This window comes from Pelophylax lessonae (assembly GCF_965119305.1).
Source record: "Pelophylax lessonae genome assembly, chromosome: 6".
Classification (NCBI taxonomy): Eukaryota; Metazoa; Chordata; class Amphibia; order Anura; family Ranidae; genus Pelophylax; species Pelophylax lessonae.
In genome coordinates this window covers 115,843,510-115,987,688 of record NC_138773.1, presented here as the reverse complement: position 1 = coordinate 115,987,688, position 144,179 = coordinate 115,843,510, and the positions used below count along the sequence as shown (strand labels likewise).

At 43.7% G+C, this 144,179-nt stretch overlaps 1 protein-coding gene across 1 annotated transcript; it reads right to left on the bottom strand.

The window, feature by feature from the left end:
- Positions 1-23,917: 23,917 nt before the first annotated feature.
- TMC7 (transmembrane channel like 7) lies at positions 23,918-143,354 on the bottom strand. Its single transcript, XM_082260567.1, has 16 exons — positions 143,184-143,354; positions 109,469-109,709; positions 66,007-66,155; positions 63,505-63,666; positions 63,315-63,397; positions 60,209-60,354; positions 59,971-60,118; positions 58,167-58,340; positions 45,951-46,105; positions 43,199-43,316; positions 36,409-36,506; positions 29,716-29,899; positions 29,221-29,351; positions 28,976-29,131; positions 25,837-25,915; positions 23,918-24,052 (listed from the first exon to the last, which is right to left on the bottom strand). The coding sequence occupies exons 1-16, from the start codon at positions 143,203-143,205 to the stop codon at positions 23,990-23,992; spliced, it is 2,109 nt and encodes a 702-aa protein (XP_082116693.1). The 5' UTR covers positions 143,206-143,354; the 3' UTR covers positions 23,918-23,989.
- Positions 143,355-144,179: the final 825 nt, after the last annotated feature.

Here is a 144,179-nt window from a genome sequence, read left to right as displayed (position 1 = left end):
TCAAATGGCGAGAGGACAGCGCATGCATCCTTAATCAAAAGCCACTGCCGTGGTGAAAAGAAGCCCAGGCGCGCAGAGCCAGTGCTGGTGCCGTACTCGCATAGGTATTCATTGAGGGCCCTCTGCTGCGTGTACAGGCGCTGCAGCATAGCCAAGGTGGAGTTCCAGCGGGTGGGCATGTCACAGATGAGGCGGTGTACCGGCAGGTGAAACTCGCGCTGCACTTCGGCCAAACGTGCAGTGGCACTGTACGACCGCCTGAAGTGACTGCACACCCTTCTTGCCATCCTTAGCACATCCTGCATTCCCAGGTACGAGTTCAAAAACCGCTGTACCACGAGATTCAGGACATGCGCCAGGCATGGCACATGGGTTAACTTTCCCTGACGAAGGGCGGCCAGGAGGTTTGACCCATTATCAGTAACCACCATCCCTGGCTGCAGCTGGCGTGGTGTCAACCACCTCTGGGCCTGTGCCTGCAGAGCCCCAAGAATCTGAGGGGCAGTGTGCTGCCTGTCCCCTAGACACACAAGCTGCAGCACTGCGTGACACCTTTTGGCCTGAGACATAGAATAGCCCTTTGAACGTTTACGTGGTATCTCATCATATTCAAAGGACCATTCTGCAGAGGAGGGCATGGAGGAGGTAGAGGAGGAGGAGCAGGAGGGGGTAGAAGTGATCGATCTACCCGGATCAGCGACACCACCAGCTGTTTGCAGACGTGGGGGCAACACTGGCTGCAGCACCGAGCCCTGGCTACAATCCCTTCCACTGGCAAGCAGTGTCACCCAGTGAGCAGTGACAGAAATGTACCGTCCCTGCCCATGTTTGCTTGACCAAGTGTCAGCCGTCAAGTGTATCTTACGGCTGACTGACTTGGCCAGGGATGACACTACATTGCCTTCCACATGTTGGTATAGGGATGGCAGGGCCTTACGGGAAAAGTAATGCCGACTTGGCACCTGCCACTGTGGAACTGCACATTTTGCAAAGTCACGGAAGGGAGCAGACTCTACCAGGTTAAATGGTAATAGTTGCAGGGCCAGTAGTTTAGCCAAACTACTGTTTAGACGCTGGGCATGTGGGTGGCGGGGAGTATACATTTTTTTTCGTTCCAGCATGTGTGGAATCGAAATTTGGCGTCTAGATGATACAGCTGGTGGTGTGCTGGAGGTAGATGCGACACTGCCTGCTATATCATCATCCCTGCCAGTGGAGGCTGCCAACAGGTGACGAGTGACTATAGCAGGGCCAGGAACAGACTGATGTGCAGGTGGAGCAGGTGGAGCAGATGGAGCATGAGGAGGAGCGCGAGGAGAACTAGGAGGCCGACTGACCAATCTTTGGCCCTTTTGTGGGTTCTTTAAATGCTCCTGCCAACGGGCCGAGTGGTGGGTTGTCAAATGCCTGTTTAGGCAGCTTGTACCCAGGTGGTTGACATTTTTGCCACGTTTTATACCCTTCTTACAAATCTTGCAGATCGCAACTGTTTTATCTGCATGGGATGTCTCAAAAAAGGCCCAGCAAGATGAGGTGTGTATAGTGGCCCGGGAGACAACAGGTGCGGCCTTAGATGGAGTAGGCCGTCTGCTCTCCCCTCTTGCTTGCTCTGCCTCCTCCTCAACCTCAGACCCAACATCTGACTCCATCAAAGACTGAGCATCAGGCCTGGCCTGGGAGACAACAGGTGCGGCCTTAGATGGAGCGGGCCGTCTGCTCTCCCCTCTTGTTTGCTCTGCCTCCTCCTCAACCTCAGACCCAACATCTGATTCTATCAAAGACTGAGCATCAGGCCTGGCCTGGGAGACAACAGGTGCGGCCTTAGATGGAGCGGGCCGTCTGCTCTCCCCTCTTGTTTGCTCTGCCTCCTCCTCAAACTCAGACCCAACATCAGACTCCATAAAGGACTGAGCATCAGGCTGGAGTAGATGGCCGACACTGTGGTCAAACAGCTCAGCTGACTCCTCTGCCATGTCTGAAATTGGGTCTAAGGGAGGACATGAGGTGGACATGGACTCATCTGTATTTGTTCTGACAACTGCAGAAGACTGACCACTTTTCTCTGCCTGGGTCACTGTAGTTGCAGATGATGCCGATGATGAGGGTTTGTTCATATAGTCCACCACCTCCTGTACATACTGTGGACGTATAGCTTGGCCACTGCCGGAGAACAATCCAAATGGTGGCCTGGCTGAGGACTGACCACCACGTCCACCCCTGCCTCTAGACACCCTAGAAGCTGTGCCCCTTTCCGCAGCAGGGCCACGTATGCCTTTTCTTGGTCTACCAGGCATATTTGTCACTGATGCGTTGGCAACTGTGTGCGGTGAAAAACGCACACTGCTATGCGACCCACAGTTGTCGCTGGATACAGCACAGCAGTTGCGGTTCACGCACAGTAGCAAAGCCTTTTGCACAGTGGACCTAACGCTTTGAACAACAGGCGTTAGGTTGTCACTGATGCGTTGGCAACTGTGTGCGGTGAAAAACGCACACTGCTATGCGACCCACAGTTGTCGCTGGATACAGCACAGCAGTTGCGTGTCACGCACAGTTGCAAAGGCTTTTGTACAGTGCACCTAACGCTTTGAACAACAGGCGTTAAGTTGTCACTGATGCGTTGGCAACTGTGTGCGGTGAAAAACGCACACTGCTATGCGACCCACAGTTGTCGCTGGATACAGCACAGCAGTTGCGGTTCACGCACAGTAGCAAAGCCTTTTGCACAGTGGACCTAACGCTTTGAACAACAGGCGTTAGGTTGTCACTGATGCGTTGGCAACTGTGTGCGGTGAAAAACGCACACTGCTATGCGACCCACAGTTGTCGCTGGATACAGCACAGCAGTTGCGTGTCACGCACAGTTGCAAAGGCTTTTGTACAGTGCACCTAACGCTTTGAACAACAGGCGTTAAGTTGTCACTGATGCGTTGGCAACTGTGTGCGGTGAAAAACGCACACTGCTATGCGACCCACAGTTGTCGCTGGATACAGCACAGCAGTTGCGGTTCACGCACAGTAGCAAAGCCTTTTGCACAGTGGACCTAACGCTTTGAACAACAGGCGTTAGGTTGTCACTGATGCGTTGGCAACTGTGTGCGGTGAAAAACGCACACTGCTATGCGACCCACAGTTGTCGCTGGATACAGCACAGCAGTTCCGTGTCACGCACAGTTGCAAAGGCTTTTGTACAGTGCACCTAACGCTTTGAACAACAGGCGTTAAGTTGTCACTGTATTTTGCTGCCTAGCAAGCACGTATACCTGCTGTGATACAGCAGCACTGTGCCACGTGCTCACTAAACAGAACCCTCACACTTTCCCTACAGAAACTAAATTTTCAAATCTAACTAATGTAGTACAAAGTTCCCTAACTACACTAGATATCCCTTTCCACTAAATAGAAAGCTCCATACAGCAGAAGACTGACACTGTCCCTTAAGTTTTTTTTTTTTTTTTTTAACTCTAAGAACCAGCACAATCGCTGTATCTAACTACACTGGCTGTAAGCTAAATACAATTCTGCTATATGGAGCTTTAGAACCACTCGATATGTAGGAAATGTAGTGTAGCAAGCAGGAGTCAGACAGAACTGCTTCAACTCTCTTCAACAGGCTCTGGATAACTGTGCTAGGGGTTAGGCGGGGCCATCTTATATAGTGTGGGGCGTATTCACTCCTGATTGGCCTCTGGTCCCCGTAGTCACTCCAATCACGTTCCTAGGAGACTCCTGCCCCCTCATTGGCTTTTGCAGACGTTTCTGGGCCAATCACGGGCTTTTAAAGCCCAGTTCCTGCCCCAGTGCATTTTGGGCGGTTCTGGTGGCCGAATACCGAACTTTTGCCGCAAAAAGTTCGGTATTCGGCCGAATATCGAACATCCAATGTTCGGGTCGAACCGATGGTCGACCCGAACCGTTCGATCATCCCTATTGGCGACCCTCGAGGCACCCATTTCTGTGGAGGAGATTGCAGCAGCCGTGTCCGAGTTCCCTAGATCTAAGGCCCCCGGCCTGGACGGCCTCCCGATTGAATTCTTCTCCCAATATTCGGAACTCCTTTCTCCTAAATTATTGGCTTTGTTTCAATCTCTGTTCAAGGATGCAGCCCTGCCCCCTTCTATGCGGGAGGCGCTAATTGTGCTCATCCCCAAGCCGGGCAAGGACTTGCACGCCCCAGAGTCTTACCGTCCCATCTCTTTGCTCCCTGTAGACACTAAAATCCTTGCGAAAATTTTATCCCTCCGTCTCAACAAGGTGATCCTTTCACTCATACACTCGGACCAGGCCGGGTTCATGCCTGGGAGGAACACCTCATTTAACCTTCGCCGGTTATTCATGAACCTCCAGGCACAGCACGACGGAATGGGCGGCAGGGTGGTGGTCTCCTTGGACACGGCTAAAGCATTCGACTCGGTAGAGTGGCCATTTCTATGGACCTGCCTGGACCGATACGGCTTTGGCCCTAATTTTATTAAGTGGGTCAAACTTCTATATAGCGCCCCGGTAGCTAGGGTCCTGGCCAACGGCTGGCAGTCGACCGCCTTCCCTTTATCCCGTGGCACTCGACAGGGGTGCCCCCTCTCCCCCCTGCTGTATGCCCTGGCCGCGGAGCCCCTGGCGATGGCCATTAGAGCACATCCCGGGATTCGTGGCCTACGTAAGGGACCGCTGGAGGAGAAGATCAGCATGTATGCTGATGACACTTTGTTATATTTGGAAGACTCTCGAGAATCCCTGCTCACAGCCCTTTCTTTAATTGAACGGTACGGACGGTTCTCCGGTTTTCAGATAAACTGGGATAAGTCACAAATTCTCCCGCTTGACGAGAGCCCGCAGGCGATCGCCCCCGCAAACCCGGCCCTGCAGTGTGTATCCCGCATTAAGTACTTAGGGATTCAGGTGACAGCTAGCTCAGCAGATTATGTCCCAGATAACGTTCAACCCTTGTTCCCTCTGCTTAAGGCCAAAATTCAAGTATGGTCCAAATTACCTCTGGGAGTGATGGGTAGGGTCAATTTAATTAAAATGATTCTTCTCCCCAAAATTCTCTATGTTGTATGGCATTCTCCTATATATCTGCCACTCAGGCTGTTTAAGCAGATGGAATCACTCCTCAAGACCTTTGTTTGGGGTGCTAACCGGCACAAGATCTCCTGGCGCAAACTCAAAAATCCTACAACTCTAGGGGGGTTGGCCCTGCCGGATTTTAATCTGTACTATCTGGCAGCTCAGTTGTCCCAGTTCTTTCACATTGATAAAACGGATAGAGAACGCTTCTTGACCCTGCTCTGCCCTGGGTGGGCTCATCCCCTCGGGGACCCCCTCCTAGTTATCCTTAGGGGCGTCAGGGGCTCGCCGGAGCCCCTGTGCCCCAGATCTCTCCTATATCACTATTGTCGGATCTGGGAGGTGGTAGCGTCCAGGCTTCGGTGCCCTCCGTTCCACACACTCACCCCTCTGTGGCATAATAGTACATTGCGTGAGTTCCTCTCCATCCCTGACCTGTCGATCTGGAGCGGGAGGGGTATTCTCCTCCTTAGCCATATCTCCACGACCACTGGTCTGCGGTCTTACGAGACCCTGCAGGACCAGTTTGCGCTCCAGGGCCCCATGCACTACAGATACTTACAGCTCTCCCATGCTTATAGATCTCAATTCCCTGACGGTCCTCCTGAGATAGAATCGGTCACCACCCTTGAGATTGTTAAAAGTACAGAACCCAGTCACCTCATTTCCATGTTCTACTCTGAGCTCCACACACCTTCCTCGACCACTTTAGCTTATGCACTTAAGACCCGCTGGGAGAGCAATGTGGGGGCCATGGAGGATGAGGAATGGGAGGATGCCCTGGAGACGTGCCGCAGAGTGTCGCCAAAACTGTCGGATCGCCTTACCCAGACCTTTATAATACACCAGGCTTATCTCACCCCGCTCAGACTGTCCAAATATCACCCTGACTTGGTCCCCTCTTGTCCTATGTGCGCAGACCCTGATGCTTCCTTCTTTCACCTATTGTGGAGCTGTCCCCAACTACAGACTCTATGGCAACAGGTAGTCACATTTCTGCACGACAAAATGGGGTCTCCTCTACAGCTCTCCCCTAAGGAGTGTCTCCTGGGGGTCTATCCGGATGGAGAGATGCCCAAATCCACTGTTATATTTCTTCAGGAAACTTTGTTTATAGCGCGTAAATTGATAGCCAGGCGGTGGATGAGACCTACTCCTCCTACTCTAGGATTGTGGATTAAGGAAATTAATAGTGTCATCCCATTTCATAAACTTTTATATAAACATAGGGGGTGCCCCCAGAAGTTCAACAAGATTTGGGACAAGTGGGTGCAGTGCCCTGATACAGCTCAGTAGTGCAGTGGGTAACTATTTTATGCTGACCGCCCCAATTGACCTAATATTGTCTGCTCGAGTGTTGGGCCGAAAGAAAGTAACTGATTACTGCCTTATTTTTACTATGTCTGTTCTGTTTCTAAGTGTTAATCACTGTGTATATTTGTATATTTTTTTTTGTACTTCTGTGTGTTATGAATCTGATCGAAGTTTCAATGCACGGTCTATTTTTGTATTGTACCAAAAGTTTCAATAAACCTCACTGTTTTAAAAAAAAAAAAAAGACTGGTTACCAGTTTTGCCTGTGAGCTCTCTGTAGCTGTTTCCCCATTACTAAGCCTTGGTCAATACCGTGTCTTTGTGTAGAGGTGACCATCTTGGTAATGGAAGGGTTTTGCTTTAGGGAGTTTTGTGTCCAGAGCTGCTCATCTGCCCCTAACCACATGTGTACTAGATGTACGATTATATTAAAACAGCCATAGCCACATGTCATCCATTGATTTGAACAGGCATGCTGTGCCACAACTACACTAAAGCCCTGTACACACGATCAGATTATCGAACGATCTGTGGTCCGTTTTTAGTGGCATGCTAGTCTGATGTGGAAAGTGAAGAGGTTATTTTCATACAAATTTTCCCGTACAACAAAATTCTACTTCAGAAGTGATGTCAGGTGCTGGATTGTTTTGTATGTGTTCTTTCGTCTCTGAGCATGCCTAGTCTTGCTCTTAAGATTTTTTTCCGTCAAAATCTGTACTAATGAGACAAAAATTGGACATTGTATTACGGACGGCAAGAATTATATAGCCTGCACAACAGGATTTTGTCAGCCAAAAAGTCGGAGTTGGCTGTTCGAAAGCACCATACTAACAATCCGAAAATCGGTCGTCGGACGAATTTCTTATCGTGTGTACGGGCCTTAAGGCCTCATGCACACGTGGCATTTTTACAGCTGCTTTTTTTCTTTTTAGGAGCATCAGACATTTTTTGCAGCTTAAAAATGCCCCTCTATGCTATTCTATGGCCTCATGCACACCAAGGCTTTCATGAGCTGTAAGTTGCATAGGAGTTTTCAAGCTGTAAAAAAAAAAAGTGGAGCAGTGTTAGGCTGTAAAAACGCCTAACGCTGCTAAAGGCTGCATCCGGTGTTAGGCCATGTCAGATGTTTTTAAGCTGTAGTTGTATCCGAGGGCAGAGAAGCTAAACGTGGCTAAAACGTATATTAACGCCAATAGAAGACGCTTCTAAAAGCACGTTTTTACAGCTGCTTTTTCCCGACGTCAGAACTGGCTTTGCAGCTCGTTTTTTCAAACGCCCTGTGTGCATGAGGCCTATTTATTGTCTGCCAGCTTTAAAACTAGACTCCACAAGTACAAACTTACTATGGTCTGTATTTGCATGGAGCCTTAGCTAATGCCCAGAGAAGCTGTGCCGGAACATGTGATGTCTGTTTAGCAACAGCCTACCTGACAAACCCAAGCTCTGGGACCACAGGGGACTCCAAAGCATAATTCCTGATCCAGTATAGCGTGCAAATGTGCTCCCTCCTGATTTAGAGTTGCATCATCAACTGCTAGGGAGAAGGAAGATGTGGGAAAATTAAACTGCAACAATTCTCTAAGCAGAAATATAGAGGTGTGATCCACCATGTGACAAAGTTGTATATAAAGTATTCGCAAGTCCAGAAATGAAAGCAGAATTTTAAAGGAGACTTAGGGCCAACACCAGTTGAGGGCAGGTTATCTTTGTGCTAGTAAACTGTTTTTTTTTTTTTTTGCCAGCACCCATTTCTTCTGTTTATACCATTGTAACCCTAAGGTTTAAGGGCTTGTTCCCACCAGCCCCAGTGTAACGCTCCTGCGTTTTATGTATGATGTGGATTTTCAGCTGCAGAAATATTCCACTTCAGTAGTCATGTAGAGAAACGCTGAGACACCAATCCCAACTCCCAATGACTCATCATGTGTGGAGGGTCTCAATTCAGCAAGTAAATACACACACTCAGTAAGATGTTTCCTAGAGTGACTTATGTATATAGTAACACAGTGATGATAGGCTGAAGAGACAGATTGGGTAGAGATGGTAGATGACAGACACTTGAAAGGAAATGTTCTTGAAAGTAAGATAGTAGCAGATGGGATGCAGATAGGTTTAGCAATCATGTATGGTAGCAGATGACAGAGTAGCAGGTGGACATACAAGAGAGATCAACCCAGTGCAAGAACAGGTGGTAGTAGGCTCAAGAGCTAGCAATCTTAGATAATGCAGATGTAGTAATAGTCCTTAGTATGCAGAGCTAGATAGTGTAAGCTTTAGTATGAAGGTTATAGAGGTTTCCCCTGTGGGGTACTTATCACTAATAGCAATGTAGCAGAGGAGAGGTTCGGCAAGAGCGGATGATCCGGTAGCGGGATACAGGGATCAGCGCAGCGTGGTTCCGACAGCGAGGTATGCTTGCAAGCATGAGAGCTTCAAGACAGGTTAGCATCAAGGCACAAAGCAGTTTGAACGAACACATGTGAGTGAGAGCCGGCGATCTAAATAGCCATCCAGTCCGGCGCTCAGTGATGACAGCATCAGTCTTAAAGGTGTATGCGCACCTTACCAAAAGAGAATGGTGGGGCGCATACACTTATGAAAGAGTGATTAGGGTACCCAAAGGTACCAGAACATTACACCCAGCAGCTGTTGTGTAGTGTGGCCTGAGATCAGCTCAGTGATGATGCGCTGAGCTTGGCACATTGCATGGTTTCCTTTTTATTTTTTTAAGGTTTTTAGGTTATTGAGATGTCACACAGACATCTCAAAGTTCAGTTGGCAGCCGTGTGGTGCGAGGCAGTGGATTACCTTACACTGTTACACTGGAAAAATACTGCGTGAAGTACTTTTCTCAGTGCATGGTACCTGCACACCACTGCAATGCAGCGGGCACATAGGAGACGAGGCATTTGAAGTGGGACTGCGCATGTGGTGTGAACCTAGCCTAAAGCCTCATACACAGGATCAGATTATCGAACGATCTGTCATCCGTTTTTTGTTGCATGCTTGTCTCACGTTGAAAGTGAAGAGGTTACTTTAATACCAAAATTCCCGTACAACAGAATTCTACTTCAGAAGTGATGTCATGTGTTGAATTTTTTTGTATGTGTTCTTTCGTTTCTGAGCATGCCTACTCTTGCTCTTACGATTTTTTTCAGACGAAAACTGTACTGATTAAAATGAAAATCGGACATTGTATTGACATACGATAAAAATTTTATAGCCTGCACATCCAGATTTTGTCATCCGAAAATTCGTAATCAGCTGTCGAAAGCACTATACTAACACTCCCTGAAAATCGGCAGATCGTTCGGACGAAATTCTCCTTCTGATTTTCGTATCGTGTGTATGGGCCTTAAGACTGCCAGTGTCCCTCAAGGAACAAGTAAGAAACTTAATTTTGCAGCTCTTCTTATGTAAACAAAGGACGTGAAATGGGAAGCGCAACCTCTTTTACAGCAGACAAGAAACTAGACATTTTCTGACCAGTGACTGATCTAAATCAATAACTGGAGATATAGGCTGGATATGGAGGAAAAAAAATGTGCCTGTAGATGAGCTTTAAGATCAACAAGAATATCTAAATCAAAAGACACAAATTTAATCATTTGCCGCTTAACCCAACCCCCAGATATTGTGGCTACATGCGTTTTCTTTTTTTAGGCTTTTTTCCCCCCCCTTTACTTTTATCTATCCTGCTAGTAACAACTGTTTTTCAGTGACAACATTCACTCGGCACTGTATCTATGGAGGAGCAATGCTGTCACCATAGGATGTTCTCCTGCTTTGGACTTTAAAATCTATTAAAATTTACACGATTCCCCTCTCTGACTACAAACTCAAAAGTGCGGAAAATACCTTTCTAATTACCATGTGGGATGCACACTAGCTGGCTAGATAGAGCCGGGTGGGAGTCTCGTCCTTCTGAATGGACGTTCCGGAACGTCCTTCAGAAGGAGCGATCTCGATGTGCCTGTGTCCCTCGGACACAGAGCAACATCATTCGGCAGGAGGGCCCTGTGATTGGCCCTCCTGATCACATGACGGCTGTGTCCAATCACAGCCGTCATGTAATGTAAATAGAGCCGTTGTAACGGCTTCGATCTCTTCTCCTCCTGACAGATCCTGTCAGTGAGGAGAAGAGAAGAGGATCGGTGCTGCTGCTGGGATGATCAGTGAGTATTTCTAATTACTCACTGATCACAGGGGGGGTCTGTGCTGGTAATCAGATGATTGATTACCAGTACAGCCTTGGGGGGGGAGGGGTGCCACTAAGCCACCAGGGATGCCCACCCATGACCACCATGGCCACCAGGGATGGCAAGCAGGGCTCAGAGAGCCCCCCAGTGCCCTCCCTATCAGTGTTGCCCACCAATGCCATCTATCAGTGCTGCCCACCAGTGCCGTTATTGCCATCTATCAGTGCCGCCCACCAGTGCCCATTACTGCCCACCAGTGCCGCCTATCAGTGCCTATCAGTGCCCCCCATCAGTGCCGCCCAACAGTGCCACCTATCAGTGCCCATCAGTGCTGCCTATCAGTGCCCATCAGCGCTGCCTATCAGTGCCCACCAATGCTGCATATCAGTGCTATCTATCAGTGCCACATATCAGTGCCCATCAGTGCTGCATATCAGTGCTACCTATCAGTGCCCATCAGTGCTGCATATCAGTGCCACCCCATCAGTGTCTCCTCATCAGTGCCTGTCAGTGCGGCATCATCAGTGTTCATCAGTGCAGGAAAAAACATATCTATTTACAAAATTTTATAACCTAAACAAAAAAACTTTATTTTTTTTCAAACTTTTCAGTCTTTTTTTATTTGTGCACCAAAAAAGAAAAACCTGACGGTGATCAAATACCACCAAAAGAAAGCTATATTTGTGGGGAAAAAATTACACAAATTTGGTTTAGGTACAGTGTTGCATGACCGCGCAATTGTCATTCAAATTGCAACAGCGCTAAAAGCTGAAAATTGGTCTGGGAAGGAAGGGGGTTTAAGTGCCCAGTATTGAGGTAGTTAAAGAAAAAAAGTGTACAATGCTGGTAGACCACAAAGGTAAGATCACACAAGCCTTGCAGTTTAGATAAATAATATTCTATTCCGTAAGGCTGGGTTCACACATTCTGGAGTGCTTCTGTTCACCGGTTAAGGTGCGATTCAAGTGAATTTTTGCCTGAATCGCACCTGAACCAGGCCCAAAAACTCACAGGACACTTTTCAAAACCGCACCACGGCCGCCCTGGGCATGTGTGAACCGGCTCTATTAAAAGCCAGTCACAATCACATGTAATGCGAATTAAATGCAGTTAAAAACGCATCCAATCCACATATATGTGAACCCAGTCTAAATGTTCACCTTGGCAATAGGGAGCCCTAAAACTTTAGTTACCAATGGGATACAGTACTTAATTTGTTTCGATAGTGTATGGAAGGATTAGAACCGTTGAGTTCTACTTTAAACGTATATAAATACTATTAAGAGACCCTTTAGGTTTTATTTAATGGTAGACATACAGTGGAGTATGTTTTCCACAATCTTTTTTAAAATCCCAAAGTGGCCATTTATTTAGTGTAACAAGCTCCAGCACCACTAGGGGTACATAATGACATAGTCAGGTTGAAAAAAGACACAAGTCCATCTAGCTCAACCAATAAAAAACAAAAAAGGAAAAAAAACACAACCATTTAATCCTATACCCACAGTTGATCCAGAGGAAGGAGAAAAACCTCAGCAAAGCAGGATCCAATTTGCTCCAGCAGGGGAAAAACCCCTTCCTGATCCCCCTAGAGGCAATCTGATATTCCCTGGATCAAATTTTGAGTACCCAGTATTATTATGTACAACCAGGAAAGAATCCAGGCCTTTTTTAAAGCAATCTACTGAGCTGGCCAGAACCACCTATGGAGGGAGTCCATTCCATATTTTCACAGCTCTTACTGTGAAGAAACCTTTCCGTATTTGGAGATAAAATTTATTTTCCTCTAGAAGTAGAGGGCCCCCCTGTCCTCTGTGATGACCTTAAAGTGAATGACCCCACATCAAGTTCACTTAATGTATTTATACATGCTGATCATATCCCTCTTCTCAGGAGAGAATATATTCAGTTCCTCTAATATTTCCTCATACCTGAGCTCCTCCATGCCTCTTATCAGTTTGGTTGCTCTTCTCTGCACTTTCTCCAGTTCGCCGATCTCCTTTTTGAGAACCAGTGCACAAAACTGAACTGCATACTCCAGAGGGGGTCTTACTAATGATTTGTACAAGGAGGAAATTATAGCTCTCTCTCTCTCTCTGGAGTGCATGCCTCTGTTAATACAAGAAAGGACTTTGCTTGCTTTGGAAACAGCAGCTTGGCATTGCATGCTATTATAAAGCTTATGATGTACCAGAACACCCAGATCTTTCTCCGCTATGGATTCCCCCAGTTCTACTCCACTTAGTATGTATGATGCATGCAAATTCTTAGCCCCAAAGTGCATAACTTTACATTTATCAACATTAAACCTTATTTGCCACATAGTTGCCCAATGAAACAGTGCATTGAGGTCAGCTTGTAAGTTGGAGACATCCTGTAGGAAGGTATTCCACTGCCAAGCTTGGTGTCATCTGTAAAGACTGAAATGGTACTTCTAATCCCAGACCCTATATCATTTATAAAGATAATAAAAAGTAAGGGTCCCAACACTGAACCTTTGGGGCACACCACTGATAACCTTAGACCATTCAGAGTAAGAATCATTAACCTCTACTCTCTGAATTCTATCTTTTAGCCAGTTTTCTAGCCATTTACAAACTGATCTTTCCAAGCCTGCAGACTTTACCTTACACATTAGTAGTGTGCGGGGAATTGTGTCAAATGCTTTTGCAAAATCCAAGTACACTACGTCCACAGCTACCCCTCTGTCCAAGGTTATACTTACCTCCTCATAAAAAAAAATCAGGTTAAAAAAAAAAAAAAAAAAGAAATCGGGTTTGTTTGACAACTTCTTTCTTTCATGAATCCATGCTGTCTGTTGCTTAAAATATTTTTTTCCAGCAAGAACTCATTTATGTGGTCTTTTATTAAACTCTCCAGTATCTTCCCAACTATAAACTTTCCAGTATCTTCCCAACAATAGAAGTTAAACTAACAGGTCTATAATTACAGTACTTGGCAAAGACTTTGATCCCTTTTTCAAATATAGGCACCACATTGGCCCTACGCCAATCCAGTGGTACTATTTCAGTCCTTAACCAGTCTCTAAAAATTAAAAACCTTGGGGGAGATTTACTAAAACTGGTGCACACAGAATCTGGTGCAGCTCTGCATAGTAACCAATCAGCTTCTAACGTCAACTTGTTGAATTAAGCTTTGACAATAAAATATAAAAGCCGATTGGTTACTATGCAGAGCTGCTCCAGATTCTGTGTGCACCAGTTTTAGTAAATCTCAGCCAATGGCTCAATTCTTTTAGGATCTGTGGGTGGATGCCATCTGGTCCAGGTGCTTTATCCATCTTTATTCTGTCTAAATATTTCTGTACCATATCACTTTTGAGCCATTGTGGATCATTTGGGGCTGAGTGAATACCGTCTCCATTATGGACTTGAGCTCCGCATGCTCCTTTGTATATACAGAGCTGAAGAACCTGTAACAGTCAAGAAACTGTAGTGTAGCATACTTTAAATCTCCCAGGTAGCTCCAATATGTAGTTCAAGAAGTTGCACTTGACACCAAACTAATCCCCCTTTCACACCTGACCATTGTGTGAAACTGTTGCAGAATCGCATTGTGTTTGCGGGGGGGGGGCCATTAAGGGCTAATTTCACCCAAACGCGTATTGCGCAGCGATCGCCACCTGATTTGGGATTATGGGCAGGATCGCAGCAATTCTGCCTAGAATTCCAAATTGACATATGTGAATGGGGCCTAAGGGATAATGGCACCCAAATAAGCATTGAGCAGCGATTGCCACGCGATTTTGAATCACAGGCAGGATCGCAGCGATTCTGCCGACGATTCCAAATCACAAGATATGAACGGGGCCTAAGGGATAATGGCACCCAAAAGCACATTGCATGCTGTCGCCATGCCATTTGTGGTCACAGGCAGAATTGCAGTGATTCTGCCAAAATCTCAAATTGTAAAATGTGAACATGTCCTAAAAAAAAGAAATAAATAAAAATAAACTTTACAGCCCTGGCCATAAGTATTGAAAATTACACAAATATTATATTTCAGAAAGTCTGCTGCCTCAGTTTTAATGCCAATTTTCATTTACTCCATAATGTTATGAAGAGTGATCAGATTAATTGCAAATAACTGCAAAGCCCCTCTTTGCCATGAAAATTAACTTAAACCCCCCCCCCCCCCGAAAAAAAAAAAAAAAAAAAATTCCCACTGCATTTCAGCCCTGCCACAAAAAGGACCAGCTGACATCAAGTCAGGGATTCTCTCATTAACACAGTGTCATTGTTGACAAGGACAGGGCTAGAAATTACTCTGTAATGCTGACACTGAGGTAGAATAACAGACTGGAAGCATTAAAAGGAAGGTGATGCATCAAATCATCGTTCTTCCTCAGTTAACGATGGTTACCTACAAGGAAACGTGTAATCCTTATTGCTTTGCACAAAATGGGATTCACAGGCATGGATATTGCTGCTACTTAGATTGCACATAACTCAACCATTTAGCCGATCATCAAGAACTTCAAGGAGAGAGGTTCAATTGTTGTGAAGAAGGCTTCAGGGTGCCCAAGAAAGTCCAGCAAGTGCCGGGACCGTCTCCTACAGTTGATTCAGCTACGGGATCAGGGCACTACCAGTGCAGAGCTTGCTCAGGAATGACAGCAGGCAGGTTTGAGTGCATCTGGGCACACACAGTGAGGCAAAGACTTTTGGAGGATGACCTGGTGTCAAGAAGGGCAGCAAAGATGCCTCTTCTCTCCAGCAAAAACATCAGGGAGGGGCAAACTGGTATTCTGTAAAAGGTACAGGGATTGGACTGCTGAAGACTGGGGTAAAGTCATTTTCTCTGATGAATCCCATTTACGATTGTTTGGGGCATCCGGACAAAAACCTTTTCTGGAGAAGAAAAGGTCAGCGCTACCATCAGTCCTGTGTCATGCCAACAGTAAAGCATCCTTGGACCATTCATGTGTGGGGTTGCTTCTTAGCCAAGGGAGTGGGCTCACTCACAATTTTGCCTAACACAGCCATTAATAAAAGAGTGGTACAAAAACCTCCTCTGAGAGCAACTCCCCTTTTTTTTGTGTTGAACAATGCCTTTTCGAGCATGATGGAGCAACTTGCCATAAGGCAAAGGTGATAACTAAGTGGCTTGGGGAAACAAACATCGAAATTTTGGATCCATGTGAACTTGTGGTCAATCCTCATGAGGCGGGTGAAAAAAAAAAAAACCCCACAAATTCTGACAAACTTCAAGCATTGATTATGCAAGTATGGGCTGCCATTAGTTAGGATGTTGCCCAGAAGTTGATTGACAGCATGCCAGGTCGAATTACAGAGGTCTTGAAAAAGAAGGGACAACACTGCAAATATTGACTCTATGCATAAACTTAAAGTGTTTTGTTACCCTAAAAAAACAGTGCTTGTTCTGTATAATTTGGCCCCTTCTATCACCTGAAATACCTGGCTGATCCTGCCTGGTTTTGCCCCCTGTAAACTGACCACAGTTTATCATGGCTGCTGAGCCCTGACACCCTGGTCAGTTTACGTGCCTCCGTCATCCCTAGCTCTCCTCTGTCCTCTTCCCCCTCCTCTCTGCTCTAGCCCCTCCCTGCCTGTCAGCTCGGTCCACTCCACGATCCTCCCCTCCTGCTGCTCTCCCAATTAATTTTTTTTTAAATGCTGCTTTGTACCCAATTTTAGAGCGCTGATTAGCGCTCACATGACCAGCCGCTTCTCTCCTCCTGGCTGACGACAGTAGAGGTTTCTCAGCCCCCCTCACTTTACGGTCAGCTCGAGAAGAGAGACAGCCGGACATGTGAGCACCAAACTGCGTTCTGAAATCAGGTACACAATGGCATTTTTTATTTTTCAAAAAACAAATGCATTGGGGACATTATTTACATAGCAGAGGGAATTGTTGCATGGCTTAACAACCACTTTAATGTAATGGTCAATAAAAGCCTTAGACACTTCTGAAATGCTTGTAATTATACTTCAGTATACCATAGTAACAGCTGACAAAAAGATCTAAAAACACAGAAGCAGCAGACTGTGAAAATTCATATTTGTGTCATTCTCAAAACTTTTGGCCAGGGCTGTACATATACCGTATATACTCGAGTATAAGCCGAGTTTTTCAGCACATTTTTTGTGCTGAAAACGTCCCCCTTTGGCTTATACTTGAGTCAAGAAAAAAAAAAAAGTCCCTGCCCGCTCCAACGTGCTTGAGCTTTAAAAACGGCGCCGCCTGGCGCATACATGTCATTGCGCACGCGCCGCCGCTCGGGAGAGGCCGGGAATAGCCGAAAGTACACGAGCGGTGGCGCCATTTTTAAAATGAAGGCGCCTCTGGAACAGGTAAGTGAAACTGCTGCACTACCTGCCATTATGCAGTCCACCTGTACCATGCCCACAGCACTGCATCTCCTGTAGTATGCCCACAACCCCGGATCCTCTTGTACCATGCCAGTCACCTTGCATTCTCCTGCACCATGCCAGTACCCTGCATTCTCCTGCACCATGCCAGTACCCTGCATTCTCCTGTACCATGCCAGCCACCCTGCATTCTCCTGCACCATGCCAGTCACCCTGCATTCTCCTGCACCATGCCAGTCACCCTGCATTCTCCTGCACCATGCCAGTCACCCTGCATTCTCCTGCACCATGCCCGCCGCCCTGCATTCTCCTGTACCATGCCCGCCGCCCTGCATTCTCACCCTAGGCTTATACTCGAGTCAATCATTTTTCCCATCTTTTTGTGGTAAAAGTAGGGGCTTTGGCTTATACTCGAGTATATACGGTAAAAAGGTATGTCCTTCCGTTTGCAGATTTTCAGTGGACACAGGTTCATCTTTAGACTAAAACCCGGTTCACACTATTCCGACTTGGGATGCGACTTGTGCGACCTCAAGTCGCCCCAAGTCACTTGTCAATACAAATTCAAGGTAAATGAATGAGAGCCGTCTTAATATGCACTACTGAAGTCGCTCCGACTTCAGAAAAGGTTCCTGTACTACTTCAAGACGACCTCTTTCCGACTTGTGCACATAGACTTCAATGGGAGTCGCCTCCAAGTCGGATCCTTATCTATTTTCAAGCGACTGTGATCAGACTTTCCAGGAAGAAGAAAAAGATTACCCAGGCATTCCCCCCCCCCCCCCCCCACAGACAAAGTCGCCTATCATTTAAGTCTCTTCAAAAGTAGTGCACAAGTCGTGCTAAAGTCACGCTAAAAAGTCGCTCCTTCCTGGGGCGACTTTCTGGTCGCGGTAGTGTGAACCGGCTCTAAGGAATCATTGCAACAAAAATAAAAACAAACTCCATGAAATGATTAAAATACACATTTTATTATATTATGTTTCTTTGGCAGATAGTTACATTTAATGTTTTTTTCAATTTCAAGTAAACAAAGTAATGTACATGGAATAAAGTGCTATTATTGTACAATCCACATGAACCTGTTACTATAGATGGACTGAATAAAACTACTCTTTAAAATATGTAAATTGACCTAAAAAAAAAAAAAAATAATGGCTCAAGAATCATTAGGCATCTGACAATTGCATATAAAAAGTCATCATTTTTTTCATTAGTGTATTATATGTATATGTAATTTCCTAACTTTTCTTTAAAGCAAATAATCAAGAAAGAGGTAGACTCTTTACACTTGCTCAAGATAGGTTGTTCAGTGATATAAACTAGCCATACACTAAGTGAATTTTGTCAGCCAAAACTTGAGCAGTGGATCATCCTGCCGGGACTGCTCTGTTCAACGGACTTTTTCAAAGAAGCCTGTCTAAAAATTGAACTAGATGCAGGCACTGTTCGGGTATTCTGACAACCACCAATGAGGAATTGTCCATACACACTGTTAGAGTAAAAGAAAATATAGGAACCCAATAGGTTCTAAACCCGTGCAAATCAATAACCAAAAAACAAAACTACCATAAAGAGCTGCGTTTTGTAAAGTGTAAAAAAACACCTATATACCGAGAAAAGAAACAAAGGAACTGCGCGCTTACATCATAAATACATATCACCATAGTAAATAGAAAAATATAAACATCTTAACGCAGGTATACAGTATACAGTGCAAGGGCCTGCCTGACTGGATACGAACTGATTGAATAGCGCGCCACCTGCGTTCTAGCTGACCGGAATTGATGTATGTCAAACACCACCCAACGGCGTTTCGTCAGTCTATGTCCGACGTCCTCAGGGGTACATGTATGGCATCTTGGATTTTCCCATATGCGCAATTTGACTCCCTGTAATAGGGGTCAATTAAGTATGGTGAGTGTATAGTGCATCTGCATGCGGGTGGAGAGGAACCTTTCCTATCCTCACTGAGGATGTTATTCATGTGTGGGATTATATATGGACTTCACAATTTTTATGTATTTTTTATCATTTAAATGAAGATGTATTTATATTATTCACTATGGAGATATGCATTTTATGATGCAAGAGCGCAGTTCCTTTGTTTCTTTACACTATTAGGCTACATTCACACCTGAGCGTAGCGTTTTTCGCGCGTTTTTTACCGCGATTTTACCGCGATTTTTGCGGCGTTTTTTTACCGCGATTTTACCGCGATTTTTACCGCGATTTTTGTGCAGGCGTTTTTAGATTGAATAGAGATCAATGGAAAACGCCTGTAATCTGCCCAAAAAGAAGCTCATGTACTTTTTTGAGCGTTGGGCGTTTTGTAAACAGCGTCAAAACGCTCAGATGTGAACAGGGGCCATTGAAATGAATAGGATTTGTCTTGTTGGGCGTTTTGAGAGCTGATCCTAGAGCAGAAAAACGCCCCAAAAACGCCCCAAAACGCCTAGATGTGAACGGAGCCTTAGAGTGGATGGAAAAAATCTGCTAGATTTCGTTTGTTCAGTCTGCAGGCTGAACAAAACAAAAAAAATCTATACATGTATGGCCAGTTTTACTGCCCTCACTGGTAAAACTACGACAGCTATAAAGCTGGATACACACTATACACTTTTTGTTGGTAGATTTCCTTTAGATTTACCTTCAACTATGTAGTGCAAGGGCCTGCCTCATTGCATACAAATTGAAAGTGTTTAGGTCTGACCTCATATTATATGGTTTTTTGGCAAGTCTAAAGGAAAAAGTCTAAAGAAAATTGAATAGTGTATATCCAACTTAAGGACACCAATGTTAGAATCGGACTATACAATCTGCGCACACGCATATTTAGATCTACCAAAACTATGTATGAGAACCTACCTAAACTATTCAATCAATTTGTATCCAGTCAGGCAGGCCCTTGCACTGAATACTTGCTGAGAGATATAAAAGGAGATTGTAACACATGCAATTAGCTTAAGACAGGGCTGTACAAAGAAAATAATATAATAAAAACTAAAAAGTGCAGCGCTGAAATCAGTATACAATTATATAGCTGAAAAGCTCATATAAAGAAAACAAAAAAGGAGAGGGGATAATGTCCAAATGAATAGTCCCAATATTAAGTGCAGAGATGTGAATCCACGTGCAAAATAACTCAGACATAAACGTCCACACGCCCCCCAACAAAGCCGGCTGTTTATCCATACGCTGATCTGGAGACTTGCGGGACGCCGCGGTTAGATCCATGACCGGCACATACTACATGCCTGTTTTTGTCTTTTAAATTGTAAGTAGTTTTTTTAATAAATTTACCTATTGGTTTACGGGATTACGCTATGGGCCTCTGTTTCTTTCTACATATGGCTTTACGTTCAATGGAGTATATGAGAAGTTCCAAGTGTGCCACATATTAATGTGATCGGTTTAACAACACACCGGAAACGGCTTTCGGCTTTTGGAGTCTTTCGAAGCACCTGAGCTTGATATCGGTTGACCTACTGGTTTACTACTAGCTGGGAGAGGCTGTCTCATTAAATTGAGCAGCCACGGAATTTCGGTAAGCTGCTTGTTATACCTGAGCACAAGGGTGTCCCCTTCCTACACTTTTTCCTGGTGTCACTGGAAGAAAGTTATTTTGCACGTGGATTCACATCTCTGCACTTAATATTGGGACTATTCATTTGGACATTATCCCCTCTCCTTTTTTGTTTTCTTTATATGAGCTTTTCAGCTATATAATTGTATACTGATTTCAGCGCTGCACTTTTTAGTTTTTATTGTATTTTTTGAATCACTGTTAGTTGATTTTGTGCCAGCTGCTCACTATTGTTCTTAATCATTTGGTTTTCTGTCACATCTAGCGCGGAAATTTCTCTTCTATTTATATTACAAGGGCTGTACAAAGGCCCAGTACTCTTTAGCTCAGCTGTGATGAAATTGACTGGTTGGCCCTCAATAGTTTACCTAATGCATTTTCTTCATTAAGGTAAAAAAAACGTTCAGAGTGCAGTTTCCCCATCAAACCCCCCCCTACTTACCTGAGCCCGAAGTCAATCCAGCGCTATGCACGAGAGCAGAGGTTCTCTCCACTCTCTCCCTAGGGCTCAGATAGCCAATCACAGCCAGTGATGAGGGAGAGGGGGCAGGGTGGAGCCACAGTCTGTGTGTCAGTGGAAACACAGCGTGGGGCCCGGGAGCAAGCCTGCACGAGTGCCTCCATAGCAAACGGCTTGTGATGGAGGACACTCGGCAGAGAGGAGGAGCATCGACGGAGGACCCAAGAAGAGGTTTAGGGCTGCTTTGTGCAAAACCATTGCACATAGCAGGTAAGTATGACAGGTTTGTTATTTAAAAAAGGCTATAGGTTTACAATCACTTTAATTTAAAAAAAAAAAAGTTCTCCAGTGTATATTAATGAAAAGAATGCTATATAGTAAATTGCCTAAAAGGATAATTGAAATTCACAAAGTACAGTTTTACTGCCTGCCTAATCAACCTGGCCATTGGCTAGAAAGGATTTACCTGAATCCCAATACCACAGCCAGCTGCAATCTCCATATGCTATGGCCAAAATCTTCCTTTCACTGCTGTTGCTTACATAGGTCAATTTCCATAAACTTCTTTAGGGCCAAATCCCAAGTGTCTGCTGTATTAGGAGACCCCACAGAAGTCTAGAAGGTTGACTGCAAAATGGAAGGATTTCAGAAAGCAGCATGTGTTGAATTCAGTTAAAGAGTTTCAGCCAGCTTTAAAAAAATAAAAGTCAGCCGCTACAAAAGGGTAGCTGCTGTAAAAAAAAAACCAAAAACACCAAAAAAAACAGCCATTCACCTGTCCCGCGGTCCAGCGATGCACTCAGCCCAGTCATCTTCATTCTCTGTCCTCCCTCGGCAGTGCCGGCGTTTTCACTATGGGCACCCGGCTGTGACCATTGACAATGCACGAGTCTTGCTGTGCATTGTCAATGGTGGATGCAGTCTTCTGGAACCTGTCATTGTCCCAGAAGACTGCAGGGGAAGGGAGGAAGGAGAACTTCCATTGCTGAGCAATCAGAAGTGGGAAGCAGGTACTTGTCAAAATCGGGTACCTGCCCCCCTGCTCCTGAAAAGTACCAATTGTGCAAGAGATGTGGGGGACGATTCCTTAAAGCGAAACTTCCCCTTTTGGGTGGAGTTCCACTTTAAGTATGCAATGCATCTGGGGTGGGGGAAATAGCTCTCCTATAATCTGCCGCTACAAATGTGAAGAATAACCTCTTTATTATACACCTAAATAGAACCATACAGTAACTGGTACAGAAAGGCACAGTAAGGCAATGCATAGAGGAAAAAGTAGAAATGTATCTAACAAACAATAAAGACAACTTTACCTCTGCAATCAGTCATTAGAAATCAACAGTTAAAATCTAACTATAATACTGCTACTTATTTTTTATTCACCTAATATGCTTCAGGATTGTACTGTTTAGTAGGCCCAAAACATGTAGTATTTTGCACTATAAATTTGAAATGTAAGGTTAGCTTTGATAAACACACCTTTATAAATTAACAGAAAATTTTTTTTTTTTTAAAGAAAAAGCACCCTTACCATTGAGATATACTACACATAACATTCTTGTAGACTACACATTTATGTATGTTGACAGCAGTATTTACAATATGTTAACCTATAATCATTTCTTTACTAGTCGGCATTAAAAAAAGAATGAAAAACACAATGCTCTACATAAATCTGCTTTTGTAAACATTAACATTTTGGATTGGTTTACTTGCAGTTTTGTGTTCCTTTGTTTGGACTACTACCAAATCCACCCATGACAGATTACTCTGATCATTGTGACACCATGGTGACATATCTTGCCCTGTTTTACGCTGAGCAGTGCAGTCTACATAGAAAAGGATGGGTTGACATCACAGCTTCGCATGAAGTGGAGTTTGGTATATCACAACTGCATTAGTGAGCAAAGATTTGATTTTATTTTGTTTAAGTGAATTCTTAAAAATCATGCTAAACAATACTGTTATTACCTTAATTCACGCAGAAACCCTTTTCTCTGCACCTAGAGGAATCCAGGAAATCTATTACTAGGGGTTTATCTTGTACAACTGAGCTAAGCCCTGCCACACTATCCAATGCCAATGTGCCAGTAGCCAATGAGCGCTCTCTCTCTACCTTACACTGTTCATACACGGGGCAATTTTGTAGTCGTTTTAACCCGTTTTTGAATGTATAAAATGACTGAACAGGACAGGGCATGCTACCACCAACAGTTTATATAAAAGGGATGTTTTGTAGGTTGCCTAGACCAACTGATTTGTTTTGCTAATGGGTACTGGTTTAAAGTTCTTCAAATTGGCAACAAATTGTTAATGTGTATGACTAACGTTAGTATTCCTGCCTTATTATTGCAGTACAAGTTAATAGAAACCCTGGAACCAGGAAAGCATGGACGTTGTCATTGTTGATCTCTGCTTCTGAAAATGCAAGCTGCTTAGCTGGCATGCCCCCTCGGCTTTGGAACTTTAAATCGAGAAACTAAAAACAACTTTGTAGACACAAATAGCTTTAATCTGACTTTCCTAATCTGCATATTTATTTATACTGGGTGCAAAATATTGAAGACAATGAGTTGGTATACCAATCAGCTAATATGCATTTTCAGGAAACCACAATGGCAGTCTACATATTTCTCTAGACATTGGAAGAATAAATGGAATATAAAATCTAAGTAGTGGCCATCTATAATAATGGTCTTTCATCCGAAATCCCCACTGTTTTAGCACTATACTAGTGGACTACCATTCACTGAATGCATTTAGCAATTGTTCAACTCTTTCAAGAGAAACTTGAGTCATCGGCAGTAAAGGAAAGTCTTCACTTTCCAAAACTGTTGATTTGCAGGCCTTTGTTGCATCAGTAACGATGCAAATACACCCGTTTACAAGTGGAAAAGTCCTTCAAGTGAATGTATAAGCAGAGGGAAACTATTCTCCAGTGCATGTCACAGTAATAAGTTAATTAAAAAGAGCAACATAACATTTAGTTTCAGCTACAAGAACAAAGCTGTCAAACGTTAATGCTGTGTGCTTCAGTCAGACGTCTGATAAGAAACATCTTGTCTCTGCTCTCCTAAAAAAAACATTAGAAAATACAAAATTACACAAACTGTAAATTAGTAACTTACTTTGTGTGATCTATTTACTTTTCTTAGAATAAAAAAAAAAAAAACAACTAATACTATATTAAAATGAAATTCCAGCAAAAAACTTTATTTGTTCTGTCTTTGATTAGAGACGGGGTGCATAGAAAAAAGGAGTTTTACTATCAAGTTTTTTTATTTTTTTTCATTTCAAGATACACCTTTGCTGAAAAGGTACAAATAAAGCATTAAAAGCAAAGGTCTGACAGTATTGAATCAGTCAATCTCAAGAGTCAGAGAGTAGGTTCCAAGTCCTTGCTCAGCATGTTGCAGTATAGTAGATAAAGAGCAAATCAACCTCACTAGATACTCGGAGCCCCACCCCAAGTACTTATATTAGCAATGCCAACAGAACATTCATGTACCATTTAGAGTTATATAGAGAACAAGAGATACCAGATGAGAGAAACATGATTAGAGGAAGTAAAAGACTTTAGAATTAGCTTCAATTAAGGTCAAATTTAGCATGTCCTTGTGTATTCTAGTAGTCCAAGAGGTCCAGTTTGCCTCATTGATACCCAAATTTAAATCAGCCACCCATGCCAAGTAATGGAGTCATTTAGTTGAAAAAAGTGAAAAACATCTGGTATAATACCAACATGTATGTCCCCACTCTGTACGTGTCTTGTGTGCATCTATTTTCAAAAACTGATCTCTCTGTAATGTCAACTATTTCTTTTTTTATAGAATTCAAGAAGTGCAAGATTTGGTGCATTCAGAAAGTTCCTGAGGGGGACATCTCAAGTGTTTGTGAGAAGTATTTTGGGTTTTTAACACTTCTATGGTCAAGAATGTGCCCTATATGGTACAGACCTTTGTCTAGTCCCCATATGAATTGTTAGAGTTGGAGACCTGTGGGGAATGCAAGCTTAGTAAAAAGTGGAGCTTCTGGGGTATGAGTGAGTGTAGATAATTTACAGGAGCTGTCTAATAGGGGGAAGTGAAGAGTGTGAGACATAAGATCATGTTGTGGTAGTTTCATTGTTCCAGTGATGGCCACATGAGGAGGTTTATCATGTGAAGTGTGCCTGCCAGTTATTCAATGCTTACTCAGTCTGGTTTATAAAGTGGGTGAAATTAGTTGGATCAGTGGAGTCAAGTGTGCTTTCTTGTATTACTTCTAAAAGTTTGGGACCCCCCAATCCGCCCATTATAGAATTTTTCCACCTTTAATGTGACCTATAAACTGTACATCAACAATATCAGTTGAACAAACTGGAATCTTTTAGGTGGAGGGAAGAAAAAAAACAAAAAACAAAATAATTTGGTTGCATAAGTGTGCACACCCTTAAACTAATACTTTGTTGAAGCACCTTTTGATTATTTTACAGTACTCAGTCTTTTTGGGTATGAGTCTTATAAGCATAGCATATCTTGACTTGGCAATATCTGCCCACTCATCTTTGCAAAAACACTCCAAATCTGTCAGATTGCAAGGGTATCTCCTTTGCACAGCCCTCTTTAGATCACCCCACAGATTTTCAATCGGATTCAGGTCTGGGCTCTGGATCTTAGATCTTTCTAAGCTCATCAATGTATACCCCATGCTTCGATTTATAGCGTGAAGAAAATAGTGTACTATACTTATTACTTTTTAGGAACCCATTTAAAAAAAAAAAAATTAAAAAACACATAACACTTTGTCTTAACACATTTAGTTTAAAAAATTTAGCGTGTAACACAGTATATTATTTATGTATAATATCTTTATTACCATGACCAGCTGTTCTTGCAGCTGCTCGACCACCTTCCTGTGGGCTCCAGCCAATGCAATAAAATAGAACATGACCAAACTGCAGAGAGAAAATCATGTCACTTTTAAATGGCACATAAAAAATATAAGCAGTTTAAGATAGGCAAGTAGTATCTTAAAGATCATGCATAGTCTTTTCAGTGTTTTTACATCAGTGGCATTACCAGGGGATTTCTTGGCTGTGCTATATCATCCCCCAAAATTTTAATAGCACCCCCTAGAATCCCCATCAACAGCAAGTGCAAGCCCAGCAACAATATTGATATATTTATAAAAAGTCACAGACTGACTTTTACGCTAGCAAGTAGCAATCATGCCAGACAAGGCAATCCTTTACCTGTGTTACAACCTGGCAGCCGCCGAAGACTAAAGTGTAGTTCCAGCACCTGCAGGGCTGAAGCAGGTTGTTTGGGCTCAGGGCTGTCCCCTGAGGATCAATATGCCAGCTCTAGAGTCCATAGCCATTATGCCTGGGCTGGTGCACACAAAGGAAGTGGAAGGAAGAGCTTGATACATGGGGAAAAAGGGAACTTCTAGGTAGTGGGTGTTTAGGTGAGTAAAACTACTGAACACAAATACTAGGGGTTAGTATTGTGCTGGGGGGTGCTTGACACTTGCTGGGGGTTATTGTGCCGAGTGTTACTGTCTGCCCTGACACGTACTCGGAATTACCATTGCTGGCCCTGACAGCATTTTTCTTCTCAAGCTCCTCAACATGTTGACATCAAAGATTTATTTTTATGCCCATTAACAGTTACTCTATAGAACAGATTTCCTTTGCTCATTAGGGACAAAAGATTCAGAGACAACTGAGTTCAAACTTTGATAGTGTTTTAGGAGTATGAATGTCTGTTCTCTACTGAAAAAAGCTTAACGGTTTTGTTTCACGCTAAAGGTTTTTTTTGCTTCAATCATGACTTCATGTACACAATGCTTAGGCCGATCTCTTTATACAGCTATCCAGTTTCTTTTTTTTTTTTTTTTAAAGTGTGCAGTTCCCACTGGTAATCCCAGTTTAAAAGCATTGACCAGTCCTGTTGAGGATGCACCAGTGTTTAAGGATCTCATTGACAAAAGTTTGACAACTCTTTCCAAATACTTGTTTTCTCTAGCAAGCCCCGCCATGGCTGTGATGTTAGGCTGCATTCACACTGCAGCACAGTAGCTTTTGCATAGCAGTGCTTCTAAAATGCACTATGCATTTAAAAAAATGCATTGTGCGTTTTAAATGCATTGCATTACAGCTCATATGTGTGAATAGCTGGTTGTTAACCACTCGCCAAGCGCGCTAAAGACAAATAACTGCTACAGCACAGCTGGCTGGTTCTGGGAGGTCATCATATGATGGCCTACCATTATCACGCTCTCCGTGGGGCGCGGGTGGCGTTTTGTGATCAGTGTCCGGAGGACACTGCTGATCCCAGATTGAGGTAAAGAGCCAATCAGCAGCTCTTTGCCACGTGATAAGCTGTGTCAAATCATAGCTGATCCCGGATGTAAAAATAAGCCAGTTATCAGCACTCCTTTCCTCATGCGAACAGCATGAGGAGAGGAGAAGAGTCGATAATTGGCTTCTCTAAAAGAGTCATGTACACTGATAATCAGGGCACAGATTATCAGTGCAGTCCCAGCAGTGCCGCCAATCAGTGTCCACCACTGCTGCCAGTGCCCACCAGTGCCTCCTCATCAGTGTAGCAAAAGTGCATCATGTTAAAGAGGTTAAAGGATAGGATAAAGATAAGGACCCGTTATTTGTAAAGATCGTGTCAAAAGCTCTACAATATGTAGAGGAGTTAGCGAATATCTATTTCCTGAATTAGCCACTGTATATCTGTAAATATATAGAGTAATCTGTGGCTGAAATGTTGGTCTGCAGAATAGCAATGAGCAAATGAATAGCAAAAGCCTTTGTTAAACATGCCTTTAAAGGATAAAAATCACTTTGAAACAAGTTTGGACTCCCTCATACTAGGGGCAAAAAGTACTCATCTGCCTCAGCAGATAAAGCCTAAAGCTGGCCATGAAAATTTCAGCTGGTTCCTGAGGAACCGACCTTAATTCACTTAGTGGGTGGTTTTGTTGGCCGCATTCCAGCCGACATCCCTTGATTGAAAAATTGAAGTAGTCAGCAGACATTTTTCAACCACAAATTAGCTGCATCCAATCAGATGTAGCTGCTGTTTGGGTATTCGAACTGTCGGCAGGTCCAGCTGTCAAAACAGGCACAGTTTTTTTTTTTCATTCAACCCGCAGGCTGAAAAAAAAAAAAAAAAAAAAAAGGCAGAAAAAACAAAAAACAAAACAAAGACAAAAAAACAAAAAGAAAACACTATTATTGTATGGGAAGCTTAAACCTCAAGCTGGGAGGATTTCACTTTTTTTCTCCTTACTCCCAGGTTTTATTTTCTAAGGCCAGACCAGATCCAGGAGCTCACTTCAACCACAAACCCTGGGTCTTAAATTTCTGACCTGACCAAACTGCTAGCAGACCACATGTGGGGTTTTCAGATCAACCAGATCTTCTATCCAAAGAAGTGGTGTGCCACACTGCTTCACAGTATGGCTGTTGAAGCTCAGGTTTTGAGAGACAGAGGTCTATCTGAATTAGTATTTCCCATGCTGTGAAGAGTTAGGAAGTCTACTATTGCATACGGAAGGCATACTTCATCTGGTACGAGGAAAGAATTTTATTCCTTTAGGAGAAATTCCATGGGGAGAATCCAGACCTTTCTGCAATCCCTGGAATAACATTTGATCCCGAGTAGCATCAGGGGACCAATGATAGCCTTCGTTATCTTATTCCAAAGACCACTAGCCTCTTATCCTTTGGTTAAAGACATTTATACAGGGTGTCTCATTAGCTCCTCCTGAGCAACCATGACCATGGGATTTGAAACTAGCTCTATCGGCACTTTAAAGACCACCGGGCAGGTATGTATACGTGCTAAATAGTGTAATTCTGTGTGTGTGATGTGTTGGATTGAAATGCTGTATTCATGTAATATGCTTTATTATTTTGTGTGTCTGTGCGAGCCATGCTGGGCCATAGTATTTTTTAACCAGAAAATATTTAATGAAATTCTAAAATGCAAAAACATACCATGACAACAGGAAAAATGGAACAGCAAAGGATTCAGATGAAATTACATAAATTAACTTTCTCAGGCCATCTGGAAAGGAATCTACAGTGGCGGGGATGATCTGCCATGATGTATTAAAGTTGATGAATGGGCCACATGCTTTGGAAGCTGGTATGCTGCAGATTAAGACAATTTTATATGAGCTATATTTCAAAGGTACAGATAAAAAAAACAAAAAAAAAAACAAAATTGATAACTTTTTTACCTTGCAATTCCAACGCCCACAGGGACGCAGGCAAGGACAAGGCCTATTAGCAGTATCACCTGGAAGAAGAAAGTAGACCTTGAGGCTCGGAAGGGCCTGGCAGCTGGCCTGCAATTCTCCATTAAAGTAATCTGAGGGGGGAGAAATAAAACTATAAGATATGGATGCTCAATCATAATAATCGGCCAACCTGATTTATAACAAATGTAGCTTTATGCTCTACTGCCCAAAGCCAAAAAAAAAAAAAAAAAAGTGCACACAATCAGCACAGTGATCTTCTAATAACTTGAATTTCATCACATTCATTTGGTATCTGAACACATACCATTTGACAGTGAGACATTTTTGCTACATATGATAAAGCAATGAAAATGTAAAATGGCCTAATCTGATAGATAATTGGGCCACATGTGGGCGATTTGTGCACGGGTGTGATGTATACACACAAATGCCCAAATGGATAAAATCGTAGGTTAAATGTATGAATAAACTTACTTTTTTTATGTAGAATATAATAAAGTACTTTAAAGTCGCTATAGCTGGAAGGAGCGGAGAATAGAAGGTTCCAATCCAGCAGATGGTCTGTCCATACACAATTTCAAGCACATTTGCTGGGATTTCGAACTCCTGCTGGCCCCACCACTGAGCTGGCTTGCATGAGCAATAAGTGACCAGCAACCTAAACATCAAAAAACACTGCTTAGATGTGAGTCAATTCAGCTCAGTCAACTCATGTCATGCTCCGCATACATTTACGGCATCTCTTTGTGCCATGATAAGCACATACATGACATATTTCAAGCATTTCTTGCACTTATTTTTTAGTGAAAACCCAAAATCCAGTATCTCAGAAAACTAGATAATATAAGATCAATTAAAAAAAAGGGTTTTTAATACAGAAAATGGGATTTTGACTTACCGTAAAATCCATTATTCTGATGTTCATTGACGGACACAGCTCCTGATCGTCTTAACCATTGGGTTCTACTGCTCCCTACAGGAGTAGGACACTAGGCAGAAAAAAAAGTATGGCTATGCCTATGGGCAGTCCCAGCGGGTATATATACTCCCTCACCCTGCTATAGGTACTCAGTTTTGTTACAAGCAGTGTCAGAAGAATTACAACTCCACCGGGGGGTGGGTGCTGTGTCCGTCAATGAACATCAGAGAAATGGATTTTACAGCAAGTCAAAAATCCCATTTTCTCTTTCGCTCATTGACGGACACAACTCCTGATATTCTTAACCATTGGGAAATCCCAAATCAGTGTTAAAACATGAAAGGTAGGAACAGCAATAAAAAAAAAAATACATTCCCAAGGCTAAACAGTAGCCAACCAGGCATCAGGAGCTCAACCAAAATTACTGGAGCCCACCTGAAAAAAATACACCCTCAAAGCGGATCAGGTCCTCTCAACAGCAGCCTGCAAAACCTTGCTGTCAAAAGAAGCATCCGCAGATGCCAACACATCCACTTTATAAAACTTTGTGAAAAGTGTGCACCGATGACCAGGTGGCCCGGCTTGCAAACCTAGGTCACTGATGCCTGATGACAGAAGGCCCAGGAGGCAATAAGCGCCCTGGTAGAGTGCGCCTTAACAGGGAAAGGAGGAACCTGATCCTTGATGGAATAGTCAAAAAAGCAGAGGAACTCCTAACGTGCCTTATAATGGAGAAGGCCCAGGGCCAAAAAAGGTCCAGTGTAAAAAGGCCCTCTTAGTCACAGATGTTAACATAGCGTCCATTGACAAAAAACATGACCAGAACCAAAGGAAGGAGAAAATGAGGTTCCCCCTGAAGGAGTCAACTATGGACACTAAAGAATCGTGAATAAACGTTATTAATTGAGCAAAAATTCAAACAGGTGACTCATGGTGTAGAACAGACCACAAAATAAAAAACATATATAATATAAAAACACAATGGGATTTGCTGCAGCAAAACATACATAAATAGGGTGCAGGTCTTGGGATATATGTAAATAGATGGGGGAATGGAACATTCACCAACGAATAACAAGTCCCAAGAACTACTTGCACTTAGTGTGTAGTTGGATATAACATGGATTGGATCCCACAGCTACACATGTTCAACCAAAATTGGTAGAATAAGGAGCAGGAGGAAAGGTGAAATGCCGGAAGTACTGGGGTTGTCCAGAGGGGGTGTCCTGGTACTCACAGTCCAAGTATGTAAATAATAAGGCAAAGGATTGGACAGTCCTGGGCATAGAGGTTGATTGCTCAGTTGAAAAAAGCTCAGAATACTCTGTATGATGAGAGTGGAATCACAATACCTCCTTGGTTGACACAGGCTGTTCCATTTGCCGACACAAAGTGGGAGATCCAAGTATGCAGGTAGATGGTGAGTGGCGGTGAATGTTGCCCAGCCGAACGCTTCCTCGCTGCCTCTTGGGCTCAAACGAGCGTATAGGGGAGGGGGCTGGTTTGCGGCCTGACGTCACCATGGACGTATGTTGAGGCTTACATTCTCAGCGGCTGTAGGGCATAGGGTCACCGGAATCCCAGATGATGCAGGCAGAATGACGCGGCGCTGATGCGTTTCACCAGCCAATCGCTGGTTTCCTCAGAGCTGAAGGAGTGGCTCGTCTTCTCTCTTATAAAGGCCCTTGATTGGTAGCACCTTTAGACAATTAAGACCCAAAGGTCTAGTAATAACGATTATTGGCCGCAAGATGTCCTCAGAGAGATTATGCCATTCACTTCCAGGCAGATCATTCAAGGCACCCGGAGGGAACAAGAACATTGTAAATAACCCTCCAATAGGATTTAAAATACAATATTATGCACATAAAAATATACAGGATAACTATAAGATTAACTAGAGGACAAAATAATAAACAAATAAATACAGTGACCACATCCCACTGCCACCCCATCGGTGGGGTACCCAAGGATGACAGATCCTCTCCTGGGGTCTCCAGGAACCCGCACTGTAGTCACCTACAGACACCCAGGGGTGGATAGTGGGGCTATTAAGCATATACCCAGTTTAACCAAAAATAGTAAAAAATAGCATAAATAGGATGATGAAAAAAAGAGAAAACATATATAGACCCAAAGAGAACCAGCTGAAATTTAGGAAGTTTAGGAAATAAACGCTATACACCATTTCAATCAGATCTATTGAAATAAAGTGTCAGGAGCCTATCCCAGTTGGTTAGAGGATACCCATGCCACTATTAAGGCAAAAAGGAAATACAGGTTAAGGGGTAGCTATATAATGCGGTGACAAGCACCATTTGTAAGTAGTTCATCCACGTCCTGTTTAACCACTGCAATGCAGTAGAGGGACAGGAAAAGGGAGGGGGGGGGGATGGGAGAGAATTTTGTGGTCTGTTCTACACCATGAGTCACCGGTTTGAATTTTTGCTCAATTAATAAAGTTTATTCACGATTCTTTAGCGTCCATAGTTGACTCCTTCAGGGGGAACCTCGTTTTCTCCTTACTTTGGTTCTTATCCTTGATGGAATAGGCCTGAATCACTGTCTGATCCATCAGGAAATGGTCACAGGGCCCATCTACAAGCACAAATAGGGAGTCTGACTTCCTGAAAGAGTCCGTAGCTGCCAGGTACACCACAATTGCCTGAACCACATCTAAGGCATGCAAGGCAATTTCCTTCTGATGTTTAGGTCTGGGACACAGGGAGGGCAACACAAGGTCTTCATTCAAATGAAAATGAGAGACAACCATTGGAAGGAACGATGGACAGGGACGAAGAACCACCTTGTCTGTGAATTACCAGGTAAGGTGAATGACAGGATAACGCCGCCAGTTCCAACACCCTGCGCAGAGGAGATAGCCACCAAAAAGGCCACTTCTGGGACAGCGTAAGCAGGGGAATCTCCCAAAGATTCTTAAAGGGAGGCTTCTGGAGGGCCAAAAGCACCAAATTGAGGTCCCAAGGCAGCAACGGAGACCACACTGGAGGAGCCAAATGTAGGACACCCTGAAGAAATGTACGCACCAGGGAGTGTGTGGCCAAATGTCATTGGAGAAAACTGCCAAAGCCAACACCTGGCCCTTGATGGTACTCAAGGCCAATTTCTGTTCAACCCCCCATTGAAAGAAGGTCAAGATCTGAGCCGAGAAGGAGCCAGGATGAACCCCAAGAGACTCACACCACACAATGTATGTCTTCCACGTATGATGGTAGATCTTCCTAGAAGTAGATTTCCTAGCTTTTAACAGCGTAGGAATCACGACTCAGATAAACCTCTATCCTTCAGCACCTGGCATTCAGCAGCCAAGCCGTCAACGCCAGTCGCACCAGATCAGCATACCAAGCCCAGCAAGCCAGTCCGGAGTGTATAAGATGACCGGAATCCCTATTGCCTCGATCCTGTGTAGAAGTCTTGGCAGAAGCTTGAGGGGAGGGAAGGTGTAAATCAGACGATACTGACCCCACCCCATGGACCCCTTCAAAATGGGGGGGCTGTCAGCCAGGAGAAATGCTGCGACGCGGGCCAAGACCCTGTTATATGCAACCTTGTGAGGCATTTAACTCGCAAGCCAGCCCCCATCCAGTGGGGCTATGTCATGGCCGACCTAGCGCGGAGCTGAGGTCTGCGCACGCTCGCTGGCCAGACTGGGGTGACCACTGGATATAGATTATCCAGCTAGTCGCCCAGTCCGGCAGTTGATTGTAGATCTCACAGAAAAAATCCAGGAGAAAAAAAAAAAAGATCTAAAAAGAAAGATTTGCCAGGACCAGAGATCCCAGCAAGGAACTAGGTCCTTACTCCTGACTAGGCAGAAAACAACAAAAAAAAAAAAATGGAGTACCTATAGCAGGGAGAGGGAGTATACCCCCTGGGACTGCCCATAGGCGTAGCCAGACTTTTCCTGCTTAGTGTCCTACTCCTGTAGGGGGTTAAGAATATCAGGAGCTGTCTGTCAATAAACGAAAGAGAAATGTTGCCTTACAAAAAAGTATGTCCCTGTACAGTATAGTATACACTAAAATACTTTGTCAGGGCTCCTTCTGCATGATTTACTGCATCAACGTGGCATGACATGGAGGCGATCAGCCTGTGGCACTGCTGTGGTGTTATGGAAGCCCAGGTTGCTTTGATAGTCTGTAGCTCGTCTGCATTGTTGAGTCTGGTGTTTCTCATCTTCCTCTTGACAATACCCCACAGATTCTCTATGGGGTTTAGGTCAGATGAGTTTGTTGGCCAATCAAGCACAGTGATACAGTGATCATTAAACCAGGTACTGGTACATTCTGCAGTGTGGGCTGGTGCCAAGTCCTGCTGGAAAATGAAATCAGCATCTCCATAAAGCTGGTCAGCAGAGAAAAGCATTGAGTGATTTTGAATTTCCTGGGTGAGGTCTGCACTGATTTTGGATAAAACACAGCGGACCACAACAGCAGATGACATGGCTCTCCAAAACATTACTGACTGTGGAAACGTCACACTGGACTTGATGCAATTTGGATTCTCTGCCTCTCCAATCTTCTTCCATACTCTGGGACCTTGATTTCCAAATGAATTGCAAAATTTACTTTCATTCGAAATAGGAATTTTGACCACTGAGCAACAGTCTAGCCCTTTTTCGATTTAGCCCAGGTGAGACGCTTCGGATGTTGTCTCTGGTTCAGGAGTGGCTTGACACAAGGAATGTGACAGTTGTAGCCCATGTCCTCGATACGTGTGTGTGTTGGCTCTTGAAGCACTGACACCAGCTGTAGTCCACTCCTTGTGAATCTCCCCCAAATATTTGAATAGCCTTTGCTTCACAATCCTCTCAAGGCTGCAGTTATCCCTGTTGGGTGTGCACCTTTTTCAACCACACTTTTTTCTTCCACTCAACTTTCTAAATGTACTTGGATACAGCACTGAACAGCCAGCTTCTTTAGCAGTGACCTTTTGTGGCTTACCCTCCTTGTAGAGGATGTCATTGACTGCCTTCCCCATGATTGTGTAACCTACAAAACCACACAGAGACTATTGAAAGGCTCAGGAAACCTTTAAATTTTTCATTTGCTGTGACATGGTGTCGAGTGTGACATCATGAATTTACAATATTGGGACTTTCACAAAATACTAATTTTCTGAGATACTAGATTTTGGGCTTTCACTAGCTGCAAGCCATAATCCTCAAAATTAAAAAAAAAAAAAGTGCTTGAAATATATCACTCCATTTGTAATTAATCTAATATAGGAGTTTCACTTTTTGAATTGAATTAACAAAATACATTAATTTGATATTATTTTCTGAGATGCAACTATAGGTCAATTCTAGGATTATTGCATAGATTCTGAAACATTCTGGAGGTATCAATACAGACAATTCTTAATGCTAGGATCCACATAACATTGATTAAATCCATACCCCCCCCTACAGTGTAGATGTTCAGGCCTCCAAGAGTTATGGCTTGTAAAAAGTATGAAGTAGGATTGGGTAAATTGTTGCTTGGCTGAATGTATCTCCAGTTTTGTTTTAAAACATTAGATAACAAGGGTGATTTTGCTGGTTAAAAAAAAAGGAAAACACAGCTTCCCATGTAGCTTTGCAAAGCTTTCTTTGTTCCTTTATTTGTGTGTTATTGCTTGATGTATTTTTTCAAGTACAATAAAAAGAAAAGAAAATGTCCAAAGGATACCAAATATTCCACCTTTGCCCTGTGGGGGAGGGAGGAACCTGCATCATCTCAAACAAGTCTTGGCTTTGTGGCACACAAAGGCCATGGCAGACAACAATGCCACACCCTGAACTTTAGTGGACGGTGCAATCCCCTTGCACGTAAAGAGAAGAATGTGGGGGGTGTCAGTGCAGACCGCCCCCCCCCCCCCCTCTCCTGAAAATGCTGACTGTCTTGCTAGTTCAATGAGATTTCTCTATCACTGAACCAAAACAGCATGCAGGTCAGAAAAAGTCAGAGGGAAACCATAGCTCAATCCGCATACCTATTCTGGGTCAGTGACTAATGAAGTTCTGAAGCCACTGGTTTAGCATTGCAGCCAGGCAGCTAGTATTTCCAGGACAGGTAATCATAATAAACTATGGACTTGCTCTGTGTTTAGTTCCCAGTTACCCAAAGGTAAGAAATCTGTTTTACAGCATTTTCTAACAAGAGTCAGTAAGCATATTCGTTTGTTCCATCACATTATATAGCAAGTTTAGGGCATATTTATTTACCCATACAATACAGTGAACTTACTTTCTTGGAAATTCTACCAATATCGTCACTGCCACTATTATTAAGAAGTCAAAAATCATGAGCTTGTACATTTCTTGTCCAACTCGAGATTCCCAGCACTGACAAATTAAATATAGAAAAATCAAAACAGAAATAGAAAAAAAATGTTTTTAATTATTAAGAAGCAATACTTGCTGCATATATACAGATACATTATTATTTAGCTGAACAGTAATGTGTAGTGATCCAAATAATCAAGAAAATACTAAAGAGACACTGTTATCAAATTAAACATTGGTTGATGTAAAGAATCCTCTTATAAGCCCTCATTCACATTGAACGCGGGTTTGTAATTGTGCAAGTTTAGCTGAACACGCACGATTTCAAACCCAAATTTCATTGCCGAAAAGTTGGCATCGCATCAATCGGAACAGTGCCGTCGCCACCAATAGGCTGCGTTTTGGCATGTGATTTGACATGTCAAAGCGCATGTCAAATTGCGCCGATGTGAACAGGAGCTAAACCCCTTTAATTAAATCCTTCTAAATAATTGTTCTATTACAGTCACCTGCCTTGAGAAAAAAAACAAAACAAAAAAAACAACAAGGGGCTACAGTTGCTGGCCTTCTACTGAAAAAATAAAAAAAACATTTGCCTGGCTGTGTCTAGCCTAGTTCTAGATGACAAGCCAAGAATTAGTAAACATCAAATCAAAAATTAATGTCGGAATTCCTGATGTCTGTACTTATTCATGGTCTATAACGAAGAAAGGCATAGAAATTATAGCCAGCCGGCATTCCAGATGTAGAGATCAGAACTGGCAGCCTACGTGTTATTGTCAAGAAAGATTTTGTCTTGGCAAAAAATATGCCCATTTGTCAAGGTTTTATTTCCTTAAGAAAGCTTCAAGTACAAAAAAATTATCAGCTGATCTCCTAACTTCCTATTTGAGCTGCCAACTCGGCCCCTCTACTACACCAAAATTGAAGGAAAAACACCTCCCCCTATTCTCATCTCTTAAGAAAAATGGATTTTTGTAAAATCTTACCGTAAAATCATTTTCTCTTAGCTCATTGACAGACGTAGTCCTCGGTGATACAGCACCTTCGGGTTATGTTGCCTCCACAGGAGCAGGACTAGACAGGAAATTAAAATGCTCTGGCCACACCCTAGGGGCAGTCCCAGAGGGTATATCCTCTCTCTCTCTGCCTCAGCAAATCAGTTATGTCAAAAAGCAGTCTTTAGAGATTTTAACCCAACCCAACTCAAAAACAGAGGGGCGGGGACTACGTCTGTCAATGAGCTAAGAGAAAAGGATTTTACGGTAAGATTTTACAAAAATCCATTTTTCTCTATCGCTCATTGACAGACGTAGTCCTCGGTGATACAGCACCTTCGGGACGTCCCAGAGCAGTATCACAAATGAGGGGTGGGAAAATGGAAATCAAATCCCAATCTAGAAGGCCCATCCGGTGCCAACTAGAAGTTTACAATGCTCATCCTTAATGATGAGACTCAACAAAAAAGAAATTTTTCAAACAGAAAAAAACCCTCGAGGTAGACCACCGGTCTCCTCAAATTGCGGCCTGCAAAACCTTGCGGCCACATGAGGCATCCGCCGATGCCGTCACATCAATTTTATAGAATTTTGTAAAGGTATGTACCAACGACCAGGTGGCCGCCTTACATACCTGGACCACTGACGCCTGATAGCGAAAGGCCCAGGAAGTACTGAGCGCTCGAGTGGAGTGCGCCCTAACAGGGAACGGAGGACTCTGACCCTTAATAGAATAAGCCTGTACCACCGTCTGTCTAATCCATTTGGCAATGGTCGCGGCAGATGCAGGCAAACCCTTTCTGGGGCCATCCGTGATCACAAAAAGTGAATCCGTCTTACGGAATGATTCCGTAGCTTTCAGGTATGCCCTGATTGCCCGAACCACATCCAAGGAATGCAACGCATGTTCCCGATGATGCTTGGGCTGAGGACACAAGGAAGGTAGTACAATATCTTCATTCTGATGAAAATCTGAAACCACCTTAGGAAGAAAGGATGGCTTAGGATGAAGTACTACCTTATCCCTATGAATCACTAGGTATGGGGACTGGCATGATAATGCAGCCAGTTCTGACACCCTGCGAGCAGAAGTGATAGCCACCAAGAAGGCCACCTTCTGGGATAAAGTAAGCAAGGGAATCTCCCTGATGTTTTCAAAGGGAGGTTTCTGTAGAACCGACAAAACTAAATTAAGATCCCAGGGCGGTAAGGGCGCGCGGACTGGTGGAGCCAGGTGCCGCACCCCCTGGATGAAATTCCGCACCAAGGACTTGGTAGCTAAAGGTTTCTGAAAGAAGATTGCTAATGCTGAAACTTGACCCTTGATGGTGCTCAAGGCTAGCTTCTGCTCAACCCCTTGTTGCAAAAAAGCCAATATTCGAGTCACCGAATAGGTACGTGGAGAAAATCCTAAAGATTCGCACCACGCAATATAAGTCTTCCATGTGTGATAATAGACCTTGCTGGAAGTCGCTTTCCTTGCTTTAATAAGGGTAGGAATGACTGAAGCTGACAAACCTCTGTCCTTCAGTACTTGGGTCTCAATGGCCAGGCCATTAAAACCAGCGACTGTAAAGCACGATGGTAAATTGGTCCTTGAGACCACAGACACTCCCTGAGACGAAGTTCCCACGGAACGTCTGCGACTAGCCTGTCCAAGTCGGCCAGGCCGGCTTGACGAGGCCAGCCTAGAATTTCTAGGACCACTGGTGCTGACTGGATCTGAACCAGGCGTCCCTAGAGCTATCTGGCCCCGACCATCCGAGAAAGTCTGGTCGTTTTCTGTTCCCACACATTTATCAGATACCTGATTGCTATCAGGAAGGGTGATCTTTCCTAGTTGAACCTCAGGGACCGAAGTCACCCGGCTAGAGGCTTCTTGGCCTGTCTGGTCAACCAGATCCGATTCCTGTGGGGAATTGAGACTAATCTTAGGAAAAGGTAAAGGAAAAGATCTATTCAGGGAACGGTGACTACCGCTCCCTGTAGTACTTAAATGTTGGAAGGGAAGAATCGCACCGGTAGTAGTAGTTGATGCTCGATCTAATGTCCTGAATACCGGTGAAAACGTCCCCCCACCCTCAAACCGGGTGGGGGCGCACCTTCAGGCTGTGTACTCCTTTGCTTCGGGTTTGGCTGAGTTGGTCCTCTGTTTGTCCGACCAGCCTTTCTTGAACCCTCCTGGAGGAGTCTTGCCTTTCCTGCTTGTTCCAGCCGGGCGTGCGAACCCTTTATGGGCGGTAAAGAAAGGTCCTCGCTTGTTGCGAGGTCCCTTAGCTTTAGCAGCCTGTGGCAAAAAAGTGCTCTTGCCCCCAGTGGCATCCTTAATGATTTCATCTAGGGTGGCCCCAAATAGACGATTCCCCTGAAAGGGGAGATTCGTCAAGGTCTTTTTGGAACCTAGGTCAGCTGACCAGCATTTTAACCACAGCACACGTCTGAGGATTACCGCTGACATAGATGCATGCCCTAATAGGGGAGTAGTGTCCAAGGCTGCGTCACAGATAAACTGTAGCCCTTGTATAATCTGTTCCATCAAATCAGATGTTTCCTGGGGAATATCTTTTCCCCTAAGGTCTTGGCGTACCAATCTCGCCCATTCCGTAAGTGTCTGGGAAACTAGACCAATAACAATTACTGGTCTAAATGCTGACCCTATCAGAGAAAAGATAGTGCGGGACTCTGCTTCCATCCTTCGATCCACCGGATCCTTAAAGGACGAAGTGTCCTCCACTGGGATAACCGTGGCTTTATTCAGCCTGGAAATAGGTGGATCCACCACTGGTGGTACCGTCCATTTCTTAATGATGGATTCCTCAAACGGATAGCGTCTAGCAATACGCTTGGAAATAGTAAAGGTACGTTTAGAATGCTCCCATTCTCCTTTAATCTTATTACCAAAACACTTGGGTACAGGAAAAACCTTCACCGTTTTGATGGGCTTGTTAGTACCAAAAGGAATCTCTGTATCAGTTGCTTCTGCCGGTAAAACCTCAAGTTTTAAGGTTTCCTGCACTGCCACAACTAGTGCGTCCACCAATGCTTCTTCCTGAATTATAGCGGGAGAAGAAACGTCCTCCTCACTGTCTGAGGGAGCTTTACCTGAGGTAACAGCCCTTGCAGAGGGACCTGCAACTGCAGTGACCATCTCTGAATCTGAGTCAGAGGTGTCAGATAATATAGGGGTAGGCAGGGGTCGCTTCCTTGACCCTCGTCCCTGACAGGCCGCCTCCACCCGAGCCACCATAGACTCCAAAATTGCTGTAAATGCCTCTACACTCTGTGCACCGGCGGGTCCCGTGGCCCCCTCGAGGGAAACAGGTGGGGGAATTTGTGTGGCAGGGTCCATGATTATTCCAGTAACTTCCCGGATAATATAATTCAAAAATAAAAAACTTTTTTTTTTTTTTTTTTTCCAGACCCCCAGCGCCACAAAAGCCCCTTAGTGTTACCTGCTAGGGATCCCTATCGATCGAGAGAGAGAGAGAGAGAGAGAGATAGACCCCCAGGCTCACCACTTGATGCTCAGAGTTTAACTGCAACAGGTTACAGCGCTGTCTTGACAAACAGGAAGTCTTTTGGCTGGCTGCCCAGGAAGAAAGGAGGCGGCTCCGCCCCTCTGCACGCCTTCCGGCGCCTCCCCTAGCTCCACGAGGTGTTTGGATCACCTCAAACATGGCCGCCCCCATGCTGGACACACGAGGCTACGCCAAAATGGCGGCTCGTGCAATCCAGCAAAAAAAATGGCGGCGGCCTGTACCGAATAGCGGTGTGCTGCAGGGCACACAACACTATCTCTGCATGGGGATTTTTGGCGTGGTTGGCGGTACCGGCCCTGGCGGACCGCATGGCCGTTCGGAAGGCCTGCTATAGCTGGAGATTTGACTAGGAAGGCAGTCTACATGTCCGTGGCTTCTGACTGGTAGGTACCTTATTCTTATCACAGTAAGATTCCCAGACTGCCACTGATTACAATCTTTTAAACATGTATACAATTAGATTGTTAGCTCCCAAACCAAGCCTCCTGGCTTTTTGCACATAAAATCACACTCAAAGTAGGGGGATCTGTGCCATGTTATAGGATAGAGGGGGGACTCTATCTTACCATACAGAGAGGGGCCCGCGTTCACCACAAGACCCGTCAGGGGGAAAAGGGGGAACATACTACTCACCATACCGGAACCAGGCGGGCACCAACTCCTGACAGTACCCCTCTCCACCGGGGCGGGAGGGCTGTCGACCAATACGGACGCCGTGACTCATGGTCTTTGGCGTTTCAGCGAGACGTTTAACTCGCGGGGTCAGTCCCTTAATGGGACTTTGTCGCGGCCGACCCAGCGCGGAGCTATGGCCTGCACGCGCTCGTAGGCTGAACTGGGGTGACCACCGGATCTCAACATCCAGCCCGTCGCCCAGTTCAGCTTTCTTGCTTGAAGATCTCACAGGAACACTGGAGAAAAAAGCTGTCTAAAAAAACTTTTTAAGAAAAAAATCTTGCCAGGACCGAAGATCCCAGCAAGGTATCTAGGTCCTTACTCCTAACTAGACAGAAAATAACTGATTTGCTGAGGCAGAGAGAGGATATACCCTCTGGGACTCCCCCTAGGGTGTGGCCAGAGCATTTTAATTTCCTGTCTAGTCCTGCTCCTGTGGAGGCAACATAACCCGAAGGTGCTGTATCACCGAGGACTACGTCTGTCAATGAGCGATAGAGAAAAGGGGAGTTCTGCTATCCAGCAGGGTTATCAGCTTTGCCTAGATCTCCCATGCTGGACTACAGAAAACATGTTCTTCTCTACATAAGGGGTAGGTGTTCTGTTGTCCACCAGGGTAAGACTCCGGCAGCGCTGGAAACACTGCTTGGAAATGCAGTGCGGCAGAGGCAGTGCTGTCAGCTCAAACAGAAAGTTAGCAGTTCACTGAATTTCTGCTATGAACAAGGGGTATTATTCTGTACTTGCAGGCCTTTTGGAAAAACAAAGCCTAAGGAAAGGTTGCACCTATTGCAGAGATATATCAAACAGGTTTTTTTTTTCCTTCGCACACTGGGGTTTATTTACTAAAACTGAAGAGTGCAACATCTGGTGCAGTTGTGCATTATAGCCAATTAGCATCTAACTTCAGCTTGTTCAATTAAGGTTTGAAAAAAAAAAAAAAAAAACAACACCATGGAAACTGATTGGTTTCTATACAGAGCTGTGCCAGATTTTGCACTGTTTAGTAAATCAACTCCTTTAAGTCTATCCCCAATTATGATAGACATTGGAAATAAACATTTATGCTCTATTCATACCATTTGGAATCAGGACCATAGAAAACCTCTAGTACAGAATTGGCAACATTGTGGCTACAGGGTCGTTTTGTGATTGGGCAAGTACACTGGGAACTTCTTATTGTTACATTGTACATGGAAAGAATTACAGTCACCAAAGCTGAAAGTGATCTCACCTAACTCTGGAATCATCAGATTAAAGGAAACATACCAAGAAAGACATGGAGATTGTCATCACTGACCTCTCCCTAAAATGTTAGTTGCTTGAATGTCATGCTGACACTATGGCTTCAATACTTTAAATCACTGGTCTGGAACTTTTTGTTCTCCTATTGAGCCAGCAGGTTTTTCTAGGTTTTCATGGAAGTGGTGTCCCCTTTGACCGTTACACCTCAGTTACAGTTTTTGGTTTACTTTTCTACAACTCACAATGAATGCTTAGAGCTAAAAAGTTTACATGACAAAAAGAAATGCTGATTTACCGGGTAATCATTATAGTTGTATCCACAAGACTTGCAGCTCTGGTTTGAGCAGGAAGTAATTTTAGTCCACAACGAGATAAGTAGTACAGCAATGCTGGCCAATCTCACGAACACACACCTAGAAGACACACAGATTCAGATCAAGGAAATAGAGACAGGGGGTTAGAAAAACAGCTTTCCATTACTGTCTTGAGTAACTTTATCTTTCTGGGAAAGTACTGCAGGTTACACAACAGGCCTTTGTATGGTCTCACCTTGCACTCAACAGGCAACAAAACAAGAAGTCAAAGTCACAGTAAAGAAGGGGAATGGGGTCCTGTAAAATATTGCTGGATAATGCAGACATTACAATGACAATGCAGAATACATAACACAATATATGCACTTTGCAATGTTGCTAAATATTAGTCTTAAAAATCAATAAACTTTATACAACAGTAATTCAATAATGGCAACACATATTAAAGGAAACCTGCAAGAAAGAAACATGAAAGATGTGGTGCTTTGGTAAAACTACAGTTAAGTAGAAACTAGGATCAGGGCACACAGAGGCTTTTATTAACAGAGGTTACAGCAGGCACCTTTATGTGCTTTCTTGTGAGCTGGTCAAACATTAGCTTTAGGAAGAATTATTTTTAAAAGCAAACTGGCTAACAGGATCTTTTTTTAAGAGGAACAGCTTTCCATTTCAAACAATGCATATCCGCACTTACATTTAAAACTACATGACAGCCTGGCAGTGAAAGGGCACAGGGGCAGCCCGAACAGAAACCACCCCAAGCCCCTGACCTGGACCCCGTTTAAAAACTGGCTTGTTATCCCCCGTGGGCTCACCCAAAAAAAGTGAGCAGGGCCCCAGAAACACAGTGCCCTGACCACTATCTGCGTTAGTGTCTGCTACATGTGGAGAGGAGGCTGACAGATGCCGCTCTTTTCCATCCTGTTTGGCGGGTCCGGGTCCATGTTTTCAGCTCAGGGACTCGGAGCAAGCCACTGCCACACCCCTCCACTACCAAGCAACCACATAATCACTACAAACAAGATAAAGACTAAAGGCCCGTACACACGTAGCGATTGTAAATATTCGGCCGCCGAACGATCAGCCGATTGTCGGCTTGTTAGTATGATGCTTCCGACAACCGACAGCGAATTTTCGGCCGAACAGAATCTGGCGTGCAGACTTTAAAATTTTTGTTGGCCGTCACCAGAACGGCCGATTGTTCGCCAGTCAATACAGAATTCGGCCGACAAACAGCAGATTAGCAAGACTGGGCATGCTCAGAAAAGAAAAAACACACGGAAAGTTAACCATCACATGACATCACTTCTGCAGTCGGCTGTTGTTGGCCGACAAAATTTGTGTGCAGTCTTTAGCACTTTTCAGCTGACAGGACAGCACCGGACAAAAGACGGCCGATCGTTCGGGCCGACATTCAGTATATGTGTTCGGGGCTATACAGGAAGGCACAGTCACAATTTTTGTGTGTAAACAGGGGGCGAAAAACTGTGCTTAAAAGTTGAACATATGACACTATAGCAAAAAATGACAACCAAGATCCGATATACACAAAGGAAACATCAGGAATTACAATGCTAGCTGTAAATCACAATAGCATATAGAGTTAGCATAAGAAAAAAGAAAACAAAGAATCAAAAAAACAAAAAAAAAACAACACAAGAATAAAAAACCCAGGCAACAGTGAGTGATAGCATTTCAAAAATGCAAGTATCTGGCCAACCAACGGTCCCAAACTTTATTATATTTGGTCGGGCACACTCTATGCATGTATAAAAGTTTATTATAGCGTAACACAGAGTTAACTTCTTGACATCATGCTTAAAGTATAGGGTAGAGCTCCTGCATCCACTGACGTGCAATGGGCTTCCTGGCAATAAAAAGCAATTCCTGTTGAAAAATTTTCAAAATTTTCACCCTCAGGGTTACGGAGGAGACCTAACAGACATAACTGGGGGTCAACTACCAGGGGTGATCCTGTCTTATCGTGCAGGAATTGTGCCACTTGTGACCAATAGTCACGTATGATCAATCATTCCCATAGTAAGTGGAAAAAAAAACACCCGGGAAGAACACCTGGAACATGTAGGGGAGTGAGAAGGGCGGAACTTTGCAATGCATATTGGGGTCAAGTAGGCTCTATGCAAATTTGAGTAAGGCAGTCTGTAGCCTTGGGAGACACTTTAACATGCATCAAGTATTTAGGCCCAGTCCTCTTCCTCCACATCCCCAATATCTCACATCCATCTGGATTTCAGTTGGTAGGCTAACTTGGTGGCTACGGGGGTGATAAGATCAGTATAAAATATGGAGATCTGTCTCTTGGGGTCCACGCCCAATATGCAGTCTAAGATGGGGAGATTCAAGAACTAATAGGGGATCAGGAAATTGAGTATGTAGGGTGTGCCGTAATTGTAAATAACGAAACAGCATGGATTCGGGGAGTGAGAATTCCTCAAGTGCTTGAAAAGATTTTAGCTCAGCTCTAGTAACAATCTGGTATAAGGCTAAAAGGATCACTTTAGGTTGCCATTTACATGTATGTTTGTATGCTGCAGTGAAATTCCATCATTTGCTACCTATCACACTGTCATATGCAATGACAAAATGTCTTGAAAATATCTGTGTGGCACTGACATTAAACACATAACTGAAGTGCTGCACTGATCTGCAATGCTAAACTGCTTTACAGTGCCAAGTGCTAAAAAGGAGATACTGCAAGATAAAGTAACATACCTTATAAGTGTAAAGCGTATCACAAAAGCTGGAGCATAGTCTTCGAATCGTACTATGTTTTCAAAAATAATTGGAGTAATAAAGTTGGCAATAGTAATGACAATAGATGGGAGATATTCTATCAGAAGACTTAGTTGGCCTGTTTTTTGAGTAACCTGAAAAACACAGTAATAATTTACATGAGGGGAATATTAGACGCTACTTCAACCCTTAACAAACCAGTATGACCAAATGTATAGCTAGCAAAAAAAAAAAAAAAAAAAAAAAAAGGCCTGCTGACCATAGCAGTCAAGCAGACAGGACCAACAGCAAAATAACCAATACAGAGCCAAATTTTGCAGGGCAGGCTTGTAAATTAAAGCAAACTAATAATAATGAGTCATTCCCCTTTTCGACCCTTCTTTACTATATGACCTGTTATTCATTGTAGCCCATTAGGTTTTTGTCAGAATTAGTATTTAGATCACTTGCAATGTAGCACTGCCTACTCAAAAAAACGTACATAAAAAAAGAAAAGAAAACCAATTGAAAGGAGTAGAGTGGAATAAAACAGCATGGGTGATTTCTATTTCAGCACAGGTGGGCCATAAATTGTATTTCATTATTCTCTAAAAGACTTTCAGCCAATAACCCCCACATAAAATAAGTTTCACTTTTTTGTACTATAGTAAATGGATAGGTTAAATAAATGAAAACTTTAAAATGTAGCCAATAAATCTATGTGTAAAAGTCATAAACCTCCCCCAATAAAGAACATGCCATAATCATTACTTCAACGCAGCTGTAACTAGATACATTGTGCCTTTAGCAACAACAGAACTGAAGAACATACGAGTAGTGCTAATTGCCATAAACTGGGTCTAGTCAGTATGTCAAGAAAAGAAACTCATGGAACATGATACTTTGTAAGAATAAGGAAGTTTATGTCTGCCAGACAGATTGAAAACTACAACCTAAATTTCAATAAAGCTGGGAGGCTGTGTAAAATCTACATAAAACAGAATGCAATGATTTTCAAATCAAATAAACCCATATTTTATCCACAGATGAAAATCAAAATCATCAAATGGTTAAAAATGTACCATTTTTTTTTCTTAAAAAGGGATTTTTGTCTTACCGTAAAATCAATTTCTCTGATGTTCATTGACTGACGCAGCTCTTCATCTTCTTGACCGTAGGGTTATACTGCCCCCTACAGGAGTAGGACACTAGGCAGAGAAAAAGCTTGCCGAACAACTGAATCACCCAAGTGCTCACTCCGATGGGAATGATAGGCATGCCACTCTCAGGCAGGGAACTTCAAGAAATATACACATGAAAGAGAAAAGGAGGCGCAAACACCTAGTGCATTACCCTTGGACACCTTTAAAAAATGATTTTTAAAATGTCAAAAACATACTCCCAGACATAAAGAGCATAAATCACATGGAATGAGTCCACCACATGTGGAAACGAACATGTCCCTGTATTTGGACAGCTGACGCATTTCGGGAGGCACGCTCCCTTCCTCAGAGCTCTAAGGAAGGGAGCGTGCCTCCCGAAATGCATCAGCGGTCCAAATAATGGGACATGTTCGTTTACACATGTGGTGGACTCATTCCATTTGATTTATGCTCTTCATGTCTGAGTATGTTTTTGGCATTTTAATAAACTTTAAAAGGTGTCCAAGGGTAATGCACTAGGTGTTTGTGCCTCATTTTTCTCTTTCATGTGTAGAGAAAAAGCTTAAACACCCCTATGGGGCAGTCCCTGTGGGTATACCCCTACTTCCTGCTATAGCTATTCAGTTTTGTAACAAGGAGTGTCAGAAGGAAAAAACCAAACTCCATTGAGGGGTGGGTGCTGTGTCCGTCAATGAACTTCAGGGAAATGGATTTTACGGTAACACAAAAATCCCATTTTCTCTTTCATTCATTGACGGACACCGCTCTTCATCTTCTTGACTGTAGGGACGTCCCAAAGCAGTGTCAAACATGTGGGGTGGGAACAGCAGAAAAAACAAACTTCCCCAAGGTTAAAAATAGCCAACCAGGTAAATTGGAGCTCAACTGGTAACAACTAGAGCTCATCTGGAAAAAATACCCTCAAAAGAGGACAAGTCCTCTAAACCGCAGCCTGCAAAACTTTGCAGCCAAAAGAAGCATCCGCAGATGCCAACACATCCACTTTATAAAAGTTTGTGAATGGGTGTACAGATGACCAGGTAGCCATCTGCAAACCTGCATCACTGATGCCTGATGACGAAAGGCTAAGGAGGCACTAAGCACCCGAGTAGAGTGCGCCTTGACAGGGAAAGGAGGAACCGGACCCTTAATTGAATAAGCCTGAACCAGTCTGTCTGATCCATCTGGAAATGGTCGCAGCAGAAGCAGCCAGCCCTTTCCATCTGTGAGGAAAAATAGTGAGTCTGATTTCCTAAAAGACTCAGATGCCAGATACACCCTTATTGCCCGAACCACATCCAAGGAGTGCAAGGCAACTTCCTTAGGATGCTTAGGCTTGGGACACAGGGAGGGCAACACCATGTCTTCATTCATATGAAAGTCAGAGACGACCTTCGGAAGGAACGACAGACATGGATGCAGAACCACCTTGTCCCTGTGAACCACCAGGTAAGGTGAACGACAAGACATGCCGCCAGTTCAGACACCCTGCATGCCAAAATAATGGCCATCAAAAAGGCCACCTGAGACATAGCAGGAAGTCTCCCAAATATTTTCAAAGGGAGGCTTCTGGAGAACTGACAACGCCAAATTGAGATCCCACGGTGGCAATGGAGAACGCACTGGAGAAACCAAGTGTCCCATGCCCTGGAGAAATGTATGCACCAAGGAGTGTGTGGCTAATGGGCGTTAAAAGAAAACCGCCAAGGCAGAGACCTAGTCCTTGATGGCACTCAAGGCCAGGAGCGGTACAACTACTTGCTGGAGGAAAGCCAAGATCCGAGCCACCGAAAAGGAATGAGGGTAACCCCGGAGGGATTCACACGATGCAATGTACTTCTCCCACGTGCGATGAAAAATCTTCCTAGAAGATTTTCTAGCTTTTAAACAGCGTAGGGATCACCGAGTCAGACAATACTCTGTCCTTCAGCACCTGGCTTTCAACAGCCAAGCCGTCAAAGCCAGCGACTGTAAAGCAGGATGGAAGATTGGCCCTTGGGACAGCAGATCTTCCCTGAGAGTCTCCAATGAGACAGCAACCAGCCATACCATATCGGCATACCAAGATCGGCGAGGTCAGTCTGGAGCCACTAGGATGACCGGAATTCCCTTCTTCCTCGATTCTGCGTAGTAGTCTCAACAGAAGCTGGAGGGGAGGAAAGACGTAAATCAGACGATACTGACTCCAAGGAGCCACTAAAGCGCCTGTAGTGACGGCTAGAGGATTATGAGAACATGCCACAAACCTCTGAACCTTCCTGTTGAGGTGAGAGGCCAACAGATCCACCTCTGGAGTACCCCCCGGAGACCTAACTGATGAAACACCTCCGGATGAAGAGACTATTCTCCCTGGTCTAACGCCTGTTGACCAAGATAGTCCACTTGCCAATTTTCTACCCCTGAAATTTGCACAGCAGAGGAGGCTGGAACAAATCTTTCTTCCCACCTTGAAATACTGGCTACTTCCCAAGCCGCCAGGACACTTCTTGTGCCCCCTTGGTGATTGACATAGGCCACAGCCATGGCATTGTCCGATTGAATCAACACCGAACACCCCTGGAGACTTGTCCAATGATCCAAAGTCTGATCGCTCGGAGCTCCAGTAGATTGATCGGTAGTCTGGACTCTTCCTGAGACCAGACCCCCTGAGCACAATGGATGCCTCCCCACCCAGACAGGTGCATGCAAGTCCGAAGAGACTACCGTCTGCTAGTCAGGAAAAGCCAAATTGCCTCCTGTAACTTTTGAAGTTTCTCCCGAGGAAGAAACACTCTGGCTGAGGAGGAGTCCAGAGTCAGACCCAGATAGACTAGGGACGATAGGCTTGCGGACGGAACCAGAGCAGACTTCTGAAGATTCTGAATCAAACCAAACTCCCTCAGCGTATGCACAGTAATTTCCAAGTTTTCCAACAAGGTGGACTAAGACTCCGCTCATAAAAGCAGATTGTCCAGGTACCCTAGTACCGCGATCCCCTGCTGACGCAGTAATGCTTAAATCAGGGCCAAAAATGTTGTGAAGACCCAAGGAGCTGAAACGAGACAAAGGGTAATGACACAAATTGAAAATGCTCCTCCCCCATGGCAAAGCGTAGGAAACACTGATGGGCAACACATATCGGGATGTGAAGGTAGGCATCCTATGTCTATGGAGGCGAAGAAATCCCCCTTATGTAGGGATGCCACCACTGCACATGGACTCCATGCGGAACTTCTGTACCTGCACAAAGCAGTTTAGCACCTTGAGGTCCAGTATTGGGTGCACTTTGCCCTCCTTCCTGGGAATTGTAAACAGGTTTGAGTAAAAACCTTGAAAACGTTACGACTTTGGAGCAAGAACAATCACCCCTTGAAGTAACAAATCTTGCACCAGCCCCTAGAGATCCTTTAGGCGATTTGAGGATAAGTGCAGGTTGGAAGGGAAGAACCTTTCTGGAGGATATGATCATAACCTGATTTTGTAGTCGGAGCGAATGACTTTGTGGACCTACTTGTCCTGGATCAGGGGCGTCCACAGATTCGGAAAGCAGCGAAGACGTCCACCCCCCCCAGAGACGGGTGAGGGCACCCATTCAAGTGGATGAATTTTTGTTCACAGGTCTGGCAGCACTTGCTTGTGGTTTGCCCGACCAAGACTTTTTGGAACCCCCAGAGGAGGCCCGAAAGGGCTTGGATTCCTTGGCTTGAGACCCTAAGGGACGGAAAAGTCCCTTGTGAACAGAAAAGGGGGGTCCCCGCCTACGACGGGACTCTTTACCCCTGTGAGGCCCTTGATAATGTCATCCAAGAAAGCTCCAAACCGGCAAACCCCCCAAGAATGGAAGAGCAGACAAGGCCTTCTTAGAAGCCTGGTCAGCAGACCAGCATTTCAGCCAGATAATGAGCCGCAGGACCATTGCTGAGACAGAATCTAGAAAGCAGTGGAGCGGCATCCAAAGAGGCATCACAGACAAACTGTAGCCCTTGTACCAACTTATCCGCCAGCTCCACCCAGGCAGGGGGGGAGCTGCTTCTCCTCCAGGTCCAAGCGTAAAAGCTTAGCCTACTCAGTTCGACACGAGGGCAATAGCAATTACCGGTCTAATCGCCGAACCATACACAGCCACATATGGCGGGCCAGAGCCTCCGCCCTCTTATTAGCTGGACCTGTAAAGGCCGGGGACTCAACTGGAATGCAGGTAGTTCAATTTGACCCGGAAACCGGCGAGTCCACTACAGATGGAACCGTCCACCTGTAACGCAGTTAGTCCTCACAAGGATACCGCAAGCAAAAACGTTTAGCAACCACTGCATTTTGGACAACCCCACTGTTATGTGACAATGTTGTCAAGGTAAGCGGAAGAGGAACACCCTTGCAGCTTTGGAGGACCTGTGGGTGCCAAAAGGAACGGTGCCTCAGACGCAGCAATCTCCATTTTTAAAGTTTCACGCACTGACACAAACAATGCATCCACCAGCGCCTATTTAAGCGCAGCTAGAGGAGCAGAGGAATCATCCTCACTCTGAGCACTCGGGGTGCGTGGACGCAGATCCAGTAAAGTCGCTATATACTAAGCTCACCCCGAAAAACAATCAGGGGAGGCCGCCGACTGTGATGCCAAGAGGACGCCGGCCAAGGGCCCACAATGGACCAACTATCGAACCCCGCATAAAAACAAGGGGGTTTCCCTACGAGCCCTCTATAGAGGACATAATAGGACATAGCCCCCTTAAAAAGGGGGGCGCCCGCAATGACGCGGAAGCGCAAGCAGGGTACCCTCACTAAAACAGGGCCGGTGACCCACACAATGGCAGCAAGGCCAAAAAAAGGAAGCACTCCAGAGCACTACCCCTTCCAAGGGAGGTGCCAAGTTGACTACATGGCCTAGCAGGCCGAAAGCCACGGCCTAAATTTTTGATCCTCAGCCCGGGAGATGCCCAAAAGAGTGGGGGCTTCAGCTACACACACTGAGGCAGACACCCCCCCCAAATCGGCCGCATAGCCAATAGGCCACAAGCCACGGCCTAAACTTTTGAAGGCGTCCAGCCGCCAGGATGCGAGCCCCAGCAGAGCCGATCACCCAGGGACAGCGGAGGGGAAAGCGGATGCCAAAATGGGAGGCAGTGGCATCAGCCACCCTCACAGGGGCCACCTCACATAGTTTCCAACGACTAGGCCGCGTACCCTCGGATGTTACAACATCCGCTCCCCCAGCCCAACAATTGCTGCAGGGAGCCCATAGGACATCCCTGCCCTAGTCACAAACCCCCAGGGTGGCAGGAAACCCTGCTTAACCCCCCGTTGCGCTCCAGGAAAACCCGGTCGGCCACAACTTCAACCAGCCCCCCTTAAGAGCATGTGGCAACAGCCAGCTCATAACCTCACCCAGGGAGGGAAGGAGGGTGTAGGGAGCCCAAAGGCACAGTGATCAAACATTTAGAGGGGCTGGGGTATTGGAATCCGGGGGTCTGACCATCCCAGGGAGGGGCCCATGTCCACCCCATTACTCTCGAGGGGTAGTGAGGGGACAGCCATTTACCACACCAAGAACAGGGTGGGCACCGCTCTGGACAGGACACCACTCCATCATAGTGTGGATGCTGTCGGCCAGGAGGAAACGCTGCGACTGAGGCGGAAGCCAGTTTGTATGCGCCCTCGCAAGATGTTTATTTGCAGGCCTGCCCCCGTCGTCCAGTTGGGCTATGTCGCGGCTGACCTAGCGCAGAGTTGCGGTCTGCACGCGCTTGCTGGCCAGACTAGGGGGGACCCTAAGGATCCATATTATCCAGCTCGTCGCCCAGTCCCGCACTTGATTGTAGCTCTCGCAGGAACAAAACAAACAATTTCATGTAAAAAGAAAAAAAATTGCTAGGACCAGAGATCCCAGCAAGGAACTAGGTAACTCCTGACTAGGCAGAAAAAAAAAACCGGAATACCTATAGCAGGACGTGGGAGTATATAGGCGTGTTCAAGCTTTTTCTCTGCCTAGGGTCCTACTTCTGTAGGGGGCAATATAATCCTACAGTCAAGAAGATAAAGAGTTGTGTCCGTCAATAAATGAAAGAGCAAGGTAATGTTTAAATTAATGGCATCAACACGTCCTAAAAAAGTTGGGACAAGGCAACAAAAAGCTGGCAAAGTACAACCCTAAATCCCAAAATGTTGGGACAAGGCAATGTTTACCACGGTGTAGCACCACCCTTTTAAAACACCACTCTCTAAATGTCTGGGAATTGTGGAGACCAGTTGCTAGAGTTTAGGGTGAGGAATATTTTCCTGTTCCTGTCTGAAAATATGCTGTTTAAAAACATGGAAATATCTTTTAGCATTGATGGTGCCTTTCCAGATTAGCTGACTTTTGAACTGAGCACTGATCACAAGCCAGAAGGTCCCTCTCCTCTTTTGTTCGAAGGATGTGGGACCCATGGGTGCCATAAACGGTGTCAAATTTTGATTTGTATGACTACAGAACAGTTAACCACTTTTGCAACAGACCATTTAAAATGAGCATTGACCTAGAGAAGATAATGGTGTTTCCGGATTATGTTCAGCTTTGGCTTCTTCTTTGCATGATAGAGCTTTATCATTTTTGGACAGCACAGCAAACAGTGTTCAGAGAGTGTTTTTTACATATTCCAGAGACCTTGCAGTGATGTTCATCACAAAAACATGCCTGTTTTTAATGCAGTACTATCTAAGGGCACGAAGATCACAGGTAGCCAATATTGCATTTTGACCTTAACCACAGATTCCTCCAGATTCTGGAATCTTTTGAAATTATGTACCGTAGATGATGATACATTTAAAGTCTTTGCAGGTTTAAGTTGAGGACCATTATTATGCAATAGTTTGACAATTTTTAAATGCAGCTTTTCACAGATTGGTGAGCCTTTGCCTATCTTTACGTCTGAGACACTTTTCATACCTAATCATATATATTACTGACCTATTGCCAGTTAACCTAATTAGTTGTAAAATGTTCTTCCAGCTCTTCCTTGCTAGTGCCACTTACTTTGCTACAGCTTTCTGTTGCCCTGTCACAACTTTTTTGAGACAGGTTGCTCCCATCAATTTCAAAAGAACTTTATTTTTTTTCTTAAAATGGTGCATTTTCTCAGTTTAAACATTTGATACGTTTTCTATTTTCTATTGTGAATACAATATGGGTTTATGAGATTTGCAGATCATTGCATTGTTTTTATGCAACGTTCACACAGCGTCCCAACTTTTTTGGAATTGGGGGTGTAGTGAAGAATAGAAACTTTTTTTATATAGTGTATTTAAGTTTGTTTTCAAGTTGTAACTTTGCAATACCAAGCAATCAGGTTTTCTATAAAGGTACTCTGACTGGCTTGCAGTTCTCTGTGCTCCAGCAACCTCACTACTTCCTTTTCAATTCCAGGGCACAGTGCAGTTCTTCAGAATGAGCTGCTTGGACAGAAAAGTGAAAAGAGAAACTGAATGTGTTGCGCGCTGCCACTAATCAAAAGCTTGCCACAAAATGACCTGTACTATCAGCTGCAATCTGTGAAACTGTACAGGTTAAGATCGCAAGACTCCCTTTCTCTAGTTCTACTGTAAATGGGGCTTGATCTTTCAGGAAGAAAGCCTATAAAGAATTTAAACTATAGGGGCTGATTTACAAAAGGCTTGATGCTGTGTATTTTGTATGACATGTAATAAGGATGTCTATGTGGAAAGGACTGTCACCATTGCTTATTGAGTCCTGTATCTATGCATCCAATGTTTTGTGTGACTGTATTTTGTACAAACTCAAATCTTTGTTTCTAATAAAATATTAAAAAAAAGAAGATTGGGGGACTCGTTTACATGCTATTATTTACTTAAGAGCTTTAGTATTTTCTAGTATAGGTTTGTCACTTTTTGAGTTGATGACAGGACAAAGAATGTCTATTCTTCTATCTTTTGAGATTAGCATACTTATTTACAATATGTTGAAAGAAAGAAGTGTGGTTGCAAACATTGCAACAACAGGTACAGGAACTTCAGAAGTTTGCTGCACAAAATATGGCTAGACCCCTGCTAGATTTAAATAGGAATGATGTTTTGAATAAGATTTCTTCTTAGGAGCATGTCAATAAATGTATTCCAGGAGCTCAAGTTATGGATAGGAATTACAGATCTGAAGGTAGTTGGGATGGCAACTGGGAAGGTTCTTTTGTTTTTCTTAAGTTAATTGGGACTTTAGTTCATTTTTAGTTCAAAGAATGGGTAAAAAACACAGAAAAACTATGAGCCTAGAATGGTCCATATTGATCAATGAAAATTACTTAAGAAAAACATATATATATATATATAATTTTTTTTTTTTTATATAAGAATTTGATACTTTTTTCATTTTCTCTCTTAGATGTGTCTTTTGTTTCGGAGTTTAGGAAGATTATTATTTTTTTTTTTTTTCAGAATTTTTGAATTCTACTATGACCATGAGACAAGCACAACTAAACTTCTATTTGTCACTACTTTTTTGTTTTTGCTTTCATCATTACTTCCTTTCTAATTGTGTTATCAAGGACTATCGTTTTTGGATGGACTTCAATGTTTTCCTCATATGGACTTGTTTCATAAGAGACATTCTGATTGTTCGATCATTATGGGGGGGGGGGGGGATGAGATTTTCATATATTAATATTTTATGAATGGTTTAATATAGGAGAGTAGGTTTAGAGCTTGAACATATATTTTAAAACACATTGCGTTGCTTATTCAAATCAAATAGATTAGAGAGTTATGGGAATAATATGTGTAAAATCTGCTATATTATTCTTGATGTTAGTGACAAGATAGCATGAAAAACAAGTGACTCCACGTGGACAATGAAATTTGATACTTTCTCCTACGCAACCTTTGTTAGTTTAGTAGATCCTTGGAAGATTGATATCACAGCAACAGCTAATAATGATACTAGTTTAGTTTACATTATAGTTGTTACGTCTAGGTTTCCTAATTATTTTCCAGAAGCACATTAAAATAAATTCTATGTCTACAAGTTTATCATATTTTATGAATTTTTTTTACAACACACAACTTGGGAAAGTTGGATGGATAGGTTGTTATAACAAGGATGTACAAAAATTGTACATTTGGAGCATTAATACTAGTTATATTATAAATGTATCTTATTTTAAAAAGAATAGATTTAGGAATTTTAATAATGACTTATGGATATATACTTCTATTTAAGAAGATGTTAATTAGATCTAGATGGAAAAAAAAAAAAAAAAAGGTATAGTTGAAAAACATACAAGCTCGTGTGGAAGCGAAGGATCTGATTTCACACTGGGGCGACCTGTCAGGCGACTTGGTCGCCTGACAGGTCGCCATAGGTCGCCTGCCATAGAGTAGCTGTGGACCCGTTCTAATAAGAGCGACACAAGTCGCTCCGACTTAGAAAAAGGGTCCGGAGCTTCTTTGGGGCGACCTGGAGCGGCCTGCATTGACTTCAATGATATGAAGTCCCTGCCAGGCCGCTCCGAGGTGAGGTCGCCCCGGCAAGTAGCGTCGCCCCAGTGTGAACGGGGTCTTAATGTGTCCAAACAGAGTTATTGTCAAACAAAAAATACAGAATGTTGAAAAAAGAGCACGCAAAAGAGTTGCTTGCTGGTCACAGATAGATAGACTATATAAAAATGAATATGGCTAAAAAATGAATATGGCTATTGAATATTGGAGAGTTATGATTACTTATCATACTTATAGTTGTGTTTGGTGTGAAAGATAATGTACAAAGGCTTATATTGAACAAATGATTTAGTTATAGAAATTTCCTGGGATAGAAGATATTTTATTTATTAATAATTGATATTCTGGAGCAATATAATTTTACATATCAAAGATATTATTTACTTCTTCCTTACACTGAAATAGGAAAATAGCTATATGATATGGTCAAGGACGTAAGCGTTTTTACAAAAAAAGTTAAAAAAATTTATGAAATTGAAGGAAGAAAATCTTTGATGATATTACATAATTTGAACGGAAAACTAACTAAAATGAATAAATAATATACTAATGTATAGTCTCTTGATAGAATGAAATAATTTATTTTTTCACAGGAAAATCTCTGGTTTTGGAGAAGTGCTTATGTACATTATCTGACATATCCAATTTTAATATTGTGTTTGTTATAATTTGTTTGTATCGCTTAAAAAAAATAAAAAAAAAAAAGAAGATGATGAATGCACTTTTATTAGTTGATTATAGTGCATTGAGAGGGAATGGTTAGAGATTTAGAGTTTAATATTATTTTAAATGATAACAGTCTGAAATACATGTGAATGTTATAATATGTTAGTTCTGAAGGTTACTTCAATATGTCTTTGTAAAGGACAGAGAAGCAATTTTGCTATGTATGTATTTCTATTCCGAGTTCCTATGTTAGTATGCTAGGAGGAGTTGTCTTATTAGAGATTGAAACCATATATGCAAGAGTGGGTGTTACTTCTTTTTTGGCAATACTACCTTCTTGAGACATACTTTTTGCTGATGTCATCTTTACATACAGTATAAGAATACACTATGTTTGACGTTCTTGAGAGAGAGAGAGAGAGAGAGAGAGAGAGAGATGAGAAAAGGACATCCTACACTCCGAATACTCCCTCTCTCCTTTTGGAAGGGTGAAACATTTCCGCTTTGCTCCGTTTTGCTTTACTTTAGGAAATAAAGTAAACAAACTTTTGTATCGTGCGAGCTGAAGAGTCTCCAATTTCTACTATGAAAAGGATTTGGAACAGTGTACACATACCAAAATTCGGTACATGTGTCTGTTCAACAGAAGCCGGTCTAATGACTGGCTTCTGTCAAATGGTCCTACTGGAAAACCAGCATTCGATCAGCTCTTGCAGCCATTGCTGCAGCTCTGATCTGCATTTTCTTGAGGGGGGAGTCCCTCTGTCAGAATACAACAAAGCAGTAGGGGAGATTGATTTTGTTGAATGAAAAAATAAAAACTAAGCGTGTACACTGTACTTTGGCCCCATGACATCATAAAGATATGAGATATACATCTAGAAACCCAGATGATAAAGCCGTTCCTCTGAAATAGATTACTTACAGGGCTACTGTACTCTTGTGAATAGCTTGTAGCTAAGTAGATTGCATAGAAGCAACCACCCAATACTGAGATCACAATGATATTTAAAAACAAGCGCAAGGCATAGATTCTCATGGTTTCTCTCCGCGTCCGCTTCTCTTTCCTTTGACGTTCCGTTTCTTCTGCCAAGTCTGTCTGTAAAAAGAACAATGATGTTATAAAGTACTTTTATTTTAGGTTTCCAAACTGATCTTTCTGAAGAGAAGCCTTTAAATACACTCTCTAAATTGGAACAAAATTTGCTGGTTATATATTATACCGGCTATATAGGTGAGTAAAGAGGGGTGTGGATACATTTGACAGCATATGAGGACTATGAATGAATTCTCATCTAAGGAAAAGTAATACAATACATACAATCATTTTGTAATTTAAGGCTATTAAAAAAAAAAAAAAAACATTTAATCCATGAAACTAAAGTCCAACTCCAGGTTTCCAAAAACCCGCCAAGCCCATATCCATCCATGCACCACTCCCCATATTTACTTACAGAAGTAAGGCCGTAGATCTATGCGCACTTCAAGTCTTTGCACAGCAGTGCGGTATGCTGTGGTGAAATGCAATGCCTTCCACTCTGTGCGGTAAAGTGCTACATATCTGCATTTTACTGCTGCTTAATGAATCACACCTCCCCACTGTGTTGCAGTGTGAGCCTGCATTAATCCAGTGTGGAAAAGAACCTGAAGTTGGGCTTTAACGACTTGCCGACCAGCCGCCGTAGGTATACTGCGGCAGGTCAACTCTGTCCCTCGAAACGACATACCTGTACATAATTTTGTGTAGCAGTTAGTGGGGGCACCCGCACACACACCAATTGGCTAGAGGGGGAGCCAATCAGCAGGTCTGGCGGATGTGATGCCTGCCAGGCACCCGCGATCGCTCCCCATGGAGATAGAACGTAATAAACACAGGGATCCTGTGTTCCTCCTAAATAAGAACACAGGTCTCTGTGTTCATCCAGTAAGAAAAGCCCCTACACAGAAAGTATCCCCTAGGCACACATTTAAGCCTTTGAGCGCCCCTGTTAACCCCTTCCCTGCCAGTGTCATTAGTACAGTAACTGTGCATATTTTTTTATTACTGTAGTAATGTCACTGGTAACTGGTGATCAAATACCACCAAAAGAAAGCTCTATTTGTGGAAAAAACGGACATCAATTTTATTTGGGTACATCGTTGCACAACCGCGCAATTGTCAGTTAAAATAATGCAGTGCCGTATCACAAAAAATGGCCTGGTCATTAAGGGGGTAAAACCTTCCGGTCCTTAAGAGGTTAATTATGCAAAAAGCTCTTATTTGACTGCCAAGAAAATTCATATTTGCATAGACAGTCCCAATATACCAGTTCCTGCGAGCCTTGCGATTGGTTCAGTGATTTCCCCATAAGCCTGGGACAGATTATGTGTATATAACAGTCCCTCTTTTTTCCCTTTATATAAACAGAATTGATAGGGGAGGGGATGTGAAATTTCATATTCACTAAACTGTACTTCTATTTTAAGAATCACCTGTCTAAATTTTTGTTTAAAATTTTGTAATGTATTTAAGTAGCCTGTAGAGGAAGTTCCTTAAAGCAAAAACACAAGTTTGCTTCAGTGGTAATATTAAATTCTTTATAACAAAGTATGTCTCTTGGTTGTCATTGTTCTCTCACAGGTCAAGCAGTGTGCTCTCCACCTGTGAATGTAAAAAACAGGTTCTACTGATACCCAGCAGCGAGAGGTGCTCAATCATGTCTCAAACACAATAGCTCCAGAGAACTTACTTTTAACTCAAGCGAAAGACTGCTGTGCTTTAGATCAGCATAATTCTGGTCTGTAATGCAGAAATCCCAGCCGGCAAATATTTTATTACAGTAACTCTGAAACCGATCTTCATCAATTACCAGACTCTGCTTAAAACCTTTTACTGCCCTGAAAATTGTAATCCATCAAAATTATGAATGCATAATAACAAACTGCAGTTAGAAACTAACATTAGGTAACCAGCAAAGAAAACTTTACCTTCTCACAATCCAGACAATGCTTAGGAACAAATAGGTAAACGTGACCATGATATAGGCAAGAGGCAGACTATATTGGATGACGTAAACAGTGACTGTGTCTATGGTGTAATAACCATAGAACAGATAAGTCAGTTCCAGAAAACCCTGTAAGAAACACAGTATTGTAATATTAGTACTAAAACTGAGCCTTAGTTAAAAGGAAGCCTGTACTGAGGAAAAGTATAGGCTGCCGTGGTTCAGGCCTCATTCGCACGGGATTGTATTGCCAGCTGTGGCAACAAATCTAGTGGATTACTGCAGCTGGTTTCAGAAGTAGATGCAAATAGTTGCATCCAGTCAGCCTTTACAAAATCAATGACAGGCTGACAGAGGCCGCAGCTGTTTTCCCCCGGGGAAATTGTCTCTCCTTAACCGCAGACAGTCTATGTGCAATTTTATTCAAACAGCGGCAGGCAGCTGTGGCCACTGTCAGCCTGTCATTTTTTTGTACATGCTGAACCGCAGCAACTATAGGCATTTACCTGTGAATCCAGCTGCCGGAATCCACAGGATTCTTGCTGCATCTGGCAATAAAATACCATGAGACCTAAAAGTGTATGTATACACAAAAACAAACAGTCAATTTATTACAGTATACCAGTCCTTAGATTTTGTGGCTGTATTAGTTTTCTTTACTCAGTTTTTCCTCTTATTTCTTCTGGTAAGTCTGCCATTAACACACTTGCTGTCCTAAGGTGTCAACACTCATTCATCATACTGTACCTATGGAGAAACTATAGTACAGCCGAGGTTGCTACCTTAGACCAGAGGTCTCCAAACTGCAGCCCACAGGCTAGATGTGGCCCTTTGCTTGCCTTTATCTGGCCCTTGGGGCACTATTCTTTCCACTGATGAGGCACGCTTTCTCCTGCTGACACCAAAGATGGGGCACTATTCCCCCCACTGACACCAATAATGTAATTTGTTGAATTCCCACTGACCACCAAGCCTATGGCACGGTTTACTCCTATGAATGCCAGGGCATATTCTACTCCCACTGGCCATAGTCCGGCCCCCAAAGTTTGAAGAGAAGTAAACTGGCCCATTGTTTTGAAAGTTTGGACACCCCTGCCTTAGGCAGAAGTGTGTAATGACTACAGATCACCTCCAACTTTCCCTAACTCTATTTAATTAGGGGAGGGGGGATTCTGTACTACAAGCAGGGCTGAAAACATGGCTATCAGAAAACAGTGCAGCATTAGTATAGAGGACAGAAAAATAAACATTCATTGGATTTCTGGAAGGTTCAACATGTATATATTCACACCTATTAAACAGATTTAATTAGTAAATTGTTAAAGTTCAATATTATGATTTAATGACATTTAGCCCCGGTTCACACTTATGCGATGCGGGAAGGCTGCGAATCCGTAGCCTGTTCCCGCATCGCAAACACTGCCATATGCGATACGCTGTGGGTGTCAATGTAATCTTAACGACACCCCCAGTTTGATCGCATATCGCAGTGCGATCTTGCAGTTCGCACAGGATCGGATCGCACAAGTGTGAACCGCTGTGCGATCCGATCCTGATGCGGCTGCAAAAAAGGGTCCTGTGCGTGTTTGCTGCGGGTGCGGTGCGAATTTAGCCAAAGTGTATGGCTAAACTCCCACCGCACAGCCGATCGCATGTAATGAAGGAGCAGTGCGCTCCGACATTACATGCGAACGCCGCAGCCGCATAAGTGTGAACCGGCTCTTAGAGCCTGAGGCGACACGACTTCGGGGGGCAACCTGTGAAGTCGCGTGCACCGCGACTTTGGCGCGACTTGCAGGGACTTCACATAATGGAAGTCTATGCAAGTCGCTCCGAGGTCACCCCAAAGTAGTACAGGACCCTTTTTCTAAGTCGGAGCGACTCGTGTCGCTCCTATTAGAACGGCTCCTGTACTACTCAATGGACCGCGACTGACCGCGACTTGTCAGGCTGACAAGTCGCGGCAGTGTGAATGGGCTCTTACAGGGAACAAGCATGGAGATGAAGAGCTTTGACTCCACTGTTTGTCACTTGTTCACTGTTTGACTTCACTTGTTCAAGATCAACGATTTAAGAACTAATGAAACCAGAGACAATCAAGCAACCTGAATTTTTAGAAAACAGAATATTGTCAGATTGCATTTTTCACCAGCTTCGGATTATCTAACTGTCTGAGGTTTTTATCTGCTGCACCTAATTTGAGGCGGTGTAATGCACAATGCTGGATTATCTTTTCATATTACGGAGACTGCAAAATAATTAATGAATCTCCATTACTAGGCTTGTAATACCTTTCATTTATGTTACCTAAATACGTAAGACGCCAGAGGGTTATTTAGACCATTAACCAATAAAAAGTGCAGAGTGACCTTTCTACTGCTTGCTATGCAGTAAACATATATCACTGTCCATAACCACATTTGTGGCTATGTTGGAGCTGGAAACCATATAGGCAAATAAAATAAAAGATTCAAAGATTCAGACTATTTGCTAGGGGTAGTAAGGCTTTCCCTAAAGAACAATTTTCATACACTATTCTCTAAATCAATTTTAAATGCAATATAAGTACCTGATTATTATTTTTTTATATATTATACTCCTGTAACCCTCAGTACAGCAAGACGGGCAGAGGGAGAGCAATTACTACAAATTAAAAAGCCATACAGCACAGCCCAGATGTCAATAAATTGCTTTAGTGGGTTTCATTGGTTAAAGCACTGAACACTAACTAAAAGAATAGATATGCCACAAAATAGCTACTAGACAAAAACCTACCAACAAATTGGATACCTGGTTTACACCTTGTCACTGACAAATACTTTTTGCTAAACATATTCTAAAAGTCAGATAAGTGTTCCACATTTCTCATTTTAAACAAAATACATCAGACTTGTGTAACTACTGGACACCAATTTAAAGCCTACTTTGAACACTAGGCATGTGAATAGACATTGCATACTTTCAGTGAGAAAGAGCTCTCCATTGTGTACCCTCACATGAATAGAATTTGCCTTGAATGGCAACCACATAACAGTACTTGTCTGTTGTCAGGGGGAAGACAGTAGTTCTGCAGAAGACAAAGCACATACCGTTCCAGAAAGAAAGTCTATAATATTATTGTAGAAATACATAAGTCCTTTGCTGACTGGTGAGTATTTTGTACATTCAGGTGCTGTCAAGGAAAAAAAAGAAAAGCCAAGTAAGGATGTAGAAATAAATTGAGATTAAAAGTGCTTGCAGTGCATGCAGTGGTCATAGTTAACAAAAGTTGCATCTTACCAATACCGGAGGAAATTATTTGGCTGCTGTTAAAGATTCCTTGTTTGGAAATGGCAACTGGCAGTATTGTAAAACAGAACACCAGTAGGAACATGACAAAATTCAGCAACACTAAGAATCTCAGAAAAGAGAAATAAGACCCGATGCCAGTGCCAAATTTACCTGAAAAAAAATTAAAATTATATATATATATATATATATATATATTTTAATAATACTTTTTGTGCAAATACAAGCATATACATTAAAACCATTACGTACCAGAAACCACATATAGCTTTGATAGAAGACAGTTTGGAATATAAGCAGAATTAGTGACATATTGACAGATCGTCAAACAAACACTATCATATACACTTTATGTTCTTAACTAAATTACTCATTGTATAGAAATGTAATATTTGGACATTCATGGTCTGTTCCCATAATCCTTTATGGCCACCCCAAGCATATCCAACTGTCTTTTTTGCAACTAGCATACTCAAATGGTATAAGCTTACATCTTCACTCATTTAACAGTTTCAAGAGAGTTCCGAGTTTCATCTAAAAAAAAAATAGGCCTGCAGAACCCAAACTTCTAAAATCCATGAACATTGGGCAGCTTTATCCTCATTTATAAAAAAATAAAATTATTGCAATTAACTTGCATTTCTTGGTTTTAATAAACCTGAACTATTCGTTTTACAACTCAGAAGGTGCTCAAAAGCTTTTTTTGAGCTGCTCAAAAAAAGGTGCTAAAAATTACTCTCTGCCCTAAATCACTCTTTAAATAGGTAAAACATGTGAGGATGGAAAAAAAACTACTGCAGGAGCTGAATAAATTACTACAAAATATGAGAACCCCATATTACCAGAGCTTCAAACAGAGTCATATGGAAAATAATATGCTTACGATTATGCATTAGAAGATTTATTTTCTTTATTTGGGGCTGAAACACACCTTTGGTGCAAGGACAGGTCCGGATGGGGCCTTTAACTGGTCACCCCCCCCATATTCAGGGACACTGGAAACACACTACATTTATATATAATAAAATAGGACATTTATCCCTTCTTTATGCTAAACCTTTCATCTTGGGAATAACCACTGAATTAGTGTCAGTACCTCTAAAGGGACACATTTTCTGCCAGAAATTCCACTGTACTCTACTGGTGTTTTCAACATGCTACGACTCTCAACCCTCACAGTCACTTTTGGTCTTTCATTCAAAATCTAAACAAATATACTCCAATGAAGAATAGCCTACAAAACAGATACTGGATCTTAAGCCTGCATACTACACACCAGATCAGCTACGTTTCATTGCCTTTTATTAAACATATGTTCCCTTTATACTGAAGCCTCAGGTATAAACGTTTGAACACCTAACAAGCTTTTTCAACTCAAAATGAACCATTACATCTCTGACCGATTGATGGTAAACTACATATGCATGTCTGGACAGAGCTAGAATGTTTTATCCACTTACAAAGACACAAAGTACAGAGCGCCTACATAGAACTAAAGCTAGTGTATTCAGCCATAGCAACCAATCAGAATTAATTCTACTTAAGCCAGACCAATACAAGATGGATACTATTTGCTTGCTCTGTATTACTACTGTAACATGATCTGATCTGGGGAGTAGCATCACTGTTCATTCTAATGCAGGCTGCAAGGAGAAAGATGTGGCGATAGATTGATGGTGATTTGAACAAATGGTGAATTTGAACAGGAGGGCTTATATGCGATCTCTATAATTAGGTCTGTGGGTTTTTCCTTTATATTAATTATTGTGTTTCCACAGGCAAGTTAAAGTAAAAATAAAACTTGCTTTAAAGCCTAACTCCAGGAAAAAAACACTTTTTGGTGAAAGAAGAAAGCTATTCTATTGCAGTCTGAGTCGCCACTGGGGAGTTTATTCAGTTCCCGCTTTAACATTTGTCAAATGGACAGGAACTGAGAGGAGATCTCCCCAATTGGGAAAAATATGGTAATAAAGAGTTGACAGCCTTTAAAAGGAAAGTACAGCCAAAGCTTGTTTGGCAGTACTTCAGCTGTGGATCACAGGAGTGCAGTCCATTCCCCTTTTCAGCTGTCAGTGGGCTGAGACCCGCTGTCAGCTGATGTCACAGAGGCAGTTCAAGTTGGGGTAAGATCGCAATTATATAGTCAGGATTTACCCAGGGGCCTGGACCGGCAGCTGGTCTAGCCTCTCAGCGATCTGCTTCCACCCCCACCACAGCTCAGAGCTCAGTGCTCCAGTCAGCGCGCGGGGGCGTGAGGCAGAACAGAGTCGGAGACTGCCAGTGACCATCTCTCTGCTCACAGAGCACTGAGAACTGAGCCGGTGGGGGAAAGAAAGATGCAACTTCGGATTGAACCTGCATCCACCTAGGTAAGTAAGATTTATAGAAAAAAAAAAAAAAAACTCCATACTTCTCCATTAACCATTTCCCACGCTCTCTAGAACCATAATAACAATTTTGGACAGAGCTGGGCATTGGGCAACTAATCCTTACCCTCAATACTGTGAATGTTACTCCTCCAGAGCTGGAGATTGGACATTAAAGCAGTAGTATCTCCTCTGAATTTCTGATACACGCTTCTGCTGTTGCCTTTCAATTGACCCCATCCTGAGGTTTTCTGGAAAAGCGTTGTCTGGATGCGCCTAAAAGACAGTAAGGTAGACACAATCATGACTACAATGGAACCTAAAGTGAATCTGTGGCTGCCATGCGATATACATTCAAGTATTTATAGGTTAACAATTAGATTGCTTTAGAACATGCCCTAGCTTACCTACCTCTACATGTGCAGGTACTGCGAAATAACTTATCCTCAAATTTACCAGCGCACAAAGGATAAAACTGCTCGATGATTGATCACTTTGATTAATACAATTAGGCACAGAGAAACTGCCCCATCTGCATAGTCTGTACTTGCATTTCCTGCCCCATCAGACTCTAACCACTTACAAAACGAACTTTTACCCAACAGTGCTCCCCACGCTGCTCACTTTTCTGTTGCTGTCACTACAAAACCCCTGGTGCCTCCAAGTATAGGTTAGCACATGACCACCTCCAGTGTGTTTCTGGGGGGGGGGGGGGGGGTGGGTTAATCAGTCTTGAGCACCATTACATGTCACCACCCTCCGAGCTCCAACACTAGTTTGGTAGCAAATGCAATGGTGGAATGAGCAAACGTGGAGTGCCCGAGAGGTGCACATAAAGTGGTCAAAAGGTGGGTTTTAAACACAGTCACCATTACTTTGCCTTAAACATTACATAGTTTGCCAGCTTGAGAAAAAAAAAAAAAAAAAACAAGTTACCTATTTATGCTAATAAAAAAAAAAAAAAAAATCTCCATATACAGAACTCTATACCCACAGTTTTTTTTCTAGAATAAGGCAAAAAAAACAACACCCTATAAAATTGTCCAAAATTCTCCAGTGGGGGGGGGGGGGGGGGGGGGGGGGTCGGGGAAGGAATTTTAGTACAGGTTATAGGCTGCTACTTTTAGATGACTGGACATAGGCAAAGAATTAGGGATACATACTCCACTGAGTCCTCAGTTTTGTAGCTACATAGTTACATAGTTAGTGAGGTTGAAAAAAGACATCAGTCCATCCAGTTCAACCTATGATGTGTGTGTGTTTGCTTTTAACCGTACATTGTATACCCCTGTATGTTGTGGTCTTTAAGGTGTCCATCTAATAGTTTTTTGAAACTATCAATGCTCCCTGCTGATACGACTGCTTGTGGAAGAGAATTCCACATCCTTACCGCTCTTACAGTGAAGAACCCCTTACGCACTTTAAGGTTAAACCACCTTTCCTCTAGTTTTAGTGAGTGGCCAGGCGTCTTATTGTATCTCCTTTCTCTGAATAGTTTGTTCCTTATGCTCGGGTCACCAGTACAGTATTTGTACATTGATATCATATCCCCCCTCAATCGTCTTTTCTCCAGAGAGAATAGGTTCAGTGCTTGTAGTCTTTCCTCATAGCTGATGTCCTCCATTCCCCTAATTATTTTTGTTGCCCTTCTCTGGACTTTCTCCAGTTCCAGCACATCCTTCCTGAGGACCGGTGCCCAGAACTGGACAGCATACTCCAGATGTGGCCGGACCAGAGTCTTGTAGAGTGGGAGCATAATCTCTTTATTTCTGGAGTAAATCCCCTTTTTTATACATCCCCGTATTCTGTTGGCTTTGCTTGCGGCGGCTTGGCATTGCATGCCACTGCCAAGCTTGTTGTCTACCAGTACCCCCAAGTCCTTTTCCATCCTAGACTCACCCAGAGGTTTCCCCCCCCCTAGTGAGTAGCTTGCTTTCTGGTTTCTGGCCCCCAAGTGCATTACTTTACATTTTTCAACATTAAACCTCATCTGCCATGTAGTTTCCCACCCCGTTATTTTGTTCAGGTCTGCTTGCAAGGTTTCCACATCCTGCATAGAAGATATTGGCATGCCTAGTTTAGTATCATCCGCAAATACGGAGATTGTTCTAGATATCCCCTCCTCTAGATCATTTATGAATAAATTAAACAGGATTGGTCCCAGGACAGAACCCTGGGGGACCCCACTTTGAGTACTCACCATTAATCACCACCCTCTGTACTCTCCCCTGGAGCCAGTTCTCTATCCATGTACTCACCTTATGGTCCATATCTACCTTCCTTAGTTTGTACAGTAAGCGTTTGTGGGGAACGGTGTCAAAGGCCTTTGCAAAGTCCAGATACACCACATCCACCGGCTTACCTTTATCTAGGTGGCAGCTCACCATCGTAGAAGGTTAATAGATTGGTTTGGCACGAATGATTTTTCATGAATCCAGGCTGATTACTACTTCTAATACAGTTTTCATTACTAAAGTCTTGTATGTGGTCCCTTAACATCCCCTCCAAAATTTTGCAGACTACCGATGTTAGGCTGACCGGCCTATAGTTACCCGGGATATATCTCGGTAGCAAACAATGCCGAACCGTAACAGAGGGAAGGATGGCCTGTGTCCTGTACAATTAAGATAAAAGGAAATTAACTTACCATATCTTGGAGTACAGTACAGAAGACCGGCTTCATATTTATAGACCTTGGGATGTCCCCACGCAATGAAGAAGAAGAGCAGGCAACAAGGCAAACAGAACTGTACCAACAGGCCCAACAGTAACAAGGGTCAGACCCAACTCAGTGCTGCTACAAGAACCTTGCAGCCGAAAACTGTATCTGCAGAAGATTGAATGTCCACTTGGTAGAACACTGAAAAGGTATGCAAAGAAGACTGGGTAGTTGCCTCACAAAGCTGGGCAAAAGAGGCTTTATGTCAGTATGCCCTACCAATCTGGTAAAGTAAGCAAGTATTGGTACAGGAGCTGCTTTGTCCTGTAGAGTGTAGTTTCTTGATATTAGTTGTCTTATCCACCTACCAATAGTGAATCTTGAAGTAGATTGTCTCTTGTGAGGTCCTGAGGACAGAACAAACATGGAGTCTGTCCTCCTGGTAGAAACTGTAGCGTTTAGGTAGACTCTGATCATGTCCAGACAATGAAATTAAATAAATTGGGTGCTTTAAAGTATGGCAAAAACAAAGGAAGGACTGTGTCTTCAATGATGTTGAAGATTGACCTTAAGAAAAGGAGGGTCTTGGGTGCAAGACTATTTTGTTCTTTTGTTCTTGTAAAATACAAGGAATGGCCACTTACAAGACAGCCTCTATAGCCATGACAGAGGCACCAGGAAGGCTACCTTTGCAAGAGAGATCTTTCAAAGGGGAGTTCCTTGATGGTTTCAAAGAGCGATTTCTGCAAGACAGAGAGAACCAATTGAGGTCCCAATGAAACACGGGATGCTGTAAGGGTGGTTTGATCTTAGAAATACCTTGAATAAAAAGTCTTTACAAGGAAAAGAAGCCAGAGGTTTTTGGAAAACAATGGACAAGGCCAAAATCTGTCACTTATGAGTACTTAGGGCCAAGTCATGGACAAGGCCCCGATTGTGGGAAGGCACAAGATAATTTTTGGAGTTGAAATCCCTATGCTCACACCAAGCAAAGGATTTCCAGAAACATAGATCTTTCAGGAAATGGCTTTCCCTGCTTTTAGCCATGTAGGAATGATACTTAAGAGACCCCTCTGTCACTCAAGAACCATGCTGTTAAAGCCAATGACTAAGAAGCATGATGGAACAAGGGGTCCTGATACAGCAGGCCTGGCCTAATGCAATCAGGATCACCGGTTTCTTCTCTTGCTCTATTTTGCGGAGCAGTTGAGGCAGAATTGGCACTGGGGGCAAAAGGTATACATTAGCCTGAATTGGTCGGGAACAGGGAGTTATTAGAGCATCCAATGCCAGTGCAACCTGAGGGTCAGGAGTCTTCCATCTCGGACATATCAGGTTGGAAATGTCAGGGTGAAGAGCCCATTCCTCTTGGTCAAAGCAGTGACAGTTGAGGTAATTCACCTTCCAGTTGTCCACTACTAGGATGTGAACAGCAAAGATCACTGAACAATATTTTTCCATCCATGATCAGGCTTGTGTCTTTATAGGCTATATGCCTCCTCCTGCCCTCTTGGTGACTGATGTAGGCCAAAGTTAGGGCATTGCCTGACTGCATAAATAATAACACAAACGGCACTGTAAATCTCCCATTCCCCCCTCATGATAATTAAAACACTGCCAGCTGCCAATAGAATACACACCCCAGTGCTTCCAAGTTGCTCACAAATATAAACTCACCAGACACTATTAGGTACACCGGTTAAATAACTTGGCAACACAAATTGCTAATCAGCCAATCACATGGCAGCAACTCCATGCATTTAGGCATCTAGACGTGGTAAAAAGGACTTGCTAAAGTTCAAACCGAGCATCAGAATGGTGAATTAAGGGGATTTAAGTGACTTTGAACGTGGCATGGTTGTTGGTGCCAGACAGGCTGGTCTGAATATTTCAATAACTGCTGCTCTACTGGGATTTTCATGCACAACCATCTCTAGGGTTTACAGAGAATGGTCCCAAAAAGAGAAAATATCCAGTGAGCAGCAGTTGTGTGGACAAAAATGTCAGAAGAGAATAGGCAGACTGGTTGGAAATGATAGAAAGGCAACAGTAACTCAAATAACCATTCGCTACAACCAAGGTATGCATCTCTGAACGCACAACACATTGAACCTTGAAGCAGATGTGCTACAGCAGCAGACGACCACACCAGGTGCCACTCCTGTCAACTAAGAACAGGAAATTAAGGCTACAATCCGCACAGGCTAACCATAATTGGACAATAGACGACTGGAAAAACTATGCCTAACCTGATGAGTCTCGATTTCAGCTACGACATTCAGATGGTAGGGTCAGAATCTGGCGTAAACATGAAAACATGGCTCCAGCCTGCCTTGTATCAACAGTTCAGGCTGATGGTGGTGTAATGGTGTGGGGGATATTTTCTTGGGATGCTTTGGGCCTATTAGTATTAACTGAGCATCATTTAACCACTTAAGCCCCGGAAGATTTTACCCCCATTCCGACCAGGGGGTATTTTGCGATTCGGCACTGCGTGACTTTAACGGACAATTGCGCGGCTGTGCGACGCTGTACCTTAACAAATTTGGCGTCCTTTTTTTCCCACAAACAGAGCTATCTTTTGGTGGTATTTGATCACCTGTGCGATTTTTTGATCACGCGCTATAAACAAAAAAAGAGCGTCAATTTTGCAAAAATAGCAATATTTTTCACATTTTTTTATATGAAATTTCCCCCCCAAAAAAATGTAAAAATCAAAATTTTTTAACATTTTCGGCCAATTTGTTTTATGCTACCTATGTTTGGGGAAAAAAAAAAAAAAAAAAAAAAAAAAAAAAAAAAAAAAAAAAAAAAAAAAAAATCGCAAAAAGCGTATTTTGATTGGTTTGCGCAAAAGTTATCGCGTTTACTAACAAAGGGAAAGATTTTTGTCATTTTTGTTTTTTTTTTTAACGCGTAATGGCGGCGATCTGCAATTTTTTTTGCGGTACTGCGACATCGGGACAGACAGATCGGACCCTTGACTGACATTTGTGACACTTTTGGGGTTACCAGTGACATTTCTACAGTAATCAGTGCTATATATATATATATGCACTGTTACTGTAAAAATACACTGGTAGTGAAGGGGTTAACTTTATTTGGGAGGGAGGGGCTGTGTGTATCCCTAGGGGCGTGCTTTCTACTGTGATTGGCTGTGGCTTAAGCTGTAAGGACACTGATCAACGGATCTACATACTAGATCCGTGTGATCAGTGTCTTTACAGCGAGGAGAATGACAGGTGGCTTGTTTACACAAGCTGCCTGACATTCTCCCTCTCCCCCGCCGATCGCCGAGTGACCGGCGGGTCCGCTGGTCACACGCGCGGGGGGGGGGGGGTCCGTGACCACGCGGGAGCGCGCCTCCGGCGGCGCTCGCTCCCTAGACCCTCACAAGCTAGTGACGTAGCCCTACGTCACTTTGCCTGTGAGGGGCTGACTGCCGACGTAGATCGGCGTTAGGCAGTCGGCAAGTGGTTAAACGCTACAGACTACATGAGTATTGTTGCTGACCATGTCTATCCCTTTATGGACAACAGTGTACCCATCTTCTGATGGCTACTTCCCGCAGGATAATGCACCATGTCACAAAACTCGAATCATCTCAGACTGGTTTCTTGAACATGACAATGAGTTCACTGTACTCCAATGGTCTCCGTAGTCACCAGATCTCAATCCAATAGAACACCTTTGGGATGCAGTAGAAAGGAAGATTTGCATTATGAATTTGCAGCCGACAATTTTTCAGCAACTGCAGGATGCTATCATGTCAAAATCTCTGAGGAAATGTTTCCAACACCTTGTTGAATCTTTGCCATGAAAGATTAAGGCAATTTTGAAGGCAAAGGGGGTCCAACCCAGTACTAGTAAAGTGTATCTAATAAAGTGGCTGGTGAGTGTAAATATCAGCACAACCTTAAAACTATACAGAATTAAAAAATGAAATATCAGATAATCAGAACAAGTACAAGTGAATGAAATATAGTCTGGGATAAATTTAAAAGTCTATAATAAAGAAAACCAAAGGTTCATAATCGTAAACTAAAAATCTCTGTTTTACAATCCACCAAATACTTCCACCACATGCCCAGTGCTTATCTTTAAAAAAAAAAAAAATATATATATATATATATATTACTGAAAAGTATTGCCCTCATATGGCACATTCTCTTAAAAAGGTGTAATCCCATCAGATACATCTCTTCACACTGTTTTTTAAGTATATTGAATTGAAGGCTGCAGCGATATTGCACATTGTACTATTACATTTGGGGTGTTGTATGATTTTGCCATGATTTTACCTTGGTTATGATGCGCTTTTCATCCGTCATGTGACTTAAAATGCATCAAAATGCAACATGGGTGCATATTTAATGCATTTCAAGGAGGAGCCGCTTTTTTTTTCTTTAACAGTTGAGGGGAGGGGCATTTTTGGTTCAGTTTGCCAAATATGCAGGAAGCAGGATTTTTAACACCGCTTCAAAAAGCTGCTGATAATGGCCAACAATAAATTCATATCCATTTAAATTCATGATAAAAGAAAAAGTAAAAAATAAATAAATAAATACATTTATAAAAATATAAATACATTTTTAAAAACCGTCAATTTTGGTTTCGGCCAAGTGCATCCTGAATTTTTGGTTTTGGTCCCGAAATTTTCATTTCAGTGCATCACTAGTAGAAACAGCTTCTCATTGACAAAGCTGGGTTGTAAATGCACCAAGTTCCTTGCTTGGCTGGATAGGAACATAGGCAGGTCAAGAGAGGGAGCAAGTTTGTTCAATGTCAAAAAGAGGTTATGTTGGAGAAGCCTTGAATGAAATTTGGTGAAAAGAACCTCTCTGTTGAGCCGAGACGCCAACAGATCTACCTCGGGGATGCCCCACCGGAGATAACTGATGAAACACGTCCAAATGAAGGGAACACTCCCCTTGGTACAACGCCTGCCGGCTGAGGTAGTCCAGCTGCCAGTTTTCCAACCTGGGAAAGGACTGGAACGAACCATTCTGCCCCTCTAAAATACCAGCTACCTCCAGAGCCGCCAGGACACTTCTTTTGCCCCCTGGTGACTGACATAAGCCACAGCCATGGCATTGCCAGATTGAGTGTGCACTAGACATCCCTGAAGGACAATCCGTCCCATGTTCCAGGCACAGTCTGATCGCTCGGAGTTCCAAGACATTGATCGGTAGTCTGGACTCTTCCAGTGTTCAGACCCCATGAGCAGAATTTTTGCCGAGGACACCTCCCCAGTCGGACAGTCTGGTGTCAGTAGTGACCACTGTCCAATAAAAGGGGAGGAAGGATTTGCCCAGCCGAAGCGCTGGAGAACGAAGCCATTATATGTGCGAGACTTTCGTTCCCCGGCTCAGTTGGATCGGATTGTCCAGAGACTGCAGATTATTGTCCCATTTGCACAGAATCTCCCTCTGCAGAGGCCTCGTATGGAACTGTGCAATCTGAACCGCCTCCAAGGTAGACCATCAGGCATAGCACCCGCATGCAAGTCCGGAGGGATGACCATTTGCTGAACAGCAGGAGACGAATTGCAGCCTGCGGTTTCTGAAGTTTGTCCAGAGAAAGGAGCACTGGCTAAGGCCGAATCAAGAGTCCGACCCAGATACTACAGCTTTGTGGACAGAACCAGAGCAGACTTCTGAAAATTCAGAATCCAGCCGAACTCCCTCAGTTTGTATGGTGATCTCCAGGTTTTCCACCAAAGCAGTAGGAGACTCGGCTTGCAGAAGGAGATCGTTCGGGGCAAACACTTTTGTGAAGACCCGAGGAGCAGAGGCGAGACCAAAGGGTAACACCACAAGCTGATAATGCTCCTCTCCCAGGGCAAAGCGGAGGACGCGCTGGTGACGGCACATATTGGAATGTTAAGGTAAGCATCCTTGATTTCGATAGAGGCAAGAAAATCCCCCTGATGCAGGAATGCCACCACCGTGCGAATGGACTCCACCCTGAAACTTCTGCACCCGCACAAAGCAGTCCCGTGTCTTGAGGTCCAAGCTTGGATTTACCTTGCCTTCCTCAAAAACAAGTTTGAGTAAAAACCTTGAAAACGTTCCGACGTTGGAGCCGGGACAATCACCCCTTGAAGTAAAAGGTCTTGCACCGCCCCAAACAGACCCTGTAAACGGTCTGGGGACAGGCTCAGGTTGTGCAGGTTGGAAGGAAAGAACCTTGTCGGGGGGTAAGTGCAAAACTAGTTCTTGTAGCCGGAACGTATGACTTCGTGGATCCACTTGTCTTGTACCAGGGAAGTCCACAGGACCGAAAACCAACGAATACTCCCCCCCACCCCCGATACTGGTGAGAAGCACCTTCATGCTGAAGGAACCTTGTCCGCAGGTATGGAGAAGCCCGCTCTTGACTTGCCAGACTAAGTTCCCTTGGATCCACCAGAGGAGGCCCTGAAAGGCTTTGATCCCTTTTCAGTCGCCCCTGAGGGAAAAAGTCAGAGTTTGCAACACCAGTGCAATGGTAAATACCGGCCACAGTGCCGAACCAGCCACAGTGTACATATTGCAGGCCACAGCCACTGCCTTCCTGTCAGCCAGGTCCTTAAAAGCCGGGGACACTTCAACCAAAATCATAGTTGCATAGTAAATCCGGTTGAAAAAAAAAAAGACACAAGTCCATCTGGCTCAACCAATAAAAAAACAAAAAAAACCCAAACAAAACGTAGTAAACAAAACCCAACCATAAATCCCATATACACAATTCTATACCCGCAGTTGATCCAGAGGAAGACGAAAAAACCCAGCAAAGCATGATCAAATTTGCTACAGCAGGGGAAAAAAATTCCTTTCTGATCCCCCGAGAGGCAATCTGATATTCCCTGGATCAACTTTACCTATAAATATTAGTACCCATTTATATTATATACACCCAGGAAAGAATCCAGGCCTTTTTTAAAGCAATCTAGTGAGCTAGCCAGAACCACCTCTGAAAGGAGTCTATTCCACATTTCCACAGCTCTTACAGTGAAGAAACCTTTCCGTGTTTGGAGACAAAATCTTTTTTCCTCTAGACGTAAAGAGTGCTCCTTGTCCTCTGTGTTGACCTTAAAGTGAATAACTCAACACCAAGTTCACTATATGGACCCCTTATGTATTTATACAGGTTGATTATATCCCCCTTTAATCTCCTCTTCTCAAGAGAGAATAAATTCAGTTCCTCTAATCTTTTCTCATGGCTGAGCTCCTCCATGCCTCTTATCAGTTTGGTTGCCCTTCTCTGCACTCTCCAGTTCCCCGATATCCTTTTTAAGAACTTGTGCCCAAAACTAAACTGCATATTCCAGATGAGGTCCTACTAATGATTTGTACAGGGAGTCTCTCTCTGGAGTCCATGCCTCTGTTAATACAAGAAAGGACTTTGCTTGCTTTGGAAACCGCAGCTTGGCATTGCATGCTATTATTAAGCTTAGGATCTACCAGAACACCCAGATCCTTCTCCGCTATGGATTCCCCCAGTTCTCTTACCCCCCAATATGTATGCTGCATGCATATTGTTAGCCCAAGTGCATAACTCTACATTTGTTAACATTAAACTGCATTTGCCACATAATTGCCATATGAAACAGTGCATTGAGGTCAGCTTGTAAGTTGGAGACATCCTGTAAGGAAGTTATTCCACTGCAAAGCTTGGTGTCATCTGCAAAGACTGAAATGGTACTTTTAATCCCAGACCCTTTATCATTTATAAAAAGGTATTAAAAAGTAAAGGTCCCAACACTGAGCTTTGGGGTACACCACTGATGATAACCTTAGACCATTCAGAGTGAGAATCATTAACCTCTACTCTCTGAATTCTATCTTTTAGCCAATTTTCTATCCATTTACAAACTGATCTTTCCAAGCCAGTAGATTTTATTTTACACATTAGCCGTGTGTGGGGAACTGTGTCAAATGCTTTTGCAAAATCCAAGTATATTACGTCCACAACCACCCCTCTGTCCAAGGTTTTACTTACCCCCTCATAAAAATAAATCTGGTTTGGTTGACAACTTCTGTCTTTCATGAATCCATGCTGTCTGTTGCTTAAAATACTTTTTTTCCAGCAAGAACTCATCTATGTGGTCTTTTATTAAACTCCCCAGTATCTTCCTGACTATAGAAGTTAAACTAACAGGTCTATAGTTACTTGGCAAAGACTTTGATCCCTTTTTTAAATATACGCACCACATTGGCCCTACGCCAATCCAGTGGTACTATTCCAGTCCTTAACAAGTCCCTAAAATTTAGAAACTTCAAAGCCTAAAAAGGCTTTGAAATCCCAGTGCTCAATTCTTTTAGGATGCGTGGGTGGATGCCATCTGGTCCAGGAGCTTTATCCACCCTTATTCTCTTGAAATATTTCTGGACCATATCACTTTTGAGCCATTGGGGATCATTTGGGGCTGTGTCAATACCGTCCCCATTATGGTCAAGAGCTCCCCCATGCTCCTTTGTATACAATAATTTTTTGGGGTTTGTCCTATCTTTTGCAATCTGTGGTTCATTTTAAATTTTTGCGTCCTTGATTTTACATATTCTTTTATATTCTTTGTAATAATTAAACAAGGATAGTGTTCCTTCATTTTTATATTTTTTTAAAAGCGCTTTTCTTATTATTTATAGCTTTTTTTTAACTTTGGCCGTGAGCCACATAAGTTTTATTTTTAGCCTTTTAAACTTATTACCTATGGGAATATACTTTGCAGTGAGTTTGCATAAAGTCTTTGAAAATTTCCCATTTCTGTTCTGTGCTTATCGGTGCCAATATTCCCTCCCAGTCTGAATCCTGGAGAGCAGCCCTCATCCTTGGAAAATTTTCTCTCTTAAAGCTAAGTGTTTTTGTATTTCTTGTATGCGTTTTTTGCTTACAGCTAACATTAAATGAAATCTTATTATGGTCACTGCTACCCAGATGTTCTTTTATATGAACATTATTGCATGGTTTGAGATTACCAGATCCAACAGAGCATCATTTCTAGTGGGGGCCTCAAACTTTACCATAAAATTGTCTTGTAATAGGTTTATACATTTTTGCCCTTTAACTGTTCCAGCAGTGCCATTACTCCAGTCAATGTCTGGGTAGTTAAAATCCCCCATTATTATCACTGTCCCAGCCCTTGCAGCCCTTTCTATCTGTGCCAGGAGCGGAGTCTCCACCTCCTCATTAATACTGGGAGATCTATAACAAACTCCAATGATAATCTATGTTTTACCCATGTACATTTCAACCCATACTGCTTCAGACTCCTCACACTCTCCCATCAACTAGGTCCTCTTTCACACTCACTTTGAGATCACTTCTCACATTGAGACAGACACCACCACCCCTCCCTTTTACCCCGTTTTTCCAAAAGAGCCAGGAATATTAAATAGCCCAGTCATGTGAAGAATGAAGCCAAGATTCAGCCAAGATACCAATTAAGTCATAGCTCTCCTCGTGCACAAGAGCTTCCAACTCACCTACTGTATTTTGCTTGGTAGACTTCTGGCATTTGTGAACAAGCACTTTAATTCATTGTCACATTTTGCACACTTATTTTCATAGTTTTAATTTATATACAAATGGTACCATTTCCAATGGTTGTTTGCAACATTGGAACCTTCTTATCCTCTGCCATAACTCTTCCCCCATCTTTCCCCATTCCACTCACCAATAGGGGCTGACCCCTGTCTGACCTGTCTGCCCCATTATAATCAAATTCACCCTCCCCCCTCAATCAGAGTTTAAAAACTCCTCCAGCCTTCGCATAAACCTCTCCCCTAGCACAAAAGACCCCCTTCCATTTAGGTGCAAACCATCTTTAGCATATAGGTTGCACCCCAATGAAAAGTGAGCCCAGTGCTCTAAAAACCCAAATCCCTCCGTCTTACACCAGGTCTTTAGCTATGCATTCAGCTCTCTAATCTCCCCGTCTTTCCTGTGTTGCGCATGGCACAGGCAATATTTCAGAGAATATCACCTTGGAGGCCCTTCCCTTCAACTTGCAGCCTAGTTCATTAAATTGGTTCTTAACCTCCTTGGTGGTATTCCAGAGTGTGGCTCGGGGTTATTTTCAGTACCAAAAGTGGTAACCCCGAGCCACACTCGGGATTACCCCGCAATGTTACTCACCTTCCCTGTGCTCCCCCGTCGTCCTCACACTCTCTCCCCGCTCTGTGCACGGCCGATTGCTGGCACTTGCCTTCCAGGTTCCCTCCCTGTGAGCAGAGGGGTGGAACCGGTGGCAAATTCAAAAGTGTAAATACACTAAATGTCATGATACAAAGCTGTGATCCTAATGGATTACACTGTATCATGCCATTTCAGCACAGGATTGCACCTGGATTCTTTTCCAGTGCTTTGTGCCTGAAAAATTTTGACCAACCATGGCGCCCAAAAAGCATTTTTTTTTGTGCAAAGGAGCTTTTAGACGAACTGGAAAACAGCAACAGCGACACTAAGTTACTTGAAGAACTGAGCGATAGTGATTCGTGGCAAAATTCGTCATCAGGTACGGAAAGTAACAACAGCGACGATTCTGAGGTCTCTTTCTGGCACATAGCTTGTAGAATTTGGGAAGTGTTTCAAATGATTCTTCACAATTCCCAACAGAGCGATGTGCCAGAAAGACAGCAGAATCGTCGCTGTCACTTTCCGTACCGGATGATGAATTTTCCCAAGAATCGCTATCGGTCAGTTCTTCAAGTAACTCCGTTTCGCTGTTTTCCAGTTCGTCTAAAAGCGCTTTTGCGCAAAAAGAACGCTTTTTGGACGCCATGGTCGTTCTCAATTTTCCAGGCACAAAGAACTGGAAAAGCACAGGCAGGGCACTGGAAAAGTCACCAGGTGAAATCCTGTGTTGAAATGGCATTATACAGTGTAATCCGTTAGGATCACAACTTTGTATCATGTCATTTAGTGTATTTACATTTTTGAAATTGCCGCCGATTCCACCCCCCTGCGTCGCAACACTGACAGAGAAGGGAACCGGAAGACAGGTGCCGGCATCGGCTGAGCACACAGCAGGAGGACAGCGGGAGAGCGGCGGGGGAATCGCAGGGGAAGGCGAGTTTTAAAATGTAAAACAACAGATTTCCGTGCAAAACAATGTACAGATTTTAGCACAGAAATCTGGACATAATTATACCGCCATGGAGGTTAAGGAGGCTCCACCTTCCATTTATTCGGTCATTGGTTCCAATGTGGACCAAGACAGCTGGGTTATACCCAGCCCCTCCTAGTAATTTAACAACCCGATCCACCACATGCCGAACCCTGGCACCAGGGAGACAGCAAACCATTCGGTTGAGGTGATCCTGGCGACAAAGTATTCTATCAGTCCTTCTGATTATAGAATCCCCAATTACCACAAACTGTCCAGGCCTACCTACAGTCCCCTCACCACATCTAGACGGACTGCTCTCCCGGCTGTTAGGGATAGCAGTGACATCTAGGGCTGCCACCTCTGAGCTTGCCACCTCCACATCTCCACCCAATGTGGCAAATCTGTTAGGGTGCTCAAACCCAGGGCTAGCCTTCCTTTTCTGTGAGCCCCTACCACTCCCTCTGACTGTATTAACCCATCTTCCTACCTGATAAACCTAACCTACCCCTCCGCCCTCCCCATTAACCCGACTAGCCACCTGCTTAGCGAGCAGAGGACCCCTTTCAAGGTTGTCAGTTCTGCCCAGTGATGCAATTTGCTCCTCCAGATCTCTAATGTAAGCTTCCAGAAGGGCAACCCGCTCACATCTGTCACAGTGTTATCCATCCTGGAGCAGTTGGTCCATTTTTGTATACATGTGGCACACTGTGCACTGCACAAAACCTTCAATCTTGCTAGCACACATTTTCCCCGGTAACAGCAATAATACAACGAATAGAAAATTTCAGATGTTACTGGTCAGAAGATTCCGGTTATAATCTCCTGTTTTAAACTCTGGTTTTTAACTCACCACTTAGTGAAGGTCCCCTTGCTCAGAGATCCAGCAAGCAAAAAAGGTGGCAAGCTCAAGAAAGAGCAAGCTCATAAAGGAGTCCTGCATAAATTTGAATAGCACCTGAAGCACCTGTGACAAATTAACCACCCCCTTTAATTAGTAGCCTGAAGGAAAAAAAAAAAAAAAAAAAAGGGGTATTTAAAAAGTGACAGAAAAAAAAAAAAAAGTAAAGTAAAATGCAAACAACAGTCACCAGCAGTCAAAAGCAAAAAACGATCACTCCCCACTCAAATTTCCCACTCTTCAGCCTTCAGGCAGCATATCTGGCAAAAAAAAAAAATCATGGTTTCCTTGTTCAAATCTGGAGACAAGAGGCCCCATCCACCGGTGGAACAGTCCACTTTTTAAGAATGGACTCCTCATAGGGGTACCGCATAGCAAATCGCTTAGGGACCACCAGTGGACATTTTGGCCTTTCCCACTCATTAGCGACAATGCTTGTGAGTGCCAAAGGGAACCAACGCCTCCGTTGCAGCTTCAGTTGCATACTCCATTTTTAAGGTCTCACGCACAGTTACAATCAGTGCATCCACCAGCGCCTTTTCATGCACGGCTACAGGAGTGGAGGAATCATCCTCGCTATCTGAGAACTCAGGGCGCGTGGTCGCAGACCCAGCAGAGTTACCCATGTCTGTGACAGCCAAATCAGATTTAGGATCAAAGGAGACAGATGAGGCAGGGGAAGGCGGGGGGCACTTTTTGCTAGGCCGTCGCCCAAAAACCACCTCCACCTGGGACACAAAGGACTCCAGGACTGCCGTCAGTGCATCAATGGATTTTTGGGACCCAGGGGGCCCCACAGCCTCTGAGAGGGGGATCAGGTAGGGAAATGTGCTCCAAAGACTCCATGAGTCAATAGGGGGACCCCACAAAAAAAGGTGTCAAAACACTGCTAATGGACAGCCCCACTCGGTCGCCAGTAACAGAGCACCTAATCGATCCTCAGCAGAGAGGGAGAGGACCCCACCAGACTCACCACCCAGTAGAAACAGGCACCCGCAGCCACCAGGATAATCTGCACTCTACGTGCAGCTATCAGAAAGTGAAAAGATTCAGGAGTCAGCACCCGGGGATGAAGAGGGGCTCCCACCGCCGAAATCGCTGCCCATAGGGCTCTACTGTCATGGGCACCGCTATTTTCAAAAGGTAAACCACCACAAAATGGGCGCCAGACTACACAAACATGGCGGCTGTGCATTAGGCACACAGACTACAGCAAAGTGGCGGCACCATGAGGCTCCCAGGGACCCAGGAGGAATCTCTAGGCCTCAGAAAAACAGGACAGGCAGGAAGACAGGCCCCTGGCAGGAGCCCCCACCAGGTACAGCCCCCCCCCCTCCAGTTTGACTGTCCCAAGGAGGGGCCCATGACCACCCCAAAACCCTCCAGGGAGAGAGGGGGGACAGTTACTTACCATACCAGGCACCAGGTGGGCACTTCTCCAGACAGAACCTCCTCTTCATCGAAATGGGGGGGCTGTTGGCCAGGAAGAGCGCTGCAACCCGGGCTGAGACCTGGTCATATGTGACCTTGTGAGGCATTTAACTCACATGCAAGCCCCCCGCCCATTTTTGCAAACTCTTCTTCCTCAGGATAGAGTTTAGCAAAGACTTTAGCTCAATCATAAAAGACCACACAAGCGGTTATTGAACAGGGAATGTTTTGAAAGTTGGTGTAGGTCTCTCTGTGCCCAAGGGGGCATGCGAGATGGAGGAAAGTCAGCCGGCACTATGCCAAGGCTTGTGCAGGCAGAGGCAATGAGCTTTTAAAAACATTGGCAAGCATATTGTGTGAAGTTCTCTCTTCATTCTCCTTTGACTAAGTTACAGGCCCCTAACCTAAAAAGGAAGAGGAGGAGTAGGACCTCCTTTCACAGTTTGAAATAGCAGTGAGGCAGGGAAAATATCATCATAATGGGGGAGTTCATCTATCCCAATATTGACTGCCCACTCATTAAAGGCCTGCCATTTCCTAAATGTCTTACAGGACAACGTCATGTCCCAATTGGTGGATTCCCTAACTAGAAATTATGCATTCCTAGATCTACATATGAATCAGATCTGAGACACAGTATCTCACAAAAGTGAGAACACCCCTCACATTTTTGTAACCATTTTATTATATCTTTTCATGTGACAACACTAAAGAAATGATACTTTACTAAGAAATTTACACTGTTATACAAGCTGTACACTCACTACTTTACATTGTGGCAAAGTCCTTAGTGTTACAAGGTCTCAGGTTTGAATGAGGAGCAGGTGTGTTAAATTTGGCGTTATTGCTCTCACCCTCTCATATTGGTCACTGGAAGTTCAGCATGCCAACTCATGGCAAAGAACTCTGAGGATCTGAAAAAAAGAATTGTTGCTCTACATAAAGATGCAGGACTGTGGGACCTCGCGCTTATGGTGTGTATAATTTGGGTGATTAAAGTGTTAAGTTTTGTGCAAAATATAATAATTAGATAAATACTTGCGTAGGCTGCTTGCTGCAGTGAAAAGTGCTAGTGCTCTTTTAGAGTATAGTGGTCAGTGATTGCAGCGCTGCTCTAAGATCTCTGTGCAAATATGCTTAAGCCAACATAGTGACAACATTCATGAAATTAGTACAATGCAAAAAATTATTCATATAAAGTGCTAAAACAATAGTGCATATCCCAAATAAATAAATACATATAATGTCCATATATCAATCCTCCCGAATATTAAAATGCTTGAGTGCTTGATCCGTGCTGTATGAGGGGTTACCCCCTTTGGTTATCTACTTACCACTATGTGGTTTATAGCAGGCATGGAATACTGGTAAAACTTTACACACAGCCTCTTGGATGCTCTTGGGAAGATTGTTGCTGGTAAGATCCTCAAATATAGTGATGAATCCCGAGTGTCCTCATAAAAGAAAACTGATCATAGTGAAGATCGTTTCAACAAGGAATTTATTGAGGTAAAACAGGGGTATACTCACAAACATAGTTAAAAGCATGCATGAATACAAAGCAGGGCTCGGTGGTTAGCTGCTCCCGCAGCGTGCGCTCCACCGGCCGGAAATCACGTGGCTGTCCGCTCGACCAATCGCTAGACGCGTTTCGCTGTAAGACAGCGTCATGTAGCTACAGATGACGCTGTGTCTTACAGCGAAACGCGTCTAGCGATTGGTCGAGCGGACAGCCACGTGATTTCCGGCCGGTGGAGCGCACGCTGCAGGAGCAGCTAACCACCGAGCCCTGCTTTATATTCATGCATGCTTTTAACTGTGTTTGTGAGTATACCCGTTTTACCTCAATAAATTCCTTGTTGAAACGATCTTCACTATGATCAGTTTTCTTTTATAAGGACACTCGGGATTCATCACTATATTTGAGGATCTTACCTCAAATTTTGGATATTGAAAACCTATATACCTGAAAACTACAGGCCTGTCAGTCTAACATCGATAGTTTGTAAACTGTTTGAGGGGATGATATGGGACTATATCCAAGAATTTACTACTAATAAAACGGTTTTCATCAGCAATCAGCATAGGTTCACGAAACATCGTTCTTGCCAAGCCAATCGGTTAACATTCTATGTTAACAGAAGTGAAGAGAGAAGTCATCTAGATAAAGGTAGGCCTGTAGATGTGGTGTATCTAGATTTTGCAAAAGCATTTGATACAGTCCTCCACAAACGCTTAATCTACAAAATGAAGTCTGTAGGTATGGACAATAGGATTTGTTCTTGGACAGAAAACTAGCTATAGGGACGCATCTAAAGGGTGGTGATTAATAATGTGTACTCAGAATGGTCTAGAGTGGTAAATGGGTTACCCCAAGGCTCTGTCCTGGGACCAATTATGTTTATTTATAAAAGATATAGAGGATGGGATAAATAGCTCAACCTCAGTGTTTATTGACGACACAAAAATAAGTAGAGCAATAACATTGGAGCAGGATTTAGAAACCCTATAAGAGGACCTAAATAAATGGAGTGGGCAACTAGATAACAAATTTAGTTTAACATTGAAAAATGTAAAGTAATGCACTTGGAGGTTAAAAATATAAAAACGCAAGTTAATCACTAGGGGGGAGAAGCTCTTCGGGAATCCAGGATAAAGAAAGATCTGGGCGTCCTAGAAACAGACTGAGCAATAGCATGCAATTTCAAGCTGCAGCAAGCAAAGCCAGCAGAATATTAGCATGCATTAAAAGGGGGATTTACTCCAGGGATAAAACGATAATCCTGCTACTTTATAAAACTCTGGTTAGGTCAGCTCTGGAGTATTCCGACCTCAAATGCGAGGAATGACAACAAGTACTAAATTTATTGTCCCAGGAGAAGAGACGCTTGAGAGGAGATGTAATAGTGATCTACAAAATATCTCAATGGTGATCCCAGAGTAGGTAGGAAACTATTCAGTCTCAGGGAGTGTAACACGACATGGGGCCACATGATGAGACTGGAGGAGAAGCGGTTTAACCTTAGGCTGCTAGGGTTTATTTTACTGTCAGGGCGGTAAAGATGTAGAACTCTCTTCCACAAATCGCTCGTGTCAGCAGGAAGTCTGGATAGATTTAAAAGACTCTTGGACTTGCATCTTAGCGAACACAATATATAGGGATATGGGAAATGATTATCTACATGAACACACACACACACACACACACACACACACACACACACACTGAACTGGAAGGACTATTGTCTTTATTCAACCTTACTATGTAATTGTAACATGTATTCAGAAAATTCTACTTTAGTCAATTAGGCCACTTATGTGCCTGAAATACCGCTAGAATTGGATGTGGAGGCCAATGTTCAAACTGGTTAATGCTCCGATGCAAAGGACGCATCACTCTAAGTTTAGCATTTTGCAGGCCTTTGGCAGAATGAGTGATCTTCTGTCATTTAGAAATGGCTTCCTTTTGCCTCGTTTCTGACATTACAAGCGAGAGTATACTCCTGTGGGGTATTCAATGAGTAGTTTGGAGATAGGGTAAACGTGTATGAAAGGAGTACTCATTGACACAGGTGTAGAGCTTCCTTCAACTAATAGTTGTATTTTTAAATGCTCTAGGGGGAAGTGGTGCTAATGTGGGCGACCAGTGGAGGGATGCCTGACAAAGGGGTCCTGCGTGGCTCCGAAAGATGCACTTATCCTGAGGTGATCCTTTCGCAATATTGGGATCTTTGACTTACCGTAAAATCCATTTCTCTGATGGCAGGAAAGAACATGACTACGCCTATAGGGCAGTCCCAGGGGGTATACTCCTAGTCTCTGCTATAGGTACTCAGTTTTGTTACAAGCAGGGTCAGAAGGAAAAACCAAACTCCATAGAGGAGTGGGTGCTGTGTCCGTCAATGAACAACAGAGAAATGGATTTTATGGTAAGTCAAAAATCCCATTTTCTCTTTTGTTCATTGACGGACACAGCTCCTCATCTTCTGGACTATGTGGGACATCCCAAAGCAGTGTCAAAAGTTAAACACCCTCAAAGAGGACCAAGTACTCTTAACAGCAGCCTGCAAAACCTTGCGGCGGAAGGAAGCATCCGCAGATGCCAACACATCCACCTTATAAAACTTTGTGAATGTGTGCACAGACAACCAGTTAGCAGCCTAATAAAGGAAGGCCCAGGTAGATCTAAGCGCCTGAGTAGAATGCGCCCTAACAGGGAAGGAGGAACCTGACCTGATAAAGGAAGGCCCAGGTAGATCTAAGCGCCTGAGTAGAATGCGCCCTAACAGGGAAGGAGGAACCTGACCCTTAATTGAATAAGTCTGAACCAGTCTGTCTGATCCATCTGGAAATGGTCTCAGCAGAAGCAGCCAACCCTTTGAGGTCCATCTGTGAGGACAAATAGTAAAAGACTCTGTAGCTGCCAGGTACACCCTGATTGCAAGGCAAATTCCTTAGGATGCTGAGACCTGGGCAACAAAATGTCTTCATTCAAATGAAAATCAGAGATGATATATGGAAGGAATGATGGACACCGACCAAGAACCAACTTATCCCTGTGAACCACCAGGTAAGGTGAACGACAAGATAGCGCCGCCAGCTCCGACACCCTGCGCGCAAAAGTATTAGCCATCATAAGGGCCACCTTCGGAGACCATGTAAGCAGGGGAACCGCCCAAATATTTTCAAAAGGAGGCTACTGGAGAACTGACTACACCAAATTGAGATACCACGGTGGCAATGGATACCACACTGGAGGAGCCAAGTGCCGAACTCCCTGGATAAAAATAAGGAAAGGTTTGGGACTTTATATGAAGCGAACATCACCTCCATCCCTTATTCGGTAAACAAGGGGGAAAAGGTTGAGACTTTAAATTAGAGAATGAGACGTGTGACACGGCCACTGGGGTAAAAACATAATAACAAATTTATTGTATAAATACATGTACACATAACAGAAATAAAGATATGACTAATATAAATTAAGTATATTGGTAAATGGGGTATGGACATGAACTTATATGCATGTACCAAAGTTGTACAATAACCCAACAAACATTGGGCACAGTGTAGTACAGTGCCATGCGAAAGTATTTGGCCCCCTTGAACTTTGCGACCTTTTGCCACATTTCAGGCTTCAAACAAAGATATAAAACTGTATTTTTTTGTGAAGAATCAGCAACAAGTGGGACAAAATCATGAAGTAGAACGAAATTTATTGGATATTTCAAACTTTGTTAAATAAAAAACTGAAAGGGGGAGGAGCCTATGGGCGTGCACGTAGGACGGAGGGGGAGAGGGCTATCTCCTGCTAATGGAGGCATCAGGCAACCTGACCGCTCCCGATCCACCTCAGACCTGACTCTGGATGCCTAAGATCCCGGGGATGAGCGCTGGCGCTGCGAGCGGCGAACCCTGCTGACCCCCCCCCCACCCTCCCCGGCGTCTCCCTCCACGGTGTGTAGTGACGACCTCACGCAGCATCAACATCCGGAGGAACCCCGCACACTGACAGTAAATGGAATCGGCCCTGGAGAGCCCTGTCCCCTGCACAGAAACGCAGGTGAGCAGCCATAGCGGCGACAGGAGAGACCTCCTCGCTAACCGGTAGTGCGGGGGGCTGGACACGGTCAGTAATCGCGACCAGGCGAACAGGTCCCGAGGGAGCGGACCCCAAGAGAGCTGCCAGGTCCATCTGAGTCAATCCATCCGGAGATGCGGATGTCCTGATCCCTGAGGGCTGGAAGCTAAGGAGACAAGAGAGTATACAGTCTAAAGACAAACGGGGAAAAAGAAAAAAAAGGGGAAGGAAAAAAAACTTTTTAAAGGAAAAAAGAAAGGAAAAAGGGACAGTCTGCAAAACCGTGAGTCATAGAGGAGTAATCCCTCTTTCTATATTATACCTACTGTCATTTTTCTGTTTATCTGAAGGTCTTATAAAGACTCCCTAGAGACATATAACAAAGCAGTTTGGTAAAATGTCAATGTCAACACACCTGAGACTGATTCAGCTGCTCCCTGTTTAAACCAGCAATCTCTCATAAAGTGTTTTTTATTGGATTAATAGCCACAACAGTTTTTCAATACCCCAAACCAGCTAATTTTCTATTCTATGCGGTCCCTTAATAATCGTACACAGAGACTCATAAGAAGATCACAAGTATAAATAAAGACCTTGGGGCTACATACAAAATATTTAAACTGATTAATACTCTCTCTGTGAAATAATACCTGACATTTCGCAATCACCCTGCTACGACATACAGCCTGAGTTTCCTCTCTGCTCTAGTGTCTTCTCTCTCTTCCACCTCTCAAATACTTAAGGTCGGGACTCACACTAGCCTGTATAAAAACTTGAGTAGGGAGGTGGGAGGCTGGAAGTGCCCTATGCCTCATACCTCCTATAACCGCCAGTGAACATTGATTCAAAATAAAGGCTACCCGGATGGTCTGTGTCTTCCTCTGGCTTGAAGGTAGACAAAATCTTTTTCTGATCATTAATATGGTATACCTAATTTTGGAGCACCATCATAGGAGGTTCTGAGATTCTATAATAGAACCGCGGAACAACTCTCTACATAATGAGAGGTAAATCCACAAGAGGAGGAGCTATTGCAAAATCACCAAGGGTATCCTCAAGCCCTAACACAATAAGAAAATTTATGACACAAGAAAATGCCTTAGAAAAATCATCCCAGGGAAAACAACAAGGAACAGATAAGAAGAAAGTAGAGAAAAATCCAAAAGCTGAAGTAGCTAAATCACCAATCAGCCCAGCAAATTCAGAATTAAGCATAAGGACTGAAAACGATGAGGGAGAGGAGGAAGAGCGGGGAGAAATAAAAGAGCATGCCCCCACAAAAGGTGAAATGCGAGAAATGTTTGCAGGATTGGAAAAATCTTTAAAAATCGAATTGGTTAAAATCCAAACCGACCTAGGACGGGTCCAGATGGATCTGGGACACGCCCTGGGACGAGTAGAAGACGAGTAGAAGAACTAGAAAAAAAACAAGAGGACCAAAGAAAAATAATACAGGGGATGAGAAAGGAAATAAATGAGACTAAGAAAAAAGCCAGAGATCTAGCTTACAAACTAGAGGATCAAGAGAACAGAGCTAGACGAAAAAATTTGAGGATCCGAGGCTTAAAAGATACAATACAGGAAGAAAATTTAGAAGAAAAACTTCAAAAAATCCTAAACCCAGTATTAGGCAGAAAGGAAGAAGACCAACTGCTGATCGACAGAGCACACCGCATAAGAAAACCGATAGGAGCCCCCGCAGAATCACCTAGAGACGTGATAATCAGGTTTCAAAATTACACAGATAAAGCACAAATATGGGAAAACCTAAAGAAGAATAAATCATTATTAAATGCAGTAAATACAGAATACGACAAGATACAGATATTTACAGATCTGGCACCGGAAACACTGAGGAGGAGAAGAATTTTAAAACCCCTGACAGAAGAGATGCAAAAACAAGGAATCAGATATAATTGGGGGTTTCCAGCCAGTTTAATAGGAAAAAGAGACGGGCGATCAGCAAAACTCATCTTTCCAGAAGAAACTCAAGAATTTTGCAAAAAACTGGATATACAGGAACCAAACCTGCCTGGATGGTATGAAGGTGACAGGGAAGACGAATTAGGAAGAAACTCACAGACGGAAGAACAGCAATGGACATTAGCTAGAAAAAACAAAAGATAAAATACGCGGAACACTGCCCAAATAATGCAAATCGGGAGGGGATGTGCGTTTTTTTTTTTTTTTTTTTTCTTCTTCTCTCTCCTCTCCTGCTTTGCGGGGAGTGGCCTTTCCTACAGATGCGAACTGTGTGGGGGGACTGGGGGGAGGGGGGGTCGGGGGAGTGGGGGGAGGAGGGAGGGAGGGGAAGGGAGGTAAGCTATACAAAGGAAGCAGGATAGCCCCCCCCCAAAGCCGGAACGTCCTTCCAACCGAGGAGGGAGGTATATCGTGCTAATCTATTAGAGCACCACCCCAAAGGAATGGGTATCAGGGAGAATGACCCAAAGAAACAACTAAATACCCTAAGATCAAAAATAGATCAGAAAAACATCAACATGAGACGGAAGGGGATGGAGGCGGGGGGGAGGGGAGGGGGGGGGGTAGGGTGGGAGAGGGGGGGAAGGGTAGGGATAGGGGAACTCTCCATTGCCAAAAAAGAAAAGAAATTTTAAAAGCCTGCCAGACTAACAACATTGGTAGTATGCTGTTAGTGGAATTTAAATTGATCCGGTGCCCCCCTGTTTGTGGAGGAACTGGACCAAGTAGAAGGAAAAAAAAATGAAAGATGAACAACTAAAAATAATAACGTATAATGTAAGAGGATTAAACTCCCATACAAAAAGGTATAAGATACTAGATGAGCTGAGGAGAGAAGCAGCAAATATTGCTTTTCTACAGGAAACGCATATCTCTCTTCACTCGAATTTAAAACTTTTTTCTAAACACTTTCCTAAATGGTATTACGGAGACTCACCAATAGAACGTGCAAGAGGAGTAGCAATAGGAATAGCTGGAAATACAGAATTCTCCTTAGAAGAAATGAAAATAGACCCGAACGGTCGATACATTTTTCTTAAGGGACAAATAAGGGGGATGGAGCTGACATTGGCCAATATTTATAACCCAAATAAAAAACCAAGTGAATACCTGGGGAGAATCCTGTATGACCTAGAGAGCTTTAAAAAAGGCTACCTGATAATGGCAGGAGATATAAATTTTTGTTTAGATCCAAATGTCGATAGTACATCGGGAGTAAGGACGTTCGGAGACCAAAAACTGAGGAAAATAAGGGTAAAGTTACATCAGAGCCAATTAGTAGATGCATGGAGGGTTCAACACCCAAAAAAAAGAGACTATACTTACTACTCCTCAATACACTCGATGTACTCAAGACTGGATTACTTTTTTATTGACCATCGCCTGTTGGAATTTGTAGAAACTACAGAAATAGGCACAATTACACTGTCAGACCATGCCCCCCTAACCCTAACAATTAGGACACCGACACACCACAAAAGTATGGGAACATGGAGGTTAAATGAAGAACTAATTTTAGATGAAGAAATAGGAAACAGATTAGAAAAAGAACTAGAGCTATTCTTTCAAGAGAATAATACGCCAGAAATATCATCCGCCACACTCTGGGAAGCACACAAAGCGTATATCCGAGGGATATTAATAGCCAGTGCCTCAAAAAAAAAGAAAGAGAGGTCCAATCAAATCAATACACTCATAAGAGAAATAAATGATCTAGAACAGAAACATAAAAAAGAATTTAAAAAAGAAATAGAGGAAAACCTTATAATTAAAAGAGACGATTTAAAAGATCTATTGGAAGAAGAATCTAGAAGTCACTTCAATAAGATAGCTAGATACAGATACAACTTTGGAAATAAACCAGGGAAATCCCTAGCAAGATTACTGAGGAAGAAAAAAATCAAAAAATTATATAGAAAAAATCAAAAACAGTAAAAATGAAACAGTAAATCCAACTACAGAAATAGCTAAAGCGTTCCATGCCTTCTATAGTACGCTATATAACGTCCGGAAGAAAGAAACCTCAAAAACAAGGCAGGAAAGAATAATTAATATCCAAAAATATATTGAGGAAGCAAACCTGCCCAAGATCCCAGAAGATAAATTGGAACTTCTTGAAGCGCCAATTACTGAAAGTGAAATAAGAGAAGCATTAAAAACCACCCAAAATGGAAGGAGTCCAGGTCCAGATGGATACACAATAAAGTACTATAAAAGATTTAAAGAAATATTAATACCAAAAATGCTAGAATATTTGAATAAAATAGGGAAGGAAGAACTAAGAGAAGAATCTCTAATGGCATATATAACGGTCATACCGAAAGAAGGGAAAGATCAAACCCTATGCTCTAGTTATAGACCAATCGCGTTGTTAAATACAGATACAAAATTATTTGCGAAAATTTTGGCAACGAGATTAAAAGATTTATTAAAAATGTGGATCCATCCGGACCAGACTGGATTCGTTCCAGGTCGAGAAGGTAAGGATAATGTTATACGCACCTTGTTACTTTTACAAAAAACAACAAAACATGAAGTCCCCTCCATCCTATTATCAATTGATGCCGAAAAGGCTTTTGATGGGGTCGACTGGGACTTCATGAAAGAAACCATAAAAAGTGTAGGGATTGGGCCAAGAATGAGGCTATGGATAGAAGCATTATATAATAACCCCACAGCAAAAATAAAAATAAACGGAAGCTTATCCGAGAAATTTGGAATGAGTAATGGGACGAGACAGGGATGTCCCCTGTCACCCCTATTGTTTGTGTTAACCCTGGAACCATTACTGGCAAAAATTAGACAAAATGTAGACATAAAAGGAGTGAAGGTAAATCAAGAAGAACACAAAGTCGCAGCATACGCTGACGACCTGCTTTTCATTGTCACAAATCCAAGGATCACTCTCCCAAATATTCAAAAGGAGCTAAAAGATTATGGAAAGTTGTCAAACTTTAAAATAAATCCAATAAAATCAGAGATTCTCAACATAAGGTTAGATACACAGGAAGAACAAAGTATAAAAACACACTTCCCATATACGTGGACAAAAGAAAAATTAAAATACCTAGGGATATATTTAACTCCTCATACTGAAAAATTATACCAAGCTAATTATATACCGTTATTGAATGAAATAAAAACAGAAATAAGAAATAAATCAAATGGTCAAATCTCATGGATCGGAAGAAACAATGTCGTTAAGATGTTTATTTTGCCAAAAATCTTATATACCTTTTCTTTATTGCCAATAAACATCCCCGCAAATTTTTTTAGGGTAATTAGAAACCTACTGACAAAGTATATATGGCAGTGGAAAAAACCCAGAGTACAGTATAAGATCCTGACAAGAAGCAAAGCACAGGGAGGATTAGCCACCCCAGACATAGAGAGGTATTACAAGGCGGTAATTATCACACGAATGGTGGATTGGACAAAAATAGAAAGGAGAGAAAAAAGATGGGTAGAGATAGAATGCACACAAAATAATATCCAGTTACACAAAACAATTTGGATCCCACCAAAATATAGGGAAACACAGGGAGCACATGAATTGACAAAAGTAGTTTATAAAATATGGGATGGAATAAATAAGCAACTGAAATGGGAATATAACTCACCAATGATAGCATTAAATGGCACTAAATACTTTCCACCCGGGGAGAAAGAACAGGGGGGAAATTGGATAGGGAACACTCAACTAAAAGATATTTTACACAAAGGGCACATAAAAACACTTCAGAAATTAAAACAAGAAAATAATAATATAAAAATAAATAATTGGAGATATCTCCAGCTGAAACATTTTGTCAGCTCATTACCACAGCCGATTAGGTCGGAAAAAAATCTCAACAATATCGAGAAACTGAGCTACTCCCTCAAGCAAAGGCATGGAGTGTCTCAGATTTACAAAATGCTGACGGAATGGCACAGTATAGAGAAACCTCCATATATAGGAAAATGGGAGAAAGAAATAGGAATACACTTGCAAGGACAGGAGCTAGGGATTGTACTGGGGATGGCGGGATCCACAGCCATAGATGTCAGTACTACAGAATTAAATTACAAATGTCTATACAGGTGGTACATCACCCCAGAAGTGATAAATAAATACCAACCAGGTAAGACAGACAAATGCTGGCGGGACTGCGGCAACATAGGTACAATTTATCATTTATTTTGGGATTGTCCCAAAATAAGAGATTTTTGGCTAGAGGTAAGACAACTGATTGAAGACATCACCGAAATAAAAGTGCCGGACGATCCATGGGCATGTCTATTTCACAAAACAACAATACCTTTAAAGAAATATAAAATGACTCTGGTCCCAACAATGCTGAATACAGCAAAAGGAACCATACCAGAAAAATGGAGAGAAAAGGGGAGTCCGAAAATAAAGGATTGGTGTAAAAAGATAAATAATAAATATAATATGGAATACCTATGTAATACACAAGAGGAGATTACAAAAAATATGATAAGAAAATGGGGGAAATGGAAAGAATTTAAAAAATCAACTAAATATATCGAGATAAATAATTAGCATATCTACTATGGGGAGGCATCTTAGAGCGAAACGGCTGGCAAGTAGGGGAGGAATTCTGGGAGGTAGGGGGAGGGTGGGAAGGGAAAAATGTATATGATTTCTTTTGTGTGCCTTTTTGATACATAATTTAATTATGCAACTTGTGAATTTAAACTAAATTGGTGGAACTCTGTATATTGAGATTTTATATGCAAATAAAAATAAAGTAAAAAAAAAAAAAAATAAAAAACTGAAAAATTGGGCATGCAAAATTATTCAGCCCCTTTACTTTCAGTGCAGCAAACTCTCTCCAGAAGTTCAGTGAGGATCTCTGAATGATCCAATGTTGACCTAAATGACTAATGATGATAAATAGAATCCACCTGTGTGTAATCAGGCCTCCGTATAAATGCACCTGCACCGTGATAGTCTCAGAGGTCCGTTTAAAGCGCAGAGAGCATCATGAAGAACAAGGAACACACCAGGCAGGTCCGAGATACTGTTGTGGAGAAGTTTAAAGTCGGATTTGGATACAAAAAGATTTCCCAAGCTTTAAACATCCCAAGGAGCACTCTGCAAGCGATAATATTGAAATCAAAGGAGTATCAGACCACTGCAAATCTACGAAGACCTGGCCGACCTAAACTTTCAGCTCATACAAGGAGAAGACTGATCAGAGATGCAGCCAAGAGGCCCATAATCACTCTGGATGAACTGCAGAGATCTACAGCTGAGGTGGGAGACTCTGTCCATAGGACAACAATCAGTCGTATACTGCACAAATCTAGCCTTTTATGGAAGAGTGGCAAGAAGAAAGCCATTTCTTAAAGATATCCATAAAAAGTGTCATTTAAATTTTGCCACAAGCCACCTGGGAGACACCCCAAACATGTGGAAGAAGGTGCTCTGGTCAGATGAAACCAAAATCAAACTTTCTGGCAACAATGCAAAACGTTGTGTTTGGCGTAAAAGCAACACAGCTCATCACCCTGAACACGCCATACCCACTGTCAAACATGGCGGTGGCAGCATCATGGTTTGGGCCAGCTTTTCTTCAGCAGGGACAGGGAAGATGGATAAAATTGATGGGAAGATGGATGGAGCCAAATACAGGACCATTCTGGAAGAAAACCTGATGGAGTCTGCAAAAAACCTGAGACTTGGACAGAGATTTTTCTTCCAACAAGACAATGATCCAAAACATAAAGCAAAATCTACAATGGAATGGTTCACAAATAAACATATCCAGGTGTTAGAATGGCCAAGTCAAAGTCCAGACCTGAATCCAATCGAGAAACTGTGGAAAGAACTGAAAACTGCTGTTCACAAACGCTCTCCATCCAACCTCACTGAGCTCAAGCCGTTTTGCAAGGGGGAATGGGCAAAAATTTCAGTCTCTCGATGTGCAAAACTGATAGAGACATACCCCAAGCGACTTACAGCTGTAATCACAGCAAAAGGGGACGCTACAATGTATTAACTTAAGGGGGCTGAATAATTTTGCACGCCCAATTTTTCAGTTTTTTATTTGTTCAAAAAGTTTGAAATATCCAATAAATTTTGTTCCACTTCATGATTGTGTCCCACTTGTTGTTGATTCTTCACAAAAAATTACAGTTTTATATCTTTATGTTTGAAGCCTAAAATGTGGCAAAAGGTTGCAAAATTTAAGGGGGCCGAATACTTTCGCAAGGCACTGTATATAACAGTAACCCATGGTAATGGTAATCTGCATCAATAGGCTCGACGTGTTTCTGTGGACTGTATTCCACTTCATCAGGAGCAGATTTATGATGCGAATCTGCAAAAAGTAGATATGTAAAAAAAAAAAAAAAAAAAAGTATCCCATGGGGTAAAAATAAGAGAAAAAAAAAATGAGAAAGGGCAACCAAAATCTACACACGATATAGCTCAGATCATTGCAGATCACGTAGGTACATGATGCCAGACCTAGCCGAAAAACCAGCCTTACCGGGAGCTGTGGGGACGCAGAGAAAGCGGCAAAACAGGCATGAACATGGCGCAAACAAAGTGAAAAGAAAAAAAGTATATAAAGAGAAATGAGAAAGATGAGTGATCAACGTAGTGGTGTCAGAGCTTATCTGAAGAGATTGTTAGTAAAGTGTGCTTAATACAGTGAAAAGTACTGCTAAATAGCATTAGTGTCTGAAAGTGCTAGTTATAAGCCCTGAAAAGACACCAGAATAAGATGGTACAGAAAGTTTTTGGGCACGTCCAAATGGTATAGAGCCCCCAAAAAAAGGTAGTGAACATGTGGGTGAATGAATACAGTAAAAGGAGGAAGGTCCCAGAAAGATTACATAGAGAAAAAGCATACAAAGGGTGAACGCAGTGTGACTTACAGTCATAAGGTGATAGCCAAGGTAAAAATCAGCAGGATCGTGGGAACCAAGGAGGAAGATGGAGCAGGTTGCTCCCAGGAGAGATGCAGCATGGATGCCGAACGCCGGCCCCGTGTTCCCAATGCCACACTGGCGTGCGGAAAGAAAGGCGTCCCTCCACAGGAAATGGACACCAACGGCATCCAACACCAGGAGGGGCGCCTAAAACACGCTACGATGAATGAGCGCAGCCAATGCCGTGGCGCCAATAAATGACGTCACAGGCATGGCGCAATGTGTGGCGCCGACGCACAGTGGGACATCCACCCGACCAACCATGCCCAGGAGGGCGGGCAGAAATGGAAGAATCCCGGTGTGCGTCGCGGCTCCTGGAGACAGGGAATCCTCAGCCAGACCAACAAAAAACACCCCCATGACTGCAATGCTGGTGGGCAGACAATAATGGGCTAAGCATGGTAAAAAATAATAAAAATATGGATTATAAATGATAAGACAAGCATAGATCTGGTATGATATACAGTATGTATGCAATATATAGACCTCCTGTAGGAAGGAGGTCTGTGACCAGTGATAACTAAAAATGGGAGATTACTAATGGTCAAAAAAGTACAAAGTGGTCTCCAGGAGCTGCGACGCACACCGGGACTCTTCCCTTTCTGCCCCGCCCTCCTGGGCGTGGTTGGTCGGTGGATGTCCCACTGTGCATCGGCGCCACACATTGCGCCATGCCTGTGACGTCATTAATTGGCGTCACGGCATTGGCTGCGTTCATCCATCGTAGCATGTTTTAGGCGCCCCTCCTGGTGTTGGATGCCGTTGGCGCCCATTTCCCGTGGAGGGATACCTTTTCCACAAGCCAGTGTCGCGTTGGGAACACAGAAGGGGCCGGCGTTCGGCATTCCATGCTGCATCTCCCCTGGAAGCAACTTGCTCCATCTTCCTCAGTTCCCACGATCCTGCTGATTTTTACCTTGGCTATCAACTTATGACTAAGTCACACTGCGTTCACCCTTTGTATGCTTTTTCTCTATGTAATCTTTCTGAGACCTTCCTCCTTTCAATGTATTCATTCACCCACACATTCACTACCTTTTTTTGGGGCTCTATTCCATTTGGATGTGCCAAAGCACTTTTTGTACCATCTTATTCTGGTGTCTATTCAGGTCTTATTTCTAGCACTTTAAGACACTATGCTATTTAGCAGTACTTTTCATTGTACTAAGCACACTTTACTCACAATCTCTTCAGATAAGCTCTGACACCACTATGTTGGTCACTCATCTTTCTCATTTCTCTTTATATAATTTTCTTATTTACACCTTGTTTGTGCCATGTTCATGCCTGTTTTGCCGCTTTCTCTGCGTCCCCACAGCTCCCAGTAAGGCTGGTTTTTCGGCCGGATCCGGCATCATGTACCTACATGATCTGCATTGATCCGAGCTATATTGTGAGTAGATTTTGTTTGCCCTTTCTCCATTTTTTTCTTTTTTCTCTTATTTTTACTCCATGGGATACTCTTTTTACATATATATTTTTTGCAGATTCACATCATACATCTGTTCCTGATGAAGTGGAATACAGTCCACAGAAATGCGTCGAGCCTATTGATGCAGATTATTACCATTACTATGGGTTACTGTTATATACTACACTGTGCCCAATGTTTGTTGGGTTATTGTACAACTTTGGCACATGCATAGAAGTTCATTTCCATACCCCTTTTACCAATATACTTCATTTATATTACAGTCATCTTTATTTCTGTTATGTGTACATGTATTTATACAATAAATTTGTTACTATGTTTTAACCCCAGTGGCTGTGTCACCTGTTTTATTTAAAGTCTCAACCTTTTCCCCCTTGTTTCCCTGGATAAAAAGGTACGCACCAAGGAATGTGCGGCCAAGGGAGGTTGAAAGAAAATCACCTAGGCTGAAACCTGGCCCATGATGGTACTCAAGCAATGGCTGTGGCATTGTCTGATTGCATTTGTACCAGACACCCCTGAAGATGAATAGTCCAATGATCCAGACAAAGTCTGATCGCTCGGAGTTCCAGTACATTGATCGGTAGCCTGGACTCTTCCTGAATTCAGACCGCCAGAGCACAATCTGTGCATAGAAGGCCTCGCAACCCGGACAGGCTGGCATCCGTGGTGACGACCGTCCAGTACAGCTGAAGAAAAGAAGATTTTTTCCTGACGAAGTGCCGGAGAACGAAGCCACCAAACCAGGGACCCTTTCGTACTCCAGCTCAACAGGATCAGATGGTCTAGAGACTGAGGATTCTTGTTCCAATCACCAGGATCTCCTTTTGCAGAGATCTCGTGTGGAACTGTGCAAACAGAACCGCCTCGAAGGTATATACTATCAGGCCCAGCACCCGCATGCAGGTCCAAAGAGATGACTGTCTGCTGGATAGCAGAAGCTGAATTGCCTCTTGCAATTTCTGGAGTTTTTCCAGAGGAAGAAACACCCTGGCTGAGGCAGAGTCAGACCCAGATAGTGGGTGGACGGAACCAGAGCAGACTTCTGAAGAGTCAGAATCCAACTGAACTCCAGTTCACAGAGTAACCTCAAAGTTGACCAACAGAGCAGTTGGAGACTCTACTTGCAACAGCAGATCATCCAGGTACCTCCCACTGATGCAACAATGCTAGCACCGGGGTCAACACTTTTGTGAAGACCCGAGGAGCGGAGGCGAGACCAAAAGAGTAACTCCACAAACTGAAAATGCTCCTTGTCCACGGCAAAGCGGAGGAAGTACTGGTGGCCGGCACATATTGGGATGTGAAGGTAGGCGTCCTTGAGGTCGATGGAAGCAAGGAAATCCCCCTGGTGTAGGGACACCACTACCGTGCGAATGGACTCTATTCGGAACTTCTGTACCCACACAAAGCAGTTTAGCGCCTTGAGGCCAAGAATCAGACATACCTTGCCTTCCTTCCTGGGAACTGTAAACAGGTTTGAGTAAAAACCTTGAAAACACTCCGATGTCAGAACCGTAACAATCGCCCCTTAAAGTAACAAGTCTTGCACTGCCCCAAAGAGATCCCTTAAGCGATCTGGGGACAAGTGCAGGTTGGAAGGGAAGAATCTTTCCGGAGCAAACTCAACCTTGCAGCTGGAGCGAATGACTGTGTACCCACTTGTCCTGTAATCAGGGAATCCTCATAAGGGTACCACATTGCAAAATGCTTAGGAATTGCAAAAGTGTGCACCCCCACTGTTTTGTGACAATATTGTTAAAGCAGGAAAGGGGACCGCCTTCGCTACCTTGGAGGACCTGTGGGTGCCAAAGGTGACCTATGCCTCTGATGCTGCGTTAATCGCATCCACAATCTTTAAAGGTTTCCCACACTGATACAATCAGTGCATCTACTAGCACCTTTTCACGTGCGGCTAAAGGAGCAGAGGAATCATTCTCACTATCTGAGCACGCAGGGTGCATGGACAGCGACCCAGAAGGATAACTCATGTCTGCCGAATCAGATTCAGGATCTGAGGAGACCGATGAAGCAGGTGAAGGCGGGGGACGCTTTTTACTAGCCCATTTTTTTCCAGGAATAAATCTACCTTGGGACACCAAGGACTCCAGGACCACCATCTGTGCAATCAGTTGTTGAGCAGCCTCAGAGGGGATCAGGTGGTGAAATATGCTCCACAGACTCCATTAGTGGAGAGGGGAACCCACACAAAAAAAGTGCATCACACTGCAAAGGACACCCCACCACCGCGCTGGTGGCACCACAAGGCCCAGCACAGAGCACTACTACTGCTACAGCGGAGAGGGAGAGAGAACCCCACAAAAACTCACCACCACCGATCAGGCACTTACAGCACCGAACTAACTGCATACCATGCAGCGATCAGGAAGAGAAAAATCCAGGGATCAGCACCGGAGGCCGAGGAGGGGCTCCCACCGCCGAATCACCGCCCATCCGGGTTCAAAAACATGGCCACCACTATTTTCAATAGGAAACCACAAGAAAATGGCCATGAGGCTACACAAACATAGCCGCCGATCTGTAGCATAAAAAGCTACAAGAAAACGGCGGCAACGCGCAGCTCCGGGGGGGGGGGGCCCTAGAAGCTCGAAAATTATCCCAACAGCAATGGGAGCCCTGGCAGGCACCCCCACCAGACCTAACCTCCTCCCAAAGTTTGATCGTCTAGTCGCCGGCGGCATGCATCCCGTCCACCCCCTTTGCCAGCTAAATACCCAGACAGACCTAAAAAAGGTATGTCCACCCCATTGGGGGGGGGTGGTCAGATGGGGGTAGACAAAGGCCTGCAGGAGACCACCAAGAAAGGGGAGAGGGCGTTGTTTGGGAAGGAGGGGATCCTGGGGGTCTGACTATCCACCCCATTTGGGGGGAGGGGGGTGTGGGCAGATGGGGGTGACAAAGGCCTGCAAAAGACCACCGAGAAGGGTTGTCTGGGGAAGTCTGGGAAGACGGGCAGCCCGGGGGTCTGACCATCCCAGGGAGGGGCCCACGTCCACCCCAAAATCCTTCAGGGGTAGAGGGGGGACAGCTACTTCCCACACCAGGAACAGAGTGGGCATCGCTCCGGACAGACCACTGCTCCATCGTAATGTGGGTGCTGTCGGCCAGGAGGAATGCTGCGACTCAGGCTGAAGACAGGTCGTATGCACCCTCGCGAAATGTTTAACTCGCAGACTAGCCCCCATCCAGTGGTGCTATGTCACAGCCAAACTAGCGTGGAGCTGCCATCTGCAGGCGCTCCCTAGCCAGACAAGGTGGACCCTTTGGATCTAGATTACCCAGTCCGTCGCCCAGTCCGGTGATTTTAGATTCTCAACAGGAACAAAATAGTAGAGAGGAAAAAAAAATTCCATTAGAAAAGAAAAAAAAACTGAATTTTTGTAAAATCTTACCTGTAAAATTCCTTTCTCTGAGTCCTCCGACAGTCGCTGCCTCTTCATATTCGTCACTAATGGGGTTATTGACCTTTGCTCCGTAGGAGTAGCTAGGCAACAGAATGTGAACTGCAGATATCGCCGGGACGTGCGTCTCGGCCCAAGACAGAATGTCGGCTACTTCCCGAGCCGCTCGGGCACTCCTGGTGCCCCCTTGGTGGTTGATGTAGGCCACCGCTGTGGCATTGTCCGTCTGTACCCGAACTGGACGGCCCTGAAGCCTGTCCGTCCAACGCAGAAGACAGAGAGTGATCGCTCGCAATTCCAGAATGTTGATCGGAAGGGAGGATTCCTCCTCCGACCAAGTTCCCTGGGCGGACAGAACGCCCAGAACACCACCCCAGCCCGACAGGCTGGCATCCGTGTTGATCACCGTCCACGACAAAGGACGAAAGGACTTGCCCCCCGACACCGCCGGGGACTGGAGCCACCACAAAAGACCCCTTCGGGTAAGACGGCTCAACGACAGCCGCAGATCCAGAGATTGCGGACGCCCGTCCCACTTGGCCAGGACCTCCGCCTGAAGCTTCCGTGTGTGAAACTGGGCAAAGGGAATCGCCTCGAAGGCCGAAACCATCAATCCCAGACACCTCATATACGTCCGGAGGGACGAGCACTGATTGTCCCTGAGGGACCTGACTTCGTCCTGAAGTGTCCGGAGCTTGTCTTCCGGCAGGAAGACCTTCGCTTGAACAGAGTCCAGGACCATCCCCAGGTAGGGAAGACGAACCGACGGACACAGCGTCGACTTTGGAAAATTTATCGTCCAACCGAATTCCTGCAGAGTCTGCATCGTGATGGACAGGTCGTTCACCAGGCCCTGACTGGTCGCGGACCGAATCAGGATATCGTCCAGATACCCCAGGACAGAAATGCCCTGGGCCCTCAATAAGGCCAGAACCGACGCAAGCACCTTGGTGAAAACCCGCGGAGCCGAAAAGCGAGACCAAAGGGCAACGCCACGAATTGATAATGATCCTCCGCAATGGCAAATCGAAGGTACCTCCGGTGACCCTCGAAAATGGGGATGTGAAGGTACGCATCCTTGAAGTCGATGGAGGCCATGAATTCCCCCGGAACCAGGGCAGCCACCACTGATCGTAGGGATTCCATGCGGAACTTGCGAACCCGCACAAAGTGTTTCAGAGCTTTTAAGTCCAGAATCGGACGTACCTTGCCCTCCTTTCTGGGCACAGTGAACAGATTGGAATAGAACCCCCGAAATCTGTCCCGATGAGGCACCGGAAACCACCACTCCCTGGGCCCGCAGGTCCCGCACCGGCAGGTGCAGATCCTGCAAGCGCTCCGGAGTCAGCTGAAGGTTTGAGGGGAAAAATCTGCCCGCCGGCCGAGAAAGAAACTCGATCTTGTATCCAGATCGAACGATTTCCTGAACCCACCTGTCCCGAATGTGGTCCAGCCAGGGTTGAAGCAAACGTCCCCCCACCCCAGAACCGGGTGAGGGCGTCCCTTCAGGCCGCATTGTTATGGGCAGCGGGCCCGGACTGGCCGGACTTCTGCTTACCCGTCCACGGCTTCTTCTGGGAGCCTTGGCCCTTGAAGGGCTTACCCTTATAGTGCAACCGAAAGGCACGAAAGGACCCCTGAGAGGGCCTAAACGAGGCATTCTTCTTACCACGAACAAACTTATTCTTGTGAGATTGGGGCAAGAGAGTGCTCTTACCCCCAGAAATACCCTTTATCAGAGTATTCAAAGATTCGCCAAAAAGGCGAGATCCCGCATAGGGCAAATTAGCCAAAGTCTTGCGGGAAGATTGGTTAACCGACCAACATTTCAGCCATATCAGGCGACGGTTCAAGACCGCCACACTAGAAAGACGCGCAGCCAAAGGGACTAAATCCAAGTCCGCATCACACAAATACATGACACCCTGATGAATCTGATCCACCATAGCCAAAGTTGTCGGCGGGGCAGAGTCAGCCACCAGAGTGCGCCTGAGCACCTGCGTCCAATCCGCAATAGCCTGGGCGGCCATAATGGAAGCAAAAATAGGCTTTAGCATAGAGCCAGCAACCGTATAGGCATGACAGGCCAGAGATTCCAATCTCCTGTCCGTCGGGTCCCGGAACACCGGGGTATCCTCAGCAGGGATCGCAGTTGATTTATTCAAAATCGCCACCGCGTGATCCACCGGAGGCGGCACACACCAACGCTCATCAGTAGCTGGTGTAAAGGGATAACGCAGCTTGAACCTACTTGGCACAGCAAAAGGCTTTTTTAAATTGCGCCATTGCTCATCAACAGCGCGCTGAAATTCCGTAGAGCAAGGAAAAACCTGCGATGTTTTGCGTTTCCTTTGCGTCCCATAAGAGGACATCAAAGCAGGAGGACATGGTTCATCCTGCAAATGCAGCGTTTGCTTGATAGAAGCAACTAACTCATCCATGAGTGCAAGCTCTTCAGACGAGCCAGGGGGAGAATTATCAACCCCTTCCACCTCAGCCTCCCCGTCAGACCCCACAAGGTCTAGGGATGAGTGAGACCCTGAGAAGGACACTCCAGCCATAGCAGCCCCATCGCCCTCTGAATCAGAGGAAATAGACACCCTGTTTTGTGGATCGATCAGCCACCAGCATCTGCACTTGAGCAGCTAAGTTTGCCACAATAGTGGCCAGATCAGCCCCCTCGGGGGAAGCAGCAGCCCCTTGGCCCCCCCACCAAGGTGGGAGGGAACTTGCAATCCTGAGAATCCATGCCCCAGCAATATAAGGAAGAAAGGGGTACTGCCCCTTTAAGATCGCGGCGAGCGTAGCCCACCGCACCCACTGAATACACCGACCCCCACAGGGACAAGAAAACTGGGCAAGGAATACAGGAAAAAAGGGAAGAACATGGCCGCCCGGCTGAGGATTCCTTGGGCAAATAGAACATGGCGCCGACATGTGGCCTGATCGATCGCCGCCAAAATGGCGGCGTTTGGCGCCAAAACGCCGTGCATTACCACACAGGACCGGCCATCATGATTTTGCCTCAAAAAAAGCGATCGCCGCACAGCATGCCTCAAATCTGACTGCTTCATGCATACATCCAGCAGAGAGGGAGAGCCCCCCCCCCCCCCCTTCACAGCCCACACACAGGCAGCAAGTCCACACAGGAACTGACAGGGAGCACAGCAGCCACACAGACATGCAGGGTCACACAGTCCCAGACTGACACCCAAATAGACAGGTCCCCACATAGAGTAACACTTACCAGTCCGGATGGCGTGGGGAGCCTGCTCCAGCGACCAAACCGCTGCACTGAAGACAGGGAGTGTCGCAAGCATGACGCAGCGGAACTGCGGTGCGAAACCGCAATGGTGTCCAGTGAGGTAGCCACCTCACCGATAGCATCCCTGCAGCGAACAGGGATGGGTCGTTCAATGTGCCAGGGCAAAACCTAAGCTGAACGCTCGATGGCAGGCTGGGAAGCCCCTGGCCCTGAGCCCTGGGATCCAGGGTGGCCAGACTGAGACCCAGCTCCGCACGATCATCTTCATCAGAAGAAGCTAACTAACGCTGAAAATAAACAGCTAAGTAAAAGAAAGAGAAAAAACTCCAAATAAAATCAAAAAGAGAAAAGAAGCTGAGACTAAGAGCCCCAGCACAGGAACAGCCTAACCTACTCCTGAGCTAGGCATTAGAAAACTGAGTTGGAAATGCAGGAAGCAGGGAGGTATTGACTGAGGGGACCACCCCCTGGGGGTGGGATATGCTAAAAGCTTTGATATTAATATATTCTGTTGCCTAGCTACTCCTACGGAGCAAAGGTCAATAACCCCATTAGTGACGAATATGAAGAGGCGGCGACTGTCGGAGGACGTAAGAGAAATTGCCAGTACCAGAGGTCCCAGCAAGGAACTAGGTCCTTACTCCTGACTAGGCAGAAAAAAAAAAACAAAAAAAAAACATTACCTATAGCAGAGAGTGGGAGTATACCCCCTGGGACTGCCCCATAGGCGTAGTCAAGTTCTTTCTTACCTAGTGTTCTACTCCTGTAGGGGGCAGCATAACCCACATAGTCAAGAAGATGAGGAGCTGTGTCCGTCAATGAACGAAAGAGAAAAACGTTTTTTTGGACTGCTATGCAAGCTCCATGGTGTGCTGGCAAACATGTATACTTATCAGTGATGGGATGTGACATCTGGTAACTGACCTAAAACTGAGCTCTGAGTTGTTGAATTTTACCGCCCCCCTACGCACTATACAACTCTCGAGATTGCTGCTGCCACAATAAAGTGATTTCACCACACTCAAAAGGTAATATAAAAAAAAGTATACAGTGTAGTGCAACCTCTCAAATCTGTAAATCAAACCCCACACTATAGTAAACATAGACACTATGCTAACAAATAGGTTTGCATCAATCTCCATATAACAAAATTATATAAATTGTGATGGGACAATAAAAATAAAGTAAAATGAGAATAGTCCATTTATAATAATATAGATGATCCACCACAAGCGAAAGTTCTTGCAATATTCAGTGTCAGCCACCACTCGTGCACCACTAGCTCCGCACCTCAGTGTCATGACCCCTACATTACCACTCAAAACAAGCCGTAGTTCCCTTTAAGGGACTAAATTATGGGAATATAGTGTCCTCAATTCTCCAAATCTCCTCTAGCTCAGTGTCAGCATCCAAGTAAGCCGATGTAAATATAGAGATGGGAATAAAATACAGCCAATCTAGTGCTCTCTGTATCAAATATTTATTGGCTTAAAAACAAAGAAATCTACTTGGTGGTGGATCATTATTATAAACGGACGATTATCATTTTACTTTATTTTTATTGTCACATCACAATTCATATTATTTTGTTATATGGAGATTGATGTGAACTCACTTGTTTATTAGCACATTGTCTATAATCACTATAGTGTGAGGTTTGATTTACAGATTTATCAGAGGTTGCGCTACGCTGTATACTTTTCTTTACATTCCAAATTTTACCCCATTTTACAAAGCAATAGTTAGAAATACAGGTTGTCCTTGTCTTACCTGTTCACAAAGCTGGACTGTATTTAAAGTCCTGAAATCTCCCATCAGGATAGGCCTTCTTACATATTTTGGTATATTCTTCATAAACCTCAAATGAGATAGCTTTCCTTCATTTTAATTTTTTTTTTAATGCATTTTTCTTATTCATAATGGCATTTTTAACTTTGGACATGAGCCACATAGGTTTTACTTTTAGCCTTTTAGACGTATTGCCCATGTGAATATATTTTGAAGTGTGCATGTATAAAGTCAATTTTAAACAAACCTTATCATTTCTGTCATGGTTTTACTTTTAACCTTTTAGATGTATTGCCCATGTGACTATATTTTGAAGTGTGCATGTATACAGTCAATTTTAAACAAACCTTATCATTTCTGTCATGCCCTAAAACACAGAAACTTTGGATTAGAGTATACATACCAGTTCTCAATTTTAATCTGCATAAGGATCCAGTTGAGGCCTTGTTGACTAAACCAAATAAAGCTACACATCAAAAAACGGTGAAATGATTTTAGTGCCACCAAACTATTGCTCCATTCTGGAGATCCTCTTTGTTGAATTTTCAGGAGGGTTAAACCCATCAGAATGATACTATGATCAATAAAAAATTGACAGCCATATTGAGGATAAACATGACTCCTTCTTGAAGATATGGCCCTCATGGATCAACCTGATCAGAGCATTAAATCTCCGATTTTATAAATAGGGATATGTGTTCTGTGGTCTCAGGGATGGGGGACTCTCTCTTCCCCTTTTCCTTTTCTCTTATCCCCCAATCATATGGTTAGGTGCCTACATTAGGGGCCTTTTATTTTTCTCCCCCCCGCCCCCCCCCCTCTACCAGAGAAATTCAGTAAATAGGACATACCCTTACATTGACGTTATGCTTGCAGTGAATCTGCTTTAGTCACCTCCTTTATAGGTTTTACTGATAAAATGCTTTCCTGTTGACCAGCATGATCCTAACTTCTTAATAATGAGGCTGTGGTTTATATTCTTTTATGTATACCTTCCGCCCCTAATAATTGAGCCATTGGCTCCTGAAGGTTTACATCATGGGTGTCCAACCTTTTGGCTTCTCTGGGCCACAGTGAGTGTAGAGAAATTTTCTCGGGCCGCATATAAAATATATACTATAGTTAAGGTATATAAGTAATAAAATGCCGCTGCACCCTTCCCGCACCGGCGCACCCCCCGCACTAATTTAACACAACTAGAGGATGATCAAATGAAATGGAATCAGTATACAGAGGTTTATTTCTTCTGAGAGATATTAAAGGAACACTAACCACCATGACCACTTCAGTGATTTGAAGTGGTCATGGTGGTAGGAGTCAGAAACACTGCACATGCTCCCCTCCCCCCTCCCCTCCGAGACAGCCTTTGCCTACCGTTAGTTGGAAGCCACTGTGGCCATGCCCCCGACCCGACTTCCTTCCTCCCCAGCAAAATAAAAAAAAATTGTCAGGGGGCAGTGGGCCGCATTGCCTGGGGTTCCGGGCCGCAGGTTGGACATGCCTGGTTTACATCTTTTATTGTAAATTTCAGTAAAATATATTGTACAAAAAAAAAAAAAATCCCATCACTGTTCTGTTTTCTTTGATAACTATATTCCCTCTGAGTTGTAGAGAAGTCCTCAGCCTTGGAAAATGTGATCTTCTAATGTTATAAATTGAGCATGTAAAAATGCAAATAGAGAAAGGAAATCTACAGATAAATATTGATTTAGATTTAAATTAAGATTGAAAAATTTCAGACTTTGAACATTCTGTGTAGAAATTGCTGTAGCTCCTAGGTTTTACCCGAGATGAGAATATTAATTTTAGTACCTCCAGTGCTCCCAATAGTGAAATCAGACATAGCAGTTAGAACATACAGATACAGCAGGATTAACCACTTGCCGACCGCTCACTGTGCCTCTACTGCGGCACAGTGGCTCGTTATCGTCCAGCGACGTAGACCTACTCGCCGGACTCCTCCCCCTGTAGGCGGCGCGCTCGCGCTTTTTTATTCACAGCGGGAGTCGGGCCAGGGGAGGAGCGGCGGCGATCGCCGCCGCTCTTCCCCGATCGTCGGGGAATCTAGTTTGGAGATCCACCCGCCTGTGTAAACAGAGCGGGCGGATCTCCTAAGTGACAGGGAGTGACAGATCGGAGTGTTCAGCATAGCTGGACATCCGATCTGTCCCTGACTCACTCAGTCACCTCCCCCCCCACACGTCAGTAAGCACCAGGCATACATTAACCCCTTCCCTGGCAGTGTCATTTTTACAGTAACAGTGCATAGTTATAGCACTGATTACTACAGTAATGTCACTGGTACCCCCAAAAGTGTCAAAAATGTCAGTCAGGGGTCAGATCTGTCAGATCTGTCTGCCGCAATGTCGCAGTCCCACAAAAAAAAAAAAAAAAAAAAAAAAAAAAAAAAAAAAAAAAAATCGCAGATCGCCGCCATTACTCGTTAAAAAAAAAAAAACACCAAAAATGACAGAAATCTTTCCCTTAGTTAGTAAACGCAATAACTTTTGCGCAAACCAATCAAAATACGTTTATTGTGATTTTTTTTTACCAAACATAGGTAGCAGAAAACAAATTGGCCAAAAATGTTAAAACAATTTGATTTTTACATATTTTTTGGGAGGAATTTCATATAAAAAAAATGTTAAAAATAAATATTGTTAATTTTTCAAAATAAACGCTCTTTTTTTGTTTATAGCGCAAAAAGTAAAAAAAAAAAAAATCGCACAGGTGATAAAATACCACCAAAAGAAAGCTCTGTTTTTGGGGGGAAAAAAAGGACGTAAATTTCGTTTGGGTACGGCGTCGCACGACCGCGCAATTGTCAGTTAAAGTCGCACAGCGCCGAATCGCAAAAAGTGGCCTGGACGTAAGACAGCAAAATCCTCCGGTGGTAAAGTGGTTAATGGCCATAGAGCACTATGAACAACCACTGGGTGTGGGTGCCACTATAGTTCTCAAGAAAGCTGTAGGGACTGTGTACCAAGAACATCTGGTATTACCATCTATACTGGAACGCTCCCTTCCTTACATGAAGAAAAAAAAAAAGATGTTTTCCATAGCCAAAGCTCATAATAAAAAAGGTAAAAATTTTACCGCAATTTCTTTTTTTCCTCAATACTGATGGGCTGTTCTCTCAAAGGAATACTAAAATCATTTTCAATGGATTCCAAACGACTAGGCTCTCGCGACAATGAGCGTTTCAGGTTGCGATTACTTCTATGGGAGTCCAGGGTTCCATAATTTGAGGGTCTTCTTCTAACCAAAGACTGGTAACTTGGCAGTTCATGTAAGAATTGGTTAGGTGCTACCACATCTCCTTCCGAGACAAAAACATCTGTAAAAGAAAAAATTATCGTCATCGTAAAACTGTACTGTACTAAAACCATTATTGATAAAATAATACTACAGATCTAACAGATCTAATACAAGATATAGCATCAGTTACATCAAAGTACAAGTAAAGATGCCTATATGACAGTCTTAACAAGTCCTCCCAAATCCTGTTACTATGTGATGCCCAAGCCTAACCATAAAAAAAAAAAAAAAAAAAAAAAAAACTGGCTTAAAAAACCCTTTAATTTCTCTGACTAGGGCAAATCTTTTTTTTTTCCACTTGTGTCCCACACATTCCCTCTCCCAGACACTTCAGCAAGAGAGTCAGTGCTGTCAATCCAAAATGGAGTGGGCAGCACTGAGTGTAGCCAACTCTACAACATCACAGGAAGCTGCATTAGGTGGACTCAACCGGTGTTTGTGGGACTATGTAGGGAGACTAAGAGAGAAATGGAAGTGCAAGTACACTTATAATTAGGTGCAGCATGCACTTTTTTTTAAATGGGAGGCCATTTATTAAAAATGGACAATAAATGTATTTATTGAAGGTAATTAGTGAAACAATCTTAAGCTGGCCATACTTGGCTTGGTTTTTTTGTTCAGCCAGTGAGGCTAAGGGCTGAATGAAAAAATTTGACTGGCTTCCTCCATCCACAATAAACAGCGTGAATACTACATATAAAAAACAGTGTGTTGCCCTGGTATATAGACCAAAATTTTAATAACACAGATATAAAAATGTGAAAAATAAAATAAGTCTACACCAAAAGGTCCCAAAATAATATCCAGGAGTGATATTCTTGTGAAGTTCAGCATTAACCACTTTCACCAACTTTAGTGCTGCAGCCATCATCATATAAAATCGCTGGTATGAGTCCAAGGCCACAACAGGGAGGTCTTATATTGCTTTAAGGAGTTCAGAGGGATAAATCTGTTTCCCTTAGAAAAATATGCTATGCACTAAAAACCAGGTCTCACGTATAAAAAAGGAGGGAGGGGAGCACAAAGTGTAGTATTTTTCCAAACTGTATAACCGGAAAGGACGAAGAAGCAACGTAGATTGATAAATCTTCCACTGCGGTTATTGCTATCTGACAGCCGGAGCTGCCTGCTGTAAAAATACCCTGTTTGGACAACAATTTTTCACCGGTCGTCTTTAATTTTTCTAAACAAAGAATATCAGGAGGAAGGGTGTCAACAGGGCCACCCACGAAGCAACATTTTGCTCAGTATATTGCCAGCTTTATATCAGCCTCTGGTAATCTTCTGCATAGCAGCACTCCACTCAGGAAAAGCAGGGGAAGCACCAAGAATCCATTAGGTTCCATTGTGTGCACACAAGCTGGCAATGAATATATTGCCAGAAGCAGAGAGCATAGCACTAACCTTATTAGTGTGTTTTTTACCCCTTTGTTGTCTAATCTGCAATCCAAGTGTCTAGGTCCTACTGTAACTACAGATTAGGTCCCAGGCCAGGATGTGGTGCCTCGCAAGCATGAGAAGATAAGGCGGCAGGAAAAACAATACCACTATACAGTGCCTTGAAAAAGTATCCATACCCCTTGAAATTTTCCACATTTTGACATGTTACAACCAAAAACGTAAATGTATTTTATTGGGATTTTAGGTGATAGACCAATACAAATTCGTTCATAATTGTGAAGAGGGAAAATGATAATTGGATTTCAACATTTTATACATTAGTTGAAAAATGCGGCATGCATTTGTATTCAGCCCCCTTTACTCTGATACCCCTAACTAAAATCTAGTGACGCCAATTGTCTTCATAAGTCACCTAATTAGCAAATAGAGTCCACCTTTGTGCAATTTAATCTCAGTATAAATACAGCTGTTCTGTAAAGCCCTCAGAGGTTTGTTGGAGAACCTTAGTGAACAAACTGCATCATGAAAGCCAAAGAACACACCACACAGGTCAGGGATATAAAGTTGTGGAGAAGTTTAAAGCAGGGTTAGGTTATAAAAAATATCCCAAGCTTTGAACATCTCACAGAGCAACGTTCAATCCATCATCCAAATATGGAAAGAGTATGGCACAACTGCAAACCTACCAAGACATGGTAGTCCACCTAAACTGACAGGCTGGGCAAGGAGAGCATTAATCAGAGAAGCAGCAAAGGAGTCCATGGTAACTCTGGAGGAGCTACAGAGATCCACAGCTCAGGTGGGAGAATCTTTCCACAGGACAACTATTAGTCGTGCACTCCACAAATCTGGCCTTTATGAAAGAGCGGCAAGTAGAAAGCCATTGTTGAAAGAAAGCCATAAGAAGTCCCTTTTGCAGTTTGCGAGAAGCCATGTGGGGAACACAGAAAACATGTGGAAGAAGGTGCCCTGGACAGATGAGACCAAAATTTAACATGTTGTGGGGATGCTTTTCTTCAGCAGGGACAAGGAAGCTGCGCAGAGTTGATGGAAAGATAGATGGAGCCAAATACAGGGCAATCTTAGAAGAAAACCTGTTAAGAGGCTGTAAAAGACTTGATTGGGGCAGAGGTTCACCTTCCAGCAGAACTACCCTAAACATACAGCCAGAGCTTCAATGGAATGGTTTACATCAAAGCGTATTCATGTGTTAGAATGGCCAAAGTCTAGACCTAAATCCAATTCAGGATCTGTGGCAAGACTTGAAAATTGCTGTTCACAGATGCTCTCCATCCAATTTGACAAAACTTGATCCATTTTGTAAAACAGATTGGTCATAAATGTCACTCTCTAGATGTGCAAAGCTGGTAGAGACATCCCCAAAAAGTCTTGCAGCTGTAATGGCAGTGAAAGGTGGTTCTATAAAGCATTGACTCGGGGGTTGAATACAAATGCATGTCACACTTTTCACATATTGAATTGTAAAATATTTTGAAAACCATTTATCATTTTCCTTCCACTTCACAATTATATGCCACTTTCTGTTGGTCCATCACATAAAATCCCAGTAAAATACATTTAGGCTGGGTTCACACCTAATGCAGATGCGTCTCTGTTCTCCGTTTCAGGGACAAATTAGACCCAAATATTTGGCTGAATTGAGGACCTGAAACAGAGCCAAAGACGCACAGACTCTGCAGCAGCCATGGAGATGCTGTCATGCGAATCCTGAACCATGCGAAAGGCTGAATTCAGCCTTACGTTTTTGGATGTAAAATGACAAAATGTGGGAAATTTCAAGGGATATGAATACTTTTTCAAGGCACTGTATGTATTTCAACTGCATATGTATCTGCCTAGTGTTTAGTACACGTAAATCAATAATTAGGATTTTTTAAGTAATTTGTTACAACTCAAACAATGAGAACAAATTAATGTTGAGATTATGTACTCAGAGGCATTAAAACCTGATATTTGGTCCCGATTACACTAAGGGTTTATTTGCTGCAAGTAAAATAAAAATGTATTAAGGTAAAGGAAACGCACACAGAAGCACTAGGGCTCATTCACACAGCTGTCAGGCTCTTCTGCGCCTTTGACAAGCAATCTGAGGTGGGTAGACCAGTTTTACAGGCATTTAGGAGGTGATATTGCTGCCTGTTTTTTAGTCCCCAGGAGGATTTTTTTTCCATCCCAACGGGGATCTGACACAACTTCCACACATTTGTCACACAGTTGCGGTGTGTCAAACTTGATATGCCAAAATAAAATTGCCACATCACAGCCATGATAATGTAAACACACCTGAGCGGTCAGAATGTCAAATTGTAGGTGGGTGGTTAGGGGACACAAAAGATTTTTGACTTACCGTAAAATCCTTTTCTCTGAAGTTCATTGACAGACACAGCTCCATATCCTTCTTAACCATTGGGTTATGCTGCCCCTTACAGGAGTAGGACATTAGGCAGGAAAAAAAAAAAAAAAAAAAAAAAAAAAAAAAACTTTACCACGCCTATGTGGCAGTTCCTGAAGGCATACACCCACTCACTCTGCTATAGGATTCAGTTTTGTTGCAAGCAGTGTCAGAAGTAAAAAAACCCCAACCCACTCAGAAATAGAGGGGCGGGCGCTGAGTCTGTCAATTAACATCAGAGAAAATGATTTTACGGTTAAGTCATAAACCCCGTTTTCTCTATCGTTCATTGACAGACGCAGCTCCATATTCTTCTTAATCATTGGGACGTCCAAAAGCAGTATTTGCATGAGGGGTGTGAAAACAATGTAGAGAAAGAATGTAATTCTCCAAAAGGCTAAACCTAGCCAACCAGGTGACATGGAGCTCAACCACGAACAACTGGAGCTCACCTAGAAACAACATTCCCCCTCAGAGAAAAAATTGCTCTTTTAAAAAACAGCAGCCTGCAAAACCTTGCAGCCAAAAGAAGCATCCGAGGATGCCAACACATCTACTTTGTAGAATTTAGAGAACGTGTGCACAAACGATCATGCTGCCGCCTTGCAAACTTGTATTACGGGCGCATGATGGTGATAGGCCCAAGAGGCACTCAGCGCCCGAGCAGAATGCACCTTCACAGGGAAAGGTGGAACCTAACTCAAGTGAAGTTAATACTCCTGTACCACCGTCTGCCTGATCCATGTGGATTTGGTCACAGCAGACGCAGCCAATCCTTTCCGAAGTCCTTTTGGGAGGACAAAAAGGAGAGTCTGATTTCCTGAAAGACTCAGTAACCGTCAGGCAAACCCTAATTGTCCGAGCCACAGCCAAAGAATGCAAAGCAATTTCCTTGGGATGCTTGGGTTCAGGACAGAGAGAAGGCAGCACAATGTCTTCATTTAATGGAAATCAGAAACCCCCTTAGTAAAAAAAAACGACTGATTAGGTCAAAGTACCACTTAATCTCTGTGGACCACCAGCGGAGTAGAACGGCAGGACAGTGCCGCCAATTCAGACACTCTGCGGGCAGAGGTCATAGCCACCAAAAAGGCTACCTTCTGTGACAGTGTAAGCAGGGGAATTTCCCGAAGTTTTAAAAAGGGAGATTTTTGAAGAAGAAGAACAGACCATACTAAGTTAAGAACCCATGGAGGTGGAGCCACATGATGAACTCCCTGAATAAAAGTGTGAATCAAAGAATTCGTAGCTTTAAAAAAAAAAAAAAACACAGCCAAAGCCGACACCTAGCCTTTAATTGTACCCAAGGTCAACTGCTGCTCAACCCCTCTTTGGAGGAAAGCTAATATCCTAGACCTAGACACTGAAAAGGAGCGTGGATGCACCTTCATCGATTCACACCATGAGATGTACGATTTCCACGTACGATGAGAAATCTTCCTGGAGGTAGATTTTCTAGCCTTCAAAAGTGTAGGAATCACCGAGTCAGAAAGACCCCTATCCTTCAAAACCTTGGTTTCAACAGCCACGCCGTTAAAGCCAGCGCCTGTAAAGCAGAATGGAAGATCGGCACTTGAGACAACAGATCTTCCCTGAGAGGAAGTCTCCAAGGAGCATCGGCGACCAACCTTACCAGATCTGCATACCAAGACCGGCGAGGCCAGTCTTGGGCCACCAGAATGACTGGAATCCCTTCCACCTCTATCCTTCACAGAAGCCTCGACAGAAGTTTCAGCGGAGGAAATTCATAGATCAGCCGATACTGACCCCAAGGAGCCAGCAGTACGTCTGTGGCATCGGCAAGAGGATCCAGAGAAACTAACAGGTCTACATCGGGTGTCCCCCACCGGACAAACAACAGGTGAAACACCTCTGGGTGCAGGGACCATTCCCCCTGATCCAACACCCAACGATTCAAGTAATCCGCCTGCCAGTTCGCCATTCGGGTACATGCACAACAGAGAGGGCTGGAACAAAATTTTCTGCCCATATTAAGATCTCGGCCACCTCTTAGGCCGCCAGGACAGTCTTGGTGCCCCTTTGATGATTGACGTAAACCACGGCCATGGCATTGCCTGATTGAATCCGAACTGGACAACCCTGCAGACGATTTGTCCAGTGACTCAAGCAAAGCTTGATCGCTCCGAGTTCCAGAATAATGATCGGAAGTCTGGACTATTTCAGAGGCTTTGCAAGTACCCACCCACCCCCCAGCCAGACAGGCTGGCATCCGTTGATAGCACGGTCCAATACAATGGAAGGAAGGACTTGCCCTGACGCAGGGCCAAGGAACTGAGCCACCACAGAGGAGCACTTCTTGCATTTTGACTCAACCGAATCATATTGTCAAAGATTTTGGATCCTTGTCCACTTGACAAAAATACCCCTTTGAAGAGGTCTCGAGTGGAACTGAGCAAACCGAACCGCCCTGAAGGTAGACCCCATCAGGCCTAGAGCTTCTATGCAAGTCTGCAATGAGAACAGAGTGCTGGATAACAGCAAATGAATCGCCCTTTGCAACTTTGCAGCTTTTCCGGGGGAAGAAACACCATCACAGAGGCCTCATGAGTCCAGAGTCAGTCCCAGATAAACCATTTTGGAGGCTGGGACCAGAGCAACGAAGAAAATGCTGGTGTACAGCGTAAATAGGGATGTGCAGATATGAGTCCTCGATATCAATAGAGGCTGTAAGGATTAGCTCGGTGGTAGGCGTGGATGACCCCTTGGGGGGTGCGTTTACACAGTAAGATAGCCGACAAGTGGTTGCAAACAACAGTTTGGTTTATTCATGCCATTTTCTTCACCAGACTGCATGCAGCAAAAACATCCAAAATAAAATCAAACACAAAATAAATCCTTGCCACGGTGGGCAACCTACTGTTGGGCAGATTTGCTGATCCTACAGCAGACCATCAATAGTTCATTTATAATCTCTTCATACAGCAAACAGTTCATTTAACATGTCCCTTTTCCTCTTCATATAGAACATGTCCCTTTGTTTTCTCTCCACATAGAAAAACAGTCCATGTCCTCACCTTTGAGAAGTCTTCAGTCTTACTTAATTTCCCCTTCACACAGGAAATGTCCATTGGTTTCTTTTCACCTAGAAACGATCCAAGACCTCACTTCGAGTAGTCTTCACACTTGTTTACCCTCCTTAGCGCACATCACTTCAGGGGGTCTTCTCCCATGCTCACCAGCTTGTCGGGAGGCACTCATCTGTCTGTCCTCTCTCCCAGCCCACACGGCGACAGGAGGCAGCTTCCATAGACTTCCTCTGGACAAATTATTTCCTAAGGCCTTCATTTCCTCATTCCGAACAGCTGAAGGCCTTTCAACTTCTTTACACCTTCCTACTGCCTTTGGCAGCCGACACCCTATAGTAATTGGTGAACTTTCCAAACCAGGTGGGAATGTGTCTCCTCTCTGACTACATTCCCAGATTTACCTGACTTCCGGTCACATACACCCCCCTCTTGTTTCAACCCTAGGGTTGGGACACAGATTTCCAGGCACGCATGTGTCAAGCACTGCTGACTCTCACTGATAAGCCTCCTATTATCCTCACGCTGACGGATGAAACTGTTTGTCATCTTCATTGACAGATTTCTCATAAATGTCACACAGTTTGTCTCATCTCATATACACATTCTTCCACTGCATTTTTGGCATCATTTCGCTTCTTCTCAAGTTTCTCTTGCATACAAGTTTGTCCTATCTGCCATGGAGGACCGTGATCCATAGGCAACTCAATTGGGCTAGTCTTAATGTCTTCAACATTCTTGAGCCGCCTCTCTCTGCAATCCATAAATGTTTTCCACAACACTTTGAGAACCTCTGCTTCACTAAGCTTTGTTCCAAGTAGGGACTCTTGACGTCCCTCTGTGACTTGAGTTGCCTCTCCATACAGCTGTACACAATCATTGACTCTTTGTTTCTTGAGCTTAGCTTGCTCTAAGATGCTGTGCAGAGGGCCTTCCATTTGCCACAACAGGCTGTCACACATTTCTTCAAAGTGACCCCTGTTCATTTTTCCAACGACATCATCAACTTTCCTTCCACCAACATATGGGTCAAAGGCAACAACACAGTTGAACCCAGCGATCTGGGTGCTATCCATTATAGACCTCCTCTCTGCATCAGTGAAGAAGCATGGAACTGCAACACATTCTTTTACAGGTTTCTTCAATGCACTTTCTGCTGAACTATTTGACCGCTCAAGGTCACCTATTTCCTTTTCTCTATCTGAATTCCACATGGAATGCATCTCAAGATCACGCTCAAACTTCTGCCACCTGTCTTTCACCAGTTCCATTTTGGAAATATTCCCTGAAAGGCACTTATTCATTTGCTTCACGTTTTCACCAATAGCCTTAGTTTTCTCCACTAGGTGGCGTTTGCTTTTTTCTCCCAGATTTATATCACTTGCTTTAGTTTTCTCCGCTTTAGTTTTCTCCACTAGGTTTTCAGCCTGAACTGAGAAAATCACCACATTTCTTACACAGCTCCTTTGTTTGCTGAAGTTCTAATGATACATTTTCCAATGCTTGAAGTTTTTGAAGGAACGGTTTATTCCAAAGGGGTGATTCAAACAACATGTCATCACATTTCTGAGGCTCACTCAGGACAGACCCCAAAACACTGATCCTTCTAAAAACTGCATCAGGCACACTATCCCCTCTTTGGGACAGATCCTCTGTTGCCTGTAATTCCTCTTCCAGCTCCTGCAACGGAATCTTCATCTCTTCTACTTGCTGTTCTAAGGCTCACTTAGACTTTTCTAGCTCCTGAAGGCTTTTCACAACATCATCCTTGGAGCTAGGGCTGGGCGATATGGCTGAAAACTGTATCACGATATCAGTGTTTCATATCGGTCGATATCGATATATATTGATATTTTTTATTACCCATTTAAAATAAGGACCCTAGGGTGAGAATGCAGGACGGCGGGCATGGTGCAGGAGAATGCAGGGCACTGGCATGGTGCAGGAGAATGCAGGGCACTGGCATGGTGCAGGAGAATGCAGGGTGACTGGCATGGTGCAGGAGAATGCAGGGTGACTGGCATGGTGCAGGAGAATGCAGGGTGACTGGCATGGTACAGGAGGATGCAGGGTGACTGGCATGGTACAGGAGAATGCAGGGTACTGGCATGGCACAAGAGGATCCGGGGTTGTGGGCATACTACAGGAGATGCAGTGCTGTGGGCATGGTACAGGTAGACCATGCCCGCAGCACTGCATCCCTTGTAGTATTTCCACAGCCCTGCATAACGGCAGGTAGTGAAGCTGTTTCACTTACCTGTTCCAGAGGCGCCTTCGTTTTAAAAATGGCGCCACCCGGCGCCGATACGTCATTGCGCACATGCCTTCACCGCTCGTGTAATTTCGGCTATTCCCGGCCTCTCCCGAGCGGGGGCGGCGCGTGCGCAATGACGTGTTGGCGCCGGGCGGCGCCATTTTTAAAGTTTAAACCCGTCGGAGCGGACTTTTCGATTTATCGTTCAAGTTTTCTTATTGCTATCGAGCACGGGACTATCGCGATACATATCGGTATCGTTTTATCGCCCAGCCCTACTTGGAGCTGACCAAATCTTCCATTTCTGTACACCAGTTGTTGGTTAACTCTTTCTAGTTCAACCTTACACTCTAGAGCTTCCTCCAAGGAGCGAGCCAAGAACAGGGCTTTGCTCTCATTATCACGCGCCTCCGTTTTTGCACGGTCGCGTTCTTCTGCATATTTTGCAGACACAGTCTTCTCCTCACCAAGCATCTGATCAAACTTCTTTTTCACATCTTCAACACACTCTAATGAACCAACGCTTTCTTCCATGAGTTTTTTCATATCCGCTATCTAAGCTGGCAATATTGCGACTTGCTCTGATAGGTTTTTCTTTGCTTTCTCCTCCTCTTTTAATTGTTCCAGGAAGCCATTTTTCTCATCTTCCATTTGTTTGAGCTTTGTGCTAAAACTCAGCCTTTGACACCTCTTCCTGTAAGAGTTCCTGCGTGTCTTGCAGCTGCGATTCCAAGATAGAAAAATCTTCCGCAATTTCTCTAGATTTGCTGTCTGCTTGAGAAAGCTGATTTGTGACACTGTCGAACTCAACCTGCAATCGGTTTGCCCTCTGACAGCTTAGCACACACTCGGTCACCTTCTGACACCTTGACTTGCGATTCCTTCAGCTGTGCCTCTACTTTTTTTCTCTTGTGTTTTCCGAATCTCCTTTTCCCTGCATAAGAGCCTTCACCTCATTGGCTAGTTTCTGGGAATGAGACTGTAATTCTGCCACAGGCTTCTTCCTCCTTTAACTGCTGCTGGAAACGTTGGGCTTCACCTTTCCAACTTTCACAGTCTGCACGTAATTCATCTACCACATTGCTCAAAGTGGTGAGCTCATACACAGTCCTCAGTAATTTTGCCTCTCTCTCACTTTTCTCCTTGTCGCTGAGAGACAATGTCGTTTTCAGAGCGACATTCTGTTCCTGCGACTCCTGCAGGTCTATTTTTGTAGCTCCCAAAGACTGAAGACTTTTTTCCAGCTGATTACGCAACTCAAACATATCACCCATACTTTGCTTCTGCAAAGTCTGAATTTCAATTTCCTTTTCCATGAGGATGGTATCTTTCTCCTTTATAGTGTCTTGACGTTTTTGCAACTCGACCAAAAGAAGAGCAGTGGTTTCTTCCCACTGTGACACATGAGACTTGAGTAGTTCATTCGTTTCCTGCAAGTTTCTATGCTACATCTTAAGCAATTCCAAGGCTTGTTGTTCCTTTTCTTCCATTTTTCGTTGCAAGGCATCCAACTCAGCCCTGCACACATACTCGGTTTCCTCCAAACCGATGGCCTCCATTGGCTGCTGGCGTCTCTGTTTCCAGCCTGCCATGCTCTCTTGGTGAGCCTTTTGCTGAGCTGCAAAGCTCCGCTGTTTCAGCATCTCCCCCATTTTGAGTTTACTTTTCATCTGAGCACACTGCGTCTCCATAGCAGTTTCATCAGTGTTGCTAGGGACAACAACCTTCCTCTTTAGTAGACTCTCTTTAGGCATGGATGGGGCTCGTTCAGACGGTAACATCCCCTCCATCCATAGAATCCGGTCTCTCATTTCATCTATCTTTGCATTTATCAGGCGTTTTGATCGCCCCATCTTCAATAACTCCAAACAAATTTTTCACAGTCCAGAAAAAAAATTTCAGACCACTGTCTCTTTAAACACATGTAGTTTTTCTCTCTCTTGCAAGATCTCTTTTCCTGCGCACACAGTTTGTGCAGTCCCTTGCACCAGACACAACAAAGTTCATCAAAAATTTTGAGACCGCTGTCTCTTTAAAACACGTTTTTTTTCTCTTTCAGGATCTTCTCTCCTGCACACATGTGCAATCTCGTGCACCAGACAAAGTTCATCAAACATATGAACTTCTTTGCAGGGATCTCTGCTTCTGCCCACTGCTTACCTCCACCATATGTAAGGATTAGCTCGGTGGTAGGCGTGGATGACCCCTTGGGGGGTGCGTTTACACAGTAAGATAGCCGACAAGTGGTTGCAAACAACAGTTTGGTTTATTCATGCCATTTTCTTCCCCAGACTGCATGCAGCAAAAACATCCAAAATAAAATCAAACACAAAATAAATCCTTGCCATGGTGGGCGGCTACCTTCTCACATACCGGAACCTATCTTATGAAGTCTGTCCCCAACCTACTGTTGGGCAGACTTGCTGATCCTACAGCAGACCATCAATAGTTCATTTATAATCTCTTCATACAGCAAACAGTTCATTTAACATGTCCCTTTTCCTCTTCATATGGAACATGTCCCTTTGTTTTCTCTCCACATAGAAAAACAGTCCATGTCCTCACCTTTGAGAAGTCTTCAGTCTTACTTAATTTCCCCTTCACACAGGAAATGTCCATTAGTTTCTTTTCACCTAGAAACGATCCAAGACCTCACTTCGAGTAGTCTTCACACTCGTTTACCCTCCTTAGCGCACATCACTTCAGGGGGTCTTCTCCCATGCTCACCAGCTTGTCGAGAGGCACTCATCTGTCTGTCCTCCTCTCCCAGCCCACACGGCGACAGGAGGCAGCTTCCATAGACTTCCTCTGGACAAATTATAGAGGCCTTCATTTCCTCATTCCGAACAGCTGAAGGCCTTTCAACTTCTTTACACCTTCCTGCTGCCTTTGGCAGCCGACACCCTATAGTAATTGGTGAACTTTCCAAACCAGGTGGGAATGTGTCTCCTCTCTGTGACTACATTCCCAGATTTACCTGACTTCCTGTCAAGGCCAAAAAGTTCCCTTGGTGTAGGAACACCACTACCGTGCAAATGGACTCCATTCGAAACCACTGTACCCGCACCAAGCTATTCAGAGCCTTAAGGTCCAGAATTGGATGCAATGTCCCATACAATGGTTAAGAAGAATATGGAGCTGCGTCAGTCAACGAACGATAGAGAAACTTCTATTCTTTAAAGCTAGCCCGAACCTGATTGGGTATTTGACATACTTAAATGAAAAATACTATTTTAGTAAAATCCATGATGATGTGCTTATCACAGAACAGAAGAGTATGTTTAACCACTTATGGACAGGAAGGTTTTATCCCCATCTTATCCCAAGATGAGCCGACTTGGGACACAAGGAAGGCAACACAATGTCCTCATTCAAATGGAAGTCAGAGAAAAAAAAAAAAAAAAAAAAAAAAACTTTAGGCAGGAATGATGGACAGGGATGAAGAGCCACTGTATCCCTATGGACCACCAAATAGGGACTGCAACAAGATAATGCTAATTGCGATACCATGCAGGCCGATGTAATAGCCACCAAGAATGTTACCTTCTGGGATAAGAGATGAGGGAATCTCCCGAATAATCTCAAATAGAGGTTTCAGGAGAACCGAAAGCACTAAATTTAAATCCCATGGCGGCAAGAGAGAGACTGTACAGGTGGAGCCATATGTCAAACCCCCTGAATGAAGGTACGAACTAAAGAGTGCGTGGCTAGGGGTCACTAAAAGAAGATTGCCAAGGCAGACACCTGGCTCTTGATGGTACTCAAGGCCAACATCTTAACAACGGCTCATTGAAGAAAGGTTAAGATCCGAGCCACAGAAAAAGGATCGAGGATGAGTGCCAATCAACTCACACCAAGAAATGTACGCTTTCCACGTACGATGGTATATCTTGCTGGAAGACTACTTTCTTGCCTTCCCCATAGTAGGGAACACTGATCCAGACAAATATCTCAAATACCTCAGTACCTGGCTTTAAATAGCGGAGCCATTAAAATCAGCGACTAAAGCAGGATGGTAGATTAGCCCTTGGGAACGACTGGTCTTCTCAGAGACATTTACAGCCACTAGGATGATTGGAAGATCCTTGCTCGATTCCTCACAGGAACTGCAGAAGAAGCCTGAGCCGAGGACGATACTGGCCTTACCACGGCCCTTGGATGCCTGCGGCGTCTGCCAGAGGAACCCGTGATCTTGCCACGATTTTCAGTGGAGCCGAACCTGCTAAAGGAGCTGCATGTAGGATTGTGCAAACAGAACTGTATTGAAGGTGAATACCACCAGACTCAGAAACTGTATGCAAATCGGGAGAGAGAACTATGTGTGTGACAGCAGCCGGCGAATCACGGCCTGTGGTTCCTAAATTTTGTCCAGAGGAAGGACCACCCTGGTCAGAATTAAAATCAGACCTAGGTGATTAAATTCCCTGGAAAGGGATAGGGGGGACCTTTAGGTAGTTCGGACATAACCTAAACGTTTGCAGGAATTAAGTCTGCACAAGGAGACTCAGGACCTAAAAAAACTGAAAAGAACAAGCTTTGCCCCCCTTTCTGGGTACCCCCAAAATAAAAATTTTGCGGATCTCCTTGACGCTCTCAAAAGAAGTTCACGGGGCCGGAAACTAGCAAAGATGGCCCCCCAACCCACCCCAATAATGGGTGAGGGCAGACCTTCACGCTGAAGGGGTCTTGTCTGTGGGTCCAGAGAAGCTAGCTCTAGGCTTACCAGACCAAGGTTGCTTGAAACCTCCTGGCGAATATTTTAAACAAACTACTTTCCTTATTCTTAAGTCCCAGAAGCACGAGGCTCCTTCCCTGCCCTGGATTGTGGCAGGAAGGTACTCTTTCCCCACCGTGATACCGTTAATGATGTCATTCAGGGTAGCCCCAAACAGGCAATTGCCTTAAAGGGCAGATCAATGAAAGCTTTCATGGAGGCCTGGTCTGCAGACTAATTCTTAAGCCACAGCACGCGCCCAATTACCACCACTAAAACAGAAAGTTTGGACAGCACAGGAGCTGTATCCAAAGCTGCATCACAAATGAACTGCAGTTCATGGATCAACTGGTCTTCTAAATCCACATAAGCAATGCAGACCTGCTCACCCCCAAGTCCCTGGCACAAAAGCTTGGCCCATTCAGTTAGTGTCTGAGACACCAGGACTGAGGCAAAGACTGGGCGCAATGCCGAACCAGCCATAGTAAACACTCTGCGTGCCACAGCCTCCGCTTTACTGTCAGCCGATTCCTTAAAGGACGGGGATTCCTCTATTGGGATCATGGTTGCTTTATTCAACCTGAAACAGGAGGGTCCACCACTGGTGAACTAGTCTAATGTTTTTTAAAGTGACTCCTCAAAAGGGTAACGTACAGCAAAACGTTTGGGGACCACAAAGGGTAATTCCTTATAGGAAAACCTGTCAAAATAAGGCACATAAGGAAACACCTTTGGAGTACGAGGTGACTTATGCACACCAAACGACACAGCCATGTTAATTGCTACATCAGCCGCATTCTACATTTTTAAAGTCTCACGCACTGCAGTGATAAGTGCGTCTACTAGCACTTTTTCATTCGCTGCTGTGACCAAGCAGGAATCATCCTCATTATCGGATAGATCTGGGGGTGTGATATAAAGTGGAGGGGCCATGTCCACGGCGGCATCAGGCTCAGAATCATATAGAGGAAGGCGGGGGGGCTTCCTCCTGGGCCTTTGCCCACACGCCACTTCCACCCAGGAAACTAAGGACTGCAGGATCACCGTCAGTGCAACCATGGGAAGCTGGGGTTCCGAGGGGACCCGCCACCTCCATGAGGGGATCAGCGGGGGGAGATGTGACCCTGAGGCTCCATTCATCAGTCTCCGATATATCACTTGTAATAGAAATAAGTATGGCCGGTCCTCTTTATGGAGGGATCTGGGGGTCAAAAAGACCACAAATCTCTTCTTTACCTTTGAAAGCAAAGATCAAAAAAAACAAAACAATAAAACATTTTTTTTTCTTTCAGCCTGGACTTGACGTCATTTACGTTGCTCCGGTCCTCCAAGGCCATAGAGTCAATCAAAAAAAAAAAAAACGGTACCAGGGGTTATGGCTGATATCTTCAGCCATAATCCCGGTAAACCCCTTGAAAACCACAAATTATAATTATATATATATATATATATATATATATATATATATATATATATATATATATATATATATATATATATATATGTGTGTGTGTGTGTGTGTGTGTGTGTGTGTGTGTGTGTGTGTGTGTGTGTGTGTGTGTGTTACTGTGGTTGGTAAGTGGTTGTTTGAAGCTTGCAAAGCACAGATGATCAGTTATTGACCTCACAGACGCATTAAGGGAACCAGTTGTCAGTTCTAAGATCATTAACTGCTATCACATATACAAATTTGGCACCTAAGCGAGTCTGCACATATCATTTCCATCCTTGTAGAAATCCCTGGAAACACCAATGTCTGAGAAGCTCTAATTAACAGCAAAAGCAGTTGCCACAGTTGATTACATTTTTCCCACCTTCCAGGTCTCACTACTGGTCCTTCACTTTGACTGACAGCTTCTCTAAACCAACACTGAGGCCCAGGGAAAGGATGGACTATTTGGAACTTCAGAAACTGAAGTCTCTCTTTGCACACTGGGGCACTGGGACTCCAAAGTAGCTCTACGAAATAGGTGGACATTAGAAGTTAGACATTAGGGGGCATGTTATAAACCTTAATTTGGCCCAAACAAAACTATTCATAGGAAACATGGATTTCGACTTCAAGTGAACAAAGGTGTACTTCAAAATGGGAAAAGAAGAACTCACCACCCTTTATTCTTAGATGTATCTGCATCATGTATGTAAGGAACAGAGTTGTATAAAGTATTCAAAACCCATACTTGAGTAAAAGTACAAGTGCTCGATCAAAAAGTGATCTTGAGTAGAAGTGGAAGTGCTCGATCAAAACGTGACTTGAGTAGAAGTACTAAAGTATTCAAAAATTTTTGTACTTAAGTATTGCAAGTAGTTTTTTTAAAAAGTAGTTTTGAGCTTCATGAAACCTGCCATCTACTTTTCTGGCAGTGGTAATTTTTATAATTGTAACGAGTAACTGCAGCACAAAAAAAAATATCGGAGTAGAAGTATTGAAATCATTGAAAAAATGTAGTGAAGTAAAAGTGGAAGTAGGAGAAAAAAAATTCTACTCTAGGAAAGTACAGATACCGCCTTTCGGTACTTAAGTACAGTAGTGAAGTAGTTCTACTTAGTTACTATACATCTCTGGTAAGGAAGGCCAAGGGTGTGATCAGAGCAGGTCCTGCGCTTAAATGTTTATGCAACAATATACCCCATTTTCCATTGTAGGAAAAAATAAAACAGTGTGTGTCTAGCTAAAATCTACTGGGCATAGTTGACATCATCTGCTTTGATTAAATGGTTTTATGTGAATGTATTTAGTAAAAGAAGGATTTTCAGTACTATACCATTTTCACTGTACCATATATAGTAATTTCAGAAAGCAATGACAACCATGACACAAATCTTAGCAACTAATCATGTTGTTTCTGTAAAATACACAATTTGCAAAGATAATCTTTTATAGAATGCCTTCCATCAATACTATTGTAAGTACAGAAATATTGCTCAATGCTGTCACACATTTACATAAGACTTATCCATTCTAGAATTATCCCACTTATGTTTTAATAGCTTTAAGGTAAGAGAATATCGAATGAATTAAAACCTGCCACAACTTGCCTGAATGGCCTTGAGACAGTGGCAACCAATTCTAAAACCAGAAATAATGTAAGTGTGTAGTCATTTTAATGAATACGTTGTATGTTAAGGTTGCTCTGGATCTTTCTAAGAAACTGGCCAACTTTGGTCATCTTTCTGCAAGTTCTAAACATTTTTATTACCTTTATGGTGTTGTTTTTTTCTGAGGTTTTTGTAAACCCTAAAATTTACTTATTTGTCCTATTCTTGGTCTGTAGTTGAAATTTTTATGTTGCACTGCACAGAGTGCAAAAAATACATGTTGATCCTGTCAGAAATCCCATAACATCCAAACTTCCAGTACAGCCTGCTCTCTGTCATGAAGCATTGTTCCCAACTTTGTGTAATAAAAAAAAAAAAAAAAAAAAAACACTTCCCCCCCCCCCTCCTCTTCTATGCTATGGAGATAAGCGGAGGTGTTGTGTAGTCCTAAAACCTTCCTGTTCCAGGTTAACAATGCTGCTTCTCTATAGATACAGTAAAGTTAGGGGGACTGTCCACTAGGACAAGAAGTGTTACTGGCAGGATAATCATCAAATATAAAAGGAAAAAAAGCTTGAAAAAAAGAAAAAGAAAACAAATGTAGCTGTGATTTTAAAAAAAGGGTCGGGGACTTTTTCTTCACGTTTCCCGCAGGTACAGCAGCCCAATTAAATGAATTTAAACACATTGTATGACCCGCAAAAGTGTGAACCTAGGGTGAGGCTTAGTTCAAACACATGCAGTTTGCTTTTGATTGTTTCTGCAGCGCGTTTTTGCACACACAATTTTGCCACGATTTGCGTTTCGCATTTTTTCTTTTTTGCCCAATTTGTTGTTGGGGAGATTAAAAAACACAAAATGTGAATCACAAACTTGCAAAAGACATGCTTTTCTGCAACTTCTCCATTAAGGTCTATTGAACCAAAAAAAAAATAAAAACACCGTTGTGCTTTTAAAATAGTCCCCGATCCTTTCCAAAAATGGAGCGGCTGAAAAAAGCATTGATGTGAACGTGCCCCATGAGAAACCATGTTAAACAGACTGTAGTGCGTTTCTGCACAAAGCACCAAAAAACGCATAGATGTGAACCAGGCCTAAGATTAAACCACTCTGCACATGCTCAGTTTGGTGTATATGGTTATAGAGTTTTTTTCTTGGGAGAGTACATGTGATCAACACAGAGCCAATCAGCACTGTCCAGAAAGAGGGTCAGGGCTCCTGCAGCTTTCATAGGACAGTCAGTGGAGAATGAAAACTCCTCCTACAAGCTTTAACCAAACACTGATAGAAGTCACAAATCATCAGTACTGCTGATGAGAGAAAGTATTTAGCAATTTATATTTACTAAAAAAATTGCATTTCCATGTCTGTGTACTGTGGGAGACTAGATATAGTGACACTTTAAGTGGTTGTAAAAGGCAGAAGGTTTTTTTTTTATTATCTTAATGCATTTTATGCATTAAGAAAAAAAACCTTGTTTTCAGAAGCCCCCCCCCCTAATACTTACCTGAGCTGTCTGGGACCCGCTCTCCAGGTTAGCTTAGACACACAACAGGTGCCATTGGCTCCTGCTGCTGTCAAAGTCAGTGAGCAAATGAGGAAAGAAAGAAGGTGGGGCCGGCCCACGGCTCTGTCTGAATGGACACACAGAGCAGGGGCTTGGCTCCAGTCCCCCCATAGCCAGCTGCTTGGGGGGGACACTAGGCAGAAGGGAGGAGCCAGGGGCGCCGGAGAGGGACCCAAGAATTTGGGCTGCTCTGTGCAAAACTACTGCACAGAGCAAGTATAATATGTTTGTTTGTTTTTAACCCAAAAAAAAAACAAGACTTTAGTTTCTCTAGCCAACACTGGTTTCTGTCAGCCACAAGGGTACATTAAATTTGACATTGGCAGGAACACTCCCTCGATCCGGGCGGGCGTCATATGATTTCCGCCCGTTCCCGCTGCTCTCCCGCCCCCTGGGGGCTTGCAGTGCAGAGATCGGGGATGCGGCGTGTCCTTCGGGACACAGCCCATCCACGATTGGTGTAAAGAGCCATTAAAAAATATAGGTTTTCATTTTCTTTCCACATTTTCCAAAAACTTGTGGAAAAAATGACATGTTCAAAAGACTCATTATGCCTCAGAATATATGTTGGGGTGTTTGCTTTCCAAAATGGGGTCATTTTGTGGGTAATTCCATTGTCCTGGTGCTCCAGGGCCATCAAAATTGTGATTGTCGTTAGGAAATTATTTGTGTAATTTATGCTTGTAGAACACCTGACGGTGCTACTTGCATGTTGGGCCAGGCTGTGTAAGGGTCCATGTACACGGGACGCTGGAAATGGCCGTTTAGGAGCTGTTGGGCGTTTTTTTCAGAAGCCCCTGAACCCATCTACATTTTATCTTATCTGTCCATGTACACAGGGTCGTTTACAGTCATTTGCAGGCAGTTGCGTTCAGGGACTTTTTTTAGAACGCAATTATTTGCGTTCGAACGTGTGTTTCCCGGGGTTTCAAACGCACAAACGCGTCCGAACGCGATGACCCGCGTTTAGCGTTCACGTTTTTCCATTTTAAAGGGGAATAATTTTTTTTGACCTCTAGGAACGGTTCTAAACGCAAACGCCCGCAAACGCCGCTAAACGCGGGTACAAACGCGACGGAACGGATGTTTCAAACGTCCTAAAAATTCCAGCATTCAAAGGGACTTTTAACAATGTCCCGTGTACATGGAGCCTAAAAGTCAAACACATGTGGTATTGCCAAACTCAGGAGGAGTAGCAGAATGTATTTTGGGATGGAATTGCAAGTATGCATATACTGTGTGTGAGAAATAACCTAATGACAATTTTGTGTAAAAAAATAAACAAATAATTTCCCAATTTTCCAAAGAATTGTGGGAAACAGTTACAACTTCAAAAAACCCACCATGCCTCTTACTAAATACCTTGGAATGCCTACTAAATACCTTGGAATGCCTACTTTGCAAAAAAGGGGTCATTTGGGGGGTGTTTGTACTGTCCTGACATTTCTGGGCCTCAAAAAATGAGATAGGCCGTCAGTACATCACGTGTGATTAATTTTCAATGATTGGCACCATAGCTTGTAGACACTATAAACCTTCACACAGACTAAATAATATCCACAAATTTGGGTCAAAATTTTCGCTCTCTTTTTTTTCACAATTATAAAACAAAAAATAAAAAACCCAATGGTGAATAAATACCACCAAAAGAAAGCTCTATTTGGGCTCTTTCACACGGTCCGTAGGCTCCGCGATCCCCGCTGAGCTGGCGGATGACAGCTCCGTCTCCGCTTGTAGTGCGGAGAGGGAGGTGTCACAGCTCCCGCTGCTCTCTATGGGGAATCGGATGAGAGCGGACCGCCTGTCCGCTCTCATCCAATCCCATCCGATCCGATCCCCAGGACGGATGGAAAATAGGGTTTCCATCCGTCCGGATTTCACGGACAGGATCGGATGCGGAAGGCAGCGGGTGTCAGCGGACATGTCACCGCTGACATCCGCTGCTCCATAGGGCTGAATGGAGGATCCGATCAGATCCGCCTAAAAAACTGACAGGCGGATCTGATCGGACCGCCCGTGTGAAAAAATTTGATTGGGTACAGCGTTGCATGACTGAGAAATTATCAAAGTGTGAGAGCGCTGAAAGCTGAAAATGGGTCTGGGCAGGAAGGGGGTGTAACTGCCCTGTATGGAAGTGGTTATTAATGTCCTGTTTATTATACCCCCACTTTTAGTTCTTATAAACTAAGGAGAAGAATGTATTTAATGCACTTGTTTTCTCCCTGTCACTTATCACCAACTTCCCCTGATAATAGCGGACCAAAGACCTAGCCTTTTTATTATATATTTAATAAAATGCATGTGTGGTACTTTATGGACACCATCCCTACTGAGCCATCTTACCTACCTTCACTGGGTATGCACCCCTTTATCTCATTTATTTTTATTCTCGGATGGACCAAAACAATGTCCCAGGGATGTTCTATTTGATTTAGGTCACGCGATCGTGGGGGCCATTTAATGGTATCAATTCCTTCATCCTCCAGAACTGGCTGCATACTCTCGCCGCATAAGGCCGGGCATTGTCGTGAAACAGGAGGTCAGGGTGCCATTGTCTAGCCTGTAGCGGTCTATATATATTATTTTTTTTTTTTTTTATTTTTTTTTTTTTTATTGCTCAGCAAATGGGCTCTGCTTCAAAAGAGTGTTCATGGTTGATCCCCCCCCCCCCCCCCAATATAGGGCATTTCTTGTGGGTGTGGAATGCTTTAAAAGGTCTAACATGCTAAAGGTCTTTAGTTTGTGGTTTCAGAAAAAATATCCTATAAAAAAGAGTTGCCTCTTAAGAATTGTCCTAATTTATTATTAAAATGAACAATACTGTATACTGTAAATATATAGTATCGATCCCTCATACACAGGTAATCATTATGTTAGTTTTCCAATGTATTATAGAGATGTGAAAAAGGACTTTTCTTCAAGAAAGCCCCCATTTACTAATGATGTGTCATGGAAAAAAAAGAGCTCTCACCAAGCAATGACATGACAGTCAATAGCTTGTATGGGCTTGTAACAATGAACTGAAACATAACACTTCTACAATGAACAAGATACAAAAAAAGACTGATCCAATTACAGGTTGTGATTTTTAACCACTTAAGCCCCGGAGGATTTTCCTGCTAAAAGACCAGGGGGTATTTTGCGATTCGGGACTGCGCGACTTTAACGGACAATTGCGCGGTCGTGCGACGCTGTACCTAAACGAATTTGACGTCCTTTTTTTCCCACAAACAGAGCTTTTTTTGGTGGTATTTGATCACCTGTGCGATTTTTTGATCACGCGCTATAAACAAAAAAAGAGCGACAATTTTGCAAAAATAGCAATATTTTTCACATTTTTTTATATGAAATTCCCCAAAAAAAAAATGTAAAAATCAAAATTTTTTAACATTTTTGGCCAATTTGTTTTATCCTACCTATGTTTGGTAAAAAAAAAAAAAAATCGCAAAAAGCGTATTTTGATTGGTTTGCGCAAAAGTTATCGCATTTACTAACAAAGGGAAAGATTTTTGTCATTTTTGTTGTTTTTTTTTTTAACGCGTAATGGCGGCGATCTGCGATTTTTTTTGCGGTACTGCGACATTGCGGCGGACAGATCGGACCCTTGACTGACATTTTTGACACTTTTGGGGTTACCAGTGACATTTCTACAGTAATCAGTGCTATACATATGCACTGTTACTGTAAAAATACACTGGCAGTGAAGGGGTTAACTTTATTTGGGAGGGAGGGGCTGTGTGTGTCCCTAGGGGCGTGATTCTTACTGTGATTGGCTGTGGCTCTAGCTGTAAGGACACTGATCAACGGATCTACATACTAGATCCGAGTAATCAGTGTCTTTACAGCGAGGAGAATGACAGGTGGCTTGTTTACACAAGCTGCCTGACATTCTCCCTCTCCCCCGACGATCGCCGAGTGACCGGCGGACATCGGGTCCGCTGGTCACACGCGCGGGGGGGTGCGTGACCGCGCGGGAGCGAGAGCGCGCCTCCGCGGGCGCGCGCTCGCTCCCCAGACCCTTCCAGGCTAGTGACGTTAATTAACGTCACTCTGCCTGGTAGGGGCTGACCGCCGCAGTAAATCTACTTGCGGCGGTCGGCAAGCAGTTAAGATATATTTAGGTCATTAATATCGGCTCAGTACCTTGCTGCCAAAGTTTGGGTTTTATTTTGAATAAAGTAGGAGGTAAAACCGCTGACAGTTTTATATTTTGCCATCTGTCCACTTCCTCTCCTGTAGACTCAACAGAAAGCTCTTAGGGCCGGTTCACATCGAATTCACTATGGATTCCGCAACGCAGCAGAATCGCAGGCAGTTCACACTGTGCTCTGCAAACCACTGCAGGTGTCAATATAAAGTTAATGACACCTCCAAATCGGTTCGCAGAACGCAGTGCAAACTGTGAAATCAGAGCGCATGGGTGTGAACAGCCACATGATCAGATTCTGGTGCAGACAAAAAAATAAAAAATAAAGAGTCCTGCACGAGTTGGGTCCGAATGCCCTTTGTATAGCTAATTTGCATCGCACAGACATCGCATGTGATCTGCACAAAGTGAACCAGCCATTAGATAGAGGTCAAGAATAAGTGTTCCCATTGGAGGATTTTCCCTCTATTCCTGTTCTGGTGGCAACTTCAAATTTTACCCCTCACTTTCATTCCTGGTGACATTTGTGAATAAAAGAGAGCGAATCTTCCCAAAGGGGACACAGACAACAATAAAAACCTGACTACTAACTACACTATCCAAAATTAGGACACAGCTTTTGATTACGTTATACAACATTCTTTAAGCTCAGTGTTGGTTTGTGTTCAAGCTTAACCAATTCTAGACCGAAGGTTTTACCCCGTTAATGACCAGGCCATTTTTTGCGATACGGCACTGCGTTATTTTAACTGACAATTGCGCGGTCATGTGACGTTGTACCCAAATAAAATTGAGGTTCTTTTTTTCCCATAAATAGAACTTTCTTTAGGTGGTATTTGATCACCTCTGCAATTTTTATTTTTTTGTACTATAAACAAAAAAAAAAAAAGTGACAATTCTGAAAAAAATATATAAAATATATTTTTTACTTTCTGCTATAAAAAATTCCCAATAACATTTGAAAAAAAAAAAAAAAATCAAATTTTTTCATCATTTTAGGCCAATATGGATTCTGATTCATATTTTTGGTAAACACAATCTTAATAAGTGTATATTGATTGGTTTGCGCAAAAGTGATCACGTCTACAAACTAGGGGAAAGATTTATGCAACTTATTTTTTTACTAGTAATGGCGGCAATCAGCAATTTTTAGCAGGACTGCAACATTGCGGCAGACAGATCGGACACCTGACATTTTTTACACTTTTGGGGGGGACCAGTGCCATACTACAGTAATCAGTGCTCTGTTATGGTACTAATCACACTGGCAGGGAAGGGGTTAACACCAGGGGCGATTAAAGGGTTAAATGTGTCCCTAGGGGATGCTTTCTAACTGTGTGGGGGATGGGCTTGCTGAATGAACACAGATACCTGTGATCCTAAATAGGAGGACCACAGGATCCCTGTGTTCATTACGGACAGAACAGTGGTCTGCCGTGTTTACAACCGCTGTTCTGTCTCCACAGGGAGTGATTGTGGGTGCCTGGCAGACATTGCGGCCCCTAGACCCGCTGATTGGCTACATGGGGAGGGGGGGAGCAAATTGGCGCGTGTGCACCCCCCACTAGCGTACCACCACCTTTGGAATACTTTATATAGGGGGGGGGGGGGGAGGGTTGTCCTGTCCAGTACCTGCAACCCATTTCTGCTTGGATCACCTAGGCTACAGGAGATGGCCAGAATAGGTGAAGAGTATAGATACAGCCAAATATTATGAAACCTTTTATTCAAAACTACATACACAAGATCTAGGCTAGTTAGCCATCATTAGTGCAGTATTTGAAAATCATCTACGAAGTGATGATAGACAAATAGGGACATTCGGAATAGGTGGGCTAAAATAAACCAAAAAAAACCCACTTTATTAGTAAGAAATGCAGTGGAGCCTAAAACCTAATCGTAACATGCCTAGTTGTTCAGTTCTGTTAGTTCATAACTACAGTTCATAGAAGCCACGGTTATTATACATATAAGGTCCATTTATCTGAGCTGTAGGCAGGGCCGGTGGAGACTATTTTGCGCCATAGGCAAGACCAGCTACTTGGCTTACCCCATGCACAGGCTGGAACACACCAAGAAGGATTAGTCAGCTACCTCTCTGTTCAGGAAGCATGAGCAGCGAACACCTCATTCTGGCATCACGTCCCGCCCTCCTCCCTGCATGCCATTGTCCCAGCCACATTTGCACCCCTGCGCGAAGGACACACCTGCTATTGGCCACTGTCAATCTCCCAATGCCCATGCTGGCACGTGGCTTTCAATCAGCAAGAGAAATAGAGGCTTGTTCGAAGCCTCCTCCCTTGAGTGAAGGTACTGTAGGTGGGTACTCAGGAGGTGCCTAAATGGTCAGTCACGTGACAGTAAGGAGAGAAAAAAAAACCTGTTTAGCGCAGGAGAAAAATAACCTAGTCCAGAGATGTCCGATTGCCCATAGAGTGCAGAGTATATTTATGAATTTCATGGAACTTCAGGATGCCTTTTTTTAGAGCGAGAAGCAAACTCAGAAGCATCTCAGTAGCAGTAAATAAACCAAATTTATTGCGCCAAGTATGCCACTCACAAGATAAAGGTGATAAAAGGCTCATCAAAGTTCCACTGTCAAGAGTATCTAGTCTGCAGACTAGATACTTGAGAAAGTCACGAGGTGTGTGACACAACGCATCGGGAGGAGCCGGGTGACGTCACTTGCCTGTCTACGGCCGTGACCGGAAGTTCCACATTCTTACACATCCCGCGAGTTGCGATGGAATTTGTTTCCTTACCGAGATGCAAGTTGCTACTTTTTATTTTAAATAAATGATTTTATATACTGCGCAATAAGCCCCCTCTTATCATTTATCAATATGATGGAATATCCTGCTAATATCTGAGCATATATTTTATATATCACAGATTTATTGTCTAATATACGAATTATTTTTGATGTTTATTTATTCATATTTATTAGCACACCATTTGGTATTTTTTTATTCAATACTGTTAGTCACCTATTTGTTGGAAGATACATTACACTACTGGGACCCCCTTTTTTAGTTACTCTTCCCCTAGTTGGACACTTATTATCTTAGTTTATGAATTGAGTGCCGATTCATCTTTACTTTTATAGTCCGCAGACTGCCGCCACAGTTGGTGAAACGAAAATCAGAGGTTCCTTTGAAGCGGACCCAACCGATAACTAGATTTTCCTTTTTAAAAGAATAGTTTAGTTGTTACAACCAACACGGATCTTTCAGTTGGTCTCATATGCGAGGCATACTTCAATGACTTCAGTTCCCTGACATTTACTAATTTTATACTGAATGTGAAAATCAATGATGGCCATTGTTGAACTCCGTGACAATAGATACTTATTCAAGTAGTCAAGACTCGACAGTATAAATAGCACTGAATGTATTTTTTCTTTAAACTAAAACAAAGGAAGTTCTAGGCTGTGGTCATGTTTAGACTTTAGCAATAAAAGCTGCTTAAAAACCTATAATAAATGCCATACTAAAATCTTTTTTGTAATTGGTGGGGAAGAATTCAAAAGTCTTTGACCTCTGTGTTCCCACTGAGGAGATAGATTTTCTTACATCCTGTTCCAATGGTACCCTGTCAACGCAGAGGGTATAAGCAGGACAGGAAATGGGTAAATCATCAAGAAGACATAGAAGTTCTTCCCTTCTCCAATTTATCCAAAAATTGGATTTTTGACTTACCGTAAAATACATTTCTCTGACATTCAATGATGGAGACAGCTCCTGATATTCATAACCATTGGGTTATACTGCCCCCTACAGTAGTCGAAAACTAAGCAGAAATTAATTCTGGCTACACCCATGGGCAGTCCCAGGGGATATACTCCCTCTCTCTGCTATAGCCACTCAGGTTACTTACAAGCAGTGTCAGGAGAATTATAACTCCACAGAGGAGCGGGTGCTGTGTCCGTCAACGAACATGGATTTTTCAGTAAGTCAAAAATCCCATTTTCGCTTTAGTTTACTGACGGACACAGCTCCTGATATTCATAACCATTGGGACGTCCCAAAGCAGTGTTAAACATGAGGGGTGGGAATAACTAAATAATTCTCAAGGCTAAACATTAGCCAACCAAGCAGCAGGAGCGAAACCAAACAACTGGAGCCCACCTGAAAGAAAAACAAACCCACCCAGGTCCTCTTAAAAATGCAGCCTGCAAAACCTTGCGGCCAAAAGAAGCATTCCCAGATGCCAACAAATCCACTTTATATAATTTTGTAAAAGTGTGCACTGAAGAACCAGGTGGCCGCCTTGCAAACCTGCAACACTGATGCCTGATGACGGAAAGTCCAGGAGGCACCAAGAGCCCTAGTAGAGTGCAAGGCAATTTCCTTTGGATGTTTTGGCCTGGGACTCAGGGAAGGCAACACAATGTCTTCATTCAAATGAAAATCTGAGACAACCTTTGGAAGGAATGACGGACAGGGGCGAAGAACCACCTTATCCCTGTGAATCACCAGGTAAGGTGAAGGACAGGATAACGCCGCCAGTTCTGACACCCTGAGCGCAGAGGTGATAGTCACTAAAAAGGCCACCTTCTGGGACAGCGTAAGCAGGGGAATCACCCAAAAATTTTCAAATGGGAGGCTTCTGTAGAGCTGAAAGCACCAAATAAAGATCCCAAGGCAGCAACGGAATCCGAACTGGAGGCACCAAGTGTAGGATACCCTGAAGAAAGGTACACACCAGGGAGTGTGTGGCCAAAGGTTGTTGGAAGAAGACCGCCAAAGCCGACACCTTGTCCTTGATGGTACTCAAGGGGAATTTCTGTTCAACCCCCGTTGAAGAAGGTCAAGATCCGAGCCACCTAGAAGGAGCGAGGAAGAGCCCCAAAAGACTCACACCACGCAATATACGTCTTCCACATACGACGGTAGAGCTTTCTAGAAGTAGATTTCCTAGCTTTCAACAGTGTAGGAATCACCGACTCAGATAAACCTCTATCCTTCATTACCTGGCGTTCAACAGCCAAGCCGTCAAAGCCAGTGACTGTAAAGCAGGATGGAAGATTGGTCCTTGGGACAGCAGATCCTCCCTGAGAGGAAGCTGCCAAGGAACGTTGGCGACCACCTGCAACAGATCAGCGTACCAAGCCCTGCGAGGCCAGTCCGGAGCCACTAAGATGACCAGAACTCCTTCTGCCTCGAACCTGCGTAAAGTCTTGGCAGAAGCTTGAGAACGGAAGGCTTGAGAAGGGAAGGCGTAAATCAGATGATTTATGTTATATATAAACCGCGCTCGTTAGAACACAATATCCAAAATAAATTTTAAAAAAGTTGCACTATATATGAAAAATAGATTAGGGTAACAAAGTGAATGAAATTATGAATGAAATTAATTGTAAATTAAATTGAAATAATTAAATATATAATAAACTATGAAAAATTAAAGATAATGAGGGTTAATTTAAAACCCAGTGATTATTAGTCCCAAAAGGTGAAAAAATGATAAGCCAGGGATCTGAGATCTTCTTAAACAGCAAATAAATGATGACTTGTGGAAAAGCACACGTGAAGAATGTGTTGAAAACCACGACCATATAAATAACCTGCTCACCAGATAAAATCAACCTAAAGGTCAGAACGCCAAACAGAGCAAATACCGCTGATTTAAACCTCACTGTACTGTGTCCATATTAAGGAAACATCTCCAGACGGAGTATCTCCAAAAGAAGAGGTAGACTCCATAGTCTAAAACCATCAACAACTTTATCAAACAATAAAAATTCCACTTACAGTGTCACATAAGACTCGCGCAGTATGCAGATAACACAATCAGAGCTGGCCGACTCTCCGCTACACCCGTCCTTCCTGGAACCGTCTCAGCTTGCGGGTGACATCAGCACGTCGCGACCCGACGCGTTTCATCACATGACGTCGTCCTGGGGTACGGGCAGCGTGCTGAGTCACTGCATTTGTAGAGAGCTCAAGGAAACCACACCTCAGTCTGAGTGGCGGGACCTCTCTATATTGCCGCCATATTAGATGAGGGAAAAGTGTCCTAATGATTAATCAAATAAAAGCTGCCACAACACTAATATTAGACTCTATACATGGATTTAACACATAAATTAATGTTGAAATGAATAATCCACTAATTGGCCAAAGGTGACATGTGCCGCTCCCAATCAAGGGAAAAGAAAATAACTCCATAAATTGAATATATAAATATGGATAAATAAAAAATTGTAAAATCATAAAAAGGATCCTTGTGAATAGGGGCCTTTTATTTAGTAGCACTCCCAATTAAGGCAAAAATAACATATTGAATAATGTATCGTAAAATTAAAAATTTAAAAGGATTATAAAAGACCTGAACCACACTAAGCAGAGGTCACATGACTCAGACTGAGTGAACAATCATTAAAACAAAAGCATCAGATAAATGTAAAACATATATCGAAAATATTCTATGAATTGTCAATAAAGGCATTCGCATTTCACATCGATATCTACATTAAGTCCAAAGTGCGCATTAACCCTATTTATACAGGACATCTTTTACCTAGAGAGTCCTCTTACAAGCGGTTCGCCCTGCCAATGGGGGGGGTTAAATTTATCAATTGCAACAAACATGGTGTTTTTGGGATCTTTGTTGTGCACTAAAAGATAGCACTTCGAAACGGAGTGCTGTTTAAAACCCAAATTTATATTTTGCAATATGTTCATTTAACCTGACCTGTAAAGGACGTTTAGAGCTGCGCTGCAGTGATCTGCGATAAAATGCAGATATGCTGCATTTTATCACAGCGCACCGGACAGGACCACATGTCACTGTATAGCACAATGCACTGCGCTGATGAATGTTCACGTCAAATAAGGTTTTTTGTTTTTTTTTTAACAAAAACACACAGCCCCCTACGGCTGGCACACTGCCGGACAGTAAACAACTCCAATATACTGTGCTGAAGCAGTCCATTTATCTGTGAATCTGCCTTTACCAAGCCAACACTTATCAGCCCAGGAGTCAGGTACTGTCTTTACTTGAGCCGATCCTTTACTGGTCTTCAGATACCCAACTCTGCCATCTTGGATGTGGGAGTCGGCTGTGATTTCCTGAGCTCTCACAGCTTACTCCCATCTGCTCGAGATTGTGCAGCGCTTTTAGACCGGTTCTACATCTTTCTGGCATGGGACAAGTTCCAGGAGAATGCAGGCAGCCACACTAAGCTGACGTAAATCTAGACTATGGGGAGAATTGAAAAGAAAGGAATTGTGGACTTTATAGGCACTGATAATTAAAAATGTATATTTTATTGATCACTAATTAAAAATATATAGTTGAGCAAAAACAAGAAAAAACATTGGATATGGAAGCATAATGCCTCAATAGACATATATAGGGTGGTCACACATATGATACATGGTGGAGATACATGGTGGAGATACATATCACATTTCAAAACCAGATGACGGACGATGACAAGGAAGTTGTTCAATCGTCCCTGAGTATCATTGTACAAAAGTTGGTAAGTAGACGTTGCATGTAGCCAGATTGCCCTACATGTTCACTTACGTAGCAAGCTTCCTCTGGAGCTACTGGCATATATGTTTCTGGGTAAAAAACAAGTTATGGTGAAAAACAATGAAGATAAGATTTGACCTTAAAAAAGGTATAACATGTAACGAGGAGGTCTTCTCTCTCTAGAGCGCACTGCCGGGACACGCCCAATAAGTCAGAGATAGGTAGTTGTATCTTTAGGAGAGCAAACAGGTGTCTCCATGTAGCCAAAAATTGCAGTATCGCCAAAGATATGCAGGCTCAATGGGCCAACAGGTCCATCAGTATGGAGCATTCGTTGTAGGGCATGTACCTATAAATAACTGTAGCAGAAATAGATGTGACATCAGGAATCACTCCAATGAGAGAAGATCCCCCCCCCCCCCCGGATGGGGAATACCGCCATCAATTCTCCCCATACACATTAAGATGCGGCACTTTGTACAATACTATGGCGCCCAAACTTACTGCGGCTTGGTAGCGCAACAGTCAATCCAGTAAATCTAGACTAGGCGAGAACTGCAGAAGTCGAAGTGGGTAATTGGTGGAGGAAGATTTAGGCTAACAGAGGAGCCAGCAGCACAAGTAATGTCCTTTGTGTTGATTTTTATTTTGTTACTTTGACTAAACTGAGGCTTTAAAGTGCATCTCTCCTTTAGCCATGCAGAGCAGAGAAATAGATTTGCTTTTATGCAAACCTCCAAAGATGCATATACTTGCATTACTTTCATACCACTGGTGCTCTGATCCACAGTCAGGAGCAAAATGAAAGCCTTGTGTGATGCCTCGTACACACGCAACGATTATTGGCCGTGAATTTTCGGCCAACGTCCGATCGGCCGTTTTTCGGCTTGTTAGTATGATGCTTCCTACAACCGACTCTGACTTTTCGGCCGAAAAAAATCTGGTGTGCAGACTATAAAATTTTTGTTGGCAGTCACCACAACGGCCAATTTTCCGTCAGTCAGTACAGATTTCAGCAGACAAAAATCTGATGAGCAAGTCTGGGCATGCTCAGAGATGAAAAAACACACGGAAAGTAAACCATCACATGACATCACTTCTGAAGTAGATTTTTGTTGGCCGAGAAAATTCATGTGCAGTCTAGGCACATTCCAACCAACACAACAACACTGGACAAAAGTCGGTCGGCCGATAATCGTTGCGTGTGTACGGGGCTTGAGTTACAAACACAACGCTATGAACTTGAGTGAGCTAGTTGGCCCAGTGCTGTCATACGGGCATTGTGCACATTTTGTTTTTCTTTTTGACTATCATACCTAAGGCCTGGTTCACACTGGTGTGGCTTTGAAATCACACTACTTCAGAGGGATTTCAAAGCTGCACATCAGTGAGATTTGCACTGACGATTTCATTGCGGCTTGCGACTACATTTAACAGAAGTCTATGCAAGTCGCAATTAAACCATCAAGAAGTCGTGCAGGAATCTTTTTCATAAATTGCTGCGACATGAGTCACGGCAACATGAACGATTCCATTGCAGAAAATAGGCTGCAACTTGTCAAAGCGCATGAGGTGTGAATGGGGGGGCTAAAACACACTCACACTGTAGTGTTTTTTTTTTTTACAATCCTACCAAAAAACACACTGACTTTGACCTTTGACCCCTGACACTAACCATGGTCTAGAAAAATTCCTACTAAGCCATAGTTCAGATGTGTGCCGTGGGTGGGAGGCACAGCAGCCCCTTCAATTGAAAGGGCTGCTGTGCCTGTGTTTTCTGTAGACGAAAGGTCCCTGCACCTTTTTTAGAATGCAATCACACGGAAATGTCTTGGTGCTTCTGCGCTATGTGATTTCTGTGTGCCAGAAACTGCATTCACAAGGGCCTTTAGCCACCCTGCAGCCCCTGAAAGCCTGTCATTGCACTGTACAGGCTCAAGCTATCCGCACACAGCTGTCAATTCCAGCCACGGGGATCAGTAGATTCAGCACTAGGATTTGCAGCTTGGCTAAATGCCTGTACAAATGGAGCCTTATAGCCTAGAGGAAGCCTGCAGGGGATTGGGTAAGAAAAAATTATTTTTGCAGCCCCCTAGATATAAACAAGCTGTCAAAAGAGAAGCATAGTTTTTTTTTTTTTCCAAGACTCATACCTACCTAGGTGGATGATGCATCTGTCCCCCACCGGCTCAAAACCCTTGTTCCCATTGGAGCAATTTGTCATGTGATTTGACAGGTCAAATCACATGACAAGTTGCATCTTATTGCTGGCAATGGCACTGCTCAAATCTGTGCGACACCGACTTTGTGGTGCTGCATCAGTTTGAAAAAGTAGTACATGCACTACTTTTGGCGATTTCAGATGCGACTTCTGGCTGCACAGTTGTCTTCAAAGTCACAACCGAAGCTGCACCGACATGCGGCTTTGAAATTTCAGATGAAGTCGCACAATTTCAAAGCCACAGTCAATGTAAACGGGGGGCTAAAACTAAGAACCGAGCAATCAAACACCGCTGATCATTCGGTTATCAGAATTTGTGAGCATTGAGCTGATGACTGTCAGTCACCACTCTCTGCTCAGCCCCCTCCCCCCTCGCTCACGAGAGCCTGGGCCAGCTGCTCCCGCCCCCTCCACAGCCCAGCGCTCCAAGCGGCTCACTGAGAGGCCAAGGACCGATCCCGGCCATATTGTCACAATCTTGCCCCAGCCTGGACTGGCTCTGTGATGTCAGCCGATAATGAGCTTCAGTCCGCTGTATGCTGAAAATGGGTCACAGGAGTGCAGAATGAACCGCACTCCTGTGATCTACAGGAGAAGTGTAGCCAAACGAGCTGTACTCGTAGTTTGAGGGCTGGGAAAGTTTTCCTTTCCCCGGAGTTCAGCTTTAACATAATGATGGGACACTGTACTGGTCCCCCCAGCTCCTGAACACCACTGAACTCTGCAATGTCCTCCACATTCACACCTGTAGGATTATTCCAGGATGGTACATTCCTGTACAATGAATGGGCTCCTAGTACAGGAAATCATTAGGAAATATTCACAAAACTAGACTGACTTCCATAGATGAATAAAGTGAGGGAGAGGAGTTTATAAAGTGAGGGGAGAAGATGAATAAAGTGAGGGAGAGGAGTATATAAAGTGAGGGGAGAAGATGAATAAAGTGAGGGAGAGGAGTTTATAAAGTACACACAGAGAACATTGGTTACCATTCTGAGTGACAACACTGTAGAAGCTCCTCAGTAATGTGGGAATGATGGAGAGGAGACTATAGAGAGGAATGATAGAGCTGTGTACAGGAGGGGCTGTCAGTCAGCGGACTGTTCTCCCTGTCACATAGAGAAGTGTCTGCAGGGAATTGATACCAGTATGGGCGGAGTTTACCATTATCAGGTGGAACATGGGGGGGTAGCCCTTTCCTGGTCACCTACCGTTATCCTCCTCGCCGTCCATAATCTCCGGGATGCGCTGACCCGGAGGCGCCCCGTTCTGTGGTGACGGCTCTCCCAGACTGGAACAAGACCGAGCACAGCACTGCTGGCTCCTCCCAGCCGCCCCCCTCCTGGGAGTACCAGGACAGCCCGTACTGAAGGGGCTTCGCTTCCGGGAGAGGCTTAGGCAGCTGCGTGCGCTGATTGGCCGGATAAATGGAGGGAGGCGGGCCTTCTTCCAGGTGTTCGCTGAGCTGGGCTGGGCGTGGTGAGGGGGTGGGGTTATACAATAGCTCGGTATGGAGCTTCTAGCTGCATGTTTATACCTGCCGCATGATTCATTGAGGTGACACATCGGATCGGAGACACTTCCAACAGTGTGTTGTCAATAAGTCCTCAGGAGCCGGTGTCACTCTGAATTCATAATAATAAAATAATTAAAGAGGAAGTAAACCCTCCTCAGGAAGTTGTACCTATAGGTAAGCCTATGATAAGGCTTACCTATAGGTACTGTAAATATCTCCTAAACATGTACCGTTTAGGAGATATTTGCCTTTAATGCAGCCAGTGACGTCACTGGCGCATGCGCTCTGAAGGAACGGCTGATCGTGCCGTTCCTTCAGAGCCCCGTGCCGTGACCGTCGGCTCCCGCGCGCGTGCGCGGGAGTGACGTCACCGCGGCTCCGGCCAATCAGATGACCGGATGCCGCGATCCCGGAAGACGGGCGACATGTCATGTCGCCCGTCATACAGGTAAGAGAGCGGCACGGCGGGGGCTCGTTCTAAGGTAAGTATTTCATAATGAGCTAGTATGCGATGCATACTAGCTCATTATGTCTTTCTCTTGCAGGTTGTAAAAAAAAAAAAAAAAATTTTTAAACGAGTTTACATCCTCTTTAAAGGAACACTTTGAAAACACATCACATGTCAATGGGGAAAAATATGCTGGATATCTATACTGGTATGGACTGGGTAATGTGTTAGGAAGGAAATCAC

Excerpts from the sequence above, each read along its gene's own strand:
- TMC7 (XM_082260567.1), bottom strand. The coding sequence starts at position 143,205 with ATGGACGGCGAGGAGGATAACG. Across the intron at positions 63,667-66,006 it reads TAACATTCACAGTATTGAGG|GTAAATTTGGCACTGGCATC; the intron begins GTAAGGATTAGT and ends ATTTTTTTTCAG. Across the intron at positions 29,900-36,408 it reads TTGGTAGAATTTCCAAGAAA|GTTGCTGGTCACTTATTGCT; the intron begins GTAAGTTCACTG and ends TTTGATGTTTAG.